Source organism: Ooceraea biroi, chromosome 2 (assembly GCF_003672135.1).
Source record: "Ooceraea biroi isolate clonal line C1 chromosome 2, Obir_v5.4, whole genome shotgun sequence".
Taxonomy (NCBI): Eukaryota; Metazoa; Arthropoda; class Insecta; order Hymenoptera; family Formicidae; genus Ooceraea; species Ooceraea biroi.
The window spans coordinates 8,042,604-8,171,074 of record NC_039507.1 but is presented as its reverse complement, the minus strand read 5'-3'; the positions used below and the strand labels follow the sequence as shown (position 1 = coordinate 8,171,074).

Genomic DNA, 128,471 nt, shown 5'->3' with positions numbered 1-128,471 from the left:
TATGTTTATACATTGTATATATGTGTTTTGTGTGTGTATCTGGTTATGTACCTACGTATACAGAAAAAGTGAGAGATTTATATTCTCTTTCTATGATGTGTCAAACATGATGTGACAGTTCATCACCTAATCTTGATCAAATAATTAATTAGGCATTTGTCTGATGTTGACTAAGCTATTATTTGTTTATATTAAAGCAATTATTTTTTATAGTTGTATTAAAGTGACTAGTATTCACAAATGAATGTGGATTACTGCGCTTTTAGTGGACTAAATGACTTATTAACATCGCGCAAATTGATGTACAGAGTATTCCACTCTCATTGAATTAAATTTTAATGACAGATTCTTTGACGAATTTGAAGTCGTATTGTCATTTGCATCGGTAATTTGTAATAATCGTCACATATGTTAGTAATTTGTAAACAATAGTGGCTATATTACCGCTAAATCAATATTATATTGTAATTCGCTGTCCTAATGTAACGGCTGCTACTCTTTATAGGCCAGGAATATTCCGAGTTATATGCGCGACCTTTCCTTTCTCTCTCTATTTCATTATTGCACAACATGCCTAGATTATAAAAATAATATTAAAGCTATAATATAAATATATAGATTATAAGCATAATAGCAAAGTCCATTTTATCTCTACGTTCCATTAAAAGAAAAAAAAACAAGAATAGTTAAAACGCAAAGTGCAGATAAAGCATGTTTCACAGGTACTTTTCCTTCTATCCTCGTGTATAAATAAATATTCTAACATTATCTCATTTAATTAATCTGTTGCTAATATAACAAAAAGCCAAAAACTGCCGCTAAATAATGCGGTCGAAAATATAAAACTCTTCGATATTACTTTTATACCGGACTCTCTATTCAGTTGAGAACATAAAAATCACCATATTTGTTCTTTACGCGAGGAAAAGGCAAGCGGACGTCAAGGAAATTTAATAAACACGATGAAATAGTTGCACCCACCCCAACGTTCCAGTTTTATACATTCTTTCGTTAATTTAGAAATAATTGACAATGATTTTAATTGGTAAAGTTGATGTTTTCCACATGTATGTCTCTCATCTCGTTAATTAGCGATACAACATTCGCCAGGATGAAATACGGCCTGCTTACTCGAAGGTAACCAATGTTTAATTTTTTATTTTGCTCTTTATGAACGGATGAAGTGTGCGTGGTTTTATTGTATTCATTTTCGTTATCAGTCATGTACGTACGGCGACAAAAGAAAAGAGTAAGCGATGAAGTAATCCTACAAAGAATTCATAATATTGTAATCGTGCCCGAAGGGTGGCTCGCGTTCGGCCGCTCTTCGGACACGTCCAAAGAATAACCGCGAATAAAATGCGGGCGACGCAATTTTTAATTATACTTTTTCAGGTAACGCGTCACACATCTCGTGCAGACTTATTTTACGTTAATTTGCATCATATCCAACGCGCTAATGAGTGCAGACGCGAACGCTCGAAAACATCGTAGTCGGCATATGCAAATACACAGCTAATTGGATTAAAGATAATTAACGTCGCTGGTCCGAGTATTCGATCACAGGCCGTCCCCGAGAAATTTCGATCATATTGCGACAATATTCGCAAACACAATATGAACGGTATAACCTGTGTAACCAGTGGCGATGATCGCTGAGTATAATTACAAAAATACTGTGGAATCTCCCCCATAATGAAATAGATATCACGCGGAATGCGCTGCTCGCCCGTACGGAATTCTCAGTCACGTCATACTTCAAATGTGTACCGCGTTTGCGGTTCTCATTTCCGATAATAGATATAGTGAGCAAGATCGCTGCCGAATGGCAACAAATCGATTAACTTTCCATCATTTCCTACAATTTCGTTGGCAGAGAGAGAGAGACGATTAATTAATCCTAAGTTGTTTATATTGAAATCAAAACCATGTCTTACAAGAAGTAGGTAGCAGAAATGTGACACTTTGTGCGCGTAGTTTCTTCATCAAGATTAGCGTTATAATCTTTCCTTCATATATATATATATTATTTGTAAAAATTGATAATATTTTAATGGATCATTTAATTTATCTCTATAGTACTTATATATTGTTTATTTATCCGTATTTATTCGTTAACATTTTAAACATAGAAAATGCATGCTCAAGAAAATACGTGAAAAAATATCGGAATATATGCAAGTGAAAAGGAGTATTTCATTGTGGCAGCAAGGTATCGGTCGAAATAAACGCGCGATAGTGAGTTAAATAATTCCTATCGGGATTGGTGCAAGTTTATCTTGAAAAGGCCTCGCAGACAATAATACGCGCGACCAAACGTTAGCCAGCAGTGTGGGCAGAAATTGAACGAAGCGACTATTTTGTTGTTAGGGAGCGAGAATGACGCCTACAGCACTCGTAAACCGAAAATGTATGCGGTAGGCAGGTATGTGTGCCCCGGCCCGATCGATTTTAAACAGACGAGACGAGCAGCGGCAAATTGACAATGTGTCGAATGCAGACAACCGATGCCTCTGGCTAAAACTACCCCACCATGCGACGAAATCAAAGTCTTCCCTTTACGCAGCGCGCTCGCTGCACCGCTCTAAAAAGTTGCGGTGTGTGCACCCTCAAAGACCCTTCTATAAATTTCTAACGAGAGGCATATCACTGGGTCAAAGTTAATGCAAATACGCTCGGGCATCGATACGAGTAATGCCGTGCAGTGGAAAAGATTATTTACTTTAACAGATAGCCCTCTCGCGATGAACATGTCGTGCTAAATGTTAATTAATGAACTGTTGCGACACTGTCATCACTGTTACATAGTTTATCTTTCGCACGTAGTTGCTGTTGTTCTCAGCATGTTCGAACATGATAAATAATATCGTTTGTTATACGTATCTCTCTTCATCAACAGATACAAATCGCGTTGTCTTCGTCGAGCTGAACGTCACGATCGGTCTCTCTCGCGCGGCTAATTTCCGTCGCATCATTTTATGCCCGACAAATGTTGCCGCTCCGGCCCTATCGTGCCCTACGCCCTTCACGCAACTCCGCCGACACAAGTAATACCACTTTCGCATCGTGCACGGGCGCGTGCGTTTCGCTCGCTCCAATTGGACCATCGCGCACAGGCAACAGGCGACACACAGGTAGATAGGAATTTCTGATATTACATACCAGAAGCCGGAATGCCCCCCATAACGATCCCGGGGGAGTGTACAAGGTTCTCCACATACGCCAGACATATTCCACCGCATCTCGCGCACCTCTCTCGCTCCATTCGCAGTGTCTCCCGCTTCCTGCGCATCGTCATGTTGCCCACCTCCTTTCGCTGTCTTTTTCCTTCAGCCTCGCCCTCTTCCATCCTTCTCTTTCCTCCCTCTTTCTCCCCCTTCCTCCTCTCTTTCTCTTCCCGCTTCTCCTGTTTCCTCTTTCTCTTTCTCGTTTCGTATATCTCCCTCTTCATGCGTTTCGAACCCCTGCCTTCCAGTTTCCACCGGTTACGGTCGTTTCGGAGTTCTTCAGTGGCGGGAAAGTACTTCAATAACGACCTTTTTCTATCGGAAAATCAAAACCTTTTGTCGTTCGAAGCAAGTGTTCGCTTCTTTCGATATTCGAACTAAAGCTTCTTATAATGCACACGGTGACGGTGATGTAACAAAATATCGTTCGTCCGCGGTAATTGATAATCTCGTTTTTTATAAACACAAACGAGATTATGATATTAAAAAAAGATTGCTCGCGATAAAGAATTTGTTATTCCACGTAACAATTCGCGGAAATATTGCGACTGACATTTGGATGTACATTTGGAGTAAACTCTTCTTCGAACAAAAAATTTACTAAACCTTGGCTTCATGGAAACGGTCGCTTGCGCTACTAATTTCTACGTAATGAACAATGAAACGTGAATAATTTTCGGACATTCCATTAACATATTTCCGCCGAAATGAAACCTCAAACACCAGAGTGCCGTAAATGAACTGTTAGGCGGAATGGCGATGTAAGTAATGAGGAAAAATATATAAAAATGGAATTTTTACGTATAACAATTGTAGTATCCGCTACAACACGATGAAAAAGTCGCTAAATTAAAAAGCGATGGAGCAACAGAATTTCTCATAAAATTCGTCTCATTCAGCATTTTTGCCAACTTTTTCCGAGATGCGATGAATTGGTCTTTATATTTTTGTTCTATCGTCCGACGTCATCAAGCGATTCAAATGTACGTCGTGCTCGATGTTGTCGACGTTGTCGAGTTGATATTCATTCTTGCAGCAAATGCGGAGATCTTTGGGGATACTTGCGGCCCAAATTTCAGCGCGGATGTCACAGCGGTGTCCCGGTTAGAGTGTTTTAAACGCACGACATCTCCTCACTTATCACGAAAATGGGCTGCATGTTGAGATAGGTCGTTCCACAAGGGTTTAGTGCCTTCGTTAAGCTGTAAGCTTCATTCAATTTTCTCCAATTTGTGGCAATTTGTGCTTACAGCACCTACATGCTCTCACGTCCCCTCCGCCCCGTCGACGCACGCACGCGCGAGCGCCTACGCTTACGCGCGCGAGAGAGGAAGAGAGACGGAATGAGAGAGAAAGAGAAAAGCACAGAGGGAGAAAGAGAGAGAGGGGGGAAGAGAGAGGTGGCTCGTCCAACAAAATTCATTTTACGGATGCACTTACACACGCCGGACTCTTCGATATTATTTTTATACCGGGCTTTCGTAACTATCGACCCGTCTAGAGTAGATTACTGTCAGTTATCAAGGTTCATCCGGCAGCTACTCGTGAAACTTCATCGCCAACAGCAATGAAATATTACGATACGAAAAAAGTAAACTTCATTTGATTACGTCGTAACGGCTGCAGCTAATCTTCGGTATTCTGCGCTCAGGGCTAATAACGAAAATAGGATCTTTGGCAGACGATTAACTCGCGCAAAAGAGAATACTCCGACTCGGTCGACAGGATACATTTATCGCTCGCGATTGACGCGATTAATCGAGCCTCTTCCGAAATCCACACCGTCACAAAATTATGTAATTCTGAAGCGCGAATTAAATTATGCGCGCGTCGTAAGAGTCGGAGCTTTGCATTCGCGAGCGGATGTATCCCGCGAATGTTGGTCGCTTTGTTTCCAGCAGCGTCTTGACGTCAGATAAATCGCTTGTGTCTAGGAAACGTCATAGATGCGGCATACGATGTATATCGCAGAGGTATATCTTGATGTTCCACTACGTATCTCTCTGATTTAAAGAAGTACCTTCTTGAAAATCTCATCGAGATCATCGTATAGTCCGCTTATTCTTCCAAGTCAACGGAATTCAATGCTGGAAGACTCCTCGATTCTTACTGAATAAGCGCTATAAAACTGTAATCCAATAAAATAATCATCGACTATCTTCCGATGAACGTTTTAAGTGCGCTCATATTTTTTTCTTTCTCTTTATATAGAAACGAGAAGTGACAAGAAAGGAAGAACGTCATCATTTGTAATTTCCTTGGAATTCATAGAATCGTCCATCGTCAAAATTGAAGAATTCTTTTCAGTCGTGCACCGTGCCCTCTAACAAGGTACAAGAAAGAGAAAGTAAGAATCCCTGGCATCAAATTCGACCCTTCGAGTGAACTCGCGGAGACTCCTTCACTTAATTAACGCCAAGCAGCATAGAGCTCGAACGAATACGCAGTAGTCGGTCGGCCGTCCTGTTGGAGGCTGTCATTTGCTTAGTAACAGGTAGTAAAACGAGTCCCGATTCTCCGGCCGTTTGCCGGTGATCTCGTTCTCGGCAGTCCGTAACTGATATCGAGGGTTGCGCGAGTTCATCTTCCGGTCCAATCTCAATGATCCTTATTCCCGGTGGCATATCCGACGTAACGTGCATGCGGATCATCCGGCTCGGTAACTCGTGATAAATCGCGCGCCCCGGGCTCTCGGGGTGGGTAGAGGTACTTTTCCGCGCCGGACTCGGCGATTTCTCGTTGCGCGATCGCGAATAGCTGTTCGCGTGGTTAACCTTTGTTGCACAAGTACAGCTCTCTCTGAAGTACCATTCTGAAATTATTACATTCTAGTGGGGTGGATATTAGCTCCCGCGCTTGTGCTTTCATTAGACGTTACCTTCGAGCGTTTCAATTTAGCGCGAAACCACCCCTCAGCCTCGTTCACAGGTCTATAATATCCAGCCGGGGCACTTGCCGACTCTGTAGCATGCTTCATTTGGACGTCGATCGAGTTCCACCCATATCTCACATTCCTAGTACGGCTGCCAACGAGTTACCGAGCGTTATCGGCGATGCCACATTTCTGCAAATATTTTGCCACTCGATACCTCGTCGGCTTTCGCTTAATTGCCGAACCGGCAATGCGAAGCGATCTGCGAATTTCGGCCGATTTATTGCGTCTGCTTCGCTTCTTCCTCCGTATAAGAGCGATATATTTCGCGTATCGCGAGACTGGTCCCACACGCGCGCGGGATGATATTGGGATGACATCGCATTGACGTAAGACGAGTGACGTTGATATAAAAAATATAGACGTGACGCGCGATATCGCTCGTAATAAAGCGATTTGAATTCAATGTTTATCGGTTTGATGCAATTGATTTCTTCGGATCAGCCGAACCGTTTAAAATATTCATCCTAGTATCGTTTTGCATTATCGAGTGAGCTAGGAAATTGATTGTGATTCTATTTGATCTGTAAATAGTTTAAGCTAGGTGAAAGTTCTGCATAATCAAGAGTTTAATGTGACAACGGGACAAACTGTTTAAAGTGTCTTCTAAAAATTTATACGTACTAGATTGTTCAATATCTCTTTTGCACATGTATCTTCATGCATTTAGTTTTAAAAACCCGTACTGGTTAATCCACCTCGCAGAATTGGTCAGGAACTTGTGACCGGGGACTTCCTTCGTGTGTATATGTCCCAAGTTTAATTAGTTTTCAGAATGTATTGAGCACGAGATGGTTAAGTTTAGTGTGCAAGTCGCAGTGGAGGGACAATTTTACCGAGAAGTTTTTCAATTTTCTCGGCTCACGAACTTATCTGGAAAGCTTGGGGACGCGTCGACGCTTTCCTCCTTATCCGAAATTTGTTTATTGCTACTCCGAAAGATCGGACCGCTTGACGAAATTGATAAAATCTATGGAAATAATTTCACACATACACACAGATGGCACTATTGGCATAACTGTGCAAACTAGCATATCCAACTAACATATTTTATAGATAAAGCATGCTGTAATAAATGTTTGTATGCATTTATTATAATTTGCGCGCGGCATAAATAAATAGTTTAACAGCTAAACTGATTATTATAATTTTCTTTCCTTACTCGTCTATAAAGATCGTTGCATCTGGCTTGTTCCATCCCGCTTTTGTCTTTCGTTCGTGCGCAGTTGCGTGATTGCTTCGTTACAGCTTGCAATTACTGAAACTGACAGGACATTTAAAGAAAAGAATTTCCGTTCCTCCGGCGCGGCAATGATTTCTTAAGATAAAAATTTACAAGACCTCGTTACAGCATCGTGTCTTTTCCTAAGATCCGCCCCCTATTTCTGTTCTTTCTTTCCCTACGTTTTCAGATTCCCGTATCTCGGATTCCCTCACCTGCAGTCCTCTCTAACTGTGCTGAGACTTTGTTAATGGAAATTGATTACCACAAGAAGGCGATATCTAAATCATGCTGTTCTCTCTCTTAGTCCGGCCGAAGTTTCTCTCCCTCCGTCCACCAGAAACTCCCACGCAACTTTCTATTTAGTACATTTTTACATCTTTCTCGCCCATTGCTGGTCGCAATAGTACGTTGCATATACATACATTCGTAAATATTTAAATATTAGGGCTGTCGAAAAGTTTGATTCAATTTCTGCTGATTTTTTCAAATTTTACTTTATTGCATTCAGTAGAAACAATTATTCATGAACCAATGTATGACCATAGACAACGATGGTGATTACTTGGTTGGTGAATAATTTGTTTCTACCGAATGCAATAAAGCGAGAGTTGATGGAAACATCGAACCGAATGTTTTGACGACCCAATTTTACGACGCAACACATTGTAGAGCAGGAATATGTGCACATACATGTGTAAATTAACATGAGTGGAAATTTAATACATCAAAGAAGGTTATTAATTTAATTCTCAGATAAAAGTAATTTTTAAATAAAATCATAATATTTCATAAGGATACAATACCTCTGATTAAAACTGTACCATCATAAAAGAGGAGAGTTATGTAGATCAGCGGAATAATTCGCAGTAATCTCCGGTGGATCGCCAGGCTTGGCCTTTTTTTGCGGATTAAAGCGAAACATATCAGTATGGGCGGAAGAGTCGATTTTAAACTTGTCGCAAGTGGATTTAGCACTTTTCGCGGACTACGCAGCCGCCGCTGGCAGCGACGAGGACGCCATGCAGGACGTTATCCGGCAAGTCGGTATGCTTGATCCTTTTTCGCAGTGAGCTCTGGACTTACTGCTAAAACGTGGCAAGATTTACTCCGGAACTTAAGTCCCGGCTAAAGATTTATTACCGCCCTTTCATATCTTCAAACTCTTCGCTATCCCGGCGCGTCGACGTAATGTTCTGCATTCTGATGTTCTCTAGCACCGCGAGCGGCGGAAGCAATCTCTTTCACCGGAAATAACAGTTGACACTTTCGAGGATACAGCATCCATTGAATTCTCATCGAGAACACGTCGAGATGAAGCATAATGGCATTAATCGAATCCAAGTGTGATTCTGGAGTCTACCGAAAATAATCCCATCTAAACTTTGTATAAAATATAATTATAAAATTTACCAGTTAACTGATGAACAGCAGAGCTTGTTAATTCACAGAGTTTGGAGCTGATTTCGCTTGGTATCGCCTTTTCGCATCTATTGTATCAGATCCTACATTCTCAATCACACCTGGCGTCCGATGATACCGCGCCAATCGAGGGCGGCATCGAGCGATCAGTCGAAGCGACTTCTATGAAAATTCTATCGGCGCCGGAGGATTCGGAGGTACCGATTGGTAAAAATGCCGATTGCCACGCTCGCGTGTATGCGTGGGTGTGCGTATACACGATACATCCCCAAGTCGTGTTTGGCTTTACGGGCACGTAAGTCACGCGTCAAGGGATGATTCCGCGTTGCGTGCGTTTCAGGGCAAACAATGGGCCGACCCCAGGCCAGGGTGCGCCCCTGGCAAACACGGACTTGCCGCTAAACTTATGTCCGTTTCGTTAATGCGATCTCGGTGTGGATCGGCAGGGCAACAGATTTACGACGGCGCACGCGGTCAGTCATTCTAGTTAATTGGAGCCGCGGGCGTGAAATGCTCGCAAAGTCAAGTCAGAGGAAGTGGTTATCGGCCTAGAACGATTCGCCGGATCGCCGAGGTGCGTTCGGCTCGTGCACATGGGAAGGCATTGTGATGGGATATCGGCCGAGTCATGCACACATATATACGCACATGTACATTGCATTCATACAAGATAAATTAGAGTGGCGATCGCGCGCGTCCTGTCTATGAGTTTTAATCCTGCGATTCGTTGATGCGAGACGTCTATGATTATTTAAGGTATCGTTTCTTCTTCATTTAGGTCAATCAATGGAATAAGTGGGGTTAAATAAATAATAAATAAATCTTCTCATTTCGAGGAGAGTCTGAAAGCGTTTCGTGTAATATTTCAGTACTTTGTTACCGTATATTTTCTGTTTGGTTTCCAAAAGAAGAATTTTGAAAAAATAAAGTTTCAAGAGGACAAGGTATAAGAGGAGAATTTTTGAAATAATTACGATCCGATAGAGTTCTGTATCAAAAAATAATTAGTTGTGCACAAGAATAGAAAGATAATATAAAATTTTAAGTTAAATCTCCCTCTAAATGTTCTGTTAAAGAGTAATCAATTTTTGCATTCATTGAATCTTTCTGATCTGCATACGAAGATCGTGTGTTCTTCAGTTTCGAATCGAATTTCCATATCATAAAAATTTGAAAATTACGTGTCCCTCTGCGAAAACTCTCTATTTGTAAATTGCTTTCCCAATAGATTCTTTTAACTCACAATCCTCAGTCGTCTGATTTCGACGTTAAGCATTGGGCAAGGTCGAATTCGCTGCGTGCACCCTCCGTATTATAAGGGAGCCGCGCTACCCCATTGGATTAGGAGAGACCCCATAGAGGGAAAAATGTAATATAAAAGGCTTACCGGCTAAGCTGTTAATATGTTGTACGAGGATGTGTCCGAGGAGGACTATGTATATATTACCGCCCTGTTCAAACATATGTCGTTCATGATCGTGTTGATGCGGAGGATAGTTTGTGGGCAAGCCGGATTTCATTTGATTTAAAGCGTTTCGCTGCCTTTTGGCTTGGTAAAATTTGCTCTAAGACTCTTCGCTTTAACCATCGATCATTAAATACTATCACAGCTAACGTAATTCCAAATTTCGTTCGATCGTTGGTTCGTAACATTTTCAAGAACGCACCTCGATCATCCGTTCTTCATGCTGCAAAATTATTCCGTAATCGTTCATTCAGACCTGTTTCGATTTCGTCAATGCCGATTAATCATTTAGCAGTTTAAGTCCTATCTATAATTCCACAAAAAGATGGTAATTGACGAAACTATGATTAAATTAAATCGGCATTGGTGCAAGGATAATGGACAGTTCGCATGTTTAATACAACCGAGCGATTGAATACATTGTACTTGTTGCACTGGGTTTATAAATTCTTTGCCACCATGTTTTAGCAATTATGCTGCTAATTTGATTATCCTGTTAGTTAGGCAACATCATCGGCTGCTCCTGTTACAAATTTATTACAACAGCATCCCGGCACGCGGAATCTAAGATAAGGCGCGATGTGTTCATCAGATATATCGACACGAGCCATTCGTGCTCATCCTGTCAGCTACAATTTTGTCGACAGGTATATAAATATATGAAAGAAAGATGCATATCGCCCGTATAAATAAAAAAAACAAGCATTGTAAATGGAGTCGTGGCACAGACAACACTTAATATATTTGCGTTAGTATTACGCTCTCCTGTCTACGGGGTGGCCTGTTTGTAGGCCGTGCGAGAGAAGATGGAAGAGGGAGTAAGAGAGAGAGAGAGAGATATAGAGGAGACCAGTCAGGGCGGGTGGCCACGTGGCGACACGTGCTCGAAAAATTAATTGAGACATGAAATTTATTTGCCGTTCGCAAGTCGCAGCCGATCAACGTCTTCGTATCAACGGGACTTTCATGCGCATCAACGGTTGTCACTGGAATATTTGAAATGATATTTGGGATAGTTGCAAATTTAACGTATTATATCAATTTTATTGTAAATTTGATCAGAAAAAGTTCTTTAAATAATGAATTAATTCATTAATGTAACGGTATACGTCAATTCGCGCTAATAAAAGATATAATATATTAATGTGTTTGTTTCTTGTCTCAAACGTTATTATTTATCGCTTCACTGTTATTTTGGAAGAAGAATCTGAACGCGTAAACAATCATTGAAAATATATTGAACAGTAGTACATATTTTCGGATCCTTGGAGGAATCGATATTTTAGATGAGTTTATAGAATGTTTAAAATAAAGTAAAATCAATTCAAGAATATATTACGTCAATGCATTTCTTGACAATAAAATTATTAGGCATAAAATTATTTCCTGATAATTCCTAATAAATTAGATGTCAAAAGTTAAGTGTGATAAATCGATATCATTTACAGATACATGCTCATCTCAGTTGGTCAATATATAAATGCGCTATAACGATTTTATGATAACAGTATTTATACTATGTTTTTATATTCAGAAATACAGCATCGCTTCCACCTTTACTTCACGATTAGTTTGTCTGATTCTTCACTTATTTTAACAGAACATCTCTTTTCTGCACAAGTTAATAATAACGACAAATATACGTAGCGCATTATAGCAATACAAGTCATCCCGGATCCATATATTCGACTATGAACAACTGCCGCAATCAGACTTCGAATTGGATTCCTTTGACGGAAATCAAAGAAACTAGCGCGACCGAGGACCACTTTCCGTCAGCAGCTTGTTGTCGCGCGAATACGCACGCGGATGTACCCCGCGTGCGCGCGGGATTAATCGTTCCCCGATGCGATCCCCGTCACGCTTCGATTTTGATCTTAACGGGCGCAACCGACCAGGCGTTATACGAGGCCGCTCGATATAGGTAGCAATCCGGCAGTCTGCAGTTAATTTAGAGGCCATTTCCTCTGTAAATAGCCAATAAAAGCACGTCGTGCGCGCTCACGCAACATCGAGAGAAGGATGGGTCGAGGAGAGGGCTAGAGCGGGACGGTCGTAGGCGGCGAGGGCGGGAACACGCAGGGTGAGAGCGGGCCGGGAGAACGAAACAAAGGGGACGCCGAGGAGGGACGGGGATGCGAGAGACGGGACGCAATATTATAAAATTTAATGTCTTGGTTTACGGGCCGCGGAGCCGGCTATAACCTCGCCCCGATATTTACTGGGCAATCGCGGGGCTATATTGCGCACCCCTGTGCCCCGAGCTCCCTTTTCTACACCGCCCGTTGGCGTCATCCTCCTTTCCCTCATCGCGCCGAGCTCGCGTTTCTCGATCGCCTCTCGATTCGGGGCCCGCAGTTTCGAAAGTCCCACGGGTTCTGGTTAAGCCTTCCGCATTGTGATTGTGTCATGAATGATGCAATTGCAAGAACTTTCGTTACATGAAAGAAGAAAGGTCTAAAAATCGTTTAACATGTTCGTTTTCACGGTGTGGTTGGAAAACCATTCGCTAAAATTTACCTCATACGGTTTTTTATGTTTAATGTAGAAAAGATAGATTTGCCTTATCTTTAATTAAGTAAAAGTGAATTAGAAAAATTGCGACACTGGTCTCTTGAGGTAATTGGTGCGTCACACATACGTCAGGCTGGTAGCATACGTGTTGAATAATTTTACGTGCATTTATCTTGAATGCTTTAAAATGGGAATGCTATAAAAATATCTTACTATGAAAATAGAAAGACTATTTTACAGAAGCAGCGTTTTTCTTCGCAAAAAGTTTATTCAATAACGGGCATTTCGTAGAGAACAACGTCGCAAGAAGTGGCCGATGTAAAGAATTCATTGAATCTTGTATAACTGGTTCATTTATAGCCGAATCAAAATTATCTCGTATCAATGTGACAAGCTTTATTTGCATTCTTATCTATCAGTCGTCATTAAGTCCATCAACTATTGATATCGTGAGCCGCGCATGAGAAAGGCCGCTGAATAGACATCATAATCCGCAAGAATTGATCCGCGAAAATACCCGTTTCTTTCCGTAGTAAAATTCACAGCTCGCCGCAGCAGAAAGCGGTTCATCTTTTCTATTTACACATTTTCCAACGACCCGTGTTGTCCGTTCTCCAGGGTCGATGCCCAAAAGAACTGACAGCATCGTCACCAATTCGATGCGCTGCACAGTACACCGCGCGCGCTTTAAATATATATTAATCGTTCCCAATCGTTTTATTTATAACGATGAAAAGCGCGGCGTCGCATTTTACGTATCTCTCGCAGGACCTCCGATGACGACTGAATTCTCGCGGGTCGACGAACCCGCGAGTCGACCTAAAACGGTATCTTCGCGAAAGTAAAAAAATCTCCGAGTGACGCGATTTCGCGGCGCTGTAATGAAACGCAATCGATTTCGAGCGTTTTCAATGTTTTATGCACTCGCCGCGCTGCAGCTTTTTTTATTTACCAGCCCGCTGAATAAGTGAAGGGTCGCGACTTCGTTCTCCGCCGCCGACGAGGCGCGCTTTGATTTTTTTTCTTTACGGCAGGAAATATAAATTTCCAAGCAAGATATTAGATGTCTAATGCTATATAAGATATTAGATATCTTACTCTAAAGAAAAGCGGCTCCAGAATAGTGTAATTTTAAATATCAGAGTATTTCCTTTTGTTTCACTTAATGCTTTAGATCACGTGTGTCACATTCTGTTGAACGCTGCGCTCTTCATCAAGCGACTCGAAGTTTGCTCCATCATAACTCCTATATTTCGATATTTCCATCATATCGCGCAGCATAGGATCGCGACCACGAGATAATTCGATAAAATATGTATACGTCCGTACCGTTCATCGCAGCTCCTGCAGCATTCCTATGCGGAGTCCATTGAGAGCCATAAAATAAAACTGATATAAAAGCGACTCGCTTTTATATCGCTCCAAGATCATCTGATAGCTGATAGTGAGCAAACTTTAATTTATTACATCTCCCGTTCGTTGCTTTTTGATCCGATGAATCGCGAAACGTGGTAGCGCGTCTCGTGTCAAGTATATATATAGCAACCCCGCGTCAGAAAGAGACGGAGACACAATTACAACGGACCCTTCACAAAAAAGGGATTTTTTTGGAATCTGCAAACTCGATTATAACTAATATCTCTATTACCTTTTTATAAAGCATCTCGGTACTTTCATTCATATATATTCAGCAGACTTTCAGTCCATCGATGCAAATTATCACGTCATTTTACTCTTCCGCTATCACATCGACCTCTTTGCATTCGCGCTTAACCGATAGGCCAGTCTCTACACAGCTGTATTGTAGTATCCAGCAAATAGAATCGAGCATCGGGGGTGGCTACGACTTGAAAAAGCCTGTACGTAACCGCGAGAGACAAACGAACGAGCTTCGCTGCACGCATCCGCCCTCTCCGCGGCCGACGTTAGGAAAACGAACGACGGAGGCGGACAAGAGATAGGAGCTCGTAGGTAGGGAGATACGTACCTCTACCACCCTTCGTTGTTTCTCGAGACGCGCGGCGACCCCGGGAATGGGTTATCCCTTTCCCGCGTTCGTAAAGCAGGAATTTTCACGCGTGATATAACGGCACTCTCGGCTTCCTCTCGCCTCTAAGGGTGGCCCCGACATCGTCGTCGGCGACGACTGCGGCGGCGGTTCCGAGTCGAGGACAATAAAAGCCATACGCCCGTGAGATATCGGTCGTTTTTACGAAGTTAAAACAGCTTGTACGTTCCTGCAAGCATGCGTCCAGCGAGGAGAAACAAGAGTCTGGCTGGAACGAAGTGCTAAAAGAGAGTAATTAGAAACCAATCGAGTAGCAGTGATTCGACTTGCGGATAAACCTCAAGAGAGCCCGATAAGATTAATTGCTATAGTGACATCGCATTACTCCAATGTTGTAGATGTGTTATATACAGGGTGTCCCGGGTTTTAACCGACAAACTGCGGGAGCATATTCTACTAGTGGAAATAAGAAAAAATTCTTATACCGAGTTTGCTTAGAAATGCTTTATTACAAAGTTATAAACCAATATTGAAAAGAAATATGAAATAAGTAACAACGGAGCATAGTGTAGAATTTGGAAGGTCGAAGATGTTTATGTTACGTGTATTCACATGTATTCATGTTCACTATGTTGAAACGATTCAGTATGATTGTTACTTTCGCAACAGTAGCTGTTAGATTTCAATCGTCGTGTCAACTAGCAATTACTATCAGAATGCCAAAAGTGTTTTCAAATGAGGAATACACTGATACTCATTTCGTGTACGGATTCTGTGACGGAAATGCACGAGCTGCCGTACGAGAGTATCAACGTAGATTTCCTAACAGGAGAGTACCAGATAGATTTAAAGCAACGAATTACTAATTCAGTTACTGAGATGCAAGAAAATTTTCAGGAATGTCGTACCGTAACAAATTCTGTACTACGTCGATGTCTAGCTTGTATCGATGTGCAAGGACAACATTTTGAATGCGTCACTAAATCATTGCGTAGATAATTTTTATTTTTGTGAAAAAATCCGTTGTTACTTATCTGATATTTCTTTTCAATATTGGTTTATAACTTTGTAATAAAGCATTTCTAAGCAAACTCGATATAAGAATTTTTTCTTATTTCCACTAGTAGAATATGCTCCCGCAGTTTGTCGGTTAAAACCCGGGACACCCTGTGTATACAGGGTGTCCCAGAATTGTGTATGAAGCTCTCGTGAGCGGGTAGAACGCATCGAACTGAGAAGAAAAGTCCTTTGCCGTTTTGAAATTTTCGCAATAGTTAACGAGTTATTAATTATTAAAAATCGCTATATTAGTCCGGCCTACCGCCGAATGCAAGCGCGCGGCGAGATGCGACCGCCTAGAGATCGAGGTTGCTAGGCGCGCGGGGAATTGTTTATTACAAGTGGCAATGGCTAGGCAAGAGCGACTTGTAATAAACAATTCCCCGCGCGCCTAGCAACCTCGATCTCTAGGCGGTCGCATCTCGCCGCGCGCTTGCATTCGGCGGTAGGCCGGACTAATATAGCGATTTTTAATAATTAATAACTCGTTAACTATTGCGAAAATTTCAAAACGGTAAAGGACTTTTCTTCTCAGTTCGATGCGTTCTACCCGCTCACGAGGGCTTCATACACAATTCTGGGACACCCTGTATATATATATATATATTATATATATATATATTTATATATTTTATCGGTATATATATATATATTTTATCGGTAAGGTCAATATCGCGCCAGTTCGATCGATAGATAACGAATGACACTTCGAGTATAAAGGAGGAATATTAAAAGATGCAATGTTATGTTAAGATTGGATATCTCTGTTTTGTTCTGATTCTTGTTTGATCTGCATTTCTATGTTTAAGCTTGGAACAGGTGACGATTCAGAGAGTGAGTTTTTGATCAGCCCGATAATGCGATCGACGATGATCCGGAAGGGCGGAAATGCCCGGCGTAACATAATGCTCCTTGCAGTCCTTCTCCATGAGGCTGACCGTCGGCGAACGGCAACGTCCAGGCCGAAGGTGAGGGGAGGAGAAATATCGTCCGGCGCGATATGTCGTACCACTCGGACAATATATATATTCACACATACATACACACATAATATATATATATATATAATACATACACGTATACACACATACACGCGTATATATATATAAAGCAGTGCACACGGAAGGATCTATCTCTCCCAGATAGCCTGGGTGGGTGCTCTTTCCCTGTAGTACGAGGGGTGGGTGGCCTTCGCGCGCTGAAATGGCAAAACACAAGACACGGAGGAGCGTGGCGGGAAGGGGGAGATGGGTTGGAGGCCGCCGAAGGTGGATGAGGCGGCGGAGGAGGTGTAGGAGAAGGGTGGCAACTGCGGGCGGGAGGGACGGGGGACAGGGTGGGCTGGCGAGGTAGCGACGTCACCACGGAAATCAAGAGTAATGCCAACACGAAACTGCACTACCCCTCGCGCACCCTTGCCGACCCCTCCTCGCTCCCGTCTTGCTCTCACACCCTCCCCTGGCACACGCCACCCCGTCCGTTTCTACCCGCGTTCTTTCGCCACGCTGCGTCCCTCCGTTTCTCTCACCCTCTCTCTTCCCCTCGCCACCCTCCTGCTCCTACCCACCCCCGTTCTCCGTCCAAACCCCCGTCCCCCACGAGATCCCTACCGTCGTCCCATGAGTCTGGTGTGCCTTCTCTCCCGCCTCCGCGAGTCACCTCACCGATCTCACCCACCCCCGGGGAATAACTCCCCTTCTTTCACCCCCTCGCGTCGACGGCTCCCGCGGTGTGCGCGCCGCGCCGCCGGCGAATCTCGGTGAGACGGAAACGATAGCGGCTCCCACGAGCACTCGCCGCGACTAAGGGCGCGCGCTGCAGGGTTCTGAGAATTCTCCCTCGTATCCTCTTGCCGGTTTTCCCGTTGACTCTGTCTCCCCCGGGCGAGCTATCTCGTCCTCCTCTGGACCACACTACCGGGCAACGTCGTTCGCAAGCGAGCGCTCCCGGAAACAGTACGGTCCCTCTGTGGGAACGCGCGCGCAGGACGTTTCTTCTTTGGCTAATTAAAACACTGAATCTTTTCGAAGGGAACTAACGACGTTACCACGCGAGACACTGTCGGCTTGCATGACGTCGATCAGTTTAATTTTGGAAGAGATGAATAAATTCAGGACGTTTGTTACACGCTGACGAGATTGCTCGACTTGGGATATTTTTAAGCTTATTGAATTGTAAAATCCGATTATGGAAAATTAGATAGCAAGTTATATTAGTAGCATTTAATGTGGCGACCATCACAGTTAATAATTGGTACATACAGTTGTTAAAATAGCGCACACAGTTTTTGAACAAGCAAATTTTTTTTTAATATTAAATAAAGTACTGGTAAGCGTCAGTATAAAAGTAATGTACAGTACAAAAAATCAAATTAGGGTTTTTACATGTTAATAAAATGCTCTAGAATATAAATAAAATAAAACTAATATAAAAAAAATATAAAACTAATTATTTAACGATGATTTTTCAAAATTTATAAGAAAATTTCTTGAATAGATATTATATAAATTTTTTACAATTTATTAAGAAAAAGAGAGAGAGAGAGTGAGAGAAAAGAAACAAGATAAGTACATTCGATAATTAACGAGGATTATAACGCGTGGAACGTGCTGTAATTCGAGTACGGAAAACGAAAGTGTGGACTGGCTTTTTTCCTCAAATCCCACTCTCGAAAATGTGGCCATTCGTATGATCGGCTATATCCGCGCAGCTCCCCCGCAAGGCCGCAAAACGTCTTTTAATATACACTATATCTTCGAGGGGCTGTGTGTTTATCCTCACCAGCTTCTTCTTCACTATGAGAGAAGACCAACTTGTATTATACTTCGATACGAGTCCTTCGAATTCCCGTTGTGACACTCACCCTTGCCTACACGTTGCTACATACGTATAAGCAGATAAAGATACAATTCTTGCGTCCTTTCATTAAATTTGATTTGAGAAAAACATGCGAAATCATTTTTTATCGTCATTATCAAAAATTGTTTCAAGACTAGTATTCATTATCATCTTTTCGATTTGCAACCAGGAAGACAGTTCTTCGTGAATCGTCTCGAAAGTCATCGCTATAAGTACTGCTTAATTCTTCATATTACCTTCATTAATTATTCTTCCTGTTAGTTTGGTTCATTAAAATTTATGTACTTCTAAGAAATATGAAAGAAATTTATGTACTTCCAAGAAATATACATGTCGCGTACAAGATACTTATTTGTGTTTTACATGCTGTTAAACTATTGTATTAATTAAGTAAAAGATGTAACTAAAAGATAATGTATTATTTAAACTTATCGAGACCGAAGAATGCAGGTATTTTGCAATTAAAATATTGCTTATACGCATTCGGAGCAAAACGAACGTCACAGAACAGGAATGACGTAACGCCAAAGTAGGCAGATCACACGATGGATCTCGTCTGCTTATATTGCAACAGATTAAATTAATTTTGGTAAATTAATTGGTAGTTAAGATGTTTAGCATTAAGTGAGAGCTCACCATCTCTCTTCTACTTTCACTGTCCAACCCTACTTGCGTCTGCTCTCGTTCGCCCTGCGTGCTCGCGCGCCTTCTCTCACTTTGCTCCCTTCTTTGCTTCTTTCTCCGCGTCCGCTGTATTTTTCTTCTGCATCTCTTCTCTCGTTGTCGGAGCAATGCTATGGAAAGATTAGATCTAATTCCGAAATAAGCATATTAGATTTTGCGCTACCGCGAAATAAAAAGTCAGTTATTGGGAAGCATGTAAGGCAAAACATCGAGATGGTATTTTAACTACAGTTATTAAATATCTAAAGAAATTAATTTTTTCTCTTTCTATAATCTGTCAAGTATTTTCATAATCAGTCATAAGCATAATCTCTACAAAAAGTAAGATACATTTTCGTCGCGAAATTAATTAATTATATTAATTATATTAATTTGATAGCTTTCTTAGTTGTGACTATTAAGCATGTACATAAATTATTTTGCACATAAATATATTATTAAATACTTTTTATTAATTTTTATTATATGGTAAAAATACATACAGTGATAAAAAGTATAAAGTATCGATGTCAATTAAAACTTTAAGTACAACATTTTATTCCGTCAAGTAAAATCAACTTTTAATCAAGTATATCTAAGAATAAATCGTATCGTTCCTCCAGCACATCGATGCAAAGGTAAAGCAATCGATTTTATTTTAACGACTACAGAATTTTGCATGCGACATATTAAATTAACATATTTTTCCCACACAGGTACACTAAAATTCAGGTGTGAAATAAAACGCTTCAGAGACAAAGGGATTTCTCTGTATCAATTTGGTAAATAAAAAAAACCCGTAAAACCGTCTAGTAGTCTAACAAGGAGACTTACGGAAGTGTCACTCACTGATTTTAATGAAACTTTGCACACTTGTAGAACATCGAAAAATAATCGACACATATTTTTTTAATTCTGCAATGGTGCGGGTTTAAGAGTAGAAACCACCTCTTGAACGTTAGGACTGGTCTCCAAGCACAGACAGAAAACAATCATTTAATTTAGAAGAAAAAATGCTTTCAGGGGGTTTTTAATACAGCTGATTCCGAATCTGACGTTAAAATTATAAAACTCAAAATGGCGGATCCAATATAGCGACTACATCTCATGACAAAGAGGTGGTTTTCAAAATACAAATCAGAAACAATTGTATAAATTAATAGAAAAAATGCTTTCTCATAGCTGTAAAATTCCTTCTTAAATAACAACATATGAAAATTACTAGTGGGTAATTAAAGGTAAATTAAATCGGTCGTTTAATTTTTATATAGGCATATTTCTGCAGGCATATTTCGAACCAGAAGACTTTTTGTAATTTTAATCGTCATATTGGATTCGTCATTTTGAATTTTGTAATTTTAACGTTAGATTCGGAATCAGCTGTATTAAAAACCCCCTGAAAGCATTTTTTCTTCTAAATTAAATGATTGTTTTCTGTCTATACTTGGAGACCAGTCCTAACGTTCAAGATGTGGTTTCTACCCTTAAACCCGCACCATTGCAGAAATAAAATACGTGTCGGTTATTTTTCGATGTTCTACAAGTGTGGAAAGTTTCATTAAAATCAGTGAGTGACACTTCCGTAAGTCTCCTTGTAAGTAAAAATAATCCATTGTAACTGTGATACCCAGCGAAACAAAGTGTTCGATCCAAGACCCATTTACAACAGCAAATAAAATTAATCTGTTAATTTAATATGTTTGATATATATCATTCGGTCTATCAGACTTTCATTACATTGCTCGAGCTAACGCTAGTGTAATTACAAAATAGTCATATCTTATTATGAGATCTACAGAAGCTCCTATCTTTTGCAATTCTTTAATAAACATAAAACACAAATATAAATATTTATCGATACATATCATAAGATCTCATCGCGTGTGACGAACTGTAACGTCAAAGTCGGAATGTTTTTAATTGTAAATTAAACGTATCATAAGATCTTATTGCGTGTGACAAACTGTAACGTCAAAGTCGGAATGTTTTTAATTGTTAATTTCAATGGCAAATGTTAATATCGTTTTAGTAATGCAATGTCCTCTGTTAACGGAATTCACGACTACGTTCCAAGAACGTCGAGCACGAAGCTAATTCTCTTTGGCCCCACAACAGAAGTCCGATTCTACCGATGTTTGGTATGCTTCCTCCTTTCACGCGAGCGCAGCAACATGGTTCACTTGGTCGACAATGTATTCCCGGCCCTTCACCCATATTTTGTTACCGATTGGTTCCCGATATCGACTGTGTAATCATGCACGTGTTCGTCGCGTCGTCATCATCATCACGTATCCAAATTCTCGATGTAATTCTCAGCTTGCTCCGCTCGAATTAACTCCGCCAATCGTTCCATTGCCTGAAACGTGCAATGGATGCAGCGGTAATTAATTAATCATAATAGAATTATGTCAATTCGGATTCTTACTCACGGTCGATAGAACAAACGTCACATTCAACAATGAGAAATAAATAAAAGGAATGAAAAAGAATAATTAATTATTCAAATCATCTAAATTGCCGAACATGTAATTTTAAAGCATCCATTTTAAACTCTTTGTAAATAATTAATAATTCTTGCTGAATAACAAAAAAGAAACGCGCATTTCCTCAAACTGTGTTGCACTGATTTAAATTTAAGTTTCTTTAATTTATCGCAATAAATTTAATATTATGATAAATTTATCGCAAAAGATACCAAAATTTCAATCGTACCAAATTCATATCCTCGTAGGAAGCCTTCGAGAAGCTCGCTCTGATGGTGTTACAGGGTTTTGAAGGATCCGTCATGAACGCGGCTCCCGGCGCCATGATGACACCTTCTTTAACACCCCGCTGCATTATCTTCCATGAATTATTGACCCCCGGTATTTTAATCCACAAGAAGAATCCACCCTTCGGCACATTGAACTCTGCTAAACCTACGAAACAGTTTGCAATTATTTTTTATTTTATTATAGCATAATAAAACAAAGTTAAATCATATAGTTTGTGCGAGATTATTGCATCCCAGGAATATATTGAATTTTACAATTTATTACACACTCTACGTATTTGTCTCTTCATTGATTTTTTAAAACTATTTTAACGATATATCAAGAATAACAATGAATTTAAATCTAGGAAATTCCTTGTTAAGGAAATGGAATACCGATGTGAATTATCGTCGAGTACATGTCAAACAATTATCACTCACCATTCAAATGCTTGCGTGCCAACGCCGAGATAACGTCTCGGCGCTCCTTGTAAAAATGCCTTAATCTTATGAAATGCTCCATCATGCCTTCATAACCCCAGATTTTCATCAGCTTGTACAGTATCACCTGGAGGCAAGTAATCGGTTAATTCTTTTCCATTCTATTTCTGTGATAACAAGCAATCAATGTTTATAATTGTGATAAGAGCAGACACGCGCCACTGTCAGCTTGATTTATGAACGATGATTAAGCGCCGGCATATGCTAATGTCTTCGCGGCATTTCATCATTCCCGATAACGATATTTACGGTTATCGCCCTTTTTTGCAACAATCATCTTGCGATGCTTTCACTTTTACATTCTGATACGCAAACATATTCAAGCATCCGATAATAGCGACAATAACGACCAATGGGATTCAACGTGACTCGTCAACGCACGCGACGATGACGTTAAAAGAAAATTAACAAAATTGTAAACAGCAAAACTGACTAAACGCGCGTTCCAAACTTAAAATAAATTCGCCTTTGAAAGATGTTCAGACTTTATCTTACGAAGACTCGTTTGTACTATAAAATACGTTTACCGGCAATGGGGTTGAGCTCGACGGAAGGGTGAGTTCTCGCTAGGGGTAAGGGTAGTTCTACCAACCTGCGATAAAGCAGGGGCGTGGAGGTGACTGCTCTGCAGATGAAGCTCTATGCTGGCTACCAGCGGAGCCGCGGCGGTCATGAAACCCACCCTGATGCCGCTGCTGATCACTTTGGAGAACGAGTCCAATCTAATCACTCGACCTTCCGTGTCGAGCGATAAGAATGATTTAGGTTCTTCCTACGAAGAGAAAATCCTCTTTTTCAGAAATCATATCGTCAACACTCTTGTGTTAAACGTCTAGACGTACCACCGGATGTACCGGATGGGACCAATTTAATTTCGCGATCAGTATCAGCCTCATTACAAATTTGCAATTCATTTCGAGTTAATGAGTGTCAGTAAAAGATGCGCATGTCGTAAAAGTTTCTTGATATTTATAATGCGTTAATTATCCTCACAAACGATGTGCGTCATTGATTGAACGACGATTACGATACGTAATATTCGCGCAATACTTTGTCGCAAACGATAATTTATCGCTCGTTATCATATCATATCACGACAGTTAGCATAGATATCGCGTATCTATCCAGGCATCCTTTTGTCCACCTTTTGAATATAAATACTTCTACTTTGTATACAAGTTTAGAGACTATAAGATACGACGTAGTTTCGACAGTTTTACATATTTCTGAAATATGTATTTATGCGAAATTGAAATGACATTGCAAATTGTGTAGCAGTAAATATATCTGATTTGCACTGTTAATGAAGCATATTAAAATATTAAATATGAATAAAAATTTTTAATAATTGTTGTTAATAGACGATTTTGTGAATTGTGAATCCTTTTATGAGATTGTAATATTAATTCAATCAATATAGGATCTTTTATTATATCTTATTTTTCAGTGTGTTTTGTCTATTAAACTTATTTTATTAATTTCTTCTATATAGTAATTTCATATAAAATTAATTATGTAAAAAACATAAAATATTTTTGCCATTTACCTACTTGATTTCTATTATTTCGATAGTTAATAGTCCAAATTTAATTAGAATAATACATGTATAATTTAGATTAGAATGTTTGTATCTCACATCTACGTGTTTTCAAAACAAATTAGTCATAAGTTTAGCAGCTTTCAATAATCGTTTGTGTGTGGTTCATATTTACGTATCTAACTTTATACGCAGACGCGCGTCCATAATATATCTTTATTAATTGCTTTATTTGGTATGTAGCAATTAAACATTATGGGCCTCGCGTGCATCGTACGTAAAAATGACTCACCTTGTCAAAGTGCATGAAATGGTAAGGGTCGTCGTCTAGGATAAGAAAGTTGTACTCGCAGGCTATCCTGTAAATTTCCTTTCGTCTTTCCAAGGGTATAATGATACCAGTAGGATTTGTAGCCGTAGCGTTGATATACATTATCTTCGGCATTTTCTCACCGGAAATCATTCGTTCCCTCAAAATGTCCCTAATCACTTTCGGAATGGGACCATCGTCGTCCTGCGGGATCCCGATGATCTCTGCTTTGTGAGGTGTGACCTACGATTCAATATTGCAATTGAAGATTGGTGGTATGCTTAAAGTAATCGTATCACGTGTTTCAGAAAAGTTTTAAACTGATTGGATTAAAGTACATGCGATGTTCGATACAGCGTACGTCATATTTACTACCTTTCAACCATAATATCATTCTCATAGAACTCGGAATCGATTTTTTTCTAGCAAATATTTAATGGAATCATATCAAGTCATATCAGATCATTCAAAATTTCAATTAAGCGCTCTGATAGTTTATTGTTTCATTTTATTGCGCTCGCAGAGTTTTGTTTCCTCGGAAATTCTTTTTTATTGAATTTTAATGAAAAAAAGTGGAATGAAAATGCATCCACCAACCACAACTTCGACGCCGGGGTACAAAGGATCAGGAACCAAAATCGGATCACCAGTGCCGATTATAGCCTCCAGAGTCTTGCTAAGCCCGTCCTGAGACCCTGAAACGACGACTATATCGCGGCTCTCCCATAAGGGTGGCGCGTGTGCCCTTCTCTGGAATTCCCTCAGGGCCTGAAACCAATTTGATGTCCGACGTTGTTAGACACATTGTAGCCGATTCCCTTATCTCGAAAACGGAAGATTCCGGGTGTAACAACGCGCTCGATTACATCAGGTGCAACCTCGGATGCGATACTATGTGTGCGTCACCGAAGAACCGGCATAATTTTATCGCTGATTCTCGATATCTTCGACGTCCGTTTTTTCTCTTTACTTTCTTTATTTCGTAATTTTTATCTCGTGACGTTCTTAAATTTGTTTAATCGACAAGTCAGGCATTGTTTAAGTGTAATATCGAACACTATCAAGTCCCGTGTATTGTTTGTAGGCATTCGACGTTACGGTGCTCAAATTCGAAATACTGTTTGTCACGATCATCTGTCTTCTGTTTACATCTAACAAGACCACATAGGAGTATAAATTCGCTTGCTTTCGGAGACATTCCGGCACTTTTGACGTTTCGGTATTTCGGTATCATCGGCGAAGAGCAACCGTAACGAGAAGTCCGGAAAGGTCAAATCGACACTGTATTCCTTTTACAAATAAAGATCGACGATTTTAAACCAATTGTGTCCCTACATGTTATTCTAAAATTCATGCTTTCTATTGATATATTTTAGAAAATTGGATGGCACGCACGCATAATTTGGAAATTACTATTTACCTGCAGAAGAGGAGGATAACCTTGTGTAGGTACATACTGAAGAGCGGCACCTAATTCGTTCTCGTCGAGAGTGAAGGACGTGCCGTCGTAGAGTTTAACTGAGATTTCCGTGAACGGAAACGTTTCTTCGTTGGGCATTCCCTCGGCCAAGGAAACCGTACTTTTCGGCGCGGAATACGCCATTTTAGCTAAAACAAAACCACAGATTCTTCGTTGCCAATCACTTGACCGATAATCGTAAGAATGTAGGACGAGTTACTTTCATTTACCGAAACAAGATATTAATATTCTTTCAATTTCGAATATATTTATAATATTAGCTGTATGATCTTTATAAAATTGATTAAACGTACAATTAACTCTCTGAATTTTATCTTGGCGCTCCAATCAGCTAATCTGCTAGCGAAAATGTTAGCAATTATTGTTAATCAATATCTAGTTATATGTATTTAAGTTAAAAGTGATTGATGCTAATTTTATACCTCACTTATTCATATACTTTAGTAAGTTACAAGAATAAAAAAAATGTGCTTACTTAATTCCCGCGTTGTCATGGGCCTCCTGCGTTTAGCAACTTCCGTCTTAAAATAGGAATAATCCATTTTAGATTCTCTGCTAGCGTGCAATTGTCCGACAAGTTGCTCGAACCAATTAGTTTGAAATGATTGCGCGCACAATTGAAGACTATTTGAGAATCGGTTTTCAATGTTGCGATGATAACTGATCAATTGTCAACTCGTTCGAGGATGCTCAATGCTCGAAATCAGAAATTAACGTGACAATTCGAAGTTTGCAATTCAAGAATCTAATGATCGAATAATTTGCAATGTCGTTGTTAATGTATGTATTTATTAATATCGTTTTCCGACACAAGTAGAGCGGAACTCGCGAGGAATACGCGTAAAGTGAACGCTCCTGCTACCCTTGTCAACTGACGGCTCGCTTGCTTATGCCCGCTTTTATATTAGCGATAACACGTTGGTTGCGTCAGATAACATTAACATATTCCAAAAGAAACACGCTATACGTGAGAATACATACGTAGTAGAATAGCCAATGGTCCCCCCCCTCCCCCAAAGAGATTCCTTACCTCTATCTGATGTCACATTTTTTCAGGATCGTCCAGCAATAAACTTTTCAGAAATAAATGCAAATTATGTAGTTTTATGCACGTGTATATCAACTAAAGGAAGCCAAAAAACCAGTTTAGAACGCGACAGAAACACTTTTAGAATTCTCGGTTGCGTAGAATAAGTGAAAATTAAAAAAGGAGATAGTAGATTATAAAAATTATTTCCTATGTTTTTACTTATAAATGTCAGACTCTCTAGGAACTACATTACTACATACTACATCAGAGTAGCAATAATAATTCGTACAGCTATTTCGTTTTATGTTTTTTTACCACGGCAAGCGTTTTCCTTGTTTTGCGCGCAATTTTTGCTAATTTTTTGGTTTTATTTCATGATTTTCTGAATTATATCGTGCACTCGTGCTATCGCACTATCCAAAATATTTCATAATTTTCGCGAGAAAACAAGAAAGAGTACAAATACGTCATTTGTCTGAATACATATGCTACGCATTTTTGTGCTCCAATTCACTCTGTTTTTTATCTCTTCGAAAGCTTGGACAAATAAAACGACAATTCTCCAAACACAGCTGTTCGCGAAGTTGGCAAGTGTAAACTCGTTAATCCAACCCGATCTACAAGGCCGGTTATTGACATCTATAACATTGAGGAAATCCTTTCATTGAACATTGAATAAATTTCAGATCAGTTAGGTTTAATAGTCTTTCATGCTTGCCGAAGAAATGCACGACGAATGCAAAATGCTGCATGTAGTATAAGATTATATCTTTAATTTTTACATTGTCCCATATGCGCGAAAGTTGTCTCTTAACGGTCAATTACCACATTTAATTAGCGTAGCTCATAACAAAAAGTTGATATCAATTTTTTATTGTATATATACTCGTTTTCTATGGTTATCGTTTTAATTTCAACTGTCGTACGAGAATATACTCGGTGTGATAAGTTGATCGTGCAGTTGCTACATCAGCACCGTATCACATTTTGAAATCTGTGAGGACTCAGCTGCGTCTTCCTTTAGCATTGTTGTTTTAATAAAATAAAATAAATAAAGACTCAGTTAAACTAATTTCAAGCAAAATACATTTTTTGGATAAAAGAATTACAGAAAAGGAGATGATGAGTTCACTTGAGAAATTAATCTTTAGCATGGTGCAGGATTGTCGATCATATCTCTCAATTTTGGAACAATGTTAGACAACATTTTAAACAATTATTTTAAACACAATGAGAAGCTCGCATTTAAGATGGAAACATCCTTTTGTCCTATTATATCAGAAAGGAATGACGAATAAGTTTTGTAGATTTCCAGCATAAGTGTAGTGTCAAGCAAGAAATTATTAAAGAAAACATAATATTGTCCATATTATTCTATATTTTATGAAAGCTTCTTAAAAAGTCATTAAGCATTTCTGAATGAATTATTCACAGTTTATTAAGTATTTCTGAATGAATTATTCACAATGAAGTTCATAAAACTATTCGTAGTAGCCCTACGGTGATAAGACATTTCTGAATGAGGTGATTCTTAGATAAAATTATTCTCACGAATGAAGTATAGTCTTGAGGAACGCCTTGTGTACACAGATAGTACTACTCCTGATAACGGATAGAATGCCACGAAATGCAGGAAAGTATCCGGAGATTACGAGCTCTATCGAAGGCGATAAGTATCTCTTCCGCGTAACGGATCGAACAGCTTTTTTTTAATAGTGCACTTGTATCTCTCATGATGTAATCAAACGTACGGTTACGTGAATGAATGATGAAAGTGCCTGTTTCTAGCGTCGTTTATTTGTTTGTTAAACATTGTCCAAGAAAAATACCCTCAAATCAGCTACAGGCACGATTAGTACGTAGATATGTACGCTCAATACAGTATTGGCATTCGGTATTAAATATATTACAAGCATGTTTGTCAGAAATCAGTCATTTATAGTTGAAAAAAGTATGTCATTTTTCAATGTAAAGATATGCGGTATCTCTTGTTGGAAATTTTATTAACAGGATCTTATTATCGCATCGCTTTTACTATATTCTACTAATCTGCGTATTTGGTGCCTATCGCGCGATTTTTTATAATTTTAATGCATACATTTACATATATATCGTTTGATAACGTTTGATACGAGTAAATTATTCATATTTATACACAACATTGTTTTCACGCACTTTGTTAAAATAAATACGTTTTTTAATTAAAAACACACCCAGCCGGGCATTACAATTATTAATTGCACGACACGTTTTTCCATTCTGCTCGTTCTTATATGAAACTCCGCTTGTTTTATAAAAGTATACTACGGCAGGAATGTCGTAAAACTTTAACGATACTTTAATTGCCTGGCGATACTGCTAAGAATGAATCTTATAATTAATCATGATCGTAGTTTCATTGTGTTTCTCAGTTATTTCACCGGCGCAAAAGATAATTAGTATACAAATATTTATGTATTTATCCAGTTTTAAATGCGTCGTTCGCTACGTTTTATCTCCCGGAGAAACTATCATCCCCACTACACGTATCTCTCTATATTCTCACTTGTGTATGTTGAACTTGATGTTAATACTCAAAATTTCGTCAGCTATTCTGATGCAACAGCCTGCCGGAATTTACTTCTACTACTTTCACTTCGGCGCATATACTTTCATGCGCCGCAAGATGATGAAAACGATATGTCTTTCTTGCAACTATACTTGCTTGCGTCACGCTGCTCTATACTGTCAATTTGCAAATTTCCGGGCGATTGCTTAGATTTCACAGAGCTTTCGTTAAAGTAATTAAAAAGAGTCGCTACGTCATTCAGAAATCACGCGACAAAATTGATTAATGCTGTATAAATGCTCTATAATTATACAGATAGTCTGCTTATATCCTATCCGAACACATTTCGATATTTGATGATATATGTATAAATATTTATTCAATTACATATGCGCCGTCTTGTTCTATTAACATTTGCCATCTTTGTGATAGCTTCGTGATTCTATCTTTCCAGAACGTATCATTTCTTTTTAATTAAAAAAATTAAACAATACTACGGACTGTTATTACAATCTTATTACAACCCAATATTTCAATATTTCAATGCCGAGTACTCGAAATGTGTTCGAATAGGATGTAGGTTATCTCTATAATTATAGATAGCATTAATCAATTTTGTCGCGTGATTTCCGAATGACGTGCAAACTCCTTTTAATTATTTTGACGAAAGCTCTGTGAAATCTAAGCAGCTGCTCGGAAATTTTTTGAACTGTATAAATATTTATATGCATATATACACATAATAATTTTGTCTTGGAATTTCACTAAAATAATGTTACGCACTTTTATTACAAATATAATATAAATGGGAATGTCACGCGACTTCAAACGGGAGTTCACTCTTTCAGCTGCTTTTTTTATGCATCGTTATATCGCTGCCAAACTTTGCGCGATTAAACATGTATCGATTAAGTAAGAATATTTCAATCAGTTAAAACAATTCATTAAATATATACACAATCAATAAAGCGTGATTCGATTCGACTCGATTTAGAATTATTGATACTATAATCCGCGATTGTTCTCCTCCTCCTCCTCCCGCCTTTCCCCTCTCTCTCTCTCTCTCTCTGTGTCTCTCTTCACATGTTTATCATTGACGAGAGCGGCTATGTAACTTATCCGAATCATGAGTGTGTGCCACGCGTGAATGTGGGCATGCACTCGCGCGCGCGATGCGTGTGTTTGCACGCGTAATCGGTCGTTAATAACTGACATCGGGCAATTGCAAAATCGTTGGAAACACCGATAACGGCAATACGTCAAACCAGCAGGATCCAGTGCATGACGAAACGGCGTTGGGACGATATTTGGGTGCGGGACACGATATGATCGAACCGTTCGCGGTTAAACGTCAAAAATTCGAAGAATTTCTGATTCTAATTTCTAATAACAGTGACGATAACATAATGTTTACACAGCTCGATTCTATTTAATTTCTTCATTTCTTTGATAAACCCTCCGTTCCATTAAATTCCTCACTCCTGCTCTTTAAATCTTCATACAAACTCGTTTCCATCAAATAATCGTTAAATGACATCTTCGGTTCTGCCCAGCAAAAATCGTGAAAAATGTAATAGAGATTATCCTCTAGGACTCAATAATAGAATTTGATTATGTCTTATTCTGTTTTGACATAAAATGTCACAAATATTGTACAAATTTACTTTAATTTATTGTATAGATTCATCTGGAACGAGCCATATGGAATACGACGACAATTGATCGAACATCATTGCTGCTTATCATCATGTTTTTGTAACGTACGCCGTATTTGTGATTATCGCTTCTACTAGAGAGATTCTTTAGAAAATATTGATATCAAAGCTTCATACGCAACTTTGTAACGTAACAACAGCTACTTGTTTTCAAAGATGGTTACATTTTCAAGCGCAACTTAAATGATACTGTTACATTATTGATGACCACGTTCGAATAAAATGTTCGAAACGTTCATTTTCGCTTTAGATAGCACTTGACCCTCGTTTTACCATTTTAAAGTCTGTTTTTATGCTTTACATGTCTTTGCATCTTTGTGCATATCTCTACGCGGATATCGACGGATATCGTATATGTAATAAAAACAAAACATAAAAAAGTAGAGTTGTCTAACGAAATTGTATTGGAACAGACTGCGTAAAATCGTCTAAATCACTGGCTAAATCGCTTATTTTAATGATTTTAGATATGCTTATATCAACATATCTTTACAATATATTAATTTATTTATATATATATATATATATATATATATAATTCATACATATATATCTTGCAATTAAATTGTAATTAAATAAATACGAAATCAAATACAATATATGCGTATCTAATTATAAACCGGTTAGAATCAATGAACAAAGTTCTACGAAAAAACAGATTTTGATGACAAGTAATGATGACGAACGCGTGACCAATTATAACAATACAGTCACTAGCATTTGCAGCGGTATGTTTGCTGTTCGACGACTTATCTCGTGACTGCACAAGTTACAAGATTTATTGACCATTCAATGGTGGCACACCATGTCGAGTCGAATAGAGAATCGCAATTTTTTTATGACTCGTGAGTAATTAACGAGCGCGCTAAACGCGACTCATTTCACGATCGGACGGTGAATAGTGATAATGCGATTTTTCTCGCGGCTCATCGCGATCCTCCTCTTCTGCCTTTGTTGAACCGACGAGAAGCAGCAAGACGAGAGAGACGGGAGACGAGAAGACGTCAGTACCGATAATACCGGAATAATAAGTACGACTTTTCTTCCCTCACGCGACTGTGAGGGAGAATAACAGCGTCCACCGCGCGGGTTATCGCGTCCCTCCCATTCAGCGTCAGATTCAGAATCTTGTCGAGTGCGACGCAAGAGAGAGAGAGAGGAGAGAGATTAATGTTTATCCATTATTTATTAATAAAGTGCAGTTATCGTTGCGCGCGGCCATATCACCGGCTCAACATTGTCACGGGCTGTTTACGTCGCGCCCCTTTCGGTACCCCCGACAAGATGAATCGCATATGCACGCGCGCCCGGGCGCGCGCGGTGATAATGCTATCAACCCCATGCGCTTACGTGCGGGACAGGAACAGAGATGCCGCTAATTATGCAAAGCGCGATTTGGCCCGGTGTTTCTGGAGAAATGCAGGCACCTCTCGATCGCGATCAAGATGGTCGCCCCGTCGATTAAACCTCCACCATTGCGGGGATCCGATCGTGGCCGGGATTATATTGCTGATTTATCGCTGTTAAGAAAATTAGTCGGGATTCGATCACGCGTTTCGAGCGTAATCGTCGGACGCGCCCGGGCGCGCGCGGTGATAATGCTATCAACCCCATGCGCTTACGTGCGGGACAGGAACAGAGATGCCGCTAATTATGCAAAGCGCGATTTGGCCCGGTGTTTCTGGGAAAATGCAGGCACCTCTCGATCGCGATCAAGATGGTCGCCCCGTCGATTAAACCTCCACCATTGCGGGGATCCGATCGTGGCCGGGATTATATTGCTGATTTATCGCTGTTAAGAAAATTAGTCGGGATTCGATCACGCGTTTCGAGCGTAATCGTCGGACGCGCCCGGGCGCGCGCGGTGATAATGCTATCAACCCCATGCGCTTACGTGCGGGACAGGAACAGAGATGCCGCTAATTATGCAAAGCGCGATTTGGCCCGGTGTTTCTGGGGAAATGCAGGCACCTCTCGATCGCGATCAAGATGGTCGCCCCGTCGATTAAACCTCCACCATTGCGGGGATCCGATCGTGGCCGGGATTATATTGCTGATTTATCGCTGTTAAGAAAATTAGTCGGGATTCGATCACGCGTTTCGAGCGTAATCGTCGGACGCGCCCGGGCGCGCGCGGTGATAATGCTATCAACCCCATGCGCTTACGTGCGGGACAGGAACAGAGATGCCGCTAATTATGTAAAGCGCGATTTGGCCCGGTGTTTCTGGGAAAATGCAGGCACCTCTCGATCGCGATCAAGATGGTCACCCCGTCGATTAAACCTCCACCATTGCGGGGATCCGATCGTGGCCGGGATTATATTGCTGATTTATCGCTGTTAAGAAAATTAGTCGGGATTCGATCACGCGTTTCGAGCGTAATCGTCGGACGCGCCGGGCTTTGCAGACCGAGATTGCGTTGGCGTGCGATTTATCGGATCTGAATACGCGTATCGGTCATCTCGTCATTGGTATCTGCACGTCGAGATTTAACGAGGTTCAACTGTGCGTTATCGGTTTAGGTCAGCCGAATGATTACGCGCGGAATGGTAGCGCTCAATGCTCGATAAGCGGCTGCTTGAAATTCGGAAAGAGGAGCGAAATTTCTTGATCCCGAACGAGAATCGCTCTGCCGCGCGATTGGACGGCTATCGGCAAATCTTACTTCTAACTGCCGATATCAGTTTCCGCGTTTAATCGCCGACTTTAAACGATAAAGTCAGCCTTTGACTTCGTTCGATCAAATCTCATTCGTGCGAAGCGGACTCTCGCGGGATTATTCCGGGGATTTCGATCTCGCACCCTCCGATTAATTGATCCGGGCGTTTTAAAGCTTCCAGTCCCTAAAGATCGCGTGTTTTTTTCTCCTCGGTGCTTTTTTCTGTTTTCTCTTCGTGTTTTAGAAACATCTCTCATGAAACATGCTCGCAGAGAGAGAGAGAGAGAGAGAGAGATGTCATCGCGCGACTTGTATGCACGGGTTATCTAATCTTACGACATACAATAATAAAACAGGCAGTCTAATCATATATAGACGCATATAATTATAATATATACGTCATACTGTTTATGTGTTATACGTTTTATTTTTATGTGTCGTGCTCTTACTTGAAAAGATCTAATGTCTTCATTAAAATTTTTCGAGGCGATTATACACTCTCGCTTTACTCATGTAATCCGCCGTCCGCGCATCTAATGCCTGGGAAACAATAACAATTAGCGCGCGAAAGGGATCGTTAATGTACGGGTGTTCAAAGCTTATCCGAGCTCATTTCGTGTAAGCGACAAGCTGGTGTGCCTATAACGACAAGGTAACGACGTAGTCGTTGATGCAGTTAATCGATGCTCGGGAAATAATATTGCGGGGTAGAGTAATATTGAGACGCAGTGAAAGTTCCCTGGATGCCCTGACGTAGTCGCTATTATGAAGAGATTGCATTGAATGTGTCGCAGGTCACGTAAATAATATCTTCGTCACGCATTATGCTTCGCTCTTCTAACATTGTATATTATCGGGGGATAATATCGGAAAAAGAATTCAAATCTGTGTGAGACAAACGCTTTTAAATGTACTAATATTCTTATAAGCGTATACGTGTGAAACTTAAAGAAAAATAGCAAGGAAATCATAGCAAGGATAGCAAGAAGTATCTAATTTCTGTTAAATCTGTTAAATATAGTATACATTTGAATAAATGTAACAACAATAAAGTATTAACCATAATAGCATTAACAGAAAACGTCTGTTCGTATTTATTATTCCAAGTTATTCTTATAAAGAAACGAATGCCACTCACTTTCTGCTCACATCTTAACGTAATGATAAAATTAAAGTGTGATGAAAAAAGATGACGAAGCTACGTGATACAGCTCTGACTGTATTGACGTAAATCGAGCTTTTTATCGTTCTGCGATTATTTTAAAACGCGCCATTATCTTCTCGGAACACGTTGCTTCGTGATTACTAGGCAAATTGTTGAAATTTGTCGAACAAGTAGAATAATATTTTCCATTGCATGCAATAAAAAAATTAAAACGGATATGCCGACTTTATCAGACGTTCATTATGCTTGCATGATTCTCGTGACGCTCCTTTCGAGGCGACATAAATAACGGCAACGTGAAGCGTAAAAAAAAAGAGTACGAGAAGCGTACGCAGTTTTGCAACGAAGTTTCATTTTCCTATTGAATAATTCCGCAATTGTTGCGAAAGTACGACGCGTGGGAAGTCACCGACGAGTTTCCGGCTGAAAGATCCGCGGACGCGCGAACGATCGTAAGTGGAAAATGCCTGTCTCTCTCTCCCGCCACTCCCTGACGAAGGTGGTACCGCTCGTCGGGCGGCAAGTCGGAGATGGAGAAACGTACTTAACGAACGGAGAAGTTCATTAAAAGCGAAACGACATTAGCCGACCTAAAATCACCCCTGCCGCTCCCCCGTCCGTCAGCTGGTTCCGTTATTCGTCTCCACGGGCTCGAACCCCTCTCGGGGGCTCTACAGGTGAAACGGAGGAGAAGAACGACGGAGACGAATTAACCCGGGGGCCGGATCGGGAGATACCGCGTCGTAGGTGAGTTAGTTCCTCGGCGCGAAAAAAGGAATGAGTTCGATAGGAAATAGATCATCCACGCTCTGTGGCAGAGCAGAGACGGGAATCATCGGTGGCGGTGGCATTGGCAGGGGAGAGAGAGGGTGGCGAGAGAGAAAAAACGGCCCATCTCCTCACGGGAGATTGCCTTCCTACAATTCCTCGGTGGTCTCTCGGCGCCTTCGGCTGCCGACTCTGTCGTTGCCGTTAATAGAAACCATTCACCGACTATGAATTGCCTACCGGTTATCCTGAAATTTCATTATTTTCCCGCTGGCGGACGGACGTGGAGCACTGCCTGAGATCGTCAGATCCGCGTCTTACACGCGGGGCTGCGGGGGAAATTTCCGGGTGGGCAGGGGGAGTGAAATTATCGGAGGGTACGAGGAGCGAAAGGTCGAGCGGGATTTTTTTCGAAATTTTATAGCGCGCGATAGGGTACGCCTTTCCTTCAGATGTTGTTAATGGATTCTTTAAGAGAATTACTTTACAGATTAATTTGATTGTGATAGAAATTAAATTAACAAGTTAGAATAGCTATATTCGGAATAGCGGTGTAATTATTGTAATTATTTTAGCAGACTGCATGCTCTTGGAAATTTCTGTGATTTACAATATGCATAAAATGCACGCAAAATATTTCTTGAGTTCTTGATATAATACGCAGAAAGATCCGATTGCTACCAGCAAACAACAAACTTCCTTATAATCTACTTTCGACTGAATTCGCCATTGATTTCTTGTTATCGAAGACCTTATTAAAGACCATCATTCCGCTTCAGTTTTCATCAATCGCGGAAATATCTTTGAATTGGGCAAAGTGCCTGGATTTCTTTACGCCTTGCATCATCACATCGGACAAGCAGCATCATGCACTTGCGCGCACAATAGCGCGATATCCTGTGGACGGAAGCCATTATGTGCGAATCGGAGGACTCGGGTTTTCCCCGTGTCCCCCGCCATGCCGCAGGAACAAAGCCAAGTTTCAAAAGCGACACCGTAAGGAATCGCAAAGCTCCCGCGGGCTCACCATCATACCACTGTCCAAATCAAGAGAGAGCAAGAGAGAGAGAGAGAGAGAGAGAGAGGGATGAGCCGGAGGAGATCGTATCGTCGCAACATGGCAACCCGACGCCCAAAGTTTACGGCCATTGATCCCGCGCGAAACCAACTTTCAAGACAGAGTTTTGTATCTTTCTTCGTCGCCGTGTTCTCCGACGCTCGCGCGCTCGTTCACGCCCCAATGACACCTAATTGGGTGCGCCCCGTGGCCGGCCCATTATATGGGGTGTCAAAATACTTTTTCACCTTCTCGTAATCCTCCCGGCACCTATAGAGAATCGCCCTCCGCGCCGCTCGTCCCGTCCCCCCACCGTCGCCGCTTTTATCCCCGCGCTGCGCGGTACCCGGGACAAGGGGTGGGTATGCGTGCTTGTATCTCAAAGCGACCGACCGAATGAAATGCACAATGGAATTGTCGCCACACGTCGCGCTTCGCTTCGAGACGCTTTCCTTCGTGCCGTCCCGACCGCGCACCGCGTGTAAGCCGCCTTCAGAAAAAGACCCTTCGTCCGGGAGTACCACCACTGTACACCACCACCCCGTCGTGTAACAACATGTGTACTCCCTTGTGGGTTTAGAGAAAGGAAGAGATTCGCCATTCTCTTCTGCCTCTCTTGCCTCCTCCTCCGCCGCCGTCATCTTCTTCTTTCCAATTTTCGCTCCCTCGCTCCCTCGTTTTCTCTTTATCCGCTTCGAGGTTGGTGTATAAGTGACAACTCTGTCGTAACATTCTCGTGGAATTCGAAGAAATGGAGGCGCAGCAGGGCAATTGCGTCGCCCGCTCGGGACGCACCCCGAGGATGCGCGTGAGAAGCAGTCTCATGGAATTCTCCTCGTGCACGACGAATCAGCACCGTGCCACTCTCGTCTACGTTAACTTCGAACTGACTCTTTATTTTACGCGGTAGATGCTTTAACGTGATACGTTAACACGTTTAATGTATCAACCGTTGCAATTTTCTCGCCCGAGAATCAAAAGAGATTTTCTCTCGTTTCTTTCCCTCATTATTCTGCTTTTCAGTTCGATCGTGTATAATAATCTGTTGCTCTCTTGTATTTCACACTACATTCTATTTATATCTGTCTTTTACATTTCGCAATTGCAACCTCGATAACAGAGATCATTACATACTTCAAGAAGTTATGTAATTGCGTTCGAAATTATTTCTGTCGAGCATTCAACAATCTGATTTGACCTTTCGGGGGAATGCTTTTAGCGGCGCCTTTTCTAACTTCAGTGTTGTTAACGGAATTACATCGAAGGCCCGATAATTGCTGATAATTCGGATGAACTTCGTTAAGACGCTCATCTGGGTTGGGGCGAAATGCTTTCATTTGATTATTACTCGATTTCGATAACGCAATTATCACGTTCGTAACGCAAATCGATTGCGTTTTCGTCTCCTCGGAATTACTGGAATTATGACCTCAAATGATCGCGACGCTCAAAGCGCGATGTGAAGCATTCGCGTGCTTCACCATGTATGATTATTTAGCGCAGAAAAATGTTTTATAGTTTTATAGTAAAGATCTTATTCCACAATTTATAATGTATGAAAATTGGTTTATATCTAATGCAAAAGTTTTACTTTAACTCATTTTTAGCTGTGAGCAAAGTTTTTTATACACGTACCACGACGGACACATAAGTGCAAGTCAGATCGTTAATCAAGTTTCATAATTACATTCGCGATCTTACTTTTCGATCTTATCGCAAGCAGTTAAACAAACCTATCATGAGAACAAACACTTCAGTAATGAATTAAATATTTGTAATGACAGAAATGTACAGCATTTTGCAAACTCTTATCGCTTTTGATCGATGCCGATCTTGAATCGATGACGATAAGGCTCGTGAACGTCCGCTAACTCTACTCGCACTTCATTTGAAAACTTCTCAAATTTTTGCGTGTTCTTACATGATGAGCGAATTCCCGCCATTCCGAGAGGGCAAGCGGAACCGATGTTTCCCCTCGAAACCTCTCCGATTGCATTCTTTATCCTAATTAGGTTTACGAGGATTTAGCGCGACTAGCGACCAATTACTAGTAATTGCGTAAAGATGTCACTTTGTAAGCGGATTGCCGGCGGTTTTACAGCATTGTGCTCCTCTAAGCCATACCACGAGGCCCGACAACGGCAGGGGCAAGGGGACCGTTACTTCTCGCTTCCCCTGTGTAGTAACCGACGGTAACAATGAAGCAACATGCTCCCGGAGCACTCTGCTTACCCGTCTCCCGAACTCGATTTTCTCTCGAAACGAGAAGTATTTTTCTTCCATTGAACGACTGTCGTCTGGCAATGAAGCCGGTTATTCGCGTGAAGCTGCTGACACCTGCGCGTCTAATTTATCTGATAGCGCCGTGATGCGCCTCGTTATCCCCGATAGCAGCAATTGTGCAGCAGAAGACATGGAAAATGAGGGAAGATTTCGAAAGCAACATTTGTACCATTTTTGAAATTTTATTTTCCAAAAGATTTATCGATGGCGAATCCAAACTTTTTGCTCTTTGCGATGCATAATGCTTCCATAATGACACGGCTATTCGAAAGATCGCGTGTGTTCCTCCAAAAAATTCTGTCATTTTTATCGACGTAGCTCGTCTTATTCGTATATTAATTTCCATTGCTCGGACATTTATGATGCATTCAAACGATTCTCCCCGCGCCACGCAGCGAGAACAATCACTCGGTAGCACAAGCACCCTTGTTCCGCCTATAACAGAATCGGTGCGTCATTTAAATCCTCCCACCCGCGTCATTAAAATTGAATTCTCAACTCCCGGGACAGAAAATTCATGTAACCACCCGCCCGAAAAGATTTACCGCAGCAATTAAGCCGATAATAAAAAAACAATCGGCCATGCTGGCCCGCAGCGCAAACGTCGCGTATAATAACCGCCTCTTTACGGCGTGCGGGCTGCAGCCAGAAATTAAATTAGCTTGCCGTGGCGAAATTGAAAAATCCCTTAAACCGAGGCAACGTGCGCGAAAAGTGCCGACAGGAGGGTCGGCCACGTTGAAGTACGGGATTGGCACGAGGGAGGATTGGAGAGGTAAGATGGGCAGAGAGGCGACGGGGTGGATTCGGGTCGGGTAAAAACTCAGCCGCGCCGCGAAAACTCGTTTAAAGATGAAAGGCCGGCTAACGACTTATTTTCGATAAGGAAAAGTTAAGGCACTTGCCTCGCGCCACCATTATCCACCGAACTGGTCGCCCTTCCGCGACACAGCCCCGGGAGAACCCGGGGGTGAATACGGGAATACCGTTCGCCCTCGCACACGCCGTTATTCGTTGGTTCCCTGCCAAGAACGCGGACCGAAGAAGGAAGGAAGGAAGGAAGGAAGGAAGAGGGAAGGAAAGCAGGCATACGCGCTGCTCAGACTCGTAGCAATGGATGCGAATCGTAGTGAGAAAGTGCGTCTCGTCAAATATATTTCTGGTAACGGCACATGTTATCGGCACACCAGATTATGACAAAGAAACTTCTCACACTCACGAAACAGGGAGAGCTATGATACCGAGAAATCGGAAGCATCTTTGCATGGATGCTCACATTTCGGTCCAATTTATCACATCAGTTCTTTTTTTTTCTAATTTGATGACTATCTCTGGAAAATGTATTTGTAATTGTTACAATAGATAAGTCTGCGGAGATGTGTATTGTCGAATTGATTTTAGCATATTTGATAGCACGCCTATCGAGAAATCACGGGAGAAATTGCTCTGTGTGAAGACACATGATAAGGATTGCATCTCGATTTATCTAATCTGTTTTTTAATCTTGTGATGACTATCTTTGAGATATGTCTATATTTTAATTAATTTAATATTATTAATTTAGTGTTATTACGCAACATAAATCAAACACTCAAAATTTAGATAAAATACATATCCCTCTAAAAAAACCTTATAAAGGTAAAAAAATACGCCAAGTACATAAAAAAGCAAAACTAAATATGATGAAATCCATAGTTAATTAGCCAAGTATCTTTAATGTGATCAGGTCACGCCAAGTATTATTTCAAATTACAAATCCTCAAACTGAATTGCTTCTAGGTACTTGGCTTATAGTTAATACATTGTTAACGGTATACTGCGAAACAAATCGAGCCTCAGTTCCCGTACATTTTCGGTATATATGTGAAATATCGAAAATAAAAAACGCCGATTCGCGTCTCCCATCTTCAATGTTTGACAAATGAAAAACGCCGATTCACGTCTCCTGTCGACAATATGTTTAACTATGGATGTGTTTAACTATGGATGTGTTTAACTATGTGTAACTATGGATTTCATCATATTTAGTTTTGCTTTTTTATGTACTTGGCGTATTGTTTTACCTTTGTAAGTTTTTTTAGAGGGATTTCATTACTTTTTGTAAAAATTTTTTATATTTGTTCTGCAAAAAGTATATATGCATTTTTAGCATTTCAAGGCCACTGCACTTTAGCACTTTTGAATCATTTATTAATTGCCATTCGGTACCTTTAGCACGTACTATGTTTGTATAATGTCCGTCAATTGTACTTTCACGTTGATGAAAAATTCCACTAATAATTTTATTCATATTCGCACCAATAGAGATCCTTTCTGTAGGTACAGCTTTAAGTTTTAAATTCGTTATATTAATAATTTTTGTATCAGTAATTTTAAATAACAATAACTGTAGATGATAATACTTCCTATTATTATTATATCAATCTTTTAAAGTATAGAAATAGCACCACATTAGTACATATTTTTTCAACATTATTCCAGCGTGAAAAAGTATATTGTATTTATTCTTGTAAAGTGTATGATTTTTTTAAATGTTCGGGTAATTGGAGCAATAATCTAATTGTGCAAATCTTCTTAATTCTTCTAATTGTCAAATATAAACTGTGACAATTTAAAATTTTCTCTCTCTCCCTCTCTCTTTCTTTCTCGATTTCCTTCTATCAGTATAAAATGTTCCAAATTATATCTTAAATTGTCATAATTTATATTTCAAAATTAGAAGACTTATTTATTTACTTATTAGTGCGACGCTATCACGATAATTTCATTTAAAACAAGTAAATTTAAATTTTTTATAGTTTTTGCGATTTATATCTTTATATTTATGTAAAATAAAACATTTTCCATGTATTAAAATCATTTTTAATTTATAATAAATTAAATCGTGCATGTGTGAACGCACCTTGGGGGACAAATCACTTTGCATGTGTATGTGCGAACATACGTATGTGAGTCTGAACCCGGAAATGAAAAACGGAACGTCACAATTATAATATACGATTACAATAGACTCAGGATTGACTGCAGCAATCTTATTCAAATTGGCGTCGCGACGCTACCGCGTCGCTTGAATATCTGTATATTAATATTTCAAGTGTGTATGATGTAAAATTTCCTGAAACCTTGAAAATTTATCGCTCGCGAATTAGATCTTAGATTAGACCGGCATTTTGAGTCGTTTTATTAGGCATTATTTATTTACCTGAATGTACAATGAACAAAATGCGATTATCAGGTGCACCTTGTCACGGAACTGGCATTACGCCTACTGATTCGTCTTCTATCTCACTCCCTCGCTCCCCCCAACCCCGTCCTCCTCAGAGCCTCTCCTCCGCGCGACCAAAAACACAACAGTTGCGCGAGACTCAATTCAATTGCCATGTCAAAACGATGTGAAATGGGATTGATGTAATTTGGTTAGGCGCGCCCCGCGTTCCTCTCCCGCCTAAAGTTCGCCAGTTATACAAGGTGTCCTAGAACCCCCGAGCGGTATTTCATGTGTAGTTTCTTCGAACAATTTTCACAATAAATATCTGCTTATGCAAGCCGTCGAGAGGGATCGATAGCTTGTAATTTACAAGCAAACACGCACACTCCGTCGCAAATCAAAATTCCAGGAGCGCAAATCGCTGATTTTCATATCTTACGTGATTCTTACCAAAAATAAGAACTTTAATTTAATTAAAATAAAAATCGTGTTTGTCAATTTAACATCGACAATTACAAAGTTCAAAGAGAGAAAGAGGAAGAGAATAACTTCTGCTCGTTTTAAATGGTTTGACAGGAATCGGATCCGTTCATCCGGGACACCCCGTGCACACATGTAACTTGCCGCGCGTGTACTGGGTGTTTTGCTGCAAACGACTCGATTCGGGGCTGATTCTAATGACTTATGAAGTCAAGCCAAATGACCAAGCCGCGTCACCCTCTTATGGCGCGGTCCTCCGCTCGTCAACGCGGGATCGTGCACGCTACCCCCGCGTATGTGCATCTCGTGCTGCGCTGTCGCGGCAAATCAAATAATTTCACCCTGGGAGCGCTCGCAATCGTTCGGTTTCGTTTAGTCTGCCTGTCGCATATCGCGCGCATTACGCACACCCCGTCGAGAACAAAGAGCAACGCCGAGGACGCCAAAGGACACCGAAGGACGAGCGGAGGAGGAATCGAGGAATCCAACTTCTCATGATTACGGGAGCTTATCGAGTTCCCGAGCGAATTACTCTAAATACTCCTCTTAATAGGCGTAGAATAGCTTTTGCTTGCCCCTCCTCCTACCCCCTCGCTCTCGCTTATTTTCATTGGAGATTGATCTTGTTGCGCTGCCGCTACGTTGCGTCTTAATTGACTCAACGTACAGTTTTTAATGTTTTTCGCGTTCAGTCGAGTGGAGGAAATATCTTTCACATTTAAGGAGTGAAATTTTTCGCGAGCAATGGGCAAGTGTAAAAATATGTTTTAATAATTTCTCACGATATTTATAATATATTCTTTTTTACAGGTGTAACGTATCAATTGCAACAATTGCACGTTACGATAATAGTACAGCGAATAAGCATTTAAAAAAAAATAATCGTGCGTTTTGAGCAATAACTAGTACATTTATGCGCGCAACATGATGCGAATTAACTCGATTATCCGGCATGGAGTTAAAACGCGCGCGAGTGCGCGCAAAGACACGAAAGATCGCGCGAGAAAATACAAGGGATGCGCAGAAATGCGGCGGCTGATAAAATTAGCGAATGCGAATACTCGCGACCGGGGGAGGCAAATGGAACCGCGCGGCGACCACTATTACCAGAATCGTTATTATCCCGCTTGCAAAACGCTACCCGAGAAGAATCGTTTCGAGAAAACACGAGCGTGATTTACGCGGAGACCCGCCAATCGTTTTACCGATTACGGAGATAAATGCGGTCGATTCGGCCGTTGCACATGTCACATCGGGTTTATGACGTCGCGAAATGGGTGTGTGTTCCCATTTCGGGGGAGGGTATTCGTGAAATCATCTCGTTGCCGCGCGGTAAACTTCATTAAACTTCTATTCCGGCTTGTCCCGCGCTCTTGCCTCAAATGGCCGATAATGGGCTGCCCGATGGAAAAATGGCGATGGCTAATTAGAGTGGCCGGGATGCGCGAGGAGGGCGGGGGAGGACAGTGGCAGGCGTCACTTAAGCTCGAGTATCGCGAACAATCGCGTCCTGTTAATCGCACAGCGAGATCTAATTAATTCCCGCTCGGGCAGAGAGAGAGAGAGAGAGAGAGAGAAAGGAAGAGAGAGAGAGAGAGAGGGGGGGAAGAAGAGAGGTCGAAAGAAGGAGAGAGAAAGAGAGAGAGTGCGTGGTTAATTAAATTTTCTTATTGGAGGACTGCGCTCGCGCCAAGTGCGAGCGGCGGGATTAACGAGACACGTTGTTAAGTTGCTGCAATTCTATATTCCTTCGCGTCGACAGATCTAATAAGAAGTGTATCCATGGTTATTGCATCTCACGTGTTCCCGTAATTACAGACAACTCGTTCGCGTCACGAGCTTATCACTCGCTCCTAATTAACATAGCGATTCTTCTATTTTTCTATAATTGTTCGTCGTGACAATTTCAGATGCAAGACAGTTCCGTAATTTCCTTTCCTTTAACGAACAAAAAGCTCAATGAGTCAATCCTTTTATTAGCGATCTCCAATCGCATCTCGCGTGAGGCAACGAGGACGGAGGCTGGGCAATGGCCTGTTTCAAGACGACGTGATGTACCAGCGCGACAATTAGGCGGCTCAATAAAACGTGAACGGCGGCTAACGCAATCCATGTGGCGCATTATCCCAATTCCGACAAGCGAGATATCGCCGCTGCACGGCGAACATCCGCGTGCACCTCCAAGGGAGAAACGCCACGGCGACGACGACGCCGGCGCCACTTTGATCGGTAACCTCGTTTATGGTGACGCTGGACACAGAATGTAGGAAACACCGATAACACCGGTGACGGAAATATCGACTTTTGAGAGCTGCCACGAGCATCCCTCCCCCGAAGCGCGTCCTGCCCTCCCGCGGCTCCTCCCTTCCTCCGGGACTCGGTGCACCAGCCCCTGGCAAATCACCCATCATCCCCCTGACTCTCTCCGGTCGCGCAAAAGAGACGAAGAGGACGTGACAGGTAGGACGAAGATGGAAGTGGCGCGGGATCGGGAAAGAGAGAAGAAAAGGAGGAAGAAGGGTGAAAAAGAGAGAGAGGAAGAGAGAGAGGCAGAAAAAGAGGAGGAGAGCGAGATGGAGGATCGACAAGTCGCGGCGAGTGTGGAAGAGCGTGGATCGATGAAAGGGAGGGATCGGGGGAGGGCCGACCGCTCTGGTGGCGGTTGAAAGAACCAATTTTGTCCTAATAGAAAAATCCCCAGCGCCGAACCCAATTTATAAACCCGCAAACATGGCTGGCGTAGGGCGCTCGCTCGCCTCGCCTCGCCTCGCCTCGTCTTACCGCGCCTTCCGCGAATCCCGATACACACAACGGCGGCCGGGATTTCGAGTCAGCCATGCACCACGTATCCAGGATAAGGGGTCTCAAGGTGGAAGCCCTCGGCGACGACGTGGCCGAGAAAGAAAAACGAGGAGCCCGAGCGAAATGCTGACCGACTACCGTGATATGAAGTTTTCGCACTTGATTGAAACGAGAGGTGGAGAAAAATCGTTCGTGGACGAGGAAACGTTCCCGTCCCGCCGTTTGTAGTAATTTGGAGTCATTAGCTAGAACGTTGATCAAGTGCATGGGAGTGCTCGGTATCACAGCGCACGATATCTATGAATCGTTCAAATGGATTATTTGAATTCGATTTACGTTTAACGATTTTAATTATCGACTTCAGGCAAGTTTTAATGGCGACGCACGCTTATATTATAGCCGGCAACGTCTTGTGCGATTATCCATAGCGTGCTGGTTATTGGTACTGCTATTAGCAACGTCTGCAGCAGAAGAGAGAGGGAGAGGGAGAAAGAGAGAGAGAGAGACAGAGAGAGAAGAGAATTGGTAAACGGAACACATGGCCCGAAAGGGTACTCCCGTATCGGCTACAAAGGTATCCAACAGAGATAAATACGTCGCAACTTCCAACGCACGCCTCACCTAGTTCTGCCATGTATCCTGGGCATATGCACGCAGCAGGAAGCAAGGGTGGTCCATCTGCAGCGATCCGATTTTGAGATAAAGGCTCGTCGTAATCGATTTTAAATCTGATAACGTCTGTACGCGCGCGTACGCAGAGACTTCTCTGTAGCCAGCAACTTTGCTCTACCTACGTTCCTTTCATCCCTGTTTATTTTACCCTTGTATTTATTTTACACTTTGCTCTTCCTTTTGCGGAAATTACAGATAGCACGGATCGTAATGAACAATTGTGCTTAATGACAATTGCGAGGTACATCTGCATGCAAATATTTCAGAATGTGAATATACATAGATCGAAGCATATAGATATACAGAAATATATATAATAGATACAGATACGCACATAAGCTTGTGATACCAAAAATAATTTCTGATATCAGCTGCGCCGAATAATTTAACAATTCGCAGTTTAATTCATCTCATCATTCAAAAATCATCGAGCCTTTCAAAACAGATACTCGCGATTTCGAGGCCTCGTGCGAGCAATAACAACCTTCCATGGCTCGCACTCACGGTCGTCCCTCTGATCCTTGAACTTTCGACTCGGCAGTTCGCCCGACGTTACTTTCCCGACGCCTGGATCTCTTGACGGCTACGCTTTTAATCGCGCGTACGGCTGCCTGACCCCAGGTCCACGGTCCCCGTAGTTTATTTAACAGCGCCCTGGGCATCGGTAAACACGGGTTAGCGGATTGGCCCCAGGGCGAGACCGAATGATAGTTAACGTACCGCTAAACGCCATTGGAGAGGAGAGACCTCACGTCCCCCAACCCCGGCCGGCGTATAACCAAGGCTCGTATATTGCGTGCGCGAGGGGAGCGAAATTTAATTTTGTGCTTTTTGTACACGCCAAATCGTCCTCCCGCTCGTGCCCGCGCGCCACCTCCGCGCCACGTCCTCCCCGTCTTCATCGCGACGGAGCGTTGAGGGCGGAGGGGGCCGAGCGGGCGGGCGACGCCGGCGTCGAAGAGATTTCGCCGGCGCTTTCATGGAGCGTCAGGGTGGCATAGCGCAGAAGCAACGTGGTGGCTTCCACGTCGTTTAACGCGGGGTTTATTTTGCGTCGCGCTTCGCGCAGTCCGGGGCGCAGGGTGCGCTGAAATAGCCGTTCGCGTATGTCGGCGTCTCGTACGCTCGCGACAATAGGACCCGTTTTTCCAACCCCCCCCCCCTCTTCTCCCCCCAGGTCCTCGGTTCAGACAGTGGCCCGAGTGAAAAATGGAAATTTGCGAAAACTCACCCTCGTGCAAGTCCCTAGGACCGATGCACGGCGTGCGATGACGAGATGTACCTCGCAAAGGTCTAGGTGTGAGACCGTCACGAAGTCGAGCGACGCTCGTTAAAGGGTGCCGATCTAATTTCGGATAATGTCTTTAAAACTGTGTCGCATCATGGCGCGCGTTAATGCACCGCCGTAATTAATCGTCGTGTTATCGAGCCGATCGTACATACGTATGCTCGTAAAGGGCATGAAGTTATACGTTATAAAGTCGACGTTTTTAATGCTTCATATCTTTTGTCCTTGATCTACTTTATTTTATCGTTTCGCGACGGAAGCGTTTTCCACGCAGTTTGCCATTTGCAAGAGCAAATGCGATGATAACGAACCTCTCAGAGACAAACTCGAGGTAATAAGAAATAAATTCGCAGGATTTAGAGAGTCCCTTCGCGCGACGCAAACCCTTTTACGATCGCCTAGATCGCTCATTCGTAAATCCACCGCTGGTTAATTGGGGTATAACGAAGCTGTGACGGGCGAGTCTAACGAGAAACGTAGGGGCTTCGTTGAAGTTTGCGATTCTCTGATTCGCACCCTGCATCAAAATTCAAAAGTTCCGCTTCGCTCTCGCGGCTTCATTAATACGACGCGCGGCAGATCGTCGCGTCGATCTAAGGGCGACGAGAATCGTATACATCATTCATGCAAGGGTAAGGTTTCTAATAAAACTTCCTAGACTGGCGCAATTCGTCTTTGCGCGATTCGTCCCTCCTACTACTTCGGACAGATATTAATTCATGTGCCGATAAAACGTAACAATAACCGGTTAACTTGCACATTGGATTATCTCGTTACGGTAACGATAATCTTCGTTACGGCTGCGAAAGCCATGAGGCATTCCTAAAATGAGAAGTCACTGCGAGAATGCGAGAGACGGTCGGCAAGAGAGAGAGAGAGAGAGAGAGAGAGTGTGTGTGTATGTGTGTATGTGTAAAAGAGAAATAGAGAGAGACAGAGAAGAAGAGAGAGAAGGAGCGAGCGAGACGACACAGAGATGGTTGACTTGATGAAATCATGCCGCGAGAATTAAACGGAGGATACCCCCGGCGTGTGTCGGTGTTGCGGGCGTGTGGAGGCACGAGAGGACTCGGGGCCCGAGCTCCAATTGGCGGGAGCAAGACAACGGTAGGAGTTGACTGCAGTGTATACACAGTTAATTAAGCTGGAGTACCACGGCGGAGCAGCCAGAGGGGGAACGGGAGGAACCTCGGTCGGAGAGAGAAAGAGAACGAGAGAGGCAGAGCAAAAGGAAGAGAGAGAGAAGAGGAACGAAGAAGGAGGAAGAGCTGGTTTGGTGAAAAGCGGCGAGAGGAAAGCGGAGCAAGTAAAGTTGAACAGAGAGATGAAGAGAGAGAAAAAGAGAGGGAGCGAGAGGGTGAACGAAAAGCAGAGGTTGGACGGAGTAAATGCGCATTGCGAGCAGAGAGAGGGACAGAGGGACGCGCTACTCTCTGTCCTGTGGGCTGCAAACGTAATTTGCTCTCTGGGTATGCAGTCCCAGCGGTTCTCACGTCAACGGCTGGCCACGGTAATCCCGCTTGTCGCACCGTGGCATTTGGTAGCTGCAGCTTTTCGCGCGCGAGACGAGATCACCGAAACTTTCTTCCTGAAAAAATTCGACTAAACATGCACAGTTGGAGGAAGATCGAGAATCGCTCGCATCTTTGAAAATTGCTCGATATGGGAGAGAACGTCCGTAGATCGTTTCGATGCTGATTTCGTTAACGCGCGTGAATTGTCGCAACGTTCCTCCGGTTCGCTCCAGGAAGCGCACGCTCGCGCCTCGCTCGGTCCCGTCTATTAGCGAACGCGTTCGCTTCATCTCCCGTTGCCGCGGGGCTGCACGAGCCACAAGACGGGCCTCCTTCTGCACTCCACTCACTTGCGCACTCGCTGTACACAACGGATTAGGCGACGGAAATCCTCGTGATCCGATCCCACAAAGAACGGCCACCCGTTGCGAGTTTTCCCGAGACCTGTCGTGAAATCCGCCTGACCGCTTTATAATGGAAGACGAAAACAGCTACCGCGGGACCAAAACAAGCTTTTCACGGCGGAATCGGTGAGATCCGCGGTGAATCTCCCGCGGTGGAACTCGCTCTAGAAACGGAGCCCTGTGCCCCGGGATCTCGGCGTTCCCTTTATTCCCGGCGCTCTGTTTCGATTCGCACCTCGAGGCGGGTCCTCGGAGAAGAAGGGAGGAGCAGAAGAGGATCAAAAGAGAAAATTGGAGCGGATTTTGGGAAGCTCGGGCCCCCCGGCGAAACGAAATTAGACTTATCTTGATCGTCGCGGATCCGTGTGGGCAGCTGCACCCGCGCGAGGCCTTGAAGAATGGACCACGAGGAGCGCGGGCCTCCCTTTGTGGTCCGTCGAGGGTTCACTCGTCAGATTTGCAAACAGCACCTCGAAAGAAGCTCCTCGCGCATTCGGAGCCTGTGCGCTGCTCCTTTCGACGGCTGGACACGCGCCATTGTGAACAGCCGATAGCGAAGCCGATGCTAGATCTGATCTGAGAACACGCTACAATGACATAGTCGAGGAGACTCCAATGGGGGAATCTGGTCACACAGAAGCCGAATTTACGGTAATTTCGGGCCGATCCGCTTTCGATGAACCGTGGATGATAGGGAGAGAATAGCGAGTTTATACAGTTTGAAACGTCGCTTTCAGATCGTATCGGATTCCCCTTATTCTGAAGAGAGAGAGAGCAGTGTATTCGTGTGTGGATATTAAATTCCTCTTGTCGACAGCCTAAAAGCACTAAATAATTATTGGACTTCGTTGTTCTGCATTCATATTTGATAAGGATTTACAAGGGTTTGAATAATTTTATGGCAGACAGAGGCGGGAAACCTATTAATTTTCTTGAATCAGATCAGGTGAATGCAAAACTTGCATGAATGAAATATTGATCGCAGACTGTCAGATAAACGCTTTACAAGAACTAATCACAATTGCTTGCGAAAGAGCGCAGTTCTGTTAAATTATTAAATAGATTATATAATTTACTACCATCGTACAAAGTAATACATAAAAATTGACTGTTTAACCAGATAGTATCGATTGTCCTGCGCTATACCAACTATCAGGGCCTGAAGAATGTCTCGCCGCTCAGAGCTCAATAACTGAAAGTCACCCATATCCCGCCAGGATACGAAATTATACGCGGCAACCGTCGTGGCTGCCATTTCTTCTGAAAAAATCGTTAGTCAGCCCGTCGGTCCTTCAAGTTAAGTCGGAGCATTTAACGGACGGCGGCACGGCTACCTGGCTTCAGCCCGGGACCTCTTGAGAGAGATCGCTGATCGCTGTCTGGGAAATTAGCTAAAACTGGAGCTAAGTGCCCTCCGGGAAAGCGGAGCCGGGCGCAGGAATAAACGGGGGCACGGAATAAACCCGGCGATCTAACGACTCACGGGGTCGATCCCTCTTTGCACGTCTCTCGTCGTCAGATATTTATCGCGGTGTAAGTGGGATCCGGTTAAATGCAACTCGTGATCTGATTTCTGTGCGGCACGTAAAAGCTTCCCCTCGTCCGCCCGTTCTGCCCCACGAGGCCCTGCCGCGAGCCAGATTCGCAGCGGAGATTGAACGCCGATGAAAATGGCGTTGCCGAAATTGTTCGCGGGATATTCGCGCGCGTGTGCCAGCACAATACTCGCACAAAAAAGCACGTGGGAATATCACTTTCGAGTGGATCTTTGAGCTGCACGCTGAATGGCAGCGTTGTCGCAATTAATTAATCTGATCTCGATCACGCGACGCCTCTCGTGTCCTAATGTCTGCTTTATCTCTCTCTGCTTGATTTCGGAACTACATGCAATAATTGAGTAGGTAAAGCATCATTTGATATCAAGAAACTATGAAGTAATAAATAAATTTCAAGAATTTTTTCAAGGAATCAATTAAAATATAACTAAAAAGGGACAAAGAGATTTATTGATAATAAAGATTACATACGAAGAATGGAATTTTTGTCCGACTTGAACGTGATTATTTTGTAAACTACAGTTCCATCGTTTTATTTATTTTATTAGAATAATTTTGGAAACGAGACTTTTCTCAATCTTTACCTGCTGTTCCACAGACAGCAATAAAGGGGATGATGAATATTATTAGAGCTCAAGTCTGTCAAAATTCTCGCTTTCGTATTTGACAGTTTATTATGAAGCCATGGGCTGTTCTAGACGCGTGAATAACGAATAAACGCATCATCAACGCCGCTGCTATTGTGATTCACCCTCGCGCCTAGTGTGGTGATATTTTTTTTCGCGAGGTGAAATGCATATCGCACAATCCGATTACAGCGGCGGTGCAATTTTCGGGGCGCGCGGGGCCGCGCGCGCGAGCAAGCGGGCTAGCGGACGAACGCGCGGAGGTCTTTTCTATAACGGAAGAACGCGCGGGTCTCTCGTCCGCAACGTATAATTTGACTGGATTTAGCCGGATCGATTTTGAGTAGCTACTGTTTCGCTACAGGCGGATATCTTTTGTGGCGCGGTTTTGTGGGCGTACACTTCCCCCCGGGCTAAAACGCCAAATGGTAACGACGATACGCGGAATCGAACGTGGAATGGGAAACGGGGATTCGTTTTGTGCGCACGGTTTTCGGCCGGCACGCCGGCGAAAAAAGAAACAATTTCCAACCCGGATCCGCCATTCTGGTAACCGGAAAACGTCCACTTCTCGTCTCTTTGTCGCGAAGCTAATTTTGGGGGTTTTGCGGAAGGAAATAACGGTAAAAAAAACTCGCCAAAACTGCTCTAAAACTGTTTTCGCCGGAATAAATTCGCGTCTTTGTCGTGCGTACAAATTTTGCATTCACTATGCCCGCGGATCGGCTCGAGAAATTTTTATAAGAGTTCGAGTCTGTTTCGTACATATATACTCTGTGACGTCGTCGTAGTCAGATTGCAAAATTGACAGTAATGCCGTTGTAAAGTTGACAAAAATATCGCCGATGGTTATTGCGATCTGCGAACATGATATTCGCTTTTATACGTGCGGAACGAGACAATTTGTTTCAATTTTCAATGTTTGCGCGAGCGGCATTGAGATTGCACGCGAAACGGTATAATGCACGTGTGTCCTCATCAAATTGATATTACGTAAATATACAACACTTCGACTGTGGCCAATAATATAAACAAGACCTCACTTCATTGTGCTGTAACAAATTTTCCAAATAACGTTCACGCAGGAGTAATGCTCCCGTTTGTCAATCCAGTGCGGTAAAACAGCCGCGAAATAAATGCTGCGCAGTCCGAAAAACCATTTTGATCGCAGTGAATTACACGATTTTTCTCGAAACCAATAAAACTTCGAACAAAATCAATGAAAGCTTTTATTGCTGCAAAGCATCTTTCACGATGATGATGGAATCTCTACAAACGTACCACATGTCAACATGAGATTTCTGTTCGTGTATTTATCATCACGAAAAATTGTAATGATCAAATTGATATTATTTTCAACGAGCGTCGATCTATGCTGCAAAACAAACCGTCAATTTCTCTTTTAACTCATCGCGGGCCGAGAGAGCAGGACGAGTAAGGTCCCGCGAATCTGCGGGGCACCCAGAAGCGTAGCAGGCTTGGCGTAAGCGGTAAGCTTTACCTCATTTCTGGCAATTACAGGGGATGCCAGAATCCGCCGCAAGAATCAACCCACTCCGGCCGCGTGTGTGTACCATCCGCCTCTGTTTAGGTGAACCACCCCTTCGCGGGTGCGCGTGTGCGCGCGCGCGGCCGGCTCGCTCGCGCCGTGTGTACGTGCATACACATGCATGCACTCGCGTACACACACACTCGCCGCACGCGCCCACACAGCCAAGCCCCTCGTCACACTCACGCGAACAACCCCCGGTGGGGTCGAGACGCGCGTACGCCGTCATGGGAACCCTCCACCAACCCCTCCTTAACCCCTGCGGCTATCCCCATCCGCGAGAGAGGGGTGTACTTGTAAAATCCATCGATTGAGCACCACTGATCTCGCCATGTTCCCGGATTCGTGTGGCGATTGGTCGAAAACTCGACAAACCGCCTCGCTGATTCGCCAAGCCGGGCCACGCCCCCCCGCAGCCCGTGCTCGGACCACCTCTTTCAGCGGCAAGTAGTTTCTCCGGGAGTAGTTGTGTACAGCTGCAACAAAGGCCACCCCGGTAGACGACGGCCGGCTAGTCCTCGTTGACACGACGCACGCTCAAGAGCTTCGGCAAGGACCGAACGGAAAGGAACTTTTTCGTCTGGCCATCTGGCGCCTGCGAAAGTGAATGAGCGAGCGCGGACGTTCCGTCAAGGAATCGCGGAGGACGATCGTCTCACCCCTGATGACAGATATTGCCGCCCCTGGTAGCGCCGAGTAGGCGATCACAGCGCGTGCAGATCGTACAAGAGATCCAACGGTTTTGTGAATTCGGATCACAGACGGTGACCTGGTGCCAGCGGATGACAGCGAAAGACATATTTCTCTTGGAGACTGACCCGAATCAGTGTTAAAGGTTTTGGAAAACTGACGGGGAAATGCTCACCTGTTCCTGCTGACTGACGTTACGGGAAGCAGATCAGTTTTGTGTCGACGGGAGATGTTAATCAGAGTGCCATGGATCCGTACCAAGATTCGTGAAGCGGTGACAAGTGATCACGGGAATCTCATGATCCGGCCTCGTGTACTGAACGAATTGCGTTCAGTTTCGTGTGACAGATCAAGCGCTGGACGCGTCGTCTGAAGCCTCACCTCAATTCCGGGGTGTTCCGGGCCAATGACATGATTCCGTTAATCGTTTGACACAGACTGAGCGCTCCAACGATCGTAGTGAGGAGGATCTTGAAACTCAGCATTAATATTTTAAATTGAGTGTATCACGATCTCACGAACATTGCCGAAACTAATCGATTGCCTGAGCAGTGCACGATCTTATCCGAGATGCACTTTACGGTGAGAGACACGTGTGTCCGAGGGTTCCGTCGCGTGATCAGCGAACTCTAGTGCATCCACAGAGTCTAATTCGCGTGATCCTCCATCAGCGAGGGTGGTAATCAGACTCGCAGCGATCTCGGCGAAGAGAACTCTTCCGTACGAGTCTCCGACGATGGATTCTCAGCAACTCGTTGACACGGCATCCCAGAACAGTCAGGACCTTGTCCTGCCGAAGCCGACCAGTAGCACCCCGAGACACAGCATTGATGCGATCCTTGGATTGGCCAGCCATAAAAGGACTCATCAAGAGATGGAGGACACTAGTCGCGACACGCAGGAGAACACGGGTACCAATTTCACCGTACACGACTCTGTTCTTTACGTTCTTTAATTGAATTTAATTATATAAGATTAAATCTTTTATGCCTTTTCAAATATAACTTTGATATCCCCTTACGTTGAAAAACTCTCTTTACGAGAAAATACAATCGCTCTGTTAAACGATTATTCTATCTTCTGAGGTTTAAATGTTGCTTTCGAATTACTGATAGAAAGTTTTGATACGTTGCTGATTTTGAAAACATAGTTAAAAGTTCACATAGTTCACTGCTTGCTGCTTAGATTAAATTTTTGAAACGTTAACTTCGTGTAATTTGTGGAAAAACGTACCGAAACCTATTATCAAATTCCATGATACGTTTAAATTATTCAGAGCAGAAAAAAAGCACAACTCACCTCTTTGTATTGCATTTGCAATTTACATAAATTTCTCTTGCTCTTTTCTTTGTGTGATATCATGTCGTGCTGTTTTCTCGACATCGTGTACAGATTCGATGAAAAAATCATTTTTATTCCTTTCATGAATTCAGTATATTTGTCTCTTGGTCTCATTTTTACGTTATTAGAAATGATTTAGAATAAACGCGACGCGAAATTTGCTGAGCATTTCATCGCTCTCCCCAGCCGTCGGATTAATTCGTGTGGGAATCATTCTACGTGAGATTTCTAGAAACCTCCCATAAAACGCGAAACACCAACTTCCAAATTGCAAAACGACTTCTGTTACCCTTCGAAACCCATTAACGAAGCAGCTCCGGTCTCATCCGTTCCGTCCAATTACTTTCTTTCGCCGCTGTCCATCTGCGGTTTATTAGTCGTTATCACGTCATTAATCACCCTTTCAGTATCGCGCTCCGTCATTAACTAGAAGAGTTTATTACTGCACGTTTTATAACTCGTTTATCATCTACGTATATCTACTCAGTTTCTTCTAAATTATACGAGATCCCGGGAAATCGTTCAGTTTGATGCAATACGTTCAAGGATAACCGCTTTGCGAAGCAGCTTCAATCGAACGTACTTCGAATTAAATTCGTGGCACTGCTATCCCAAAACGAAAAATCAATGGCGCGCTATTAGCGCTGATGAAAAAGAAATCGGGCTGAATTTTTGTCCGATGCCGTGCGGTGTTTTCTGTGCGATCATTTTTTTCGCATTTACGAATTAACTCGATTAGCGGGCTAAACCGCTCCGCTGTCCGCGTCCATTGAATCTTGCATCCTGCCGGACAGACAGACGCGAATACGCGATCGAGCGGCGCGTTCGAGTTAGCTTTGCTATTCCGTCTGGCAGCCACGTTACGGCCAGTAATGCGGCTTAATCGAGTTTCGACTAATTATCAGCGGTGTCGCGCTTGATTGATGTATGACCGCCACTAAACCGAGGATAAAATTTAAGAAAAGCGGTTTAAGAGAGAAAGAAGGAAGAGCATAAGCACAGAATAAATGAATTGAAGAGACAATCGAAATTGTCAATACAATATCTTCTTCGAAGTGCAAAATAAATTTGTTATAGAACCGTCGCTTAAATCATTGGTTGATATTGATCGAGAAATTATTCAGAGCCTGATTGAATAATGACAATTGATTTCATCATTGGAAAATTATCGCATCGCGCTCTGCACTCGTCCGAGGATCATATATTCCGTGTCGTGTTTGTTTCGCGTTTGGTCCCGCGCGTATACACGGGTCGGTCATTAACGTCGGGCGTACGATCGGAAAATCGTTATTATCGCGACGGAATCTTCCCCGGCCTGCAGGCGGGCGCGCGTTAATTCGTCGTCCAGAACCGAATCGAGGAGATGTGGAAACCGAGCCAAACGGCCGGCTCGCAGCGCCCGGTTACGTGCATACACGTAACCGAGGCAGTCGATGGGAACGCATATCCGATAATTCCCGTTTCGAGGGACATTTCCGTCCCGGCTCGGCTGCGCTGCCCGCGAACTGTCGTTCGTGTCATTCGGAAAAGTGCGCGCACCACGTTCTCCGGGGGCGAGAGCGCGAGTTATCGACGCAACACTTTCGGCGGAAGGGTCGGAATCGACAAAACAATTTTGTGCCGGCGCTGCCATTATTGGCTGGATACCATGCGAGAAAAATGGGCAAACGGGCCATATCGGACCGCGTATCGGATCACCGTCATAAGCGATGCGGCGAATTAGCGTGTCGACTGTGCACGCGCGTCTCGTCGGAGACGCGAGAACGCCGATGAGAGGGATCAACGTCGAATCGGCGAACCGCGCGTAAAGTCGCTCGCGCATCCGACTGAGGACTGTAACGAGCCCGAATAGGCCTGTCAAGCCTGATATGTTCGACGCGGCATTAATTGTCAGCTTTGTTCGTAGTCGGGGATTCACGTTGATCGTTCTCGAAGGAAACTATGCGAGCGGCGGCATGATGGACCAACCGCGAGAGAGAGAGAGAAATGCCAACCGGGAAAAAGACGGAGGCTGCTTAGCCGAGACCCAATCTTGTCCCGCTAATCGAATTATCATTAATTATGATACCGTGCGCGCGAGAAGAAAGAGGAGATAAAAAGACGAGGGGTTTAGCTGCCACTAATAAGTGGAAGAAGAGCGGAGGAATGGCGTGCACAAGACAGAGAGAGATATATATGTATATATATAAAGAGCGAGAGAGAAAGAGAGAAAGGAAAAAGAGAAAAAGCAGAGATAGGTGGAAGCGGCTTTAAGCCGCTTCTTAAGAGGTGAATTGACGTGCCTACTAATGGATCGTGCCTGCCTCGTCTCCTCTCCTTTACCTCGCTCCACCTCGTCGACCACTCTTGTAGCTTAACGCGGGGCTAACAGGTCCGTTATCCACGGCGGGGATCGGTCGTCTACCGTGTGCGCGCGGTCGCGATTCATCGAAATTAACTCGCCGGAATAACGAACGATGCGTTGTCGCGACGTGTGCGCGAGCGCGATACGCGTTATTTGTACACGTGTCACCGTACCACGTTGTGATTTCGGTATATTTGCCACTCGCTGTCTCTCTCTCTCCTTTTACTCTCCCGCGGCCACCCCCTTAAAATAAAGCCTGGTCGCGCGCGAGTCGAACTGAAACTTTGCGGCTGGATAAATGGGTCGATCGGTGTTTTGGTTCCTTGCGTGCTACTGATCATGTAATACATACAACGGATGATTCGTTAGCTCTGTAGCACCCAGCCGCGCGTCTTACTTATCCGGCTCATGTATGATTTTTAGCTGATAACGGTATCGATGATCAATTTCTCGATAATAATAGCATCAATACTCGACAAATTAGCGTTTTTTCCACGGAATCGGTAACGTGTTTTTTCCGGCAAAATCTAAAATTATCTCATTTTTCGCGAATATAGATTATCGCAAATCGATCTGATAATTTGTACTTCAATTAATTCCGCACAAATGACATTTCACAATCTTTCCAAAAAGTTCACTCATTTTTTGACGAGCGTGCAACTGTTCGAAACTGCATGGTTATTGCTCTTGAAATAAAGATGAATACATAATGAGTGTATTTTTGCGTCGCGTCGATGTATCTGTAAATCAAATGTCACCGTTACGCAAGCTCTTTTTATGTAAATCGAAGTGCTCACCGTTCGCAAATAATTCTCTGCTTTTACGTGTAATTTATCGTAATCATTAGCGCTACGGCCGTTATATGGGAGAGGAAATATCGCGACTTGCGCTTTTTGCGGCCCGACCGACGGACAGGGTAGAACGCGTAAGATGAATAATGGTAGGATAAGCCAATTAAGCGACGCATATTAGTCGAACGAATGCGGAATCGCGTTCGGTGCGCGAAATCAATCTCACCGCGTATGTGCGACGTTAACACACTTGGTATTAACTCTTCGTCGTGTCACGAGTACCTCGGCGACTGTTTCTAATTCCTTTTAACGCCGTCGCTAACATCGTTAACTTTCCGCTTCGTAATTTCATCATCTGCCTCGCAAGTTTCGCAATTATTCCGTCTAATTCAATTCCCGACACCGAGTCGTCTTCCCGTGGCGCACAGCCGCGATTAATCGTGCGCGCGACTGATAATACCCATACTAATTACGATAAATTGCCACTACAAATTAGCCGGCGGCGAGTTCTCGAGTGCGTGCTATTTATATTCTTACAAGTAAAATGGACATTACCAGAGTTCGCCCGCGGCTAATTTGCAACCCGAAGAAAACGCAATCGACGTCCGATTAATTTATTTTTAATCAAGCCGAATTAACACGGAACATGCGCCGCGTCTTGAAGAATGGAGAGCCAAGCACGACGAAAGCAGGGACAAAATAAAACATTAGTAAATAATTGTATAACAATTAAAACACGCGACTCGCGATTGGAAAATTGGTGAAGTTACTGTCACGAAAACTGCTGGTGTCAATTATTCCGTGATATAAACGCGAATAAATTATAGCGGCATGCGTATCCAGAATACATCACCAAAACATTATTTCGTATCGCGGATAAAATATATCGTTGTTTCATCTTCTCCCTTCGAAAAATTCGTATTTTCGTCCCGCTGATACGACTCGCGTTATCACAATTTCATTACTTATTGCACGTGTGTATACGTGTGTATATGTGTGCATTACATCGCTTCATCTGATCCGAGCATGTAGAAATATTTACGACCTGGCTTTTACCGCTAAATTGACGCTAATCTGATCGCGAGCTCTGATATACGAGCCAACCTACCCGCACTTATCAACGTGCAACTGCAACTTAAAATGCAACATCTACATTTTACAGTCCGCGATACGAATCAATATCTGTATTCGTTTACTACGTTTCAGCGTATATCCGTTTAATATTCTTCTTACTTTATAATATTTATTCTTCATCTTTCTCTAATCCGTTCTACTCTCTATTCAAAACTAGAACTAGAACTTAAACAAAGAGATAAAAGCACTTAATCACTTTTGCAGTCTTTCAGTTTCGACGATTTCTTATTTTTAAAAATAAATAGTAAATGCTTTTCAATGTAAGACTTTTCATCTCGGACGGCAAACTCGATTTAAGCCTTCAAGTAGTTTAATGCATCATTGATAATGTCTATATTACAAAAGTACAACACTGTGCAAACGGAACGCAAGGGCATCGCGCGACGCGTCGCGCCGGAGCGCCGCACGTAAAAGCGCTTTGTTAGGGGGAGCAATTTCGATCGCGTGACAACACGCGGCTGCACAACCGTGGTAGAGGGGCATCGGCGATTACATGTAATTTCATACCCATTTATTGCCGGGACCTCGTTGCTTTTCGGCAGCAAACTCTTCGCACTTACAACTCGCCCTCAATAGGGGGACGCAACCGCGCAAGACGCGGCCATCGACATGCTCGAACGTAATCGCTGTTTTGTACTCGTATGCATTGTACTCGCGCATGTTTATTATATCGATTGCGATCGACAATAAGAAAGAATGCTGTCAATAATAAGTGCAAATGATATGCAAAGCAGGTATAACGATCAGTCCATAACGGAAATTCTATCCGACCGTTCTTGCTTTTCTTGCAATTTTTCTTGAAGGAACGCCTCGGCAAAGATTCTATTAGCTTGATAAGTTGTGAAACACGTTGCTCAACTCGCGTATCCGCGTCAGGGTCCTCGCCGCGACTCCGTAGCGATTTTCTCAGCGATTGCCACAGCTGTCGCAGGATCGACTGTTCCGATCGAAATTACGGTTTCGGATTTCGGCATTCGAACGCGGCAGTTTCGTCGACGCGCAAGTGTGTCGCTTCTTTCCCAGGATGAGCGGTTCGAGATGAGGACTTGCATCAGGCGTTGCTCCGCGCGCTCCGATTTAACCGGATTAGCTACCGGATCAAAGCTTGCGAGTGGTAATTGGCGCGCGAGGGCCGCCGATCAATCGTACACCGGGCATCGCGGAATCTATTTTACTGTGCTGGGATACCGAAGCGCCTCGTGATCGATAGTCTACGTCGAGACGGAAGTCTGCATGTATAGGGGTGTAGGATATACCTGCCCGGTGCTGAGTCGGAAGACGGGCAGGAAGAGCATGAGCGAGCGAGCAGGCAAGAAAGTGAGACAAGAAGAGAGAGAGAGAGAGAAGGAGAGAGGGGATGAAGGATGAAGGTAAATATACAGATGGATATGGAGGAAGTATGGACGCTCGCGGTGCAGTATTGGCGTAATCTGTGCAGCGATTAGCAATCGGTACGTCATTACCACGATTAATATTGACGCCTGAATAATTCGGGACGCGCGCGCGCGCGCTCGTGCGTACGATGTGTATGTGTGTGTGTCTACCGTCAGTCACTCTCCAGCAGCTGCGTGAGTTCGTGCATGCGTGCATGCACGTGCGCGCATTACGCGCGCGTGCAAACCGCGCTCGCGAGCCCACGGCCTTTCGGTCGGGACTCATAAAGTGCTACGCAGAAAGAGGAGAGAGAGAGAGAGAGATACACACACACGCGCGCGCGCGCGCGCGCGAGCACACAGGTATGCGTACGCCCACGCTCGCGCGCGGTACACGGCGCGATGTCGGCAGAGATATCCCAATAAAGCCCGCACGCCACCGAACAATTAAATTATTAACTAGTAACGATAACGAGGGGGCCACCCCCTCCCCCGCCCGTTGATTACTAACTATTATAACGAAGGCCCCGCGCGCTGTCACGAGCTATAAACCACGCGAAAGCAACGTAAACAGAACAAGCCGTTCCTCCCTTGCGTTCTTCATAACCACCCCCCATTCATCTTGGCCCACCCTTGTGCACACGCATCCGGCGAACGACGCCCGAAAGTCGCACGCGCTCGGGCGCGCGAATTTTACCAGCAGGGAACGAGAGGAGAAAGGGAGGGCTAACGTCATGGAGTAAAAGATTGCGGGCACCGTGCGCACGTAATTGCAAAGTTTCAACCCCGCCGGGAATTGCCGGGTCGACGCATGCCACGAAATATCGAAAAACCAGCGCGCGGAGAGTCCGTCAGGCTGCTGGTCACCTGGACGGCATCGTGGTCGTGCGATTAGGCGAACGTGGATTTATCTGGCACTGAAAATTAATTGGGCGCAAAGTATCATGGATTCGGAAAATATATTATATAATATATTTTTCTTATTAAGAAAAATATATATAATTATTCTTATTATATAATATTAATATATTATATAAATATATTATATTTTCCTTATATAATATATTATAAATATATTATATAAGGAAAAAATAAATTAAAAGCGAGATTGGTATCACACATACGTGAAAGAATTTTTATCTAAACGTTTGAAGGATTCGGAGAAGTAGACGTGACCAACATTTTCATTGACTTCTAGGATTTATTTTTCTTCTTACAGTGAATTAGCAGTCGTAATTTAATTATTATTGAGTCCTACGAGAGTCTGGCGGTACACTGGCAATGAGTGCGCGACTCTGTTGCAACGTTGCTCTAGAGCTTGTTGAGTGAAGTCGCTGTACTCGTAGCTGCATGTTTCTCGCGATATTTTTTCGAATTGTCCAGGCAATGCGATGCGTACGTTGACCCGTTTGCATGGAAACTCTATCCTCGCGACAAAACCCTGATGACAGCTTAAGAACCTTACCTCAAGCGTTGTTGGGATACGCACGCTCGTTCGCCGACCCGCTAAACGAGTTAATAATTCGATACCGGTACGCGAATAATCGACGAATCCGATATTCATCTTAGCAAGCGAAGATTAAGAGCGCGTTCGCACTCTCGTTTCCCCGCACGAACAGCTGATGGCACATTATACGTGCGCGTTATAACGACAGAAGAGGAGAAAAGAACTCATGCACTAGCTTGCAAAATGATTTACCTATCCGCTCTTGTGTTAACTTGTTTATCGCCTAATGCGATCGATACAACCAGCTACTAGATCAGCATCGGTCACCCAGAAATTTAATTTATTACAAACTGGCGAGTTTTAATGTAGTATAACGGATCGGGGCTCTCGAAGAGGCGAGATAACGCGTTTACACACGCTCGACTTTACTAGAAGAAAAACCACACCGCGCGGAGATATCGACCAGAAACCAGTTCATTAATTCACTCGCCCTCTCTCTCTCTCTCTCTCTCTCTCTCTCTCTCCTTCTCGCTCGCGTTATTAATCCCCCGTCAATTAACTCGACTAACAGCTCCCGATGATCCGACTCCAGTGCTTTAAATAAATTAAATTTGCTTGGGAGGTATTGGCCGGCATTAAATATCCCGCTATGTTCTAACGCGGCAATAAAAACACTCGTCCACTGTGTCTCGGCCGGGCAAAAGAGCGCCGTCTCGCGGGTGGAGACACCTCACGAGGATCGATACGTGCGTCGGATTAAAGAGCGCGACAGGTGACAGTGGCTTTTACGAAGAAATTTCCGTCGAAACTTTGTGCCGCGCAAAGTGGCCATTGCGTTTCGTTCCGGAGATAAAAACTGGAAGAGTCGGGATGAGAGAGAGAGAGAGAGAGAGAGAGAGGGACAAGAAGAGAGGAGAACGACACACCGGTGATGGTCCACGAGAAGACAAATTCTGTAATCCTCTTTGGTCGGCGAGCTAAGCCCTCTGTGTGACGGCATACCTTTTTCTTCTTTCTCTTATTTCCTCTCCCGCGCACCACCTATCCTTGTCTCGGTCCCGTCTCCACCCACGCCGATCAAGGAAATTAGATTCCGAATCGACAGCCGTGCTTAAGTACAAACGACGGCGTGGTGTATCCTGCATCGAATATCGAGCAGTATCCGTGAAGAAATCCCGTCTTTCACGGTAGAAATACTGTCCGTCGAGCGCTTAGGAGATAATAATCGATTCGACAAAGAAATTATCGTTACAGCGAGAGGCATAATTTTTAGTAGCAATTCTCATTACTAAGTAGTAACTTAAATCATAAATAAACAGATAAATGTGGCCAGAATAATTACTCCTACGTGATCCAAGTGAAAAGGAGCATAGTGTCGCTGCTTCCGTCTAAAAAGATTATTTTTTTATGAAAATTGATTATTAATATAATTTAATCAAAATATGTAATACTGATTAGACATGTTATTCCAGCGAGAGAATCGTTTCCTGGTTGGTCGTTTCGTGACAAGTGGAGATTAAATGACGCGTAGAATACCGCAAGTCTTCGGAAACTGATGCTCGGATTAAAACAGAATGATGTGTCGTAATTGAATTCGGTCGTCAGCATGCGTATTAATGCGTGACGTATCGGATTTAACGATGCCGATTACATCATCCTTCCTCAGTCGAGTTAACTAAAATAGCAAAGGATCGGAATACTAATCATTTTGGGCATTTAGTTTTTGATTACGGATACCGCGCGCTGGGCGTGTCAATATTGGACAGGAAATTCAATTAAATACGCGGCACGGCTTTAATATCCATATCCCGCGCAGCAACGTCGAGTTTACAAAATCATCGCGCATCTGTCTTCCTTTCGCCTCGGCATCGTCGATACTGCACGCGATTTTCACACCACCCGTCAATTCTCATCATTTGCTGCTGCCTTATGCCGATTATTAAACGTTCATGCGATTACAAATTGCGGAAGCGGCAGAGAGGAACGTATCGCGTCTTACCGACGCGTGAAACATCTTTATGAAGAAACTCGGAGCTTTTATGAGATCGTTAGCTTAAGACCGAAGTATCGCTGGCCGCCTGATTCAATAAGCACTCGAAAAAAATTGTCATTGCGAAAAAATACCGTCAGATTACAGGTGTCTAAAAAAGCGCGAAAGTTCATTGGTTTGTGCAACTGTCTTGACATTTGATTGTCAGTTGACCGGTTTCTCGTTTATATACGGCGAAGTGCGATTCTCTTTTAACAAATGCCAACGGGACGGTAATTAATTTGGCCGACAGTCGGATATCACCGTCCGTGACTGATCCAAAAGCACGTATATTTGTTGGAATCAATTCGTTTATCTCTAATTCATCATCCGCGACATTTGCTCGCAAATATATTAAACGGGCGCTTTGGGATATATACGTGGTTTACATTACAAACAGGGAAACGAACTCAACTACCCGAGCATGCCGCTTTTAATAAGCCCGTAACAATGCATAACTTTGGACGTTGTCTGATATGATGATTTTTTTAAGTTCCATTTGCCCGCTCGATCGCTCCAGCAAATGAGAGCGGAAAAAATTTTAATTCCCGTCACGGCTACGCGGACTCATTTGTCCAGATATTCGACTGCGCTGCAAAAATTTACCGAGTGCTGTCCGTCAAAGTTAGTACGCTTTACTTTTGGATCTTTTTTCACGTTGTAGTTAATGAATTACGTCCTGGAACTTTTAATATACCGTGTGACGCGTGAACTTTGCGCAAGATGTAATATTCGTCAAGAAACACGCATCTTCCTGACAAAATTATCTATTATTGATAATGCCGTAATAATATTATAATAATAAGAAAATATATAATAAGAAAACCATTAGATACCAATTATAAAAAATAATCAGAAATTTATAAGCGACATAATTATGATCCACAACCTCTTTTACAACCCCTACAAAAGTGCTTACCAATAACGTACAACTATTTTAATTAAAGCGAATAATAAAACATTGACGCACGGCAGAGCATCTTCCAGCCAGAGCTGCGATTCACTTTGATTCATCCAGTTCGCATCGCATTCGCAGACACAATTGCGCGTGCTATCACTCCTCGGCGTCGGAAATGACGCGCGGCGCATTAGCGCGCCGTTAAATCGCTCTCAATCGCGGCGCCTTAACTCGATTAAGCCGCCGAGAAGAATCAAAAGGCCCCCAGGGCGTTTTGAAATTTATCAACGATCAGTGTTGGCCCATTAGAGTTGGCGGCCGGTCCGGAGGGCAGCCACGAATCTCCTCTTCGTCTTTCTCCGCCTCACCCTCCGCGCGGCCGCTCCGTCCATTATACTATCTCGCCGTGTCAATCTCTTAAGTAGCTAGAACCGACTAGGACCGCTTTGCATCCACGCGCGATACCATCTCCCGTGGCTGGTGAACGCGAAATACCCGACGCAACGTGACTGCGTTCCGAATCATCCCTGTTCCTCCCCGAGATGCACCCTGTCAAGAAATTGTTCACCGGGACATTTCTATTTGCGCTGATGAGATCTCGCGAGCGCGCGGATACGTAAAACACCACACGGGACCACATTAAGTACAATAAGCGAGAATCTGATAGCAGGAAATATAAAAAAAAGTTATGTTAATTAACTGCATGACGTGATTTGCGCTGACACTAGCAGTTGAGTCGTTCTGATGGGTCTTTTTTAAGACAGATTTGTATTTTGTTGTAATATATACATACATACATACATACATATATATACATATCTATTTCTTCTTTTTTTGTGACATAAATGTGATGTAAATTTGTAATATGACTCGGAGGATATTTGAATTTCTATCTATGATAACGTTGAAAAAATAACTCCTTTTGTGCCGGGATCACGGTTGGATGTTAATTTTTACGGAGACGTTATTATTTCACGTAACGTCATTACGGAGACCACAGGAATTAATATCATATTGCAAAAGCAAACTTGTCAGTTTTCAAGCGCTACGTGCTTGTGGATCCGTGAGATAATAAATTCCACGTCAGAGATTCTCAATTTTTGTCAGAAAGTGGACGTCCTCAGGAAAGCATCCACCCCCGGCTTTTAACCGCCCCCAGTCAATTCTGATGTCGGCTCTCACGGATAACGTCATAAACTTTCACTTTCCGGCACGGTGTCGCGTTTAATCCACGAAAATGCAGGTCGTTCTCGCGACGATATACTCCGCGTATCCTCGATATAACAGGGGCGGCAACTAGTAAGAGCGACAGCGCTCTCCGCCACCCTGCACCTGCCTCGTAGGATTTAATCACGATGGTTACTCTGGCCCAACCGAAACCAATTATTGCGCAGACGTATCCGCGCACATACACACGAGGCATCCAGTTATTCGAATCAGATGTGTATACGCCTACCCCGCATCACAGGGAATCCGTTTCTGTGAATATCCGTACGGAGAGCAATCGTCGCGCGCAAACAATACTGAGCGTGGGACGTGGCGTGCGACGGGGTGTTTCGGACTTATTCCCCGCCCCTTTTAATTTTGCGATATGTGCAAATAAATGATTGAGCCGAAATTGCTCGGGCGAGCGCGCCTTTGACGTTGCAATTATTCGTCTGCACGTATCCAAGAATTATTGCATTAAGGGACGGACGGGTGATCCGCCTTATTACACGCGCATGATTACACCAAAATTGATGTATCAATTTAATTAAAAATAATCAGCAATGCAGCACTTCGGAAAACTTTTCAGATATTTCGTTATCCCAATGGATTTTTAATTAATCTTAACACGCGAGAACGCGGGAACGCGCGATTTTCAGATGTCAAAATCCCGACTTTTGCAAACTGAAACTTCTCAATTCTAATACACGAATAAGCTTCTAGCGCGCACGCATCGCTGTACGTTTTCTTGGAAGGACGAAAGTTGATTATTGACTGTTCGCCTATAATGCATTTGCAAACAGTTTGCAATTTTTGTCTCACGATTGCTCTGTTCTTAGATAAAAATAATTCCGCGCCGGTCACTTTGCACTTGAGATTCACTCAAGATTGCTTAATTTCCATATTAATTTACTCCTAAAAGGGAGAGAGGACTGGGCAATCAGCAAAGACTGGCGTAATGGCTCACGCGCGTGGATATACGTCACATAAGATAACGCGTAGGAGGCTCGCGATGGAGGACAGAAAGGATTGGAGGGGGCGCGTCGAGGAACGGCGGAAGCGGGGTGCGACGGGACGGTAGCGTCGGCATCCTCGGGGAGGGCCATTATTGATTGTTGTTGATAATTAGCCGGTACAGGCGCGCGTCAATCACCAGCCAAGGCGAGGTTATTAGGCTGTTGGTTGGCGCCAGGCGAAGCTTCTCTCTCTCTCTCTCGCGAAGACGCTATATACCAGAATAGTCGACGCGTGTGGGTGCGTGTGCGCGATTTACACGCGTGCCATGCTTGGCGGCTGCGCACGCTCGCGCAAGTGCGCGCGGAAATGCCGCCATTGAGCTACCCGATTACTGCCTCGTCTAATGCGCTGCACGGCGACATCAGGGAAGATTAATTATGCAAGTAATGAAAATATACTTTGTATATGCATACAAAGTTCTTAGGAGTGTTACCCAAAAGAGAAACTTCCTCTGGCCGCTACGGCGATAGGACAAATCAGGGTGAGGCTAGGACTTAGGAGGAAAGCGGGCGTGGGGTGGAAAGGAAGGAGAGCGCGGAGGGAAAGGGTGCACGGGTGGAAAATACCTATTTGCTCCCGCGGTCCCGCAGGATCAATCTCTTCGTCGGTGGCGCTGTTCGGTTTCTTGGACGATATTACACTCGGGGACGGGAATAATGCGAGGTTTGATCGGGCGTTCGTTGACGAGTAACCGCAACACTGGGGATGGATGTAATTTGCAGGGAAAATGATCGCGTAATAGTTCGCCCAGTGTGCGACGCGTTCCGGCGTTGTGTACCGTGTATCAATCTTCGCGAAATGGAGAACGAACGCAAAGTTAGAATTGCCTGAATCTTTTCTTTAATCGTTATAAATTAATGTCTTACGTATAATATTATATAAATCCTCGTAGGCAACACTTAATTTATAACTTTCCTCGACATTATACCAAACTACAATCACATGTTTCTAATGTTTTATATATAACAATTTAAATTGCTTGAACGGAGAAAAAAACCTTTTTGGGTAATTTTTGCTTTTTGTGTTAGTATTAAATTCATTTGACGATTTGATGCGCAAAGATATCGTGCTAACATTCAATTGCTCGTACGGTGCTACTTCAGGAATGAAAGTAATGCGAATTCTGAGTGGACATTTAATCGGGCATCATCGATCTCCCAAAACATGTGATTTGCGAAGAAAACAATTGCGTAATGGTAATAGAAGTGCCGTACACGCGCCTCACATTCTTTCACGGCGATTAATAATTTAATAACTTAATAATTTAATCCGCGAAATTGCACGGTCTGGCGACGATCATGTAATTTGCGAGAAAACTGTAATTTATACGAAAATAGATAAGAACGTACAGTAGTGCATAGTAATAAATCCTGTTTCTTGAAACGACCAGTTTGCCAAACCTACCAATGCGTACCATAGTACAATAATTTTACTCTTCGTATTTTTTAAAACACTAATTTTTGCAAACTATCTAAAAAAACACGTAATAATCGGTGGCTCAAAGAAGACAATACAAGATCAGATTTTTGTTGAAAAACGTTAAAAAAGCAATACGTTAATAGCAGTTAAGAGAGAAAAAAAGTAGATAATCGCGTCGAGATCTGCTGACTCCATCAATGTAACATTTTTCAGCTCAAAACTGGAGCTTCAACATCCATTAGTAAACCATTTGCATTTGCTATCTGATCTTTTTGCGCGTAACACGTCGCTGTTTACGTCATAGGAGAATCTACGTCCGCGTGCAATTAAATTGACGCATCCGTTCTAGAAAGGACATACGATGTCATATCAAAGAGATTTATATTATCGCATGGTTGACGGAACGCGCTGTCGTCGCCAATGTAAATCTTCTCGTTGTCTGCGTGCAATGAGCACCTGTGTGCACTTTGACAGTGAAACAATTAAGCAACGCGCGCGCGCGCCCCCGGCACGGCGTATCGCAGTCGGTCGGACAATTAATCCCGCGCTTAAATCGATTAGACCTCGACCGAAATACCGGGCACGAATACCGTGGCCGCAGAACGTTTCTAACAAATAGACGGCGGAATGCCCGTCGTCGCGCGGATGCTATTTACAGTGAAAATGATCGCGTGATCGTTCGGCCGCGGCGGCGCCGGGTAAATCCACGACGTCCGTCCCGCTCCGGAGTTGCGTTGCTCTTTCCGTTCACGGCGATAACGACGCGACGATGTGGTCGTCGCCTTAATAAAGCGCGCCGACGAAACGATAGAATCCGCTTACAAATGCGGCGGTAAAAAAAAATGAAAGGAAAGAGGGAGAAAGGGGAATGGTGCGTGCCGACGTGCACTTACTGGCGATGTTCTCGTTCATCTCGTTTACGAGTCAGGTTGTCTTCGATGTGACGTTCGTGGCAATAACTTAAAAGTGATTAGTAAGAATTAAGGTAGTTAATAATTTACTTAAAATTAATTGCTTAAATATTAGTAATTGAGAATAGTATAATAGGTTATTGTTTCTATTTGCTCCTTAATTTTAAGTAAGTATGAGCTTAACTAATGGAAAGGCATGCGAGAGGGTTTAAATAAAATTTTGGGTAGTTTTGAATCTATATCTACATATGTATGTACGTGTGTTATTTTTACGATTCCCCAAATTATGTCCGTTTAGTTCTAAGAACGGTTGAGAGATCCAAATGAAACAAATTGATATTGAGGTAATCGTTAAAGACGTTTCCGGTCAAGAACTGAAGTCTTCGTTTATTCATACTGGTTCTAAAATCTCTGTGTTCCGCAACTGTTCCGTGCGCGATCATTACAATTCAATGATATTTGCTGACAGTTTTATTCTCGCGAGCGGATATGCGATATCTTCCCCGATATTACAAGATAAATGAAAAAGAAATATTTTCCATTTATTTTCAAATATTATTGACAAATTTGAGGAAGAAAGATAGTAATGTAATTTATTTGCCACACTGTTTAATAACAGTATTCAGAAGAAATGCTGATTAAATTGACGTATTTTACACGTAGAAATGCCGTTATCGTTCTCCGATACGCGCGTCTTATCCCCGCGAGCACGCTCCGAGGTAGAACTGGACCGCAGCATCCACGTCGAGACAACCGATATTTAACGCACTCTCGTTCGCCGGCGCAGGTAATCCATCCGTCGAACCGTAACCGTAACCGTCGAACACCACGCGCACGTTAAACGTCGAATACTCCAATTAATCCTCGTTGTCTGTTTTGCGCTCGGCGAGGCGTGGCGCATCGCGTTACCCGTTCGCTCGCTCGCTCGCTCGCGAATCACTCTCGAAAAAGGATAGAAAAACAGAGAGCAATTAAAAAATCCAAGCACAAGTGACGTCTTAATACGTACATGAGTCGTTAATTCGTGCACGCGCGCGCGCGCTTACGCACGCCGGAGGACGCGCGCGCGTTCTCCAGCGTGCGATTCCGCGCGCTGCAGCACTTCTAATAGCTACTATTATGCGCGGGTAATGGGGGTAATAGCTGCGACTACGGATAAATCGATCACCATTACCGCCCCTATTACCCCCGTATAACGACCGTTTCCGAGGAGAGACCTGATCACCACTCTCGCCGTCACTCGCACGGCTCTTCCTCTCCCCAGGTGAGAACAGCTGCAATTCCACCGGTGGTGGCAGCGACGAGGAACTCGGCACGGGTTGCGGAGACGACATAAATGGTAACGGTGGCAAGAAGAAACATCGCCGCAACCGGACGACCTTCACGACCTACCAGCTGCACGAGCTCGAGCGGGCGTTCGAGAAGTCCCACTACCCGGACGTCTACTCCAGGGAGGAGCTCGCCATGAAGGTCAATCTGCCGGAAGTTCGTGTTCAGGTGAGTCGCATGAACTTAACTGACCGATTTATCGGAATCGAGACGAGCGAGATCGCTTTTCTCGCGTTCCTTCTCAAAATCTTATGTGATGGTAACGTGTCTACCATTATATTGAAATGAGAGAAGAAGCGAGCGTTGGATAAGCTAAAACGCGATCGTAAAAGAGATGATTCGGTTTGACAAGTCGGATCGGAGAAATCTAAGAAGATTACGGTTCGATGTTTCTAAACGTCACTGCGAGATCAAGAGAATCCGGTGCGACACTTGAGAGTCAGTAAAAATGCTTACTTTCGATCATTTCTATTAAAAACTAACCGGTTTATTCATAGATTCGGTAACTCGTTTATTCCTTCAAATAACAATTTCCGTTATTCGCGTTATATATATATACAGGGTGTCCCGGGTTTTAACCGACAAACTGCGGGAGCATATTCTACTAGTGGAAATAAGAAAAAATTCTTGTATCGAGTTTGCTTAGAAATGCTTTATTACAAAGTTATAAACCAATATTGAAAAGAAATATGAGATAAGTAACAACGGATTTTTTCACAAAAATAAAAATTATCTACGCAATGATTTAGTGACGCATTTCAAAATGTTGTCCTTGCACATCGATACAAGCTAGACATCGACGTAGTACAGAATTTGTTACGGTACGACATTCCTGAAAATTTTGTTGCATCTCAGTAACTGAATTAGTAATTCGTTGCTTTAAATCTATCTGGTACTCTCCTGTTAGGAAATCTACGTTGATACTCTCGTACGGCAGCTCGTGCATTTCCGTCACAGAATCCGTACACGAAATGAATATCGGTGTATTCCTCATTTGAAAACACTTTTGGCATTCTGATAGTAATTGCTAGTTGACACGACGATTGAAATCTAACAGCTACTGTTGCGAAAGTAACAATCATACTGAATCGTTTCAACATAGTGAACATGAATACATGTGAATACACGTAACATAAACATCTTCGACCTTCCAAATTCTACACTATGTTCCGTTGTTACTTATCTGATATTTCTTTTCAATATTGGTTTATAACTTTGTAATAAAGCATTTCTAAGCAAACTCGATATAAGAATTTTTTCTTATTTCCACTAGTAGAATATGCTCCCGCAGTTTGTCGGTTAAAACCCGGGACACCCTGTATATATATATATATATATATATATATATATATATATCTGTTCTTTTGCGTATAAATGTGGTATTTGAAATATAGTCAGTTGCCATTTGGTAGCACTCGTAACATTATCTATTGTAGCACAATTCCGACATACGGGGAGATAAAAAAATAACAATGTATTTCAGAATTAGTTCAAGATTATTTTTACTTTTTTTGAGAGACGCGTGTAAAACCTTACGTGGTCACCGATGAGAGATTTTTTCTGGCGCTCGGCTGCTTGAGCGAAATAATAATTTAGCGCGTACGCGCGACACGAACGGCTGATTTATTCTTCCGCGGCCGAAATTTGACGGATACGAATGTCGTGTCCGGCGAGCCCGCAGGGGTGAAACGGTGGCGTTTCCGTGCAAACAATCGGAACAGCAATCGCTGCCTGGCGCGCTGGCTCGACGTATTAGACTAAATTAAATTAATTATGTGCGTGACAGCGATAAAAGCACGCAGTCGCGTGCGACGACGCATCGATTAGACTCCCGGGGGCACGCTTGCCGAGGCCAGTGCCGCAGCTACCGTGGTTCCGCAGCTCTCCCAACGCAATCATAACTCGAAACCGAAAGGGGGTTTGTAATCCCCAAGTACTTCATTCAATTACGTTTATCTGCTTACTCTTAAAAATGCTGCGATACTCGAGTATTCTGCGGTGGGAGCTCACCGCATAACGCTTGGAGGACACAAAGTTCAACACAAATAAACCAATTAATAAACGATAACGAGATGATGTAAAATAATGTTTTTCTGGTAACAATAGCTAAACATTCCGATATCATTAATTCGCGCTTATCTCGATGAAAATTGTAATCGGATGAGCGGATTCGATAATTCCATCACCGCGAATAAATTTAATTTTGTCAAGTAAGGAGAGATGAAAGCGCGCGAGTAGGGAAAGAGAGGGTGGCTCGTAAGAAGATCTCGGTCCCGCCACCTTGTTACGCCATTGGGCGGAGCTCTCGGCAACACGGTTGGGATAATAACCCGACCGGCGGCTTTACGAGCACCTGCTTTCTTTTCTACCTTCTCGAACGCGGAATTGATTTTTACCGGGCGCTCGCCTTAAGTTTCCATTACCGCGCGCGAGGGGCCCTCGCCTGCCGGCGATGGCCAAGATTATGCGTCGATTGCAATTAGGGCTTTATCGGGGCGACCGTACTAATTCCTAGTGTCGTGGGCATTTGGCTCGTTAGGGTTACCATTAAGCACGCAATGCCAGAAACGCCAGAATTACCTTCGCGCCTTAAGTCGATTACGGACGTCACTTAAAAAAGTGCACGGTGATTTAGAAATAGGCGAGGCACGAATCGTCCGTCCATTAGGCAGTCCATGGAACTTTCATTGTCGCAATTAACGGGCAGTTTACATCGCGAGATAAGCACGTCGGCGAAACAAGTAGGTATAAAATAATTGCTCTGTAATTGACCTTCTCTGAACAGATAGGTGATAAAGCGGCATATTAAAAATATAAACGAATTACAAAAACGGATAGAGGTGATCGAGTCGCGTTATGTAGACGCGTGCTGCAAAATTAGTTTGCAAATTATTTCATTAATGCTGATCTGATATTATATATGCAATCACGTATAAGACGCGAAAGGAGAGAAAAGAGAAAAAATAGAGTAAACTCTCGTGTATATTTCGAAAGATTATTATTCGATAATAACAAAAATAGCCGAAAGAAAATAAAGAGTATAAACAGTCACGCGTTATTTTGCAAAGGGCATGCTATAACTGTAATCTTCTGATCTCGCTTGGTGACGTAACGGTGGATTTCAATCTTGGGGAGGTACTGTAAAATTAAGTCGCAATCATTAAATAACAATGTCATTTCACTCCGGAAATGGTAGAATAAACGTACAAGATGATCTACATGCAAATGAAGATGCTCGTTGGCATTACAAGCACGATGTAATAATTTCCTCGAGACGCGTTCACTATTTAATGTGCGATTTAATTCCGCGTTTATGCGACGAGGAAATTTTGAATTGCATTTTTATACACATATAAACCACGTCATTCGCGTACTATTCGAGATATAAATTGCGACAACTGGTCGCCTATTGTTAACAGATAATTTACCGCTAACGCAAGTGGCCTATGCGTGACGTAAAATTACATGAAATATTATGTGCAGTTACATGAAATATTACATTCATATTACGTTGCTTTCGTTCCTGTGTATCTCGACTTGTTAAATTTTGACTGCGCTCGTTATTCATCACGATCCACGGCGTCGTCGTCATCGTTATCGACTTGCACAAAATCGGTCGGCTATTCGGTACACAATGCCGTCGCGCATACACCAGGGCTGTTGATCTCGTCAAAGGTTCCCATAACGGCGAATGTACGAAGATCACGCGACGCCGCGATCTATAAATCGTAACGACGATCAACGCGGCTGAAGTATGCACGATGCTTTCCTTCACAAGTGCAGTTCATGTCCCAATAGCACGACGGTTATTTGCGTTGCGACCTGTATCGAGTAATAAAAATTACGGGCAGCGTTATTTATTCACGAAGAAAGTAGATGGACGTTACAAAATAAATTTTGATGGAATTCTGGATATTTTCTGTCTCCCTCTGTCTCTCTCATGACTACATCGTCGCTATTCACGTTTATCATTGCTCATCGCAGTTTTATAGATCTTTTAATTATGATAACGCGGGAATAGTCTTTACACAGTCGAATATTCAAACAAAAGGCAATCGCTTTAAGCGCACGCAAGTAACACAACGTAACGTAAAGACGAAAGATATAAATGCAGCACTTGTTCTGATCGCTCTCTTAACTCGCTCGTTCATCCTTCTGCTTGCGCTACAAGCATTCGCATTCGATCGCCTCACTGATGATCTTATGATCAGCATCACAGAAATTCCGGACAGAGAATTCTTCGTCGAGGCACGAGTCCGCCGCACGGATCTCCGGGACGAGACGCGACACGGAGCGTCGTCGGCGGAGGCGTCGGTCTCTGGCGGCGGTGGACTTGCAATTAAAAATTTAAATTGCGTTTAAAACCCGCCGAGCTGCCGGCATGCTCGCTCTCTCGTCCGCCTCCCGGTCTTCGTCGTTCTCTTCCTCCCGCGCACGCGGCACTTTTTCCAATTTTCTTCCCGCTCGCGCTCTCCCTCTTTCTCTCTTTCTCGTTTATTTTCAACCCCTCACAATCTCACGCTAACACCGCGGTACCGCACCACGTCTCGGCTCGAGCCACCCCTCTCTGCCCTCCCTCTCACCGAGGTATACCTAATCGCTTAAGCTTATTACGCCCGAGCGGACAAGGCGGTTGCGGAATCAGCTTTGGCTCGCGATGCAGCGCGCGGTGCGCCGCTCTCGTTCGCTCGCTCGCCCGTCCGCTCGCGGCGAGCCGCGCGCCCGCGCCGTTCGGTTTCATCATTTTTAATTGATAGCGCACGCCAATCCCGTCTGTCGGATTTATTAGGCCGCTCGACGAGATGGTTTCGAAGGGACGGATGGACAGGGGTGGAAAACACAGAAGTGACAGGCAGAGAGAGAAAGAGAAAGAGAAAGAGAGGGGCTTTTATTGGGCGTGGCGGAACGCGGACGGGATTCCGTCGGCGGTCGCTGCGGTCTGATTGTCATCGGAAAAGCGCCATGCGTTTTCCAGCTTTTCCCCGGTCCCGCTCGCGCGTACACGTGTACGTCAGAGCGCTCTCGCGATCGAAGCGATCGTTACGCGTACGTTACGGTCGCGCGATTAAGTTAATTGCACATTGAATAATCTTGGATTGGCAATTAGACGTTTCCTTCTGGAACTGGTCGTGTTATTCGCGCGTTATTAACGTACAGGGAGAAAGAATTCGTTGACTCGCATTAGAGCGCTGACGCACGCTCGCGGAATCGATATTCTAGATTGTTTACTTGTTTGCGTCATACGCGTATAATGAAACTTTAATAACGAGCATTGTTATGTCGCTGCTCGTGCTCCCGCGAGCCCGCTCGTTATCAAGCATTTTTGCGGAATTTAAAATACGCTCCGTTTTTATTTCAATTTCGTCCGGGACGGCGGCGCGGAATGGGGCGACGACGATTTTAAAAGAATGTAACACGCACGGCGTTTTAAACGCCTACTGTTTGTGTTATTCGTTAAAAGTACATTATTTTACACGCAGCGACAAAAGTATTTCGCCCGAATCAATTAATGGGCAAATGGTTTAGCTTTAAATCGCGCGTAATGTTTGTTTGCCTGCTAAATCGAAAAATAGATTGCAGAAAATGTAAAAGGGAATAAAAGCGCGCGGGAATCATACGGGGGGTCGCATCTTTTCAAAGAGATAAATGGAATTGGGTAATGCAACTTCACTCGGTTAGATTTACGAGCGCGGGTTCGCTCGTAAATTACTAACCGTGGCTTCGATTCTTCGACTGCGGATGCTCGACCTCGACGAATCCCGCGTTTATGCGGTTTCATGAGGTCCTCCCTCCCTCCTCCTCCTCTCTTTCTTTCTATTTCTCTCTCTCTCTCTCTCTCTCTCTCTCTCTCTCTCTCTCCTTCTTTCTAACTTTACCTTTTTTCTTATCTTTATTCTGGCAATAAAAATTTTATTCGGGAATTCCGTGCTTCTTTACGCGCATTTACGCTTCGATCGTGGAGTACTATCTCCCTACAGAAAGTTATGATGTTTCTGTAAAGTGAAATCCGGTTAAATTGGTCCTCGATATTTCTGGCATTTCCGCCGACCGAATGGCACCAGGATATGTGTGGATAATCTAGAGAAACAACAATAAAATAATAATAATATGGTTAATGGACTCGCCAAAAACAAATTGCAGAATGCACAATCACCGACCTTTTGCCTTATTGATCGGGACATGATGTCAGGTTTGGATTGCTGGATTGCCATGTTACGTTAAAATAAAAAGCTTCGAAATAATATTCCGATGTGTATTTTTCACCTCCTATTGACACGTCAGTGTCAACTCGCACGCCGTGTAATTGGCATTCATGTTCCCTTAACCCGCGACTCTCTAATGCATCCTCCGCGCGCGTTCGATGATAATCCAATTTCGATACAGCACTAAAAGTCATTTCCGTTTCGAGTCTCGCCTTTTATCGGTTTTCGTGCGCCGAAACGTCGGCGAAACTACACGGCGATCTATTATATTATTATAGACCCATTGTCGGGGCGCGCGCGCATTACTCGCCTGTCACGCGATCGTGCCAAGGAGAAAGAGGGAGAGCGAAAGACAAAAGGAGAGGAAGAAAACAAGAAGGATGGAGCGACAACCACGTCGAAAAAAATAAACGATACCCGACTAATTTGGCGATTCGCTGGGCGACCTGCCCGAAATCGATCTGCCGGGCCCGGGCGTTTCGGTGGAAACACTTACCGGAATTAACCCCCGGCAGGAAGCACACCCGCGGACCTTTCAAAAGTTGTGTCACGTAATGCGCGCACGGTACCGAACCAGCAGCGACGAGGAACCTACTTGAGCGGCGTCTAAACGCGATCGTCGAATATCTTCCCTGGCCACCCTCGCCGATTCTGAACCCCAAGCGAACCGACCTCGAGCAATCCCGCCCCCGCGTACGTACATCCGTCGCGGCATGAAATTAATGAAAACGAAATCCCGTTCCCGTTTGCGATGGGGTCGATTGCGCCTCGGCGGCGCGCGCCCGCTCTCACCGGCGAATTATTACCTCGCGTGCCGGTGTCGACTTTACCCCGGCCGGGTAATTTGCGTTCTGTGCATGCGTTCTGATAAACACGATATCCGGCTTTATGGTCGCCGGCCACAAAACTCCCCGAGTTTAGAAGGACAATTCCGTCGTGGCCGGTATCGGAATAAAACGAGTTTCGTTAATAGGCGCGATAAACATTACCTGTACGTTGCCGCTCTCCTTTCCCTCTCGCACTTTGTTTTTCTACGTGAACAGGAGGACGATTCAAAGGAGCGTTTGGCTTTGCATCGAATGGATTAACTGTGAACACCACGAGACTGTAACATCGAGCAGAATTCTTGGAGACCGGTCACTATCTTTCCTCGTGGTTTTTAGATCTTTGATGTTAATCCATTGGACGCAAAGTTAATTATACTTTTCCAAGGGTTCGCGCGAAACCCGCGGCACAATTTACGGAAGTACAATAGAACGCGACGATGTATCGTACGGACGATCCGCGCAATTTTTTCGCTTTGTCCGCGAATCGGTGGTGTTGTCGGCGAATCCGCCGTGCAGGCGGAAAAAAACGGGGAGATTGATTTTTCGCGGTAGCTCAACTAATTCGGTACCGAGCGAGCGGTGGAGGCAACTCGGACGGGAGGAAGGAGGGGGGAGAGAGTCGCAAAGGGGGATGAATAAAGCGGAAGGCCGGGCACGAGAGAAAGGGAGAAAGAGAGAGAGAGAAAACGCGGTCGGATGCCCGTCGTTCCATGTCCGGCCGGCTCGACGATTGCCAATTGGAAAAATACTCCAATTCGATTACAATTTTTTTCGATGGCCCCGCACACAACGGCGCGGAAGAATTTAAAACGATTCAGCGGGACGAGGCGAGGCAATGGCGGACGCCGGAGACGCGAGGAGAGGTCGCGACTGTGCGCGATATCGGGATTGCGATGGCCTTCTGAAAGCTTTCAAAAGCGCAATTAAAAAAGCGATCTTCCGTACCTTTCCGTCGCCGTTGCCCGGAAGGAAATTCGCGCGCCGCGTCGACTACGCGCGCTACGCTATTTTTATCAACGTATATTGCGCGCACGTTAACGACAACCGTTAACAAATGTCTCTCTCCTTCCATTCCCTCTTTCGTGGTTTGCCCGATTAAATTTCCATGGGTCGATGTCGAAACGATAATTTAGCGTGATACGTAAAAGCGTGAGAGAGATTAGGGTTGAATGGACGAATTATTTATTTATTCATGCTACGGGGGAAGGAGTCATAGAATGCCACGAATCGTTCTCTCGTTCTCTGTTTCGAAATTTTCTCTTCTCGGGTGTCTACACCGTCTCGGCATATTCCATTCATGTACCTCAGAAGCGGCGACCGGAGCCCTTCGGGGTACGGGTTACAACGCCACGAGGGGTTCTCGCGACGGAAAAATGATACCGCGTCGAGGCGTTACGCCGCTGTAATAAAGGGGTGCAGATGGAATATACCCCTTTGCACACACACGCGGCGCTGTTTAACATTATTTACCGGCACGTCGGCATGGAAACCTCGCTCGAAGACGCGCGCACTCTGCACTAAACGCTCGGCAAATAAATCATTTGACGCTGCAATGTTTAGTGGCGCTTAACGCGAATATTCTATTTGGCAAAATGCACCCTCCCATTACGCGGTTTACCGATATAATTGTTGCTAAAGCCGCGGAGTAATTTGCAGACTAATTTGCTGTAACCTGCGCAACATTCTTTTCGTTTTTATCGTGACACTTTAATGCGATACCTTAATCTCAACCGTTCAAACTGTGATGTTACATCGTATGATGAGTAGATTAACAAGAAGAAATGCATTTCAATGAACCTAATGTAGTCGACGTTCAATGTTCAAAACGCAAGATGCATCTTGTATGTGTTATAACGATGCAAATAAAAACCTTGACGTAAATTGCCAATAAAATAGCAACCAATGAATCGTAAATTAATTAAAGAATTTACATTTCGGTCCAATTTAGAATTCTGTTCGGCAGCGATCAAGGAGAGACACACCTTGACAAAATCGCACGATGCACGTAATACAAGAATTCAAAGAATATTGTTATGAACAAAGCACCAAGATAATTCTGCTTTCTCAGTTTACATTACGCGTTTATCACGCATGCAGCTTCATGCAGCATTCCCACGCGACATTGTTCATTAATCGGTAACCGGTATAACAACATTTCGAAGATTGGGAGCCGCCAGTCGGGTTACGCAAGAGCCGCGAGCGCGAGATCTTGGAGCGGATTCGGCGGCATGCTCTTCCGGGATCGATCGCGGAAACGCTTATCGGAGCGTTTAATTCGGAATGATTGGGGGGGCCGAGTCGTGATCGTTAGCGCTGACACGAGCCCGGCACGAATCGCAGGTGACTGTCTGGGGCGCACCTATATCTACGGGGTGTCAAATTAGTCACGCACGCCGCCTCCGCCCACCCCGTCGGCGGACGGGCGTAACCATGGCTACTGCCGCGAATTTCTCTGCGCGGCGCGGCGCGACGCAGCGGGCGCAATTGCGCATGCAACGCGGGGATCGAGGGGTGCCGGGGGGAATTAAAAAATTGACGGGCGGATCGCTCATTTATTTGTATTTTTTCTTCCTCCCTTTTTTCACGTTTAAACGTCACCTCATGAAAATTAAAACTTTTTATCGCTCCGTGCTCGCAAAATCGAGTAATAATTTGTATTTGCTCGCGCTTTTTCCACATGGCAGATTTATCGCTCCCGATCAAGTTAACAACACGTACACGCGCGCGCGCGCGCAGACACACACGTCGTTGCTGGCAAGGATCGCGGCGCAACAAATCAAATGTCATGAACACCACGCGCGACATTATTCGCCAAATATTAGGGGAATCTCACGCGGAAATGCTCCTCCGTGTTTTACACGACCTATTTTTATTTGCGAAGAGGCAACGCGCCAAGGGTGGGTATATTCTCTCGTCCGTTCCATTTCAACCGGTCGTTCAACTATCGCTTCTACGTGTTCCGACACGTCAGACTTCGCAGGCTACTAATTGAACGGATCGCGCTTGTTCTCGAGCGCATATTGCACGTATCGTGCGCAATTACCGTCGTGCATTACCTCCAGACGTATCCGGTGCAGTTTCGCAACGGTCCCTCGTGGGTCTCCTCGCAAGCGGATCAAGTAATCCCCCATGGTTTACGGGGGCACGATTCTCATGTGCCCCCTCGCGCAGTCAACCAACCGAGACCCGTGAACGCCTCGCCGCGATATTAATACCCATACGCGGGCCCGCATGGTGAACCTGTTTATCGCGCAACGCGCGGTGAGAATTCTCGCACGAGGTCACGGTCGACTAATGGCACCTGAATCTGTTGCCCTTCCCGGCCGTGCACATAAATCAACCTAATGTCCGCCTAAATTCAGCCGAATAGCCCAATAATAATCGGGCTCTAACCGGATAAGAATTGTTTTCCTTCCTCGGTATAATGCGAAGTGCCATGAGCCTCTGTGGAGGGAAGGTGATTCCATGTAATCACTTATCACCATTCTCACAGTGGCCATTGTCGATAAAAATAACAAATTAGAGTGGTCAGTAAACTAATGACAATGTATTGATAAAAATAATATATCAAATATATAAAATAATATTCACACATTTAAAGAGATCTCGTACATAAATTACAGCGACCGCGCGGATAGTTTACCAAAAAATCTCGAAACTTATAATGATTGATTAAATTACAATAATTACAATAACACGTTCCCTTTCGCGTGTACTATTTTCGCTACACACTGAAACTTATTTTCAGATTAAGTGATATTTTTATCATTGGTAGATAAAGTAGAAAGAAAATAATTATTGGTATCACTATTACATGCTCTATCATGATATTTGTTATATGATATGTTTCTATTATATGTTTCATTATTTACTCTACTAAAAACTAAATTTCTAGCTCACAAAAAACGAAAAAATAGACAATTTTTACTTTACATGTTTGTCAAACTCTATACACGTTTTTGGTACACGTTATAGAGTTTGATAAATACAAAAAGCCTGACAATAACAACTATTCAAAAACGGCTTGACAAGGAACGTGTTAACTTAGGATTCTATTCTTCGATATACAGGGTGTCCCGGGTTTTAACCGACAAACTGCGGCAGCATATTCTACTAGTGGAAATAAGAAAAATTCTTATATCGAGTTTGCTTAGAAATGCTTTATTACAAAGTTATAAACCAATATTGAAAAGAAATATCAGATAAGTAACAACGGATTTTTTCACAAAAATAAAAATTATCTACGCAATGATTTAGTGACGCATTCAAAATGTTGTCCTTGCACATCGATACAAGCTAGACATCGACGTAGTACAGAATTTGTTACGGTACGACATTCCTGAAAATTTTGTTGCATCTCAGTAACTGAATTAGTAATTCGTTGCTTTAAATCTATCTGGTACTCTCCTGTTAGGAGATCTACGTTGATACTCTCGTACGGCAGCTCGTGCATTTCCGTCACAGAATCCGTACACGAAATGAATATCGGTGTATTCCTCATTTGAAAACACTTTTGGCATTCTGATAGTAATTGCTAGTTGACACGACGATTGAAATCTAACAGCTACTGTTGCGAAAGTAACAATCATACTGAATCGTTTCAACATAGTGAACATGAATACATGTGAATACACGTAACATAAACATCTTCGACCTTCCAAATTCTACACTATGTTCCGTTGTTACTTATCTGATATTTCTTTTCAATATTGGTTTATAACTTTGTAATGAAGCATTTCTAAGCAAACTCGATATAAGAATTTTTTCTTATTTCCACTAGTAGAATATGCTCCCGCAGTTTGTCGGTTAAAACCCGGGACACCCTGTATATAAGCAAGAGAGAAAAATATAGAAAAAGATTGAAAAAAGTCGCATAAAGTGCGTGAAAAATCTCACAAATGGCGGTATGGAAAACAGGTTTCGTTATCGACTCCTGTCGCGTCCGCCGATGGAAGCTTGCTTCTTGTCCGATAAACGCGCTTTCTGATTCCGAACATAAGAAACTGAGCGGCGCATTGGCAGACAGCAGGGGTGAGGATCTCGCACGTTAGCCGGGGTAAAACGCCTGGCTCGATATCAGGGTGGAGGAGCGTTCGCGGATACAAATGTTATTACGCGCGAACACCTCCTCGATCTCCCGAGCCCGATGGTCGCCCAAACCACCCCTCGCTCGCACGTCGCCCACCCTCTCCCACCCGGATCGTTTTTCTTGTGGGTGCGATGTTTCCAGGCGGAAAATAAGATAATGGTCCGGCGCTAGGCGCGAAAAGCCCGCGAGCGGGGAAAATGGCCCGGCGGGAAATAGCGAAGATCGTGGGAGCAGCGACACCTGCTGCGCGCGAGCAAGCGAGCAAGCAAGTGACGAAGGGCGCCCGCAGAAGAAAAAAATAAAGGGACGGACGCGTTCCTTCAGGCGGGACCCGCGACGACGAGGAGTACATAGACAGAGGGAGATCGTCATGGAGTGTATGCGTGCGCGGGGGTGTGTGTGTGTGTGCAGAAATGTCGCGCGCGAGCGATCGCGTAATCGAGTCAGCGTGACAAACGCGTGAGAATAAATCAGACGGCGCGGCATGATTGGCTTCCGTGGGGCGAACGAGGAGGAAGGGAGAGGGCGAAATTGAGCGAATGCAGAAATTGTCAGGCGAATTGCAAGCTATTGTGTTCGATTACTACTGTCGCACGTTGTCGAGTTTATCCGTCCGGCATTAGTCGCATCATGTTAATAATAATAATAGCTAACATCGTAATTCGCATTTTTATCCCACGTAAACATTTTAAATGTTAATGAAGGTTTTACTTAATCTAATAGTTGATATAATTAATAGTATAGTTGATATATTTAATAGTAGATTTAGTTAACGATTAAATTGTCTCGAGGTATAAGGACGACACACGTCATTTCAGACTTTCGTCGCGTTTCTTAGCGAGAGAGACTGTCAGGAGCCCCAAGTCGAGGGAGAAACACGTCGTTCGATCCTGAAGACCGCGAGGGTACGCGGGGGAGGACGAGCTCTCTCGCAGCGCCGTCTAACGAGTATTATAATTACTGTCGCGTAACTCAATATTGCACCCTCGATATGCTAAACTCCCGCGGAATATAGTGTTAATAGGCGTGGAATGGCGCGGGACAACACCCCGCTTCTATTAATTGCACTTCACCCTAAATGCAAATTGTTCGAAATTGAGCGAGGGCTCCCCGAATATTTGGAAACTCCATTACGGGCCAGTGTTCGTCCTTTCGTTCCTCGTACACACACATGCACGGAGGCGGGCGCGCTTGCACGTATGTGCGCACCAGCGCACACCACCTCGTTGCGGCCTAACGCGAAGGGCGGTTTCAATCGGGGAGGAAACTTGTGATGAAAAATCTATCTGGGGACATAGCCGAAATTAAATACCGGATAATATGGAGTCCCAGATTGAAAATCGCCAAATCTTGGCGTGACTCGTTACCTGCATTTTGCAATAAAAACGGTTTTCGATCGGTTCATGAGATTGAACGTCACTCGATGAGTGACTCGATCAGTAAAGTTTTAAATTGCAATATTTATAGAAGAAAAAAGTTACCAAATATCTAAAAATTCCTGGATTAAAAACAATTGTTCGCAATAGATAAGATTTGATTACGTAAACGAAGCAATCAATGTAACAAAGAATCTATAGAACATCTATGGAAGCATGATTAACAAACCTACAAGCAAAATAAATAAAATAATATAATAATTAACTAGGGAAAAATTATAAGAAAAATTTAAACTAGAGATTTACTTCCTATTTGGCACAAAAATTAATTTATTAAGACGAAGCATTGGTTTCTTAGCATCACGCAATTCAGAGTTGGTACGCAGTGTCGGCTGAAAATCGAATAAAGTTTTGGTGTTTCGGTTCTCGATCGATAGACAAAAACTTGAAACCTTCGCGGCAAGTAAGAGCAAAGAGTGGGTTGGCGGCATAGAAGACGGGGTCCACCGTTCCCGTAGATGTCTTCGGGAGATTAGCTGTCCAAGGTTCTGAGGTCTGTGGCTCAATTAAGCACTCCGTTTAGCGCTTGACTAAAAAGGGGTTGGGAGACCCTTGCCCTGCCCCCTCGAGCATCAATCATGTCGGAGCAACCCTTTTCCCGAGGGCGGTTTTGCTCCTCTATTGAGACGAAGTGTTGTGCTCAAACACAAAAACACTTCATTTGGCAGATTAGCTGTTAAACACTAAGGGTACACGCGCCGCAGCTATCAGCAAGCACGAAAAATGTCGCTCTCCGTGCACTTGGTTGGACGAATTACCAAAGTGATCAAAATAACGATCGAAGGATATCCGTTGAAGCGATTACATAAATAATGAAAGCGCAACCTGAACACACGTGAAAGATTCAGCGAACAAGTTAGATATTTACGGTTCGCTTCACTCAAATCTTCATTTCTCAAATATTCGTAAAATCTCAAGTGCAGTTATTAAAAGTGTAAACGTCTATGCCACGCTGCCTCGAGAACGATTTTCGATTTTTCGAGTCGTTCGCTGTTTCGAACGACCATTCTCAAGATCGCGATATTTTTTCAAGCATTCGGAGACGACAGTACTCAATGGAGAAGGAACCCTTCTTTTCCGAACGCGCGTATCACGGATATGAAAGCGACGCGCCGCGCTGATGGAAGACGTTCTACGCTGATCGAGGATTAATAAGATGAGGAAACGGCAAAGGATTTCCCACGGAGGGGGCTTCCCTTGACTACTCGGCCGCCTCTTTCTCTGTGTCACTAGTAGGCGGAGTAGGCTTCCGTGTGGGACACACGGTACATTCGGTACGTGCCCGCGCTCGTTTTAATATCGCGTATAACATTATGAAGCCATTGTCGGCACTCTCCCGGTCCTGAGGCCGGCAATTAACAATTAGCTGGCGGTCCTTGTAATCGAATTACGGCGGCCATTGTCGCGGGCCCAGGTACAAACGTATTCAGTTCCATCAGCCTGGGGCAGAACTGGAGCCGGCAGCACACTCACCCTCCTACCCTCTTCCCTTCGGGCCCTCTAGGACCTTATTGGCTCGTCGCGTCTCTTTTTTCCACGGTATTCTAAGATCGGATTTCTCGCCGCTGCACGCGCGTAGATGCAGAATGTGCAACCCGACATTCGGCGGGATCCCTTACAAAGGCGATTGCCGGGCGAGCCTCCGCCGGCGCGCGGGGATGAATGTCACCCCGTGAAAATATATCCGTTTCACTAGTACGATATTTCGAGTCGCGGAGAGAGGATCCGTTCAGGTATACATCCATCCCGTCCGTGAGGCGTGCCGCGTTCACGGAGATCTGCGATACGTATCGTGCACGACGATGACGACGACGATGACGACGACAAATCGTGGGAGAGCGGATTCTAGTATAGATAAATAATATTAAGCTGCTATACGAAGTAACAAATTCTACGACGAGTAAACGCGGGATTATTTCCGATTCACGTTTGGATCGTTTTCCGATGATGACGTCCGCTCATGACGTTGAAACGGAGATTAATGATATCGTGATGAATTCACATTGCTGTTCTTTTATTGAAAAATTAATGAAGACCGTGCGGGATTTTATAAACTTTGCGATTTTATCGAGATGGAATCGCCCGGAAGATGAGAGCATGAAAATAAGAAAGATCCTTAAAAAGTTTTCAACTTTCTTTCTTTATTTTCATGGCTTTTAATTTTTCGCTGCGTAACTTCGATCGATATAATTAATTGAAGTTAATTTGGGGACAGGTGAAAATCCGCCACGCGAGACAACCTGTGTACATCGACACGGGAAGCAACGAAGTAAATTTAATCCGATTCAATCTACATAACCATGCCTCAGTTCTTCGCAAGGCGCAATGTTGTAGCTCAGTAATGGAGCGCTCGAGCCCGTTAAAAGTTCTCTTGTGAGGCGACGAAGAGAGAGAAAGAGAGAGATCAGGAGAAAGAAAAAGAGAAAAAGAGAGATCGCGCCAATTATCAATTTCCAAATCCCGTTTGATTAAAGCCATTCGACTACGAAAGAGCCCCCGCTTTATCGAGGCATCTCGCGGCCCTTTAACGAGTAACCGATGTCAAACGCAGCCGGAGAAGAGCCGACAAACGCGCGCATGCACACGTATATCGAGCACATAGATACAGGCAGAACCCACGCGCGCGTACGTACATGTGTACAGGTAGAGAGGAGAGAGGGAGGAAGAGAGTGCTCGGGGTCACTCTCGCCGAGGGAATACACCGAATTCGAGATATATCCAGGCAGAACCAACTATTAATTTGGTTCCCAGGCGTCGGGTGGTGGTACGGGGGTAGAAGTACGAGCGAAGAGCCACGAAGGACGGACGGGCCAGCGACGTGGAAGGAAGGGCAGGAAAGAGAGAGAGAGAGAGAGACAGACAGAGAGAGGAGGAGAGAAAGAGAGAATGGAGGAGAAAGGGGAGGCTTCAACCAGGACCAGAAAGCCTCCGGGGCAACAGATTACTGTCTACGGCCTATACACCCTTCGCCTCCTTCCCTATCCCTGCTCTATTCCCCCGCCCTCTTCTCGTCCTCGCCTCCTCTGCATACCCGTCTCCTCCGGTCCGACCGTGGCTGGCCCATGAAGTTAATAATCATCAAAAGTCACAGTGTTTGTCGAGGGCGGCCGCCCTTTGTGCGCCCACGCGTGCTCCTGACGCTAATACGACTCCACCCGGGCTTTATTACGAGTTATTAGAGTTATTACATCGGCGACGGATTTTCACGTGCAGCGTGCGCGCGCACGCTCGCGGGTTTCTTTTGTGTGCCTCGTTCGCTTTCTTTTCACTTCGGTGAGATCCTTTTACTTTCCTGTTTCTACTTTTACGCGTTTACCTTTTTTTTGTGAGTGGGAAAGGAATAGTGGTAATGATTAGGGCAGTTTGGTACGCGTCTTGGGACGCAACAGTACTTCACGAAACAGTGACTGGGAAAAAGCATTGAGCACATCAGGAAGAAATAAATATTAAATTATACGAAAATGAGAAATTTATAGTAGTTAATTATGGAACACGTTGTGAGAAGAAGAGAAAAGTGATTTAACGAAACGATAAGTATATAATAATTATAACATAAATTATAAGAAAAGAATAGAAAAAGTATAAATTAAAAAGAGGTACAACAGGAGGAAAAAATACAAATGCTGAAGTTTGCAACCAAAATAAAACACGATTTATTCTTGGTTACTGCAATTAATACTGATGTGGAAGAAACGATAAGAAATCTTAAACGGCAATTTGTTATCATGCGATTACAGCACCGTTATTACCAGGTTAACGCGATTTCATGTTTTTCGTCGCGTTTAGCTGTTTGCAATCCAATAAACAACGCTTTACGTTTTAATTTTATTTGACTGAGACGTGGTCCTGGCTCGCTGAAAGTGCGCATTGACCAGGCTCTGATGAGTGCTCTTTACAAACGAGAAGTCTGATGACTATAATTGTGGTACACAGTTACGGAGCGCGGCGGAACACGGTCGCAAGAACGCTACTGGATGTACGACGTGGCGTAATTTCGAGCGCACAGACGCGACTTAATGGCGTTAAATACGCACGCGCCGTGATCCAGTTCTCTCTCTCTCTCTCTCTCTCGGGATTTCCCGAGTCCAATTCCTCTCCGACGTGCTGTTAACGCTAACCGAAGTTAACTAAATGTTCCGTCTCTTATTAGATCGTTCGCCGTAATCTCTGACGTAATCCCCGGTGCAGATATAAGGATACAAAGAAAAGCATCATACGGTACGAGCGCGAATGAATATCGCGACGGGTTAAAATTATTATTAAATTTCTCAGCGAGAAACTGTGAGGAAAGTGTGGGAAGTTTGTCTTTTTCGTTATTTTGAATGCAGAAAAATCCGGAAAGTCATCGTTCCAATTGGCAGAATTTCCCTCCGAATTACGCACGAGTGACAATAGCGCGCGCGCGCGCGCGCACGCTGGGGGATCCGTTGCGAGCCTCGTCTCAGCGCAAACATATTGTCTGGTAAACAGCTTCCCGCACAAAGGATGCATTCAGTCGATCTCGCCGCCGCGAGAGCGTACAGCGAGAAAGTACAAGGACCCGGGGCCAGACAATGTGGGACACGGTGTCAAAATACGCGGGCCATACGGCTAATTTGTCGAATTTCGGAGCGGCCTCGCACCCACACCACCTCGCGTGCCACCCTCCGCTCTCGTACGCGCCTCGTTCCAGTCGTTCGCCTTGTTCGCGCATCCAATCGCACTGTCAGCTTCCCGAAATTGCGGGGTGACAATCGACGAAGTGGAAATCTTCGCGTCTTCGCGTCGAGATTTTCGTGACTTTATGACGGACGCTCTCGTACATCTCACCGGAGGATCATCCGGCAGGATCATTGTGCAACGCAAGGATCCACTCGGCAAACAACGGACGGTCCGTGCCGGATCCGCGAACGGCGTTACGCGGAGCCGTTTAGTCACATTGTACGAGTGAAATCGCCTGGTGTTTGGGATGTTATTTGTAGCACATTAGTATTGTATCGCGGTACGACGGGGTTAGGCCGGGGCGTTGGAGTGTTTAAGGGTGATTACACGCAACGACAGGGGTGGCTTTATTGGAGGACACCGCCAGCGGTGCTCACTCGTGCCGGAAACTCGTTGGAAATACTCGCAAAAATACGTCTGGCTTACGTATGAAGTCGGTCCCGTTCGTGATGTTAGCGGGAAATGCGACATTTGGATCATCGGATAACATTCGCCGGCAGATTTGTCAATTTTTAATCCCTTCTTCGTAACTGTAAAGTTATTTCACAAGTTATATATATATATATATATATATATATATATATATCGTTATTGCTCGACTGCGACTTCTACTGAGCCAAATACTTCTGTCAACGTGAAATGAAAGAACTGAATTTTTTAGGAATGTAACCATTTCCTTCTATTTCCTGGATGGGTTTGATCATAGCATACTCGTATTGTCACAGTTATTGCACAATACGACCCATCATCTTATCATCCCCGCTTTTATATTATTTTGCACACAAATCAAATATTCATCTTTCTTCTCCTTCCCATTTTGTAATTTATATCATCATCAGTAACAGGATCTCTCTTCTGTCAGTATCACGCGAGACACGCTAGACACATACGTTCGAGCAACAGTTCGTGTACCGGACAAAGCGGAGAAAAGCAAGATTCTTCGAGATTTCACGAGTCCTCGCGACTCTATGCGGTCGACGTAACTCGGATGGCTCGCGAATGCTGTTGCGCAATGTTGCGCCAGCAATTAGCGCAGTTTAACCGCAGTGCGGACGCGAGTGCGCGCAGTCTGGACGGCGCTCGCATTGCGAGACCATGAGAAATGAGAACGACTGCGTAGGATTGAATTTGCCCGACAGTTTGACAGTGCTGAAGGGCGGAGAAGGGGAAATATCACGAGGGGTCGGAGGAGAGCTGATTGGGGGGCAGGGGGGCATAAAAAGCGCGGTGAATAATAGACCCCAACCCTCTCCAAACATCTCCCTTCTCTATGCATGCCGCGGTACCCTGGACCGGAATCTAGGCTTATATTCGAAACGTGTCCCCTCTCTCTTCCTTCTCGCTCGGTCTATTCGTCTATCTTCTTCTTTCTCTATCTCCGTCTCTTTAGTACTCTCTCTTTATCCCCAGCCTCCCCTGCTCGTTCTATCCGCGCTCGTCGTAGTGTACCGACGATGGGGCTTTGATAGACTTGTAATACACCCGGAAGAAAAATAGCCTCGTCGTCCGTCTCTCTCGTTGTTCACGGATTAGCGGCAGTGTTGTGTTAGCCTCTTTCGGCCGGGGCGATTAACATCGACGATTACAGTGTGTGAACGCGTATCTCCGTCTACACCTTGGCGCGCGTAACGGTAGAATCATCAGCGCGCGTCGCCCTTAAGAACCTTAGAACTCTAGGGATCTTGAAACCTCGCTCTTGGAAAGTAGGTCGGAAAAAATCGGAAATGATCGGCCCGTGAAACGTTCTTAGAATTCATCAAGACTTATAATCGATGCTTGATATCTTTGCTGAAGAAACTTAGAAAGCTGGCGAAAAAGAAGAGAAGGGATAATCGAATTTTGTTTAATAAACGAGTCTAAGAAATTTATTCACTGAAATATTAATCTTGAATTGGAAATCGTATCTGTTTTTATCACTTTGTTCGAGTCGTTAAAAGCGTCGGTATATTCGTAGCTTTTAAAAGATGCACGTGCCGCCATTCATTCATCACATGCTTCGCATCGCAATGAATGTTTAATAGTTCTGATGGTATTATCGCTACGTACGATTACGTAGACACATGTCGCCTATCACTTTGAACATTCTGTAACTGAGCGTCATATCGGTAGAAATTAATTTATCGACCATGATAACACGCGACAGCCGTACGCGGAAAATATTAATAAGCGTTAAACGATCGCGCAAATTATCAAAAGGCGCTAATAATTTCCCGGATAATTTTCCGCCATTGGAGGAGATAATAATGCGCGTTTCAATAATTTTCCTTCGGTATAGAGACTCGCTGTCGTATCTAAAACGGCATTCGATGCTCGGAAACCGAGAGACCGTGCAATAATCGCGTGACCTCCTCGGGAATATTAGTTGTCCGATAAATTACGATCGTAATTCGTTCTGCCGAAATTCCCAGTGCAGGTCACGCAAGGGTGAATTCTAAAAAGATGTACATTTAATAAAAAAATCCCTTTATTGAAAACCAATGTCGCTGCATCGCAACGCGGCGCATCGCGGCGCCTCCGCGCGACTCTTCGGACCATCTCGCAGGCCACCATCACGGCCGAACAATAGCCAAAATCTGTTAATACTCCGTTCAGCAACAATGAACTCGACGTGGCGTGAGCGCCTCGAATACCTTTTTGCTGGCGCTAATCCGAATTCGACGAGAGCCGCCGTCGAGCATAAAGCGACCATCGTCCCGGAACGATGTGTTCCATCAGAGAGATGGCGAAAAAACAGAGAGAGGAAGAGTGCGTGTGAGAGAGAGAGAGAGAGAAGAAGGGAAGAGGGAGGAAGGGAGCGAAAGAGAGTGCGTGTGCGTACACGCGGTGTAAAAGGAAAAAAGCTCGTGCGATAGAACTCGAGAGAGTGATTTTCGGCGCGATAGGCTTCTTGCTCGCCGAGTACTCGTCACCGTATGTTACCAAAGAGAGAAAGAAAGAGACAGAGAGAAAGAGAGAGAGAGAGGAAGAACAAAAATTGTTGTTGCGCAGTCACCGGAAGCACATCATACATACATTCATGTTTGCAGCATGTTTAATATCACGCTCGCGTATGCACTTACGTACGGGGTAACGCAATAATAAAGGGCGCGCGAATGCACTAATACGAGAATCGCGTAACAGTTTGATTGCGAGTTGCATGAAAAATTTCTGCTCAGATAAGACGCTACGGCGTATAACAAACTGTCGTACCTGAAGTCTCGATTGTTATTACATTTTACAGTGACTGTAAGAGGTATTGCAATAATTTCGTAAAACAATACATTATTTATGCTGATTTATTATTTATGATTCTTTTTTGTAATTGGACGCGCGCAACGGTACTCTTGGTCGATCATGCCAGACGCGACGAATCCACGCGAAAAAATCGGGACTGTTATTCCCTCACGTTACTTGCGCATTACCGCGATAATGATAATTAGTCCTCTCGTCCGCGCGCCCCGGCCCTCCCAGTGGAATCTTGCAAATTATGCAACTCCGACATTACGAAGTTTCTCGGGCGAGAGAGCGCGCTGCGTAAAATCTCACAAAGACTAACACGTGCCACAAGGAGGGAGCAAGGTACTCAGAAACGTCGAGGAGAACGGCGGAGAGAGGAGGGAAGTGGGGAGAGAGGGAGTCAAAAAAGTGTCGTCGCTTCTCAGCGACAACGGAACGGCGTCCAATTTTAATCCCGGAATTACTTCCATTTTATTTCAATTTTCTTGCATTTAAACCGTCTAAGCGAGTTTACCTTCGCAATATCATTGCCGAGGATCGTCGCGAGTCGACCGGCTGGTCGGGTCGGGTCCCGAGGAAGAGGGTGAGAGGGAGAAAGAGAGAGACAGTGAGGATAAGAAGAAGGACGTCGGAGGCGGAGGCGGGCGGAAAAGGTAGAAGTACCTGCTCTAATAAATTTACGACCTAAAAAGATTAAGCCACGTTAGCCCTGTTCTTTATATTTCCGCGAGAGGAGCGAGAACGAGCCCTCCCGTCCACCCCCGCCCGCCCGCCCGCGCGCGCGCACTCTTTCGCCACTCGTAAATGCGAGTCAGTTCACAGTGAACGAGACGAAGACAGGGCAAGGTGCACGAGATCTCTGCAGAGAGAGAAGGAAAGAGAGAGAGAGAGAGAGAGAAAGCGGGATGAGGGTGACGGCAGAAGGGGGCGGCGAAGGGAGGCAGAGGACGGAACGAGATGGAAAAGGATATATAAGAGATACGAAGGGAAATTCGCTTATTTTCCCATCATTTCGGCGTGGCATCTTGTCCGTAGCCTTTTCTCATCCACGGAGCCAGGAAAGAAAATTGCTTCTCGTCCTCGAGAGCGGAATATCGTCCTGATGAGCTCGGGAATGCTCCGATATCCACCCCTTCGCGTCCCCACCCTCTGCCCCCGTTGAGTCCTAAACCTCCGTGATGCCTCCGACGTTTAACCCCGTCTTCGTTTCACTTCGTTTCCGTGTTCTCCTCTTTCTTATTCTTTCTCTCTACCCCTCCCTCTCCTTTTTCTATCTTTCGAGAGACGATGTTCACTTCCGATAGTAACACTCAATTTGCTAGTCACTCGTTATTCGAACGCTGTGCTTCTCTTGTCGCCGATTGTTCCAGTAGACGCGAACAAACATTTTTGTATCGACACCATTATGTTATAATTACAAAGCACATTTTTAGTCATGTAATGTGAACGAGCCAGACAGCGTTAATGCGATCGTATTTCCCCATCTATGGGGCCCAAATTGACAGTTTGCCTGCAAACGATTTTTCTGAAACATCTCAACTATCACAAATAAAAGATGTCGGGGATCAATTGGTCCACGTTATTTATCCGAAATGAACATTAAGTTTCTCAAAGCAAAACACAGCGTTCAACGATCGCTGATGGTCGCGTTCTCGCCCAGCTCGCGCCGTCTGCGTGTGAATTCGTCACGGCAGACCCGGTGGGCCTTATACGGGGCGCGTCTCGACGGGGACTGAATAATTCATAATCCCGGGTGCCGATAGCATCGGCTCTTAACGCAATAGACTTAAGCGAGCTGCCAACAGCAGCCATGTTACAATAAAGAAATCAACATGGCCGGGAGTCGTGGCGGGGCGTCCCCCTCCGACGTTTCTTCCCTCCTTGGGTCCACCTTGGAGGAGCACCACGTCACGTCGCGTCGCGTCGCGTCGCCCGTTCACTTTCGATTTCGCCCCACGGGCTCGTTACTCTCTTAATGCCGATGGAAGGGTGGACCCCGTCTCTCTCACACCCTTCGATCTTTCGCCGTCCCTCTTCTCGCCCCCCCTTTTCTTAGCCAACGCCGCTTTTAGGGGTGGACCTGAGAGACCCGCCCAGAGAAACGTTTCTGCAACCCTCCGTTTGGAACAGAAATCGAGAAAGGTAGCGAGAAAGAGAGGGAAGGAAGAAGAAAGGGAGAGAAGGAGAAAGAGGGAGAGAGCAGAGGAACGCTAGGGGAGAACGCAGGAAAGAAAGAAAGTCTTAGCAGCCACTTTTCTCGCCCTTCACATGATCACACCCTGCCAAAGGAACTCTATTTTCTACTGAACTCCCGGAATCTCCCCCTTTTTTGCTCATACTTTTCTTACTTTTGCTTTGACTTACTCTTTGCTGTCTAGCGCTCTTAACGGCTGCACTCTCGTGGTAGAATTTCGCAGTTGATCAGTCCATGACCAGTGGCTGCACCAATCGTGCCGTCCCTTCTTCGGGGGAGACTCCAGAACAGCCAATGTTAACTTGAAGAGTGCGGTAGACATTCGCTCGTAGAAATCCGCGACGAATCGATTGCAACTATGTTGAGACATCAAAGAGGAACTTCTGGAAACGATTAGAAACGTGTAATATTTTTAAGAAGTAACAACTAAATTGTGTCGATAAAGGATTTTTGACTGATAGAAAATGCAGAATATAGAGCAGTTAAATGTAAAGTATGATACACGATATCTCTCTTTGTATTTTTATTTAATTAATATAATTAATTCTCTCGGTATATTGTATGTAATATTTCTACTGTATCGCTTCTCGGGATACCATCTTATCAGAAAATTATCGAATCGATTGTAGTTACGTAATAACTATGTAATTGAAATATAAATTCGTGTAAAGCAGCATTCAATATTATTTAATCTCAAGAGACCATGATTATAACGGACCCTTTGTAAGAAACGTTTCGGAGTGTGTGTAACAGCGTAGCGGAGATCGAACATTTTGTCAAAGTCAAGAGCGATATCTCGACTGCATGACGGAGATCCGGGGCGCGTAAAGGAGAGAAGAATGAGAAGAAAGGAGGGTGCCCTTTTTCTCAAGTACACGGTGGTGACACGTTACCATTATCGCGTCTCAGCGGCTAATGAGAGTTTGTGCCGCTATTGTTCCCGATTTACATCGAGCCAGACGCCGTAGCGAGCTTAATGAATCTACAAAATTAAGCTCACAAAAAATATCAAACACGGCTAATTATTATTACTCGTCAGTTAAAGGCAGCAAGAATTTACGTAGTGCATAAATCTGTACTAGAATTTATTAAAAGGCTTACAAAGCGTTCCGTAAGTTCACGCGAAAATAAGCGCGCATTTATTTCAGCATCCGTTCGTGCTATTTTCGATTGAATAATGACGAGACTGTTCTCGCGCGTTATGTTTCAGGTCTGGTTTCAGAACAGACGAGCCAAGTGGCGTAGACAGGAGAAAATGGAAGCCGCGAGACTGGGCCTGAGCGAGTACCATCACGCAGCTAACATGAGGTTCGTCCGAGCTCGAGTTAACGTTACTAGCGCGTTGTTCAGATATCTGTAATGAATAACGGCTACAGCACGAAGACGTTTCGTTTCAGGAACGTCGCCGGCCCGGCTCTAGGTCTGCCAGGGGATCCTTGGCTAGCACCGCCAGGGTTGCTCAGCGCACTTCCCGGTTTCCTTGCTGCACCTCACACGGGATACCCCAGTTATCTGACGTCTCCCAGGCGATTGCCGTCACCGCCGAACGTCGGCGCTGTGGCTAACGCCGTTCCAGGTAATAATCATCTTCTTTAATACCTAGCACCTCTTATAATCAAAAACGAACAATGAAAGAACTGTTGCCCAAAAAAAATAAAAAGCGATACATATACACGCGTTCTACCATTTCGAAAATGAGACAATTCGAGTTTCCGGCTTGGCCTCGTTTGCTATTTCAGTCCTTCAATCACGAATCCCTCAGTTGATGAAATTCTTAGACTCAGTCGATTGCCTCGGACGATGATATGGATTGTCTTTCTCTAAATGAATCTTGGGTCCTCTTTCATGATTGCTTAATTGAAGTAAACGCAGTCTCTGTGAAAGAGACCTGTGAAAAAGATCATTGATCATCATAGAGCATCTCGTCATAGAGTCTGCATATTACAAATCATAGAATAGAAGTTTCTGGCATTGTTGCTCTCATCATTGTCTTACTTAACGAAACGTAGAAATTACGTTTTTCTTGCAGGATCGCTTGCCAGCAGCATGGCGAGCATAAGTGCCAGCGGCCACGTGCAACCACCACCGCCGAGTCCGCCGGGGCACGATCCGCGCACCTCGAGTATCCAGGCGCTCAGGATGCGGGCCAAGGAGCACGTCGAGAGCATCACCAAAGGCCTGCAGATGGTTTGAAGGTTAACCACCGAGGATCCGCCGAGGGATACGCGTCGAGGCATCGCGCTCGTGGCGGCGTGACGAGCTACCCCTCGCCATCCCAGACATTCCGGAGATCCCAAAGAGTCGGCTGAGCAGCGAGAGCGGTACGTCGACCGACGAGAGCACGAGAGAGTTCTTTCCGCGATGTAGGGAGTAGGCATCCCCGACGATGCTGGACGCGACGCAAGTACGAGAGCCTTCGCGAGACGAAGTCGATCGTCCGCGGAGGATAAATTCCCGGTTAAGAGAAAGATGATCTTGCTCTTCTGACTGGTACCGACAGTTACCGGAGTTTACTGGTTACCGGCGACGACGGCGTTAGATGACTACAAGAATTAAAACTGCAAGGATCGACGATTGTAGATCGGTGGGTGTACCTTCGACAATCGTAGAGACTGTAAGTGTGTGTGATAATTGCCAGGTGTCTAGGAGCGATGAGTATGTGTTCATGATTGAGAACGGGCTGAGAGACGCTGGAAATATCGAGAGTAACCTAATGATTTTATTCTAAAAATGATCCTTAATTTTACACAAATTCGTAGAAGGATTATAGAAGAAGCAAGATTTTCCTATGAAAAGAATTTGATCAAGGAAAGATTTTCCGTAAAACGGCAAAGAGAACATAGAAAATGTCTAAGGAACGTTTGTAAGATTAAGATGCCTCTTAGGCACTTGCTCGTGACGCTTTTGATAATTATTAAAATGACAGTAGTTACCACAAACGGTCAACTGTACACACAAACTCACGACTGGCAAGACACTTTAGAACGAATTGAGTGAAAAATTTCCTCTAAGTCGGTATTGTGCAATAGTCGAGAGAAATTAAGTTGCGCAGACTTGTCGCATAGTCAAAGTAAAGACAAAGAAGAACAAAGATCGATTAGCTTACCATTATATTGTTAACAGTCTCTCATTTATTGTGACTTGTGTGACTAAATTAAATTACCTTTCGCAGCGTTTGGGAAGAGAACGTTGAAGATACACGAACAGTTTTCAAAGGGCATGATATTTGACTCTTGGAAATTACTTGCACATGCGATTTCATTGCCGAAAGGTCAAAGTGGACGTTACCTAATTTTGTAAATCGATATCGTCGATCATCGCGAATAACAGCAATCTAGTTTTACATTTATTTGTGACTAGATTGTTGATCAATTTATTAATTCGTTTAACTAATTTATACAATTTTGTATTCCATGTATTTTGCGGTATATTTCGTATTACTCGACATGACGCACAATAAACGAGCGACGATGAGAAATCAGACGATATCTCTCACAAAACGAATTGGTTTACGATCCTCGAATGTTGGTTATAAACAGATGTCAATAAATTAGCGTCAATTTATATATATATATATATATCCATATATATAGATATGTGGAATATTTACATCATCGCTCAATACCTCAGCTATTTCAAGCAGTGAAAAATAGCTGATATCACTTTTGGTTTATCTCTCGTCTATTTCGAAACGCACGTATAAACTTATAATTTAGATATTTCGCGCATAAAGCTTCCACTTTTGGCTTTTGCGTTAAGCACAAAGAAAATCCTCATCATTTCTTGCTCCTTGAACCTCGTGCTCCGCGTTGCGTTGCCGTTAATCACAATACAAAGAAACAGAAATAAGAAAGGATCTCTTCACTTTCCGAGGAGAGAAAAAGAGAGAAAGAGAAAGAGAGAGAAGAAGAACCAGAGATCGATCTGTTTGACAAATACGTCCATTATCGAATAATTGAATATCCTGTATATGATAGTGTCTTAGGACAAGCGGGGGCGCAATAAGCGGAAAGGAATGCTGTTGTTTGATAAGGATATACCTTAAAAGAGCAACTTAGACGTTAATAGCACTGCGCGATCAGATCGAGTAACGCATCGCGGAGCGTATTCGATTCGCGCTCGTCGACCGCATGCTTTCTCGCGACTCGAGACAAGTTGCATTCAAGACCCTTCGTAGCAGAATACGTGCGACTGAAATGTCGTTTTAACGTTTGAACGTAAAAAGGTAAAGCCGGTTATTTACAAAAGCTCCTGGATCGGCGACGCTCATGTAGCCGACGGCGATCGTGCATCGGCGAACTAGCGAAATATCTCTTGTAGAATATAGGATAAAGAAAAAAAGAGAGAAAGAGATGAGACACGGAGGCGAGAGAAATGTGAATTTTGACATAAACAATATTCTGCAGTATTAATACGTTAAGGCGAAGAATTGTGCATATTCTATCTATAGACGCCATCGTGGTATGTAAATTCCGGAGAGCGCGGAGGAGGATTCGTCACCACCGATCAACGTTTAACAATTGAATGCGAAGCTCGACTCGCGACATGCAAAATCGTAAGGCTTCAAAAAATATCATTTTTCGATTAAGATGAGTCCAAAATCTTTTCTTTAATTTGTCTGCGCCAAGAAGTTTACGTTAAAAAGACGAAAGCATGTTTGGAGCCTCTACTTTGTCAGACATAATACGGAGTTTGGCTAAAAAAAGGCAGTTTTCGTTAGCTCGATGTACTGTTCTTACAGCTCCTTACGATTTCGCAGACCATATTTCTTTTCTGATACTTGCACGCGGATCATTCACAAGTGCGAGCCGGTCAGCCTCCGCGGTCCATAAACGAGAACTCGTAGAAAACGAAGAAACGTAGTTAGTCACTTCCCGGACGTCTATTTGTATATATACCCGCTCGTGACAGAATAAAAGATTCGATGTACATATTTAATCGTACCATATCGTTTGAAAGACAGGGCCTCCTTTATTGAAATAAAAATACAAACGATAATAATATTGAAAAGGAGGAGCCGATTTTACTATCACTTTATCGTCAACCCATTTTCCTCTCCTTAAATTCCTTACACGTGGAAAACAATGAAGAGCAGTGAAACTTGAACCTGAGAGTTCGAAATTCAGAAAGTATTTACATAATAATTTTGTTCCTTGTAGAGAATTTTCCAAGTTCATAGAAGAAGATATATTTTCTTCAACATGTTTTAATTTCATGATGTATTAGTCATTGAAAATTACTTAAATATTCACGTTAAAGTTATTGTCCAATTCATTTTTATTTTATTTGTTATAAATTTATTAATCAGATAATTTGATCTAATATTTTGCAGCTGGTTCTTATTATTAGCTGGTTGTATATTTCGTGCGCAATCAGAGTGCGACAGGGTGAGATGTATACCATAAAAATTTTAATTCCCACGGAGAAAGTAACATATATTTACCAAGAAATTAACATATCAAAGAACGACTTTAATCAAGTCTTAATTCATTTTCGCGAAAAGAGGGCGAAAGCGGAAAGAGTTGCAACTGGTAGGGGGTCATCGCTCGCCTTCCTTCGGGTTTAATTAAAACTGAAGATTTGCCAGAGGATACGACAAATCCGTTGATGCTGGAATGACCGAGAACTGGCGATTGTTTAAAAGAATAATTTTTCATGTTATCTATAAAATAAAGCAAGATTTCACATGAACAAATCGAACGTTCCTTTCATTTTCCTTCGCCGATATTAATTGAAATGTATAAAAATAAAGTATACAACAAAAAATCAGATAGTGAATAAAAGAAATAAAAATAACTTAATGTTCCCATTATGTTTTTGAACCTAATAGATTCCAAAAAGTTGAAACATAACAGATTCACGAACTCTAGATCTTTTAAATTACAAAATCTTACCATCATCCTAATGAAAAAAAAGAACATTCTAATGAAACGGAGAAACATCATTAATAGCGAATTAGTACAAGTTATCTTTTTTCTAATACCTAAAAAACAAATTAGAGAGACATTGTATCTCGATGTTCTAAATTTTGGTCTGATTGATACTTTGCTGCTCATTGATCGGGCCCATTGTACAAGCGCGAACCAATCAGATGGGCCTTTTACTTCGGTCTGTCCATACATTCCCTGGCTGGGAATTTAACGCGACGGGCGACGATTCAATGCAAATGCCGCTCGGAAATTCCGTTTGCGCGAGCAAACGTGACAGCGTACGTGTGCAAGCCGATCATCTTTTTCGAGGGTGACGGAAAAAGCGTCGGCGGGGGTAGCGCCGGGGCGTGAAAGGATTCGACGTTAACAGGCACCAACAACGGCAAGTCGATGGAACAATGGTGCTGAATGGTCCCCGGACGATTAGGTATTCCAATCGTCGCGTTAGGGGCTGCTGCTGCTGCTGCTGCTGTGAAGTGCGACGGGGGTGAAGGACAGAAAAGGCGGGTACGCCGGCGGAGGGGTTTCGGTGGAAGAGGGCAGCCGAGGGACCGGCGCGGTAAGAGGGCGTCAGAACTCACCCAATAAAATGGTAATTTCTGTTTGCGGAAGTTAACCATGCGAGCGAGCCTGGAGATTCGAGTCCATGCGTACTCCCTAACTCCAAAGACTAATAATACTCGAGGCACAGAACGCTACCGACAGTGATATAGTTGTACAGTTGGAAGAAGGCGCGGGTAAAATTGAGGGGGAGAGAGAAAGAGAGAGAGGGAGTTTTCTCACGTAAGCGAGGGAGTTTGTGGAGAATGCGGGAGTTGCGGGACGTGAGTGGAAAAGTCGGAGAAACTCCTCGGAAAATAGAGATACAGCTCGGGAATCTATCCTGTCGAATTAGAGCGGACGCTTCAGGAATACGAGATATTTTTTTATGAGCTCGGTCAACTTCAAAAACACTGACGGTAAAATTATACATCATATCTGGCAAAAGTTTGATGCGTATAAAGGTATAAAGAATTTGATATAACGTGTGGCGTTAGAATCGGTCATCGCTTATCGCAATCCAAAAATTAAATACTACCCCCGAAATAAGCTTTAAATTAAATTTCTGCCAAAATGAAATGTGTCTCAAATTAGATGACATGTTCCCTTATTTATTTTCACGCTTTCAAAGTTTCATATGTTATACAAAATGTATTCAATCTCGTATTTAATATATTTTTCAAAATATTCTTGCAATGCATGCATACATTTAAAATATATTAAGGAATAAGAAATCGGATGACAAACAGTGTTCTCTTATTTATTTTCGCTTTTAAAGTCTCATATGTTGTACAAAAAATCTCCAATCCCATATTTTTAATACATTTTTCAAAGTATTCTTGCAATGCATGAATACATTTAAAATATATAAAAATGCTATATCTACGATGATAAAGTCAAATGAATGATGAAATTCATAACTTTTTTGACATCTCTCATCAATCCCTTGGTCTAATCAGCGATTAATTTATGAATGTTAATCCACATTAACTCGGTACACTCGGGTCAGCTGGCCGATCGTTAGCCTGGCATGTATCAAATTAGGTTACTGCTAAGGTTGGCACTTGGCTCTCGAACGACGAGCAATCTCTTGCTGAACTTGAAATTGGCACGGAAATCGTGGCTTTATTAAATTTGTTTAGGAACAGGTGAGGGGACGACGGGCGGGCCTTGATTTCGGGCGAACCATCGTCTATCTAATATCTGCCGATGCCCGCCCTGTCTAACCTTATTGCTTCGACAAAGTAAAGAACCAGCAAGGAGATCCGAATAGGACCAGTTTTCGGGCCGGTGGAACGTGGATCAATGGAGCGGCGAGTCAACTGGCATCTGCAAACAACGATAAGGAGAACTCAACGGGGACTCGAGTCAAAAAAATACAGCAAATTCAGTTACAAAACTGATGGATACAAAGATACAAAACATTTAACTTTGAAGCCTTTCACTTTTTTTATACGCAATCTTTCAGAGAATATTAATTGTAAGGAATTTATTATACGTGCAGCACACAGATTCCAGAATGTTGAACCGCGAACGAGTAACTAAAACAACGGGGAAAAATAACAAACATCTCATGTAAAATTCAAGCTTCAAAGCATATTGAAGTTCTGTGAGATTCTTTTCTGAGAGATCGATATTTCAAATTAATTAAATATGAACAAAACTTTGGAGATTTTATTGGAGATCTAATTACAAAAGTATGTGATGGTAGACTAAATGTAAGTGTGCTTTTCCATTTTTGTGTGTAAACTACTAACTGTAGATTTTTCAAAGAAGTTAAAGAAATCAGAAGATCTAAAGTATCTCTCTTTCTTGTGCGTTAAAGCAAATTTTACGTGTTTCGTTATGCGCGCATAATATATAATCGCGCGCGGACGTTGTATCAATGTTACATGAAATTATTATATATTAGCCAAGAGCAAACCAGGTAGGTTTGATAATCGGTTTTTTAATAGATTGATAATGTGATATTTCTCGACGTGTCTCCACGTGTCTAAGTTTTTCCTGTTATCGTATAATTCACCCTGAGCGCTGATGCGCTCTCTTTGTCCGATCTACATCATCATTAACATATTACATACATACGCGCTACTTCAAATTGTATCAAACGATATTGCGCGATACGCTTTATTAGGTGCACATTATAATTACGATAACAGCCCGATATAGAACGCTTGTTTGCCCGGAGTACCATACGCACACAGAGAACGAAGTAATAATTGTCGTATAATTAACATATTATACGCGTATCGCAACGGGTATGACTTCATTTTGTAAACTTCATTCGTTCAATTAAAATTGATTCGATGTAAAAGCGTGGTGCGTTGTCACGGCTGAAGCCTTGTCAGATTGATGCGACTATGATCTTGTTCTGATCTACTCAACAGTTTGCAAGATAATGAGCGTTTCTGCAATAAAAAAAAGAAGAATTTAAGAAACTTTTGAAAACAGCTAATAAATTCTTGTAGTACGCTCTTCAAAGAAGCTGTCCTGAAATCATCAATCTCAAGCGATTTTTAATGCACTTTTTATCTTACGCTTTATCTTTTTTTCAGCTAATGTAAGAGGACTTAAGTCATCTTAAGATCACGATTCGCGAGCCGACGATCGGTCATCTCAATCGCGCAGCGCGCATATTCGAAGATAGAACGTAAGATCTCGTGAATTGCACTCCGCAAGAAGGAGCGTTTTACTTTGCATCCAGCTTTGCACGTGACGTGCACATGTGCGCCAACTACCTAATAGGTATATTCGTCGCAGCATCATCTAGCCACGTCGTCAAAGAACGACGCCTGCATCCGCCCCCTTTTCCACCCTCTCGGTCGCCCCCGGCCCCCGACAGTTTAGCGTTATTAATTAGAGCCAAAGTCGCACTAAGTTGGCGGGTACATAAACAGAAATAATATTTGCACGGGGCGTTCATTAAACGGGCGGCGTCGCAGTGGCGTCACGGCGGCGTCGGCGGCAGCGGCGACGCCGGCGAAGATACGAGATAGCGGCATAAACGAGCCGGATTCTCATTAAAATAACCGTGCTTTTCCTTTTTCCATCGCGGAGATACCGAGGCAGAGAGGGGAAAAAAGGAAGGTTATGAAGAAGCGAGGCGGGAGTGCCGAATAGGGGGGTCGCAAAGGGGGTCGCCAACGACGGCCGGAGTGGAACAAAGTGACCGACGCGGAGGCCGAGGAAGGTCGGCGAGCCCCTTCCTCTTACTCGTTTCCTGCCCTCCCCCCAATCTCTCAAACCTCTCCCTCCATCCCTCTCGCACTCATTTTACCCGTTAGTGGCGGATGGTGGGACTTGTGCCCGCAAGGGGGTAACCGGTGCCGGACCGATGACAAGGGGTACCGTGGGGCGGAAGGCAGCGCGAGCAGGGCAGGTGGAGGAGTCGCGGGGACCGAATTACTGGGTAGTTTAGCTACCACTAGGTAACTTAAATGAAAGTCGCGGTTACCCCCTTAACGCGAAAATACGTTGAGGGAAAATTTCGTTTTTTCACCCTGATTAATGTAATACCCGACGTCGCGCTCCCGGGTACGCTAATTGGTCATTCTCGAGCGCCGCCGCCGGCTTTGAGAGAGTCTTTCTCTCTCTCTCTCTCTCTCTTGTTCCTCCCCCTCTCCTCTCTCTGTCTTTCTCTCACCCCATCGTGGCGCTCTTCATGACGCGTGGCGAAGCGAACGGCGCTTTCCGCTTCTCTCCCGCGCGCGCGTAACCCTTCTCTTATGTGTCTCTTGTACGCGCACGGCAGATGAGCAGAATCGAATTATCTCGGAAGCGGAGGAGAGAGAATAATTTAGGCCGCTCTCACAGACGTTCGAAAGCGTCGTGAGAATTTAGCGGAATTTTATCGAGCTCGCGTAGCCGTCGAGCTCCAGCGCAATTTCGATGGCTGCGTGCGACCAATGTTTTCGCATAGATCTCAATGCGAATAAATTAAATCCGTTCGCACTCTCGGAATACATGGAAAAGTATCGGCGACGGATTATTCGTGCTTAACGTCGAGAACAGAAAACGTTCAAAGGAGTGATTCAGATGAGAACCATGCGTTGCATTACGTGAATACTGATAAGAGTATTAGAGAGAGGCGATTAGGCGGAATAATTAAATTATCCCCGGCAATCAGAGGAAAATAATTTAAACTACTGAAATATCTGGGAATGGTGGAAATTAATAAAATCAAGAGAGAGAGCGAGGAGGACATCCATATATAATTGTTCATTCACACGGAGTCATTATTTAAACACTTCATGCAATCGATATTTCAACTTAATTTGATGTAATCTAACAAATTGAATTTTACCGAGCGCAGTTAACACGTCAGGCGTGTAAATATCTTATGTAAACGTCGAACGTTAGCTGTTCCTTGGAGAAGCTAAACTCGCTTTTGCAAATGCACCGCATAAATCATGACACGGCTGCAGAAGTACATAATTCTTTTCCGCAATTTTTGTAAATTTGAAATATCTGTCCGAAAAAAGTATAGCCGATCGACAGAAGCGGATTATCCGCTGAAATACCCATCGGACATTAATCAAAGATTTTCCGCGGGATGAGGGGCGGATGGAAACGTGTTTGCGATCGCGAGAAAAAATCGGCAATGAGAGGACTATCGATATCGTAGAGCAACTTTCGATCCGGGTATCAAACGGACGGCAACCGATCGAGGATGGTGGGCGGCAAAGAGGTGGCTCGGGGGCGGAGGAGTTCCGAAATGAGTACCCGTGCAAATACGCCAGGATTGTTTCTGTCGCTAATTGCTCGGTTTTTTGCAGGGGCTCGGCCAACAATCGATTTGCATTTCAAAGGTAGTCCGGCATAAAAATAAAATGCGCCCCGTTAAAAGTTGACTGGCGGCGACGCCGCCTGTGTGCGTGGGCTGCGTATGTCTGCGTGGGGGCGCGTACACGCGCCAATATCTATAATACACACACCAATGTACACGTGCGCGCATACGTGTGCGCGCGCGCGCTTCTCGCCTCTCTCGCCTGTGAACGACAAATTGCATAAAACTCGTGCCGGATTAATGCCGTCGACGGGGTACAACGTCGATCGCGCTTTTTTCCGCCTGGCTATGCAGGAAACGCTGATTATTATTCGCGAATATAATGCTTTTATATTTCGCAGGATGCCGGAATTGCTCGCTCGCTCTCTCGCTCGTGCGTGCCCGCGCCGCGCGCGCGCTCCTCCTCTCTCTCTCTCTCTCTCTCTCCCTCTCTTTCTCTCGCTCTCGATTATGGAACCGCGTCGAGCGTTATCGTCTGCGTCAAGCTTTGATAAACGGCGATGGACAGATCGATGATTTCCTGCGCGATGCGTTCGTTTTTACTTGCGATATTTTTAAATGCAGGTTTTCGGATATTTTTGTCCTCGCGATACCGGCGTTCTTTGTTCCTTGGCCACTGGCGAAAAATGACAAGTGGACGTATTTTATAGATTCACAATGATGTCAGTATTTTTTTATTCTGCTTGTTACCAATATGTTATATATATATGTCACTTTTATTGTATATCAATTACATTTTATCCTGATAACAGCTCTCGATGCTCATAAATAGACAGATATAATATTGTTAAAATTATCAGAAATAATTCTTTAAATCATGCTAACGGTGTCAAAAATTGCTGTAGATTTGATCTCTGTCGAAGTAAAGTGTTTAAAAAGTATAACACTTCGCAAATACGTATTTTATGTCTTTATTAGTCGCCGTAATTCAGACTATTATTTTTGCTGCCTACATATAACTGGTATTTGTGCGGCAAACCGAACTGCGTAGCCCTGTAGGGTCGAAATCTGAAATCGGGCTCGCCGCATGTCGAATATTTCGTTTCCTGCAGGGTTGACAGTATTTGATTTTACGCAGTACGCATCAGGCGGTTTCCACCAACGTTAATTATCACTGACCACCTACAGTCCCATTACATTCCAATCGACCCCTTAATCAACGCATGATTGGTGTACTAATTGATTGCTACTCCGTAATTATAACGGTGCACTGCCAGACGCCGTGCTATGGTGACTACGAAGTATCAGGATATGTCAGTCATGTTTGTCTGTACCAACATGCATTATTACGACAAATAATGAATTACATTGAGTCGCCACATTTTTAACACGCGCCTCACGTAGACGATCCTGCTGATATTCTTCGGATATTGTGTCCCCATATTTCATATTGTTTTTTTATTACCGAATCGTTGAACTGCACGTGCACAATTGTAACAACATTGATGTTTAACGTAATTTTAGATATTGCAAAGGTTGAGATATTCAATGCGGCATGTCGTTTATTCTACATCAAGTCATGTACAATTATTATAACAATTTTAAATATCAAGAAATCAATAAAATCGGAAAATCTGAACACATGGACTTGATAATATTTTTAATGCAACAAAGACTTACAGAGCTTTTGCATAATAAATTTCATAGTCGCCATCAGACTTTCTCCAAGCCAGTGTTGCCCCCTAGCAGAAGTAAACTGGATGGGCTGAAACAGGTATCCAGTTCAGTCGGCAAAAATCGATGGAAACGGTACCACTGACGATAAGCCATGACTGGGGGTCGGCAAATGTGCCGTTCCATTCCCCATCGATGAAGCGTTTCGCATCGGTAAAACAGTAGTTGACAACCCCCGACAACCCCCACAATTATTGCAATCGCAGTTACGCCGCGTACATTCCGCTCGACGTGAAAAAAAGTCGTCCGCGTCGCATTGAGGTCCAATAATAGCGCGATAATCGAGCGGGCATTTCGACCTTTCGATTTCCACGTTCCTAAATCAACAGAACTATCGCGCACCGTGGCAAATAATACTCAATCAACTCGATATTCGCGCGGTCATTTGTCCCGCGAAGCTGTTCATTATATTCCCAATTATTGCGAATAATCCGCACAGAAATTAATCTTATTGACACGCGGTAGAGCTGTGATCCCACTCGGTGCAGCGCGGTGGTGATCGTGAAATCGGCCGTTCCATAACGCACCGTAAATCCCATATTTACAATTAGTAACATATTAATTCGGCATGATGCGAAATCCGCGTACGTGAGAAAGGCCGGCGTGCCTGTATGGAATTTCATTAAGCCGACGGTTAGCCGCTCGTCGACCCATAGAACGTAATCGGTGGTCGGATTTGTATCAATTATTAGAAAATATATATACAAGCGCGCACCGGCCCCCGCGCGCGCACGGGGGAGGAAAGAGCGTTTTGCTGCGATACGCCCGTCCGGTTCGGCAAATATTTGATCGCTCTTCATTGGACACCTCCAGCAGTCCGAACATCCCGCGGATACTTCCATGCGCCGAGCTCTCTAATGCGATGTCACGTTTTGTTACTACACGTTATTGTTCGCGCGATATCAAATCGGTTTTCTGTTCCCTAATGGCAAAGTATTGGTAAAAATAAGCATCAATCTGAAACGGTTTGGAAAACGTGGAGAATATTCGCGAAAATTACGTGCTTTTTTTGCGCCGCTCTTGAATGTTCCAGCGAGAGATCGAAGGCAGAAGGTTGCGGAGGGACGTGCGATAATGTAAAACGGGATTTAAATAAAATTCTGCTAAATACTGAGCAGATTTGTGCAGTGTTCTAAATGGAGAACAGAATCTCATAACTAAAAGAATAAAGCAATTGAAATCTCTGAACATAGATCCTGTGCACACATTTTCGCGAAACAAAGCGTTGTGAACAAGTAATCAAGTAACAAATCGATTTTATGTGCCAATCATGAAATGATTATGTTTATCAGTCAATAGATTGATTGGAAATAATGGGCAAGAGGAAAAGTGTATTTTTCTTGGTTCTCCTAAAAATACAAATTCATTAAAGTTTTTGGAAAAAGATACTTATATCTGTCATATTTCTCATATGACAGAGATTAAACAAATCACGACTCATTTAATCCTTATATTGCCGCAGGTTTTGCTCCGGACTATTATTCGATACCTGCAACCACTAAAATCTCGCAACATTTTATATCAGACAGGAAATGTACTAACCACACATTGGCATATAAATGTACTGAGAAAAATATCATGACCTATCTAATCGGATAATCCAATTACGTAGTAACAAACGGATATATTCGATTAAGGGGGGAGCCTGCTTTAGAACGCTGAAAATAAGGTATATTTTACGAATTGTTTTTGGAGAAACTATACAGCGGATCATTATAAAACTTTGATGCATTTATTAGTACATGTTTAAAGATAAAAAAAAATTATTTTTTGATTTGAATATATCGCTTGTAGAGGTCGTCCTGGAGAAATCTTAGTGCAGCCGCGTCGCCGGCATTGCAAATTGGTGAGCATTCTCCTGCCTCCAAATTTCGTCTAAACTGAAAAATTGAAATATGTTCTCGTTATTTATGAATTCCCATCGTCGATGAACCAAAGAGAGAAGAAAAAAGTTGAAAAGTGCCAAAATGGTGGAGCTTAGAACACAAAAGTACGATTTTTAGGCAAAGTTTTTGAACTTTTTCATGCAAAAATAATTGTTTAACTTAATGTTTTTATGAATATTAAAGGTTCATCGACGATGGGAATTCATAAATAACGAGAAAATATTTCAATTTTTCAGTTTGGATGAAATTTGGAGGCAGGAGAATGCTCACGAATTTCCAATGCCGGCTGCACTAAGATGCCTCCAGGACGACCTCTACAGGCGATATATTCAAATCAAAAAATAATTTTTTTTATCTTTAAACATGTACTAATAAATGCATCAAAGTTTTATAATGATCCGCTGTATAGTTTCTCCAAACAAATTCGTAAAATTATACCTTATTTTCAACGTTCTAAAGCAGGCTCCCCCCTTAAATTGTATATTAGACAAAGAAAATAATCGGACATATCCGATGAAGGTAGTCGGAAAACAGGAATGATTGGACATATCCATCATTTAATCGGAAAACAGAAGTAACAATCGGAAACACTATTTAATCGGTTTATCCGATGGAAATTTTTCTCAGCGTGGTTATAATCATGCAAGACGTCAATATTTTCTTACTTTAATTTTCTCCATTTTAAATGACTCGCATCAAACAAACTTTTTCAAACATTCTCCACACGATTTTATTATGTCGCAAAGTCATGATGTGCCATCAGATGCACGTCACTCAAACGAGGATTAAATCGCCCCACTGTAAACGTACCCGGTACGTCTACGAACCCCCAATGACATCCTAATGATCGAAAGCACCCGGTGATCTCTGGCGCGACGCTGAGCACGTCGAGCGGCGTCGCGACCCGTTGCGTTCACCGTGGATCGCATATAGCGTCGGGACGCGCACGGGGCACGCGTAGCCGGGCCTGTAATTTCAAGTTTTTAATGGGGGTTCGCACGGGGCGCTCACGACCCGGGCCAAAGAGGTCGGTATAATCCAATAGGGCCTCATTGTCCGTCCGTTCTCCGGACATAACGCATCCCCGCACTACCACCCCGGTCTACCTCACCCGGAGCTGTCCCCGAGCCGTGCCTTCCTACCCCCGGCGTTCCGCGCCCCCGCCTAATACACGCGTGCCGACACAAAGACGCGAGCCGCATGTATATGGATGCGACACTGCACGGGGAAGCAATGCATATTCAAAATTCAGCCGCGGGCAGCGTGCCAGGGCAACGGAGTCTCTTGTTTTGCGCCCGGACTATAGCACGGAGCGCGGAGCACGAGTCCGCAAATTCGGTTACTTCATTTCGAGGGCCCTAACCGTTCCCCCCCTCTCGCTCTATTTCTCTCTCTCTCTCTCTCTCTCTCTTGGTCCATCTCCTCCGCCGTGTCCCACCCGCGTGTCTCCTCTCGGTCTCCATCGTCCACCCGCGCGCGTCCTCCTCGCCACCCTCCCGCTGCCGCCACCCCTTCGCATCACCTGTGTTCTCTGCCTCTTCGACGTGGCGCGCTACGCGTTTTAACCCCTCGGCGTATGTCCGGGGTTATGAATTTTAATAGCTTTACGCCGCGCCACGTGGGGGTGGAAGGAAGGGGCCGGGGACCGGCCGGGGTATACCGGGACAGGCAAAAATGGCGGCGAGTTTTTCGCCCGTCAAATTGTCGATAGATTAGATTAAAGAAAAAAATGCGTACAGGCGCGCGCGCGCACGGACACGCGAAAAAGGGAGAGAGCAAAAAGAGAGGAAGAGAAACGGAGAGGCGACGGGGGGCGACAAAAAGAGAGGGATGTCCAGAATGTGAGTGGACAAGAGAAAAAGAGAGAGAAAGAGAGAGGGGGGAGGGGAGGAGAGAGAAAGAGAGAGATACGAGACGAAACGAGTGACTATGACGTTGCGTTGTATAGGCAGCTTGTGCTCGACACATTTTCGTGAACACAGTTTCGTGGCTCTCTCCTTTTTTTTTGACCAGCTTTTTGTTTCGTATGTGCGACCTCTCGATGGAAGCCTGGAAACGGTTTTGTTCCCGGGCAATATTCCTTCATTTCTCGCTACCGAAGCTTGTAATCTTCTCTCCGCACGAGATTCCTCGGCACGGGATCTCGTTTGTCGGATGCTCCGTCGATTAAAAGTGAAATAGCAAATCTTCCGAGTGCATGGACAAACGTTGTGTTTTGCATGTGTTCCGAAAACAACGTCCAAAGTTTAAGGCAGTTTGATAAAAAAATAGCACTTTGACTGTCAAAAATCCCACGTGGATTTCGCAGGTTTTCGAGAGGAAATCTCGACAAATCTATTAAGCAATTGCAAAATATTTATGAATGACATTAATCGGATATTTGTATTGTTATTAGAAGAGTTTTGATTAAAAAATAATATTTTTTCTCACAATGTATTGTATAAAGCACCTGTATAGAATAAAATTATTCCTCTACAATTTCGGTACTTTATAATTTATAGTCTATATATAATCATAAAATTTGGACATTAATTTAGCACGTGTAACGATGAATAAATCAATCGCAACCTGAGAGATGACTGCAGCAACAGTGTAAAAAAGAAAAAAGCCACAAATTCGGGCGTTCGCTTAAAATATCACATTTAATTATTATTGCGAATGTGTATAATCCGCATCAAATTGAACAAATCAACTCTATCGAGATGAAAACTAGGTGCTAGTGCGCCTTCCTCAAGATGATATCTCATTCATCTCGTGGTCGTTGCGCCCGTTGCGTTGCGCCGAAAGCCGGCGAGCGAGGTCGGTTTAAATCGTCACCGCGCGTTGCAAAATTGCGCGGCCCGCCCTGGGGAACGTTTTCACAATAGTACCAACGGCCTCATCAAGTGAAATCATCGTCACCAAAACTCGCAGATGGCCCGAGAGCGTTGCGCGTGCACTCTCCGTCCCTCCGTCGCGCCACGCTCGTTCGCCATCGCCCTACCCTATCCCAATTCAGCCGCGTAATCTACTTTTCGTTTTGACCGTGAATGTCGTTAGCGCGTTATGAAACTCATTAATCTCGCAAATACTGCCCAACAATTTCCGCGTGACGCGCCATTGAATTGCTTTCCCTCGGCCAGTGATTACGAAAATTCCCGACGCCTCTGTTTCTTCGCCCCTGCCTACCCTCCTGGTGGTTATCGCGTTTCCGATGCGGCCTGAAAAACTTTCCGCTGGCGTATGTGCGCATATGTGGATAACGACGTTGCGGTTTTCCATCTTCTTTTTTTACCTCCTCCCAAGCTATTTATTGGGAATTTATATACTAATTGCACACGGAATTATGGCATAAGAATATTCGAAAATCAGAAAAAATCCGCGGAATATCAGAAAAGATTCACAGATAGTACGGAATCTAACTTTATAACGCACCTTATCTGGACACGATCGCGCGAATCTCTCGAACAAAAGGATTGAAAAACTTTATTACACACATGTGAAATTTCATGTCATTTCATCAATTTATTGTGCATTTAAAGTATTAAATCAATCACAGTTCTTGAGTCCAGTGAATCTGCGGCGGCAATGCCGCGCACAAGGATCCCTTGATGTCTCGATTAAACCTCTTTGCGGGAATGACACGATCCGAAAACTAGGAATAGCCGGCCATTCAGGTACTGGTAACGACCTCTTCGGGGTCTTTCGGGGGGGATTTTTTTCGTGAGTACCTGCGGGTGAGTGGGTCGCCAACCTCTTTCTCCGCTTGACACCTTGAATGGTGTTAGTTCTAACGCCTGTGGATGATCCGCGCGTCCCAGGGCCATTAAGACCTCTGCGAAGAGGCCACCGACGCCCCCGGATCACCGAGTTTCGCAAATTCGGTTCATTTGCCGCATTGTGCCCGGCTTAAGTGAGACATGAGATCCACTCGACGAGAGAGGAGAGGGAGATTGTCCGAACGGTGAGACAGAATCGAGGATTCCCGGCAAAGAACGTTGAAGTTTACCGACGAGCGCGCGATCTGAAGAACTCGCGGGGTCGAAGGGATGCACCTGACAGATAAATGGATGAGGATATCGATAGATCATTTATGTACTGTACAATATCTCGTGCGAACGTGTGGTGCAACTTGGTTAAGTTTTTGCGAACACAATGTTTAAATTTTGAATGCGATACAAAATATACCAAGCGCTTTCGATCTTTATTTCAATCGCGAGCTCTACTTTGATGGACTTCAGACTTACTCGATATTTGGAATGAATGAGGAAATCTCATTGATACGTTTCGTACCATCGCCAGGTTTTGTAACGAGGAAATTTCCGACCATACACAGTGCTGGCAAAAAGTTCCGGAACGGTTAAAAATCTTGGAAAATAATGATTTAGTGGAAAAATGTTTCAAACAAAAAGTATAGGGCTTAAAAAATCTATTAGATGATGATATATATTTGACCTTGGTATGACCTTGGAAAGCCCGGTCATGGTCAACAGAAAAATCTTAAATAGAAACCCCTATTTTTTATTACATATTCTTGTAGCTTAGCTCGAGAGCTTTTCGAAACGCTGTAATAAATTTTTTTTTCTCTTACGTACTTTTTGACTTATAAGGCTTGAAGGTTACACAGTACCGCCGGCATTAGAATTACCCAAGGTGTACCGCGTGGAGGCTGCACGGTCGGATTTACACCTCTTTTGTGTGTGCGCGCGCGCGCGCGCGTGTGTGTGTTCTTCATAAAACTAACTTGACAAAAATAGTTTATACTCGTATGTACGAACAACGGCATTAATGCCGTCCGAAAATACGTGTGACGCACACTAAGAAAGCGCGTCACTTATAAACTTTCTCGCGTATAGGTGAGGTGTTCCGATAACTATTTTGCTCGCTCGTGTTTACCTCACCTACAACCGGCATTGTGTAAGCGACCCGATCGTTGTGTGCGATCACACGGGTATTCGGACGGCATTAATGCCGTTGTTCGTACATACGAGTATAAACTATTTTTGTGAAGTTAGTTTTATGAAGAACACACACGCGCGCGCGCGCACACACACTCATACACGCACACGTACGCACGCACGCACGCACACAAAAGAGGTGTAAATCCGACCGTGCAACCTCCACGCGGTACACCTTGGGTAATTCTAATGCCGGCGGTACTGTACATAACCTTCAAGCCTTATAAGTCAAAAAGTACGTAAGAGAAAAAAATTTATTACAGCGTTTCGAAAAGCTCTCGAGCTAAGCTACAAGAATATGTAATAAAAAATAGGGGTTTCCATTTAAGATTTTTATGTTGACCATGACCGGGCTTTCCAAGGTCATATCAAATATATATCATCATCTAATAGATTTTTTAAGCCCTATACTTTTTGTTGGAAACATTTTTCCACTAATCATTATTTTTCAAGATTTTTAACCGTTCCGGAACTCTTTGCCAGCACTGTATATAGACCTGTATAAACTATCCATCCATACAGGTAAAAGGAATATCACGATGTAAGACAATTAAAAGCCTCGGTCGAAAGTGTGACGTACTGTTTATAACGATCAGGAAGTAACGATCGTTAGCGACACGTAGGAATACGTGCTGTATATCCCGGCTCGATTATCAGACAGGTACACTTATGATCGTTATCACGCGCGGGTGGACAATGAGCAGAGCGGGAATATCGCGTGTGATTTATAATGTGGTCAGTCCGTCAAAGAGAGAGCAAGCAAGAGACGAAGAGAGAGAGAGAGAGAGAGAAGAATTCGTGGCTCATCGGAGGAGGATACGCGCGCACGTGTTTGCCGCGATTCGATTCATTAATCATCCACGCGTTTTAGCGAGTCACTCTATGCGATCACGCACTAACGCGAAATGGTAAACACAATATAAATTAAATGACATGCCGCGATCAAACGTATTGCGATGATCGCGCACTTCCGCCGATCGCGAGATCTATTTTGGACATATCGCGCGACGGTTTCGGTACGATCGTGATTTACGGAAGAGCCAAGCGGGTTACTCTGCAAAGACAGCTTCCATCTTGATGCTCTTGGACGCGGAAGTATTCGCGGATGTTCGATTTCATGGACCACATCCGTTTTGCGCAGGCAATTCATTTGATTCCTCGATACCGGAGATGTGTCTGCTACCACGTGCGCAGTTGATGAACAATTTTGATCCGAATTAAACTGATACTCTCGAGCGATCGATGAGAGCGTGCGGGGTGGCTCCATAAACGGCTCCATAAACGGCGCAGCGAATAGTCGCCGAAAGTATCGAAACTTGACGCGGTCTTTGGAAAAAAATCAAGAATTGCTTTCTAAAAAATCCTCTAACGCTGAAAATACTAGGGACAGGGAGTGGGCGTGAGGGTGAGGGAGGGGGCATGGGTGCCTTGCCGAGCAGTTATTAGTTTTGCCAGTCGGGGGGCTTAAGTTTTAAGCCGGAAATCAATGCACCCGGCCGGACGGATTTGTAAGCTTCCTCCTATGACGGTTTTAACGAGTGCGAGTCATGCAAAAGTGACGCCGCGCACCGCGTATCCGGAAAAAAATCTCCCCCCGAAAAAAAAAGAAAGAGCAAAATCCTCGAACGCCTTCCGATTGTATCCAAGCGGCATTCGCGTCAGGGCCGCCGCATCGCGTTCGCTCCTTGCCCGCTTTTCAATTAAGCGATCCAGATTTACGTTTGAAACAATTTCAGCTTGTTCGGGGATGCTCAGAGGACAGTCCCGCGCTGCCACGGCAAATGAGGCGCCTCCTCCTGCCCCCTCGGCCCTCCCTCTCCTCCCTTCGGATTTTTCTCTCGCTAAAATGTATAGTGCTTAATTGCGTCAAACCATTTGCGCGGCCGAGCCTTTACGACGAATTAATCGCGCTTGCAAGATTCGCTCGTTTTTAGGTGACGCGCGTCGCTATTATTTCAAAGGGTAACCTCGTTCTTTAATCCCCAGTCATTTACGATAAACGATAAAAGTATGGAAATTGCAAACTATCCCGACACCCGCTTTGACATTAATTGCGCGGCAGAAGAACTATGTCCGCTGCCATATTTTCATTAAATGGCGTTCGCGGCGTTGTTAATGCGACATTACGGGTTTATTCCTCGCACACTCCTTGTTTCTCTCCTCATCAGAGGGATGAGATTTGTCGTGTATAAAATTATCCTCTTAACCCTGAGGAAGGATCAACGCGCATGTAGCAAAATAATCAAGCAAAGCAAAAGTCCAGAAATTTAATGAAACAATTCTACGCTAAGGTATCTTCCTTCCATCTGCCTATCTCGTTAGCTCCCTCATCAGCAAATGTGTAGTTTCGCAAATGCGTACATAAAGATAACAATTTGCGAAACAATGTAATCATTAAAAAATTATAGTTACTAATTTCACAAGTATTACGAGGCATTTCGCAAATTTGGCTTGAAGAAGCTACGCGTGTATAACGAATATCGCTTTGTATTTCACGCACGACACTGCTCGCCGATCGAGTTGCACGGCTTAAGTAAAGCGACGCTTCGCTTTTCAATTAACGGACGTAACGCATCCCTGAGCTATCGATCAGACCAAACGGGGCGGCTCTTTTCGTCACACACGCGCTGGTGCTTCTAGTGCGACTAACCCGTAACTCAGTAATTTAATCAGGGCGACGAGTCCGTCGAGATTCGACCAAACAGGGAGCGACAGGGTCGCCGTCGTCGTCTCTGCCGCCGCCATCGGTGACAGATATATTAGGTACGATTCAATAGAGACGTCCGCATTACATTATTCGGCGGGTAGATCCGTACGACAAACACGACGTCAACTTTTCCCATGGCGTTTCCCGTCCGCGCGCAGGGGTTCTCAATGGAGCCGGCCGACCGGCCGGGGGGTGGCCGCGTGTTTGTCTCGCAACCCCCGCGCTCGCGCGCGGTCGTTCCCTTTAAATAAACCCACCGTGTCGTAAGAGAAATCGTTGACTCCCGCGCCCGAGCGGTCCTCGGCGTTCGGGATCCTGATAAGCTCCCGTTATTGAATTTCGCCATTGAGTTGGCGAGCGAGCGAGCGGTCCTGCCCGCGGAAGCGCTCTTTGCTGGCAGGCGTCGTCGTTGTAAGTAAAGAGTGGAAAGCCGCGAGAGAGCTCCTCGTCGTTCAATTACCCGGGGACGGAAAAGTTTCGGGTGCTCACTTCGCCTTTCCGACCTCGCCGTTCCAACAATCCTCGTGCACTGACAAATGTAGGATAATATTATATTTTAAACAGGATTTTCTACACTCTGTCTAATGAGAGAGTAAGTAATTATTTATTGCTGTGTCAAGAACTTGAAAAGAATTTAAATGAGGTAAAATAAGGTACAAGACACCTTCCACAACTTTGTATGGGATATAGGATACGCGATGCATTTCTTCAACCCCCAAACACCGTACACTTGACGACGCGGATCCGCGCGGGCGACAAGTACGGAAAGTAACTCGAATTTGCATGGGAGATCTCGGGACGGTACATATGCATATCCCATGTACGACGAATTGTACTATATGCGTTGTGCGCATAAACCGGCGTAAGTGAAAACACGACGAAAATGGGAAGCGCTGAACTGGTATAAACAAGGGTCGCATGCAATATTAGGGGCATTAAGTCGCCATAAAGAGCGCATTAGGGGTGCGCCCCGTGCCCTCGAGGGGTAGTTTAGCGTTTAATTGTCCCGCCCCACGTGTATCAAAGGTTTCGATTTCTGCTCGACTACGCGCGTTATAAATCCGCGTATGGCACGCTCATGCGTTTCGCACGTTTATATTCGTGTATCTCTCGCCGTTCGTTGCGCAGGCGGGCACTTACGATCAAGCGCCCGTTAATACATCCATCGTTAATGAGATGAGATCGTTAAATGGTTAATTCATTCTATATACGAGGCCCGAATTCCGGGCGTGTGCGAGCGCGCTGGTTTTGTAAAGAGCATTAAACGGCCGGATAATGCGCCGAATTATCCTTTATTGTTGTCTACACAGATTGTTCCCTTAAACTACTACTAATGTTAGCACACCATATTGTTGGAGCATCGAGATAGCGAAGGATATTCTTTTGCGTTTAAGCATTGCGCATTCAGTCGAACATTAATCATGATAATTATATATACATGTACATATAAAAAGTATATATTTATAATTACACATACATAATATAATTATAAATGTATAATTTATTTTTAAAACTAAAGTTGCATAATTCTATTATGATAAAATATAAATTAAGTATTATGACATATTTTATTATCATATAAATTAAAATGCAATAAAATAAATATATATTATTTTATTTGCGCATTTCTTGCCGACATTTTATTACCGTGGATCATGCTATCTTAGTTCTTCCAACGAATTGAAGAAAGGTGGAAAGCAGAACTTGCACATTGGTAGCGTTTAAAACTCGCTGAGCATTTTCCCGTGATACGGGGGCGATTTCGCGATGTTCCCGAGATATCATCGGATATTTTGCGCGAAGGCTATTCGGCTTGTCGCACGAGCATACATTCTCTCTGTCTCTCTCTCTTGGCGACACACAACTCAAGATTCGCGCGCGGTTTTGCGGCGGATGACGAGGCGTGCACACTTACGTGCACACGTGCACCACGCGGGCACCATCGCTCACTACGACCACACTCACGTGTACACATTATACGGCCGGGGGTAGCCGAAACATATAAGAGAGAGAGGAACAGGCGAATACATCCAAGTTGCTATTGAACCGATTTTGAGCAAATATCACTCGAGGCAGGCAGGTCGGGGGAGATTCGCGATGCCGGGTGAGGACGAGAAGGGAGGGGGATGACGACGAGAGGAGGCAAGTGGCGAGGAGGACGAAGAGGCAAAGGAGCAACGTGGGGTTTGCAGGAACGACAGGAAGGCGAGCAGGGTGGGATGGAGGAGTGGAGAACGGCGTGGAGGAGAGGAGCGAGGGACGGGTCGCGGGGGGGCGGAGGGGACCATAGAGGCAGAGACAGGAACCGGAGAGAGCTCGCAAGCCCTTCGGCAAATTTCATAACCGAACTTGTCGTATTTGCCCAGATTATTTCAATATATTCGACTCAAGCCGGGAATCTGTTTGCGAGCGAGTGTATGCGTGAATGGAACTTGCCGCCGCGGTCGCGGCCCGCTCGCGCGCGCGTCGTGTATGCACGCGCGCATGTATATGTGTGCGTCGGTCCTGTACGGAACGGACGTGCGGAAATGTGGAGAAACGGACGATACGCGTGCACACACGGCCGTGCACGCTGTCGCCGGTTCATGTAAACCCGCGTCGCCCCGGTGCTCCTTTTTTTTCCCGCGGGTGAAGCGCAAAGTGACGTGGACGCGTTTCCACGTGAAAAGCGCGCCGCGCGCCGAGAGCCGAGTCGGGTTCACGCTCGCCCGCTCGCGCGAGAAAAGTCGGGATGAAAAAAATCTCACGGCGATGTGTTTCGAACGAGCGGCAGCTTCGATACTCACCCCGGCTGTGCGACGAGCGGGGGTGACGCGTAGTATACTCGTCCGGTACTCAAGGTTGTCTCTGTCTTCGTTGATTGCGTTGGTCGACAAAATAAAATGAATTTATTGCAGAATGTTTTACGTTTGGCGTCGTGTTGCATTCAGAGTATCCCCTTTTAAAGATTGCAGTAGAATGATTGTTTATATTGACGATTATACAGGGTGTCCCGGGTTTTAACCGACAAACTGCGGGAGCATATTCTACTAGTGGAAATAAGAAAAAATTCTTATATCGAGTTTGCTTAGAAATGCTTTATTACAAAGTTATAAACCAATATTGAAAAAAAATATGAGATAAGTAACAACGGAACATAGTGTAGAATTTGGAAGGTCGAAGATGTTTATGTTACGTGTATTCACATGTATTCATGTTCACTATGTTGAAACGATTCAGTATGATTGTTACTTTCGCAACAGTAGCTGTTAGATTTCAATCGTCGTGTCAACTAGCAATTACTATCAGAATGCCAAAAGTGTTTTCAAATGAGGAATACACCGATATTCATTTCGTGTACGGATTCTGTGACGGAAATGCACGAGCTGCCGTACGAGAGTATCAACGTAGATCTCCTAACAGGAGAGTACCAGATAGATTTAAAGCAACGAATTACTAATTCAGTTACTGAGATGCAAGAAAATTTTCAGGAATGTCGTACCGTAACAAATTCTGTACTACGTCGATGTCTAGCTTGTATCGATGTGCAAGGACAACATTTTGAATGCGTCACTAAATCATTGCGTAGATAATTTTTATTTTTGTGAAAAAATCCGTTGTTACTTATCTGATATTTCTTTTCAATATTGGTTTATAACTTTGTAATAAAGCATTTCTAAGCAAACTCGATATAAGAATTTTTTCTTATTTCCACTAGTAGAATATGCTCCCGCAGTTTGTCGGTTAAAACCCGGGACACCCTGTATAATGATGGAACGTCAAGCTGATTAAATTTGGGTAGCAAACTCGACGAATACGAATTGGAGGATAAATTTGGACTTTTGATTGCAAAGATGATCTGATAAAATAAATTTGAGCGATGACAGTTACTCGAGGGAATGACGTATAATGCATATGATAGCCACTATATTTAGGAAATAAAAATATTAAACGATATTCCCTCCGTAATGAATCATCGCAATCACAAAGCGCAGAAGAAAATACAATTTTGTTGACACTAATAAACTTTTCAAATATATAAACTATCAAAACGCGCAAACTACATGATAACAACGCGTGACGATGTGAAGTAACGCGGAATAAACCGGTCAGCATCGTGGAAAAAGAGCAAAAATAAAAGCAGCATGCTTTTTTTACAAATAGATACATCACTAATTGCTTGAACTTGCAGCTTTTGTTCGCGGATTAAAATGTATCCTTCGTAATACAGCCCGTGATTCTCCGGTCAACAAATTGGTCTCTCGATTTGTATCGTTTTGGCGCGCGCGCGGGGGTTGATTCGTTTCGGAACTCCTGATTTGGGGCGATAGATTTCACTCAGCTGTCAAATTGGCAGGAAACGGTGCATCAACTAATACACGGCCTCATAAAGTCGCGCTAATTAAATGAAAAGGACGAACGAGGCGGGCAAGAAGCGATGTCGGCAGTCACGTGTCGCCACGTGCGTGCCATCTTTCACCGCGTCCCACCGAGGACGGTTTAGCATAATGCATTATTAGTCCGTGGAAAGCGTCATATTAGTTCAGTGCTGTGAACGGGATTCGAGAATCAATTAAATAACAATACCAGCTCGTTAATCCGTCCGCGAGACCGCAGGCTGTGGCTCGGAGCCGATCCGACCAATTCTCGCAGCATTTCTCTGTTTTTTTTTGCGCGATCGGTGTGCCACCACACTTTGAGGGCCTAGCGACAAATTATTGAGAAGACAACTTTAACATTGATAATTGACATTGATAATTACGATTACTTAACAGGCATTTTAATAATCGGTTAACGCTTCTAGAAATAGATGCTAAACTGCTTGATATCGAAAAAATATCAAGTGTTACAAATAGAAAAGCCAGAAATGCAGATATTTTTGTAAGACTGATTAACAAAATGGACACAAAGCTGTATAATGTAAATAAATATTTACAAGTAAGTAATGTGATTATTGCGAGTTTTCCTGATGTTTCCTACAATATAGCTTTGTGTCATTTTGCTTCAGCAAACTTTCCGTCATTGGTTTACGTGTTGTGCTCTCCGTTAGAGCGACGAAAATTGATCGCTGTTCCGCAGCTACCTATTTCCGATAGATATAGAAAAACGTAGGAGAATTACTGATTGCTGACATTGGCGATTCAAATTAAAATTAAATTCCCTCTCCCTCCCGCGTTGTCGTTCTCTCTCTACGACGATAGGCGGATAAGCAGGATTCGAGGATCGCTGTAGACGGAAGTACCCATTGTTTCATTCGATTTACACCCGTGCTCCCGTAATACAGAACCTGCAATTTACAGGAGAATGAAAAGTTAAGCCCGTGCGGGAAGCTCAGGGGTGGCGTGCAGACAATGGGGCCTAGCTTTAAAATCTCTACGGCAAACAAACGGGAAAGCCCGGCTCAAAACGTAATTGAGATATTGAGATCTGATTAAGATGAAATCAATAACACGTCTGACACTGGCTTGCCGCGTTCTACATTTGGTGTTCGCCCTGCGGGACACAAAGAAGATCCGACTACTCAAACCTGTCCATCCAACTGTAAACGTCCAAACATACGACTTACACATATTTCCACTTTCATCTTAAATTAATTAAACGCACCGCCCTGTACATAATAATCCGTGAGTTCGCTGCTAATTCGGCAGCGCAAGACAAAGATTCCATCGCGAAGATGAAGTCACATCTACGCTTTCGGAAGAGAATACAAGCAACGCGAGAGCACCAGCGCAAGAAATTAAAATGGATCTCGCTGCTCGAGCAGATCCAACCGCGGTCATTTATCCGAGGTAATTTCCATTTCCGCACTTCGCTTCGCCGACCCTGACCGGGCATCCTGGAGAAGCACCGGATCGAGATGCGCCCTGCGCTCGTAAACTTGTAAGCCGACACCTCTCTCCCTCCGTCGTGGGATACCCGCCCTCCTTGGGACCGGGGTGCAAATCACAATAAAAGATACTTCTGTGGCCAAACACGACCACGAGATTATTATTCTCGGTGCGGTTTCGTGCGTGCGCGCGTGTATGTAACACACATAGAGGTATACTGGGTGTCCGCATCTGCCTGCGGTCGCCGCGGGAGGTCGGCCGGGGACCGTTCGACGGGAAGGCCCTCGAGAAAGAAAGAGAAGAAGGGACTATCCTTCGAAGGGTCCCGTCGCCGCCACCGCTTCCGTGCGGTCGGGCACATCGCGGTGCCCATAGCAGCACCCAATGGGCTACCCAAGCTCGTTCGCGATCAACCAATCGACGGTGCCGGGCTCACGGCGTTACCGCGCATATCCCACCGTGTAATCGTGTAACCGACCCCCTTTGTCGCGGCTTTTCACACCGTCGAGGGGCGCGCGACACCCCAACGCCGCTGTTGCGGCGGCGACGCGGCGACGACGGCGACGCTTGTACTTCCTCTTTTTCCCGTACCGCCGCTAATTATCCACCGAAATCCCCTTAAACGGCCATTAAACCCGCCCCTCGAACGCCGCCGGTGAAAGCACTTTAGTATCCGCTAAACGGATACGGAGCACCCGGACGGAGCCACTGGCCGGCTCCTTGCCTTCTTTCGGATTGCGAGAGAACGGTTTGATAATCACTAGGGCTTCTCTTTCGCAGCGAGAGGGGCTCCTTTGTGGCACCGCGACGGTTCTTAAGCTCGGAATCAATGCCCGGATAACTTGTTACGCGAACGCAGATGCGGCAGCCGCTTAGCCGTGATTCTCGGACCGATCGGGTTGTCATCCTGAAAAAAAGAAATCATACAGAGGGATAATGTGTTTTCTTTATATTCTTTTAATATTATGTAAGCATTATACAAACGTCACGTTAACATAAGAAAAGAATGTCGATTAAATTAATGTTAATTGATTGTAATATTTTCTGAAGCGCGTGATGTAATCCAGCTTATCACGTGTTTCTATTTAAAAATAATTACTAGAAAACCATTCTGTGCATTTTGCTTTTCAGCATACGCACTTAGCCGAACGTATTTCAGTGTAATAAAATAATAAAACCATTTCCGTGGCGCAATGGAGCTTAGATCGCTATAAAGACGTACACAGGTGTCCAGTTTCCAGAACTGTCCCTGAAAGCTAAACAGAAAAAGTACACAAGCTCGCGCGATAGATAATCAGCTTAATATAATGTAATAGTACCGGCGGGGCAAGCGGGGTGCAGGGGAAGAAAGCCGGCTGACTGTTTTATCAAAGGATAGTCGCAGCCTTTCGTGTCTCACGCTTTATTAGATTGTACATCAGGGGCGGAATTAACCGTGCGATTACTTTATGACCAGCGGCTCCGGCTAAAGCTGATCGCGACCGCAGCGAAGGCTTTTCTCCGTTAAACGGAAAACGATAGAGATGCTCATTGAAACTACCGACATCTCTCGAAAGTCTAAAATGTCAGCTTGCTTGGTATAAAAATAAAAAATACTTTCGCAGGCGAAGATTAGTGATGCGAAAGCGGCGCGCAAGGTAATATTAGAAAAATCATTATCTCGCATCTGGATGTATCGAGCATCTCCTTTTACCGGAAAGAAGATTTTCCCAGAAAGAGTTGAAAGGGATATCAGTTTCTATCTGTCATTATACTGAATTTCCTCGGAGAGGCGCTTTCAACCACGCGCGGGGTCGCGCCCGTGGCCTCCTGATGCGCGTCACACGTGAGCACGCCTTAATGCACCTTTTATTCCGCGAAAACCGCTTCATTCGAGAAAATTGATCGAGTGTGAAAGGCCTCGTTCCACGATCCATTAGAATTCCGCGCGCTTTGATCTCTTCAACGAGCAGGAGTGTATCCGATCGCGCTCGGCCAACCTCCCCTCCTCCCCTTTCTTTTTTCTCTCTCTTTCTTTTTTATGAAAAGCGCTTTCCACGAGAATCAAACGCGAATACAATAAAATTACACGGCGTTTAACGCGACCCCGTGTCCACGCGAGCGCGCTCCTAAATTACTCGGCGCGCGCGATATTGCATTATCAATTCGTTCATCCGAGATTCTGCTCGACTGAAGGCTCAGCCTGAAGGTTCATCGAGATTTAATTTTATAGTCCCCATCGTGTGGGGCGCACACGTCTCAATATTCCCTGGCGTTTATTGATTTCACGTTGTTATTTGCCAATTAACATTAATTAATATCGATTATTGTAAAATCTTTTGCTGACGACAAATAATACGTATGAGACATCCCTCAGTACAACATGCGAAGGGTCGCCTCGGATTGTCCCTTTGTTGACGGTTCGATACTCGGAATCGTTTTACTCTACGATCTGCGATGTCCCGCGATCCAAATCGGCAAGCTGTGTATCACTTTTCAAGAGATCCAGGTCTCAGGAAGCCCACGATTCCTGGCTGTAAGCCTATCAGCGTGAAGGCTATTATTGTCGGCGACCCCTCGTACGTGAGGGGAGGGAAGGGAAGAGTGAAAAGATGACGGCGACTGGAAAAGAGATCGTTTCGAGGCCCGCCGATCGTCGCCTTGCTGGGCGCGCTCACGACGCCCTGATGCTCCCTAATAGCCTTAATGAAGTGTGTACACCTAATGTGTATGTAGAGTCGGGCGCGGCGTCATAACGACACTAATTTTTAAGCATAACCGTACACCCAGCTTCACAACGTGTGAACGAGAGCGGTTCTCAAAGATTCTTCCGAACTCTCCTTTTGTCTCTCTCTCTCTCTCCCTCTCTCTTTCTCTATTTTGCTGCTAGGATCCGCAGAATGCACCTTTGCAAAATTTCTTCTATCTCGCAGCGGGACATTTCGCGTTCGTTTTCTTATCTTGCTGCAAGTTAAGATGATCCTGAAATTGGATAACCGGATCGGTGGATTCCGACTGCCTCATTTTTTTATGTTACATTTGAAAAAAACGTGTGCGTTGCGCCAATTGCTGTCGATTCGCGTTATTGCGATAACAATCAAGCTGTTAATCTCCGAAAAATATGTCAGAGCCTTTTAAAATATTCTTTCAACAGGGATAAATCAAATTTCGTGCAATGGCCAAAAAGTGCTTTTATTATAAATGTTTTACCATAAAAATAAAATTTTTATACTAAGACTGGAAGGAAATGTATGATTAAATCAAGTGATATTCTATAATATGATGATATATTTTAGTATAATGTTATACTTTAATCTCGATCCGATCCATTCCGAAATGATACGTGCGATTTGGAGCGAATTATTTGACAGAGAACACACTTATCAATTAATTACATCGTGAATTAACGGAACGTTAAACAGATAAACATTTGTTAATCGCCAGCGCGATAAAACTAAACGGAAATTCGTCCGTTCGCTCATTTCATTATTTCGTGTGTGCGTGGGGCGAATCGAGTAATCGCTCGCACGAGAACGATTATTATTTCGCGGAAGCAGCATTAATCCCATATAATGATACTCGACGAATTATTAGCGCCAAAAAATTGCAACGTTTCGTGTGCGACTCTAAGCATTGTATCTCCGACTACGCAAAATCGTGCGGTAAACCTAAGCTGTTACGGCTCGTATTTTGATGAGCACTTAGGAATATTATTTCGATCCTGCGGCGTAAATTAGTCTATGGTTTTACGTGAATTGTGTGCACCGAGCTTATGTGAAAGCCATAATAACGCGATGCCGCGATGGTTAATATCGCCGAAATAATGAGAAGACACTGAGATGCGTGCTCTACAAATTCATATACAAATTTGTTTAATAATGACATCGCCTTTATCGCCTCGTTGCATAAATTATACTAAAAATAAAAAATCTGTAGATAAAACTGTAGAGAATTGTAAAAGAACTTATTAAATCGTGCATAAAGCATTTTGAATTGTATAAAAAAATTGTATGATTTTTAAAAAGAATCGTTAGCTCAAGTGTCACATTAAGAAAGAAGAAAGATTGGCTTTCTCGTGTGAGTTTGATTTAGTTGCTTTTCGTTACATAATGTTATACATATTACACGTATCTCGAACGCACGAATATATATTAGACGAATAATATAAATAAGGTTCGCGAATAACGGCGATCGACTGGTGAATACACCGCGAGATTTCGAATAGTCTCGAGAGAGAAAGATAAACACCAATGATGAGACGGCTCCGTCTTTATCTCAACAGAAATGTACTAATACAAGTCATTTGAGCTGCATCATTAACGCCGGTTTTCGCACGCGTATTATCGCGGTAATTTCTACAAGCCGGAAATATCTCTTCAAACGGCATCGCTGCGCTCATGATCCTTCTCCCTCGAGGAATCGTAAAAGGTGCAAGAAGAAGAAGAAGAAGAGGAGGAGGAGGAGGAAGAGAAGAAGGAAGAGAAGAAGCAGAAGATGGTAGACGAAGAAGGGGTGGAAGGAGAGCAGGGGGATTCCGTCGGGAGATGCAGACGGAAGCGTCGAGGGACGAAGAGGTAGAAGTATGAAGTGAGCATATTACTATTGAGAATAAGTACCTGGCTTCGAGACGGGCGCTCTGTTCCGGAGAGGAGGGCACAGAGCAACGGGGGATGGACGGGACGCGGACGGGGGTGTAAATGGGGTGGCACAATGGGCACTAATGGATCTCAAGCCGCCGCGAGAGGCGCTGCTTTTAATCTAATTGTCCTTCGTAGCAACCGCGATCGCGATCAGTGGTATTCAACTGATCCTTGGTTCATATGGCGGGAGGCTGCTAACGAAAACCGTTTCCGCAAAATGCGAAAAACCGCCCGTTCGTGTCGTTCCGGAGAGATTTGCGTTTTTAAAGCCGGAAACTTCTTTCTTCTTCGTCTGCCGCTGCTTCTTCTTTTTCTCTTTCTGGCATCTTGGAGAACGCGCGACTCGCATACCTTTGCACCTTTAATGAGAATTCTTCTCGAGAAATATCGACAGACTTGATACTTTCTTTAGGGCGAATACGCCAGACTTTACGAACTTTGCATCTAATTCTGCTTCAATATATTTATATATATAATATCGAGAAATTACAGCGAATGTCTTAAGTCGTAATTTAGCAGGGGTAAAAAGATCCAAAGGCGCTATTTTTATCGATTTCCCTGAAAAGGAGTAAGTTTTATTCAGGATGTTAAATTTGCTGATCCTCGGTTATAGTCACTTATCTCGCGACGTGGGTATTTCATTCTCAAGACGTACACTGAGAAAAAAATGTAATTGATCCTACGAAATGTTTTGTCACGGGCTGCCAACAAAATA

The 128,471-nt window shown here is 43.9% G+C and overlaps 2 protein-coding genes across 4 annotated transcripts; one reads left to right on the top strand and one right to left on the bottom strand.

The window, feature by feature from the left end:
• Positions 1–19,905: 19,905 nt before the first annotated feature.
• LOC105276822 (kynurenine/alpha-aminoadipate aminotransferase, mitochondrial) lies at positions 19,906–26,819 on the bottom strand. Of its 2 annotated transcripts, none has more exons than XM_011334749.2 (8): positions 26,427–26,819; positions 25,892–26,079; positions 25,069–25,239; positions 24,454–24,714; positions 23,217–23,396; positions 22,565–22,691; positions 22,084–22,289; positions 19,906–21,727 (listed from the first exon to the last, which is right to left on the bottom strand). In XM_011334749.2, the coding sequence occupies exons 1-8, from the start codon at positions 26,491–26,493 to the stop codon at positions 21,656–21,658; spliced, it is 1,272 nt and encodes a 423-aa protein (XP_011333051.1). In that variant the 5' UTR covers positions 26,494–26,819; the 3' UTR covers positions 19,906–21,655. The 2 variants fall into 2 exon arrangements, with proteins under 2 accessions (XP_011333051.1, XP_011333052.1); XM_011334750.3 differs by lacking the exon at positions 26,427–26,819 and adding an exon at positions 26,245–26,412.
• Positions 26,820–53,732: 26,913 nt separating this feature from the next.
• Positions 53,733–99,881, top strand: LOC105276823 (retina and anterior neural fold homeobox protein 2). 2 transcript variants are annotated; one of them, XM_011334752.3, is made up of 5 exons: positions 53,733–54,876; positions 71,140–71,372; positions 96,081–96,178; positions 96,268–96,446; positions 96,880–99,881. In XM_011334752.3, the coding sequence occupies exons 1-5, from the start codon at positions 54,702–54,704 to the stop codon at positions 96,927–96,929; spliced, it is 735 nt and encodes a 244-aa protein (XP_011333054.1). In that variant the 5' UTR covers positions 53,733–54,701; the 3' UTR covers positions 96,930–99,881. The 2 variants fall into 2 exon arrangements, with proteins under 2 accessions (XP_011333054.1, XP_011333053.1); XM_011334751.3 differs by having other exon boundaries at positions 53,735–54,876; positions 96,900–99,881.
• The last annotated feature ends 28,590 nt before the right edge of the window (positions 99,882–128,471 follow it).

Bases quoted from the DNA above. Each gene is read 5' to 3' on its own strand.
- LOC105276822 (XM_011334749.2), bottom strand. From the start codon at position 26,493: ATGGATTATTCCTATTTTAAGACGGAAGTTGCTAAACGCAGGAGGCCC. The intron at 26,080-26,426 runs GTAAGCACATTT...GTTTTGTTTTAG, and splicing joins CATGACAACGCGGGAATTAA to CTAAAATGGCGTATTCCGCG. The intron at 22,692-23,216 runs GTTGGTAGAACT...ACTTGCCTCCAG, and splicing joins ACGCCCCTGCTTTATCGCAG to GTGATACTGTACAAGCTGAT.
- LOC105276823 (XM_011334751.3), top strand. From the start codon at position 54,702: ATGGATTCTCAGCAACTCGTTGACACGGCATCCCAGAACAGTCAGGAC. The intron at 96,179-96,267 runs GTTCGTCCGAGC...GTTTCGTTTCAG, and splicing joins CATCACGCAGCTAACATGAG to GAACGTCGCCGGCCCGGCTC. The intron at 96,447-96,899 runs GTAATAATCATC...TTTTTCTTGCAG, and splicing joins TGTGGCTAACGCCGTTCCAG to GATCGCTTGCCAGCAGCATG.